This window comes from Eleutherodactylus coqui, chromosome 10, assembly GCF_035609145.1.
Source record: "Eleutherodactylus coqui strain aEleCoq1 chromosome 10, aEleCoq1.hap1, whole genome shotgun sequence".
Taxonomy (NCBI): domain Eukaryota; kingdom Metazoa; phylum Chordata; class Amphibia; order Anura; family Eleutherodactylidae; genus Eleutherodactylus; species Eleutherodactylus coqui.
Window position 1 is genome coordinate 77,409,012 of NC_089846.1, and position 120,276 is coordinate 77,529,287.

General features: G+C 48.7%; 1 protein-coding gene and 1 pseudogene across 5 annotated transcripts; both read left to right on the plus strand.

The window, feature by feature from the left end:
* The first annotated feature begins 1,046 nt into the window (after positions 1 to 1,046).
* Positions 1,047 to 16,094, plus strand: LOC136580642 (class I histocompatibility antigen, F10 alpha chain-like; annotated as a pseudogene).
* Positions 16,095 to 19,004: 2,910 nt separating this feature from the next.
* On the plus strand, positions 19,005 to 83,088 carry LOC136580641 (class I histocompatibility antigen, F10 alpha chain-like). 5 transcript variants are annotated; one of them, XM_066581364.1, is made up of 7 exons: positions 19,005 to 19,064; positions 31,708 to 31,971; positions 33,608 to 33,886; positions 59,886 to 60,158; positions 67,721 to 67,819; positions 69,416 to 69,445; positions 82,538 to 83,088. In XM_066581364.1, exons 1-7 carry the CDS (start codon positions 19,007 to 19,009, stop codon positions 82,684 to 82,686), a joined length of 1,152 nt encoding a protein of 383 aa, XP_066437461.1. In that variant the 5' UTR covers positions 19,005 to 19,006; the 3' UTR covers positions 82,687 to 83,088. The 5 variants fall into 5 exon arrangements, with proteins under 5 accessions (XP_066437461.1, XP_066437464.1, XP_066437466.1 ...); XM_066581367.1 differs by having other exon boundaries at positions 19,011 to 19,094; XM_066581369.1 differs by lacking the exon at positions 19,005 to 19,064 and adding an exon at positions 19,603 to 20,216.
* The last annotated feature ends 37,188 nt before the right edge of the window (positions 83,089 to 120,276 follow it).

The following is a 120,276-nucleotide window of genomic DNA, read 5'->3' on the forward strand; positions in this document are numbered from 1 at the left end:
GCAAGGCCTTTGGAATATCTGGTATAAGGTGAAGTATTAAGTTTTTCATAGAGTTAGTACATATGAGAATAAAGTTAGTATACATATAAAAAGAAAGGCACATAACTATATCTATATAAATGTATATATTCCAGTGTTTTCTTTTCTACCTACAAGGATATATATATTTCCTTCTCAGGGTCACTGTAAGAAAAGAGTCCCAGCAGCACGTTCAGTACACCACTCCTGGGGTCGGATCAACTTTAATGGATGCAACCGCCTCCCAGAGCCAGACCACCTCCGTAATATATCTTCAATCCATAATAAATGTGGCAGCATCCATGGGTGTATTAAATCACAACGAGTTTATTCTCCCATAGTAAAATGAAGCGACGTTTCGGTCAGCAATTTGACCTTTGCTGGCCGAAACATCGCTTCATTTTCCTATGGGAGAATAAACTCATTGTGATTTAATACACCCATGGATGCTCCCACATTTGTGATGGGGACACTGTGGCTGTTGCAGGGCACTGTGACTGTGATGGGGACACTGTGACTGTGATGAGGAGACTGTGACTGTGATGAGGACACTGTGACTGTGATGGGGATACTGTGATTGTGATGGGGCACTGTGACTCTTGTGGGGCACTGTAACTGTGATGGGGCCACTGTGGCTTTCAGTGTTTTCGTGGCATTGTGGCTTGCAAGTTATAGGGGACACTGTAGTCTTTACTGTGTGGACACCAGGTGGTCCTGCTGTAGGGGTCTCTACTAAATGTGATCAGGGTAAAACGCAAATATCCAGCACTTGTAAACGCAGTCCGGACGGGTCTCAGCACGGACCTCAGTAGTTTGTGCCTCTAGGCTGATGCATGCTATTGTGTAATGAGCTGCCACTTATGGGTTAAAATGAAAAGTTGTATGTTTGCCGCCCACCGTGTCACCATGTATTTCCTGCTTATGCCATGCCATGGCATGGCACCAGCTTTGTTATGAATTCTCTTGTGATCTTCCTCCACCTGCGGATCACCTGTAAGCGAGTTTCTCTATTGGAAGGACAGTCTAGCGGTCCATATACATGACAGGGGGCTCACAGATCTGCTGGCTTTGGAGGGTGAAGCTTTTGTTGCTGATTTCACACTGAGGATGAAGATGTCGCTCCTAATCCTGATGGGCTTGTGGGCGTCTGCAGTGTATTCTGGTGAGTACATGGGCAGGTGGGCAGCTATGAGAATATATTCCCACCCCCTGCTGCCACCTGTGACCTATAGACTCTGCAACATGAGAGCTCACACCAGCCAGAGTAAGTCTACCACGTTTTCTAAACTTTTCCAAACTTTTCCAAAATTTATCACTAGTGGATTAACTACAGTGAAAGGGCATATACTGTCCTATGCAAGGGCTGCATATCAGCATGAGAGGTTCAACTAAATACAATAGCCAACAGCGCAGAAAATATTGTGTTGTCTGTATTATAGCCCAGAAGAAAGAATCTGGGAGAGTCTTTGATTGTCAGCCATATACAAGTCCTCATATACAAGTAGATATCGTGTTTCCCTGAAAATAAGCCCAACCCGATAATGAAAATCAGGGTAGGGCTTATTAAGGACGGGGCTTGAAATATAAGCCCTTTCCCAAAAATAAGCCCTAGGTACACTACATGAAAAAAAATCCAAACCAATACTCACCTAGCAGGCGGTGTTCGGTCCCTCACATTGGACTGCGGCGCTACGGCAGTCTTCCGTGTAGTCCTCAGCGCTAAGAGAGCATTCTCTTCCTGGTAACGGGGCTTGAATACACCGCCTCCAGCAAGAGATTGCTGTGATTGAATCACGGGCACAGTGGCTCAGCCAATCAGAGCCAGCACTTGATGAACCAATCACAGCCCTTCAGTGAATGTCATCATTGAATGGCTGTGATTGGTTCATCGAGCGCCGGCTCTGATTAGCTGAGGCAGTGTTGCTTCACTAATCATAGCAATCTCTTGCTTGAGGCGGGGTATTCAAGCCCCGCTACCAGGAAGAGATGCTTTCTCAGCGCTGAGGACTACACGGAAGACTGCCGGAACACCGGAGGCAAGCGTCAGGGACCCGAACGCTACCTGCTGGGTGAGTATCAAGACACCCCCGAAAATAAGACACGGTGCCCTTTTTGGGGGCAAAAAAATAATATAAGACAGTGTCTTATTTTCAGGGAAACACGGTACATTACCAGCTTGAATAATTAGTGAAGCAGGTGATCAAAGGCGGGACTTAAAACTCTTGGGTGCAAAGCAGGAGATGTAACACCAACCAGGTGCCATTTACTAGTACAATACTCGTGTCTGATGTGTCTTCAGACTCCCTCAAGCACTCGGGTCCGCGAGGGACTGCTAACTGCACCTCCTGTAGCTATTCTCTTCAGGGCTGCTTTTACTAAACCTCGGCAGTGGCACCATGTTCAACTGTGTTTGCATCCTTCATAAAGATGATTGATCTTTTGAAAGTTCAGTTTGGCCACTTTACAGAATTATGAAAAAAAGTTTGGTACCCCTAAAATAATGATCTCACCAAATGATGGTGGTGCCGCTTCTCGCAGTGCTGGGGGACTCTGGGCCAAGCCTGACAACATCCTCATGGAGTCTGTATGTTTCAGAATAATCACCATTATCTATTTAGCACATACATATTACACAATACATTACATTACTTGACATTTTCTGACCCCATTGGGGCTCACAATCTATATTTACCTATTAAGATGTTTTTAGTGTGGGCCGACACAGGGATAACATGCATACTCAAAAAACAGAAAAGGGTCAGCTCACCCAATCTTGCTCCCAATGTTGCCATGACTAAGAGTGGTAAAGCTTGAAACGCGTAGCTGCTGTTGTGCGCAGTCACTACCTTTGTCATTTTTTATGGATTAATAATATAGTTAATCTTTTTAAAGGAAGTGCTGGGATTTTTTTTCTATTTCTAGATCACATAACATACAAACTCCATGCAGATGTTGCCTTTGGTCAGATTTGAACGTAGGACCCCAGCACTACAAGGGAGCAGAGCTAACCACTGAGCCACCATGCTGCTGCTTTTTCCTTGTCAATAAATGAATGCACCATATGAAAAAGTAACCCACACAAACACAAGGAGAACATAAAACTCCATGCAGATGTTGTTCTCGGTCAGATTTGAACCTAGAACGAAAGCAATGTAAGGCAACAGTGTTGACTACTGACCCGCCAGGTATTAGTGTATCTTGACGCCACCGGAATCTAGGGGTTTGACAGGAGGAACACCCCTCTCACACCTCCAGCTCCTGATAGGGTCAAGGCTGCCAGGTCCTATGAGCAAAGTGTGGAGATATGGCTGCGTTCTGTGTACATTAATTATTATGCTGACATGATTAGCTGTAAATGCTGCGGTATTACAGGTGTAACATGGCAGCATAAACATGTAATAATGTAGGCCTAATAAGAAATTTTACTCTCACCCTAAGATCCCCCGCTCAGAGCTGCCGGCCTCACACCTTTTGCGCCGCTCCGTGCATTCTCAGATCTGTGCCGGACACTCCCCCGTTCCTGGTATGGGGTCCACCGGCAGTACTGTAAAGTATGTGGCTGCCGCTCCCTCACTGACAGATGGGGCCCAGGACTGTGAGATCCGTCCCCTCGCTCCCGCAGTAACAGCTGCCACTCTGTGCACTTCAGCTCCGTCACCGGGAAAGCCGCATCTGGTGTGGGAAGTCCGGCGGCGTGTGCTCCTGCACCAATGTGTCTCCCCCCGCAGGCATGTCGCCTCCATGCAGCCGCCAGGATGTTCGCATTACATCGCTTGGGGGTGGTGATGCCTGTTACGGAGCGTCGCTACTAAATCCACTTCACAGCGCTTTTGCCTCACTGGTTAAACACTGAGGCGGGTTCCGTGTTGCCCTTCGGTGCCTAGGAACAGCGCGGGAGCTGTGCCTGTGTGTTGGAACCAGGCTAGCGATGCATCTTTTTTTCCCCCTTAACTTCTAGTGCCATACCAGGACCTATGTGCCAGGCTGCTGTGCAGCCAATCAGCATCAGGGGGCGTCACCCCCCTGTCAATCTTGACTCCACCAGGACTTCCTGGTGGCCTCAAGATACACTAATACCGACCCACCATGCTTCTTCTTACTCCTCCTTCCTCTCTCCTCAATAAATGTATGCCCGATAGGTAGAGGAAACCCACACAAACACAGGGAGAACATACAGACTCCATGCAGATGTTGTTCTTGGTCAGATGAAACCATTATGTTTGTTTTGCTTTCAGACATACTAACATTTCTTTGTGTTGTTGTGGCAGCCATTATTACAAAAGTGATTGAATGATGGTCCATCCGACACTTATAATGATCCACTCATGGGTGGTGGGAGACATTTTCAAACCCCTTCCTCAGCATTCATAAGCTTCTCCTGCCTGAGAACGGAAGCAGAAGAGCGTGCCGATGGTAGCATGCGGTGAAGCTCCAGTATGATCTTGCACAATCTGTAAATTTTCGTTGGCTTCTTGCCAGCTGTTGGAATTCCTCTGCCTGGTTAGCCGCAATGTACTGAGATGCAGAAAGGAGTTAACCCATTCACTATATTACATTGTGATGCTGCATCCAGTTGTGGCTAAAAAAGAAGCAAAAATGTCACACATTTTGCAGTTTAAGGCTGGGCTCTCACACGCCGGCTGCAGGCAAAAACCTCGCTCTTCCACTGCGGCCAGCGCTCCCATAGAGGAGAGCGCGGCCGCAGCGGAAGATGAAAAAAAATTTTGCCGCAGCAGATTCGCGGTCCCGTGTGGACGAGATTTCTGAGAAATCTCATCCACATGGATTGCTAATCCCGGGATTAGCGGCCGCAAGAGGATTTGCCGCGGCGAAATACCGGACGGAATTTCCACGGCAAATCCGCCCAGTGTGAACCCAGCCTAAGAGATGCAGCAATTTCAATTTAAATTGAAGTTTATGATCTGTGTAAGGGCTCCCACACACCTGCATTTTTTTAACACTGCGTTTTTTTTAACGCGATTCTCAATGGGACTTTCTAATGTTAAAAATGCAATGCAACTGCGTTTTTGGTGCGTTGCATTTTTAACATTAGAAAGTCCCATTGACAATCACGTTAAAAAAACGCAGTGTTAAAAAAACGCAAGTGTGTGGGAGCCCTAATTCAGGGAGATATATAAAAAAACTAAAACACTAGGAAAAAAATTACAAAAATTACACATTACAAAAACCCCTGAGTGTAGTCAGATTTTGCAGACAAGTATTGCTCCTTTGCCTTTGCTAATCTCCTCATGAGCACCCATAGGCTTGTTTCATCCTCATACACACATAGCAGGTTATATTTCCTTAAGGACACTTCTGACCAATAATTTCTCCCTAAAATCACAGCTTGCACAGGCATTTCAGTGTCAGACAGGGAGCATTTATGGGAACGTTAAGAGAAAGACAGAGGAGAGTGAGCAGCTTCATAGGGGACCCACTGAGCTCTGAACCTGCAGTCTCACAAGCAGAGAACAGCTACAAAGAGTGTGTCCCTCTGTCTGGAAGACCCAATACATCCATGCATTACATAGACACCTACTGATTTCATTGGGCCCAATGTAATGCTTTAATTCACCTGGGGTGCCGCTTCAGGAGACCTGAACAATCACGGTCCGATTCCACTGTAGACTACAGCTGATCACTAGTTTCCCAGTTGAACGAAGAAAGGAATGGTTGCCAGCAGCACTCAATTGACACCCAGCACGGGTGGTACCAGAGAATACAACAGCCACAAGAAGGCGAACCTGACCCATCATTCCAGCAGCAGGACCATTCACAAAAATAAGCTTGTGACAGCATGTAGTGGTGCAAAAATATCCAACGATGTATTCCTCTATGTCAGATATCTTTGGATATTTTTGCACCCTGACATGCTGTCACAAGCTTCTTTTTGTGTAGTTTCTAGAGATGAGCGAGCATACTCGCTAAGGGCAATTGCTCGATCATGCATTGTCCTTAGCGAGTATCTCCCCGCTCGGAAGAAAAGGTTCGGGTTCGGCTGCCGGTGCGGGTGACAAGTGAGCTGCGGCAGTCAGCAGGGGGGAGCGGGGGAAGAGAGGGATCTCCACTCCGTTCCTCCCCGCTCTCCCCAGCCGCTCCCCGCCGGCAGCCGAATCTTTTCTTCCAAGCGGGCAGATACTCGCTAAGGGCAATGCTCGATCGAGTATTTGCCCTTAGCGAGTATGCTCGCTCATCTCTAGGAGTTCCCTAGTTGTGAGACATCTTATTTATCTCAGCTTATTGTTAAATTACTATTCTAACAAAAAAGGGGTTGCAAAAGGTGGAGAAGTCTTTTGAAACAATTTTCACATTTAAAGCCTTAGGAATTTCTGATTGTCCTCTTGGACGTCTCCTCTAAATGTTTCAGCTCTTATTTGTAAGTTTAAAAATTATTTTTAGGAAGTCAATATGTGGGTATTGCCAGCATACCGATCTACCGCATCACTTGATGCGATCACTGCATTTGTTTTATGTAACAGTCTCTGTGTCTCTCTTAGACAGTCACTCTCTGCGCTATTATTACATCGGGGTCTCGGTTCCGGGGTCCGGGCTGCCTGAATTCTCCGTAGTTGGATATGTGGATGATCAGCAGATTGATTTATACACAAGTGATACCGGCAGAGCTGTCCCGGTGGCTCCGTGGATGATGGAGGGTCCTGAGCACTGGAGGACTGAGACACAGATTGATAGAGCAGACGAGGCTGTATTTAGAAATTAAGTGCAGTTATTGAAAAAGAGACTCAACCACACTGAAGGTGAGACACGCAATGTCCTGTATATTTATTGATCTGCATATTTTTGATTAATAGTAGCATTTTGTCATAGCTAGGCTTTCCTTCACCTGGGGGCAAAGATTCACTTCCCAAGTTGGTAATTATATATATTTCTAGTCAAGGTAAGTCTCCTCTAGCAGCTAGCACCCTGCCCATGGCCTACCAGCCTCCACCTCCTAGTTACGCCCCTAATTAGAGATATAAAATGTTGCAAGTACAATCAAAAAAGTAAAGTCAGCATAGATAAAAAAAAACAAATGAGAAGGTTTATAAAAACTAGTGTAAAGGAAATGTGGAATAGTTGCCTATAGCAGGCAAATAGGTTCCCACTTTCCTTTTCTAAAGGACAGCATGTGTCTTTTATGGCCTATTGGCTTGATCTACCGTAGTTATCTGAGCCTCTTTGTTTATGGCTCCTTGCCCTCCTTGTAAGACAGTTTCTATGTTCCATACCCCTCACCACCTATGCATGTAAAGTAAGGTGCTGCCATGCTATGCTATGCTATTCCTCATGAGTCTGAGGGAAGGAGTTACTCCAGAGTAATGCCTCCTTCAAACAGGCATTTGAAAAAGCACAGCGTTTTCAGCATTGCGTTTACTGCGGTTTCAGGAGCATTGTTATGCATTTTTGATAATGTTTTGTCTGCATTTTTAGAAAAAAAAATCAATACTCACCTAGCTGGTGCTATCTGGGTCCCTGCCACTGCTCCCCGGAGCTCCCGGCACTTGTCATCGCCGACAGAGGATCCTTTGCTCTTGACGGGGTTTTAAGACCCCGCCTCCAGCAAGAGATTGCTGTGATTGGCTGAGCCTGCTGAGTGTCAGCAGGCTCAGCCAATCACATCCAGCGCTGGATGCACCAATCACAGCCATTCATTGAATGGCTGTGATTGGTGCATCGAGTGCTAGCTCTGATTGGAGGAGCCAGCGCTCCAAAACCAATCAGAGAAATCTCTCACTAGGAGGCGAAGATTTCAATCCCCGTCACTAGCAATAGATGCTTTGTCAGCTTGAAAAGTGCCCAGCAGCCTGCCCGGCGCTCCGGAGAACAGAGGCGGGTACCCAGACGGTGCCAGCTAGGTTATTCCTTTTTTTTCCTCAGGTAGTGCAGCTAGCACATGCGTTTCTGCTGCCAAAAACACGGTACCAAGTTGTGCCATGTTTTCAGCAGTGCTGAATCCGTTGCCCATTCATTCCAATAGGCGACACAGAGCTGAAAATGGCCAAAGATAGAACATGCATTGCTGTCAAAACACAGCGTTGAAGTTAAACGCTGTACAAAAACGTCTGTGTGAGGGAAGCTTAAAGGAGATGTCCCGCGCCGAAACGGGTTTTTTTTTTTTTTAAACCCCCCCCCCGTTCGGCGCGAGACAACCCCGATGCAGGGGTTAAAAAAACCACCCGCACAGCGCTTACCTGAATCCCGGCGGTCCGGTGACTTCAATACTTACCGCTGAAGATGGCCGCCGGGATCCTCTATCTTCGTGGACCGCAGCTCTTCTGTGCGGTCCACTGCCGATTCCAGCCTCCTGATTGGCTGGAATCGGCACGTGACGGGGCGGAGCTACACGGAGCTACACGGAGCCCCATAGAGAACAGCAGAAGACCCGGACTGCGCAAGCGCGGCTAATTTGGCCATCGGAGGCCAAAAATTAGTCGGCACCATGGAGACGAGGACGCTAGCAACGGAGCAGGTAAGTAAAAAACTTTTTATAACTTCTGTATGGCTCATAATTAATGCACAATGTATATTACAAAGTGCATTATTATGGCCATACAGAAGTGTATAACCCCACTTGCTGCCTCGGGACATCTCCTTTAAGGCTGGGTTTCCACGGGGCGGATTCCCGACGGAAATCCCGCGGTTCGGCCGCAGCGAAAAACCGTGATATTCCCGCTGGGAGAACTGCTGCTTCAAACCCCGCAGCGGCTTTGAAGCGGCCCAGCTGCTTGCTCTTCCGCTGCGGCTGGTGCTCCCATAAAGGAGAGTGTGGCCGCAGCGGAAAAAAAGAAAAGAATGGACATGCTGTGGTCGGCAAACCTGCGCCGCAGCTGGCAGCTTCTGCCGGCTTAGCCGCAGCGGATTTGCCGTCCCGTGTGGACGAGATTTCTCAGAAATCTCGTCCACATGGCTGGCTAATCCTGGGATTAGTGGCCGCATGCGGATTTGCCGCGACGAAATTCCGCATGGAATTTCCGCGGCAAATCCGCCCCGTGTAAACCCAGCCTAAGAGTAAAATACCATGCAGGCAGGCCCAATGCTGCTGCCAATGTTAGCCTGTGCCTGCAAGGCAGAACTAGCTTCTCCATTAACTCCGGTTACCTTCTCATGCTTGCCAAGTCATATGAGTTTCCTTGATAAATTTGGGTCTGGGGGTGCTATTTCTCATTATAAAGAGCATCAGCTGGCGCAGGCAGTCTTGTAGGTTAGGCAATGCTACCTGGGATAAAGTGGATGCAAATTAGGTTCCAGGAGTTAGCTTCCTAGTACCACCTATTAGATAGCAGCCCTACAAGTCAATGACCAACTCCATAATCGACCTTGCAACATAATTAAAGATATAAACTACACCAGAAATGTCTATATAAGGAAGAGACACCAATCTGCAGATGGGCTGTTTTGGGGTTATTGCCCCTCATCATTGCAGAGTAGAGCACTTATTGGCTAGGTGATGTAGATCTGGGAGTAAATCCTCCTGGATGAAAGCTAATTTGCAAACCATTGCCCGGACTATTAGACTCCCTACGCCAACTGGTGCTCTCCATGAGTAGAAATAGTACCGCCCAGACCAAAGAGAATATTGGAAACTTATAGATTAGATTTGTAAAGGTGAAAGCCCTCACTGACCGATTCACCACTAATTCTGTAACTTCCCGGTGTTGTACAAACATGAAATTCGGCATGACCATTCTTTAGGTCCTAAATAGAAAAGTAAAGTGGTCACACCTTGATTAGTCAATGCTAATTGCAAAAGTATTGGCACCCTTGTGTAATGTAACTTCCCAGTGTCGAACAAGGGTGAAATTTGGCACGAGCATTCTTTAGGTCCTAAATGAGTAGAGTGGGAGGGGTGGCACATTCTGCAGAGGGACATCAGTACATGCAGCTTGAGGAGAATCTAACGCTCCTCTCTGTATATACAGATTTTATTCCTCGGGTCCTCTAAAGTAACTTTGACTTCATAAAATTTTCTGTGCGAACAACACATAAACACCTGTATCAAATTACTTGGGCGAACCCGGGTATATCAGCTAGTACAATCTGAAAAGCATGAGGTGGGCAATAGTAGATAATGGGAAGAAACATTTCCCCTTTACTATGTAGTTTATATCATTAGGCATGTTGCCAATCCCTATTTAAAGCTGAGACCTTCATTTATAAGGTTCCTATCCCATCTAATGGCAGTATAGAGTTGGTTTTCCTTCTCCTGGTTGAGAGCTTCATACCCTATATAAACCTAAATATTAATAGTCTTAGTCACTATATATTACAAATGTGTATGTGTATCTATGTTCCCGTTTTGTGTGCAGGTCTCCATTTCATACAGGTTGGCTGTGAGCTGAGAGAGGACGCCAGCACTGCAAGTTATGAGCTTCACAGCTATGATGGGAGAGAGTACATGTTCTATGACACACTGACCAACCTATATATACCCATCTCGGCCGGGGCTCAAAGCATCACACAGAGGGGGAACAAACCGAATGAAGGAAGAGTGGAGAAAACCAAGATTTATCTGAAGGAGATCTGTGTAGAAAAACTGAAGAGATACATTGAGAACGGCAGAAAAGACCTGGAGCGGAGAGGTGACTTCATACTGGTTATTATACCCCCAGCGACATCAGTGCTGGCCTTCTTGGCACCCTGTGCAGAATTATTTTGGTGTCCCCTTTCCTAAATAATAAAACAACATATATTCCATGGATAGACAGTTTGCCTGAATTCTGCTTGTGCAGAAAGCAGCAAGGTAGCAGCCAATACACACCATAATAGATCAGTAAATACATACAGTGTCAGAACCAAGCTCATAGCATACATACAGCACCACACCAACCTCAGTACATAAATACAGCACTAGAACCAATCTCATGACAAATACAGCAATGAAGCAACCTCAGAACATAGATACTGCACCAGAAGCAAACTGATAGCATAAATACAGCCCCCAAAACAAGCTCATTACATAAATGCAGTAGCAGAACTAAGTGATTGCAGGGGCACCTCAGAATACCAGAGGTGAGGAGCCAGGAGGATGATTCATTTAGTTCCACATGATGCGCCTACATGTAGATATCTCGCTGGGTGGACCTAAGGGGGGGTTATTGCAAACGGTGGCTGGCGCGCTGTACATTGGTTGCAGGTGACTAAGGCCGGCCATGAACTACATAAAAAATTACTTCCTTATCTCTTTGGTCTCGCAGGCTGGAGATGTATGTCTAACCACTGTCTCTCTCACCTAGTCATTCCTGACATGTTGTTTCTCTCGCTCACTTGCTGCGTCACAACAACTCTTTCTTCCACTCCTACGCAGTCTTATATCGATCTGGGGCTTACCTTTTTGGAGGCAACACCCAACACCGTGTCCTCGTGAGATCATGCTCCCTCACCATACAGACAGTGGCCCCTAAATTAAAGTGATATCATACACAAAATACATGTAGAACAACAAGGCAACACAATATTAATTACATTTCTTCTTGGCTGGAAAACCCTTTTGCATAAGTGCTGAGTCTTGTGTACATTGTATTTTTTCATAGTTTTGTCACATTTTTTTTCTGCAGTTTTGGAAACCATGGCAAACAAATTCATACTTTCATATGTGCAAATCCGTGTACACACAAATCTGTGTGTACAGCTGTGTAATCTTCTGCATGGTCAGTTCAAATATCTGCTCTTTTCCCTCTTAGTCCAGCCAGGAGTGAAGGTGATGGGACGGGAATCGGGAGAGGTCACGAAGCTTCACTGTCTGGTGTATGGCTTTTACCCCCGAGCTGTGGATGTGAAGTGGATGAAGAACAGGACAGACGAGGTTCCTACATATCAGACCACACATGTCCTCCCCAATCCTGACGGCACCTATCAGATCAGGGTCAGTGTGGAAGTGATACCCCAAGAGGGCGACAGTTACTCCTGTTAAGTGGATCATGGAAGCCTGGAGGAGCCGCTCCTTGTGGACTGGGGTGAGAGTGATATAACTGGGGGTGTAACTGGGAAGTCTCCTTATTTAAAGTAACCCTCTTGTCTCGAAACAAAATTCTGTACCAAGACCAGAAGGGGTCTTCCCTATCGGCCCTCTGATCCTCTACGTAAGCCCTTTTTTCAGCTGTCCAAAATGGCCAATGAAATCTTCAGACTACTATAGTGTTATAGTACTAATGCACTATACCTGCTCTCTGAATGGCCAGAGCTGCTCACGATATCAGCATTGACCAATCAGAGTGCAGTATACAGTGTGCATTACATAGTTATACAATTTCTGTGGCTATCTCGGATGGCTAAAAATGGGACCTGAAACTAGCAGATTGGAGGGAGGACAGAGAAGAACAACTGCAAGAAATATCCCCCCTCTCCCTTTGGTCTAAGGACAGAATTTTGTCCTAAAACTGGCGGGTCACTTTAAGTGAGAGTGGCCAACTATATAATATTATACATGGACCGTCCATGTCCTGCAGATCGAGAACCTCTGTTTTATGAGCAGTTCTTCGTTCTGGCTCATGAAAGGAGATTCCAAGCAGAGGATCCCCTGTGTGACACCCATACGCACTAATAGGGCACACGGGAAGGTAATTCCGGACCTTCGGCCTCGTAGGCTGCTGATATCACCCCGAGGAGCTCTCACAGATCTTCTCTGCATCCAGAGATCTCTCTCTCCTCCCCGCTCACCCCCGCCAGCCTGCTCGGACCAATAAGCAGTTACTGAAGAAGAGCGATGCTCGCTCAAGTAACTGCTTTATTCGAGCGTGCTCGCTCATCTCTATTTATTATGTGTCACCTCTTATGTTATTTTCATGTGTCTCCTGAATATATGAATCTCTCATTGTAATCATCGGCTCATATTCTCCACATTTTACCTTTTAAGACCCAGAACAGGAGGTCCAGCTGTCCGTGATCATCTGTGTGGGGGTCATCAGCGTTCTTGTTCTCACCACCATGGTTGTTGGAGTCGTTGTATACAGAAGTAAGTGGCAGGTATACAGCTAGGGCAAATAGACTTGATTTCTTTTGCTTTGATTTATCACAGTTTGGGAGGGGAAATCAGAAAACACTTCATTTTACAGTTTTGGGTCAAGTATTCTGAGTGGATTCATTTTTTAATATACAGTTTATTCACTGAATGACCACCTTATTAGACCCCCATCCAGTAGTGTTGGGCTCCTTTGGCCAACTGCAGCAATTTTCCGTGTTATAGATCCCACTCGGTGATTAAATTGTTCTGCAGGAATATCGGCCCCTGCGGACAGGAAGCTTCTTGTAGTTGCTGGAGATTAGATGGAGGTGCTGACAGGTTCTGACCGGCTGACAGGAAGGGGTCATCAATTCATGCTGCTTGTTCCAAATTCTCACCTCCCATCAGCAACAGAAATCTGGATCCATTTGACCAGGGGATGTTTTTTTCCGCTGCTCAGTGATACAAGTTTTGTGCTCTTTTGCCCGCTGGAGTCTCAGCTTTCTGTCTCTGTCGGACACAATGGTGCTGGAGCTTGTCATCTGCTGTTATAGCACATCCATGGTATAAAACAGTTGGAGTCCCAGCGTTGTATTTGGCTGACTGTGCAGCCTGTTGGTGAGAACGATTCCTGACATCCTCCTCTGACTCCTTTCGTTGACAAGTTGCTTCCATTCACAGGATCCTCTTTCGTTGGATGTTTTCCTTCATCACGCCATTCTCTGTATACTCTCTACAATAACACCCCCCCCCCCCCCACAGTTGGCAGTGAGACCCCGGGTAGTCCAACATCGATGACTGGCCTCATTGGAAGTCGCTCAGATCGCTGGATTTTACCATCTTATGTGGATTCACACTGAAATTGATCCACGGAAAACTTGTCACGTGATTTTATGCTCCGGGGTCACGGGGAGAATTACCATACAGGGAAGCGCCAATCGTGAGAGGGTAGGGTGGCTCTAGTAAAGGGCTGCGGTGTAATAAAGTGGCCATTTAGTTTATGTGTATCTTTGAAGGAGTCAGAGCTTCATTTTTTTCTGATACAGAATTACAAAAAAAAAAACAAAAAAAAAAAACACAACAAAAAAAAAACAAAAAACAACAACACCAAATCTAATGCGATGGAGGAAAAAAAGAGAAGCTCACTGATAACATCAGCCAACAGAAAAATCCAATTGAAATCAATTGGGTCATTGACAGAAACATAACCTTTTTCTGTAAAAGTAATGGAACAGACAAGAAATACAGACATGAAAGCTAATTAGCATCCTACAGTACACAGGTTACACTTTTCAGAATGCAAATAACCAAGCAGGCAGTAAACCAGCTGGGGATGCAGGGAGATTTCAGCTCTGAAGTCTACAGAATTGTGACTGCAGCTCTGGGGTGTAAATAACACAATGAGTGTACAAAGTTTCTATACTCTGTAAGATAGCGTTCAAAGGTGGCTATAAGGCGGAGATTCATTTGTCCTGCACTGCTAACAAAGCCTTGTGGAGATTTAGCACTGAAGCAATCAGGACAGGCATATTAGCTTGCTCCATAGGTGGCTAGACACAGGAGCAGACAAAAAAATAAAAGGTAGCGAGAAGAGGGGGCACTCTGAGCCCCTCCGACAGAACCCACCTTGCAGCGGAGCACCCATCCTGAACGGAACGACCCCACTATTTCCACGAGGACAAGTCCACGATCCGAGGGGGGCCAGAATACAGAAAACCAGAGACAAAAAGAAACTGACAACAAATAAAAGACAAGAACATAGAATGCAAAATAAACAGACAAGCAAGCCAGAACACAGGAGCCAGACAGGAGCACTGAGCAAGCTTACTTGACCAGGAACAACTGAAAAGCTGGGTTATACAGGGAAAAGGGAGAAGCTGATTGGCTGACAGAACTGTCAATCACCAGCCTCAGCTAACAGCTGCAGGACTAATTAGCCTGAACTACTAAGTGCTCCTGCACACTTGCATTTTTCTTGTGCGTTTTTTTTCACGCGATATCGCTGCATTTTTTTAACGCAATTGTCAATGGGACTTTCAAATGTTAAAAACGCATCGCACAAAAATTGCAAAGCACCAATTTGCGATGCGTTTTTAATAGTGATGAGCGAGCATACTCGCTAAGGGCAATTGCTCGAGCGAGCATTGCCCTTAGCGAGTACCTGCCCGCTCGAGAGAAAAGGTTGGGGTGCCGGCGGCGGACAGGGAGCTGCGGGGGAGAATGGGGAGGAACGGAGGGGAGATCTCTCTCTCCCTCTCTTCCCTGCTTACTGCTGCTACTCACCGCTCTCCCGCGCCGGCACCCGGACTTTTTCTCTCGAGCGGGCAGGTACTCGCTAAGGACAATGCTCGCTCGAGCAATTGCTCTTAGCGAGTATGCTCGCTCATCTCTAGTTATTAATATTAGAAAGTCCCACTGACAATTGCATGAAAAAAACGCAGCGATAGCACGTGAAAAAAATGTGCAAGAAAAATGCAAGTGTGCAGGAGCCATATTAAGAGATATTAACCCTCGCTGGTCAGGATACAACCCACAGTAGCAAAAATGTGCTGGCAGATACTAGAGAGTATACCGGCTGAAACATGACAGGCGGGTTCTCCAGGGCTGAACTAATCTAGTTTATTGAAGTTATCCCAGTATCTGCCCCCTAGAATCCAGTGTCACAATTTATGGGGAAATCCCTTGGGCACAGTACACCTCAGACCTCTAATCCATCTCCTCTGGTTACTTCAGGTAAGAAGGACGACCAGCCAGCGGTGAGTATTCCAGATGTGCGCTGTAGTTCTACCCGCAGGTATGTGCTGAGTACTTTGTATATAGGATATAATTACCATATATGTATTCTCACAGCACTGACACATCACATCACAGTAATCACAACCGGATTCACCTAGTGGAGGCCTGTGAAGGACTGCTGTGAGAAGGGAGGAAGATAGAGAAGAGCCGCATCACAAAATATAGAGAATAATCATCATCCGCTGGAAGCCCTTCTGGTATCAGATGTCCTACAAACTGTATAATAACACGACCCGATGGATGATATTCTGTACACTGGAGTTATCGGGCCCCTGATCACAATCACTGGGACTATGACATCAGCTTTGGACTATCAATGCAAAGATGATAAGAGTATAGGAGGTCAACAATACTTTAACACACTGCAAAAAAAAAACATTTTTAAACTGTACTTTATTGATTGATATTAAAAAATACCCAAACACAATAAATATTACAATTGTTATTCATTCTGTGTATGTGCTATAGGAGATGCATAGAGATGATACAATAGGCATTCATTTGCTGCACAGCAATCATTTTTACTCAAAGTTGGATGAACAAGACCATGGAGACAGGGGGAATCTGGCGTCACGGACATGCAGTGTTTTCTTTAAGCCATGTATGTCTACGCTGCCCTGGCGGTGGCGGAGTGCGCAGCGCTTCACATGTAGCACACGCAGAGGAACAGAGCACGCTGCGACGTTCTCCTGCACATCGATACACTGCGCCCACTCGCTGGCGGCCATAGAAGAGTGACCGTAGACCTTCATTGCCTCCATTCACCACGTTACACACAGGAAGTCCACGGTGACTATCCACCCGTGTGAATGAGCCCTAAGCCTGGAGGCGTTCATTCTCTGAGCTCCTTCCAGCAGTCAGCATGAGGCTTGGGACCCTCCCTCCATTATTTACCCCCAGCAGCCCTGGACAATCAGCCCTCATCCTTCCTCCATTATTTACCCCAGCAGCCCCTGGACAATCATCCCTCATCCTCCCTCCATATTTACCCCCAGCAGCCCCGGACAATCATTCCTCATCCTCCCTTCATTATTTACCCCCAGCCGGACAATCATCCCTCATCCTCCCTCCATATTTACCCCCAGCAGCCCCGGACAATCATCCCTCATCCTCCCTCCATAATTTACCCCAGCAGCCCCCCGGACGCATATTAGCTTTTTACACCCCATCTCCACACCATTCGCAACATTTGAGTTGGCAGATTCACGGTGATTGGTTATTTAGGTGGGCTCGAGTAGAAGTGGTGTTGAATAGGGATACACTACCGTTCAAAAGTTTGGGGTCACATTGAAATGTCCTTATTTTTGAAGGAAAAGCACTGTACTTTTCAATGAAGATAACTTTAAACTAGTCCTAACTTTAAACAAATGCACTCTATACATTGCTAATGTGGTAAATGACTATTCTAGCTGCAAATGCCTGTTTGTTTGTGCAATATCTACAAAGGTGTATAGAGGCCCATTTCCAGCAACTATCACTCCAGTGTTCTAATGGTACAATGTGTTTGCTCATTGGCTCAGAAGGCTAATTGATGATTAGAAAACCCTTGTGCAATCATGTTCACACATCTGAAAACAGTCTAGCTCGTTACAGAAGCTACAAAACTGACCTTCCTGTGAGCAGATTGAGTTTCTGGAGCATCACATTTGTGGGGTCAATTAAACGCTCAAAATGGCCAGAAAAAGAGAACTTTCATCTGAAACTCGACAGTCTATTCTTGTTCTTAGAAATGAAGGCTATTCCATGCGAGAAATTGCTAAGAAATTGAAGATTTCCTACAACGGTGTGTACTACTCCCTTCAGAGGACAGCACAAACAGGCTCTAACCAGAGTAGAAAAAGAAGTGGGAGGCCGCGTTGCACAACTAAGCAAGAAGATTCTAGAGTCTCTAGTTTGAGAAACAGACGCCTCACAGGTACCCAACTGGCATCTTCATTAAATAGTACCCGCAAAACACCAGTGTCAACATCTACAGTGAAGAGGCGGCTGCGGGATTTTGGGCTTCAGGGCAGAGTGGCAAAGAAAAAGCCATATCTGAGACTGGCCAATAAAAGAAAAAGATTAAGATGGGCAAAAGAACACAGACATTGGACAGAGGAAGACTGGAAAAAAGTGTTGTGGACGGATGAATCCAAGTTTGAGGTGTTTGGATCACAAAGAAGAACGTTTGTGAGACGCAGAACAAATGAAAAGATGCTGGAAGAATGCCTGACGCCATCTGTTAAGCATGGTGGAGGTAATGTGATGGTATGGGGTTGCTTTGGTGCTGGTAAGGTGGGAGATTTGTACAGGGTAAAAGGGATTCTGAATAAGGAAGGCTATCACTCCATTTTGCAACGCCATGCCATACCCAGTGGACAGCGCTTGATTGGAACCAATTTCATCCTACAACAGGACAATGACCCTAAACACACCTCCAAATTGTGCAAGAACTATTTACAGCAGAAGCAGGCAGCTGGTATTCTATCGGTAATGGAGTGGCCAGCGCAGTCACCAGATCTGAACCCCATTGAGCTGTTGTGGGAGCAGCTTGACCGTATGGTACGCCAGAAGTGCCCATCCAACCAATCCAACTTGTGGGAGATGCTTCTAGAAGCGTGGGGTGCAATTTCTCAAGCTTACCTCAACAAATTAACAGCTAGAATGTCAAAGGTGTGCAATGCTGTAATTGCTGCAAAAGGAGGATTCTTTGACGAAAGCAAAGTTTGATGTAAAAACAATGTTATTTCAAATACAAATCATTATTTCTAACCTTGTCAATGTCTTGACTCTATTTTCTATTCATTTCACAACGCATGGTGGTGAATAAGTGTGACTTTTCATGGAAAACACAAAATTGTTTGGGTGACCCCAAACTTTTGAACGGTAGTGTATATGCCCCCTGGACAATCATCCCTGATCCTCCCATATGTGAAGATACCGGAATGTTCCTTCTTTCCGGACGCATATTATCAATTTCTGCAACACCTCTGCGGTATTCAGCAATTCCAGCTACCAGATTGGTTCTGATTCACAATTCCAGCAACCTGATTGGTTGTTTGGGTTGGCTAATTCAACCTGATTGGTTGTTAGGGCAGAAGTGTTGAAGTTGATAAATAGACATGCCGGCTGCCTCATGTTTCACTTTCACTTTCTCCCAGTCTGCCCGGTAACTGTTGACGCCAAGAAGAGGATTTTCCCCATTGGATTAAATCTCCCGGCCGTCCAATCAGAGCGCAGCCCTCCCCGCTGCTGATCATCACTGACAGCGGCAGCATGGAGGAGACGTGCACTGTCAGCCTGATCCTACTGAGCCTGACGGCAGTGTATTGTGGTGTGTAGGAGAGGGGTGCAATATACTCTGGTGTGTAGAGGGGGGGGGGAGCCGTATACTCTGTGGTGTGTGTGTGTGTGTGTGGGGGGGGGGCGCCGTATAGTCTGTGGTGGGGAGGGGGAGGGGGCTATATACTCTGTGGTGTGCAGGGGTAGGGGGCTATATACTCTGTGGTGTGCAGGGCGGGCGGGCTGCTGCCGTATACTCTGTGGTGTGCAGGGCGGGCGGGCTGCAGCCGTATACTCTGTGGTGTGCAGGGCGGGCGGGCTGCCGCCGTATACTCTGTGCTGTGCAGGGCGGGCGGGCTGCCGCCGTACACTCTGTGGTGTGTAGGAAGGGGCGCCTCCATATACTCTGTGGTGTGTAGGAAGGGGCGCCTCCATATACTCTGTGGTGTGTAGGAAGGGGCGCCTCCATATACTCTGTGGTGTGTGGGAAAGGGCGCCGCCGTATACTCTGTGGTGTGTAGGGAGGGGGGCGCCGTATACTCTGTGGTGTGGTGGGAGGGGGGGGGGAGTGCTGTGTACTTACTGTTTTATCATAGTCACATTTTCCTCAGTGCTGGGGGAGCACTTTTCTTCTCATGTACAGAACATGCGGTTCTAAGGACTTCTGCGGTAGGTTTTATTAGCCTGTTCTACACCTCTTTTCTTCAATAAAATCCCCCGTTCAGCTGTGCAGCTCGCACACACCCGGTATATTCCGCCTGTGGCTGTGTGTATTTATGTATGAAAATACTCTGCGTGTTTGCCCACATAATTAAATACTCTCAAAATCACATTGTTTTTTGGCATACGTGGCACGCTCGAGCTGTGGGGGTGAAATGATGGGAGTAGTATTCGCGGCTCTTATGCTGCTCATCAATACCGAAAACAAGGCTATAACCACAGAAGGATCAGGGGTGTTTGTTGATGGTGACACTCCGGGTATAAAGAACAACATTTCGTGGAGAGAAGCGATCAGGAGTAGATGGAGAGAAGAAGCGATAGGGAGGAGGCTGAGAAGAGTACTGGGAGAGAAGAAGCAATCGGCAGGAGGCTGAGTGGGGTAGTGGGAGAGAAGAAGCGATCGGGAGGAGGCTAAGAGAAGACGAGATCGGGAGGAGGCTGAGAGGAGTAGTGGGAGAGAAGAAGCAGTTGTGAGGAGGCTGAGGTAAGAAACGATCGGGAGGAGGCTGAGGGAAGAAGCGATCAGGAGGAGACAGAGGATTAGCGGTAGAGAAGAAGCAATTGGGAGAAGGCTGAGAGGATGAGTGGGAAAGAAGCCATCAGGAACAGGCTTAGAGGGATAGCAGGAGAGAAGAAGCAATCGGGGGGAGGCCGAGAGGAGCAGCGGAAGAGAAGAAGCGATCAGGAGGAGATGGAGAGAAGAAGTGATCCTGAGGAGATGGAGAGAAGAAGAAATCAGAATGAGGCTGAGAGGAGCAGCGGGAGAGAAGAAGTAATCATGAGTAGATTTAGTGAGAGAGAATAAGGGATCGGGAGGAGGTTGCGAGGAGTAGCGGGAGAAAAGAAGCGATTGGGAGGCTGCTGAGAGAAGAAGCGATCAGGAGGAGGCTGAGAGGAGTAGCAGGAGGGAAGAAGCGATCGGGAGGTGGCTGAGAGGAGCAGTGGAAGAGAAGAAGCGATCGGGAGCACACTGAGAGGAGGAGTGGGAGAGAAGCCATCAAGAAGAGGCTAAGAGGAGTAGTGGGAGAGAAGAAGCCATCGACAGGAGGCATAGAGAAGTAACTGGAGAGAAGAAGTGATCGGGAGGAGATTGAGAAAAGAAGTGAAAGAAAAAAAGCGATCGGGAGCAGATGGAGAGAAGAAGCGATCAGGAAGAGGCTGAGAGGAGCAGCGGGAGAGAAAAAGTAATCATGAGTAGATTCAGAGGAGTAGTGGGAGAGAATAAGGGATCAGCAGGAGGCTGAGAGGAGTAGCGGGGGAGAATAAGGGATCGGGAGGAGACTGAGAGGAGTAGCAGGAGAGAATAAGGTTCGGGAAGAGGCTGAGAGGAGTAGCGGGAGAGAAGAAGCAATTGGGAGCAAGCTGAGAGGAGTAGCGAGAGAGAAGAAGCGATCGGGAAGAGGCTGAAAGGAGTAGCGGGACAGAAGAAGCGATCGGGAGGAGGCTGAGAGGAGTAACGGGAGAGAAGAAGCGATCGAGAGCAGGCTGGGAGGAGGATTGGGAGAGAAGCCATCGGGAAGAGGCTGAGAGGAGTAGTGGGAGAGAATAAGTAATCGAGAGGAGGTTGAGAGTAGTAGTGGGAGAGAAGAAGTGATCGGAAGGAGACTGAGGGGAGTAGCGGAAGAGAAGAAGCAATCAGGAGGAGATTAAGAGGAGTAGTGGGAGAGAAGAAACGATTGGGAGGAGATGGAGAGAAGAAGTGATTGGGAGGAGGCTGAGAGGAGTAGCGGGATAGAAGAAGCGATCGGGAAGAGGCTGAGAGGAGTAACGGGAGAAAAGAAGCGATCGGGAGCAGTCAGAGAAGGAATGCGAATGAAACCATCAAGAAGAGGCTGAGAGGAGTACTAGGAGAGAATAAGGAATTGGGAAGAGGCTCAGAGGTGTAGTGGGAGAGAAGAAGCTATTGGAAAGAGGCTAAGAAGAGTAGCGGGAGAGAAGTAGCAATCGGGAAGAGATGGAAAGATGCAGAGGTATTTTTACTTCTTCCTTTTTTGACTGTATAAAGTGACATCTAGGCCCTTCGTTTTTAAATGCATTGTTTTACAAGCTCTTTGGACATCGTTTTTCTTGCACCCCATCATTGCAATGGGTGATGTACTGTGTGAAAAACGCACAAAGAGCCCAAAAATAGAACATATAGCGCTAATTTAAGTGCTTGTTAGAAACGCTTTACTAAAACGCTTATCTGAGAAGCCCCTTTGAAATGAATGGAGGCTTAGTGCAGAGTTAAAACCGCCTGTGTGAGAGCGGCCTTACTGGTATACAACCCATTCACCGGCTGTGGAGAGAGACGGGCGATCCGGAGAGGTAATTGTTCCTGTCGGTGTGATGCTGCTGCCAGTTATCTAGCCGGTTCTGTGTGAAAGGAAGAGTTTTGGTAGGAGCAATCAGACTGTTCGTTTGCTGTATAAGCGGCTGCCAAGACTGTTCGGCCCTAGATCCCCTGGGCTGTGTATACCCTGGGTACTGACTAGGCCTGTGGATAATATGGTGTTTCCACTCACGGGTACTGCTTACGCAGTTGCTTCTACTGATCACCCTGGACTCCGATTGGCTTGCTTCTCCTCAGGTCCTCTCTGGTACCAGCTTTTCTTAATGCCTTCTGCTATTTCACCGACTCATGTCACTGACTCCTCCTGACTCCGCGCTCTCTCTTTCTCCACTATGAATACAATGGCTCTTCTCCTCCGACTGCTCTAACACTCACCTCTCTTACTGCAACTGCTTCTCACCTCACTCTTCTTTCAACTGCCGCTCTCTAACTGTGCTCTTCCTGTCTTGCCTGGCCATGGAGGAGACGTGCACTGTCAGCCTGATCCTCCTGAGCCTGACGGCAGTGTATTGTGGTGTGTAGGAGAGGGGTACTGTACACCCTGTGGTGTGTAGGGACTCGGGGGGGGGGGGGGGGAGGGGGTGCTGTATACTCTGTGGTGTGTAGGGAGGCAGGGTGGGGGGGTTGTATAGGGAGAAGCAGGGGTGCCATGTACCCTGTGTTGTGTAGGGTGGAGTGCTGTATACCCTGTGGTGTGTAGGTGGGGCGCTGTATACTCTCTAGTGTGTAGGGGGGGCTATATACTCTGTGGTGTGTAGGGGGGGACGCCGTATACTCTGTGATGTGTGTGTGTGTGTGGGGGGGGGGGGCACCATATACTCTGTGGTGTGTAGGGGGGTTGCTGTCTGCTCTGGTTTGTAGGGGGGCAGCGCTGTCTACTCTGTGTGTAGGGGGGGTGCTTTCTACTCTGTGGCATGTAGGGAGGGGGTGTTGCCTACTCTTTGGCGTGTAGGGAGGGGGTGTTGCCTACTCTTTGGCGTGTAGGGAGGGGGTGTTGCCTACTCTGTGGTGTGTGGGGGAGGGGCCCTGTATACTCTGTAATGTGTAGGGGAGGGGCCCTGTATGCTCTGTGGTGTGTAGGAGGGGGGAGGCTGTATGCTCTGTGGTGTGTAGGAGGGGGGAGGCTGTATGCTCTGTGGTGTGTAGGAGGGGGGAGGCTGTATGCTCTGTGGTGTGTAGGAGGGGGGAGGCTGTATGCTCTGTGGTGTGTAGGAGGGGGGAGGCTGTATGCTCTGTGGTGTGTAGGAGGGGGGGGGGGACTGTATACCCTGTGGTGTGTAGGGGTGGGGGGGCCCTGTATACCCTGTGGTGTGTAGGGGTGGGGGGGCCCTGTATACCCTGTGGTGTGTAGGGGTGGGGGGGCCCTGTATACCCTGTGGTGTGTAGGGGTGGGGGGGCCCTGTATACCCTGTGGTGTGTAGGGGTGGGGGGCCCTGTATACCCTGTGGTGTGTAGGGGTGGGGGGCCCTGTATACCCTGTGGTGTGTAGGGGTGGGGGGCCCTGTATACCCTGTGGTGTGTAGGGGTGGGGGGCCCTGTATACTCTGTGGTGTGTGTGTTTGTGTGGGGGGGGGGGCTGTATACTCTGTGGTGTGTAGGGGGGGGGCCCTGTATACTCTGTGGTGTGTAGGGGGGGGCCTGTATACTCTGTGGTGTGTAGGGGGGGCTGTATACTCTGTGGTGTGTAGGGGGGGGCCCTGTATACTCTGTGGTGTGTAGGGGGGGGGGGGCCCTGTATACTCTGTGGTGTGTGTGGGGGGGGGCCTGTATACTCTGTGGTGTGTGTGTGGGGGGGCCTGTATACTCTGTGGTGTGTAGGGGGGGGGGCCTGTATACTCTGTGGTGTGTAGGGGGGGCTATATAGTCTGTAGTGTGTAGGGGGGGACGCCGTATACTCTGTGATGTGTGGGGGGGGGGGCACCATATACTCTGTGGTGTGTAGGGGGGTTGCTGTCTACTCTGGTTTGTAGGGGGGCAGCGCTGTCTACTCTGTGTAGGGGGGTGCTTTCTACTCTGTGGCATGTAGGGAGGGGGTGTTGCCTACTCTTTGGCGTGTAGGGGAGGGGCCCTGTATACTCTGTAATGTGTAGGGGAGGGGCCCTGTATGCTCTGTAGTGTGTAGGAGGGGAGGGGGCTGTATGCTCTGTGGTGTGTAGGAGGGGGGGGGGGGCTGTATGCTCTGTGGTGTGTAGGAGGGGGGGGGGCTGTATGCTCTGTGGTGTGTAGGAGGGGGGGGGTTATGCTCTGTGGTGTGTAGGAGGGGGAGGGGCTTATGCTCTGTGGTGTGTAGGAGGGGGAGGGGCTGTATGCTCTGTGGTGTGTAGGAGGGGGGGGGGCTGTATGCTCTGTGGTGTGTGGGAGGGGGGGCTGTATGCTCTGTGGTGTGTAGGAGGGGGGGGGCTGTATGCTCTGTGGTGTGTAGGAGGGGGGGGGGCTGTATGCTCTGTGGTGTGTAGGAGGGGGGCTGTATGCTCTGTGGTGTGTAGGAGGGGGGGGGGGCTGTATGCTCTGTGGTGTGTAGGGGGGGGCTGTATGCTCTGTGGTGTGTAGGAGGGGGGGGGGCTGTATGCTCTGTGGTGTGTGGGAGGGGGGGGCTGTATGCTCTGTGGTGTGTGGGAGGGGGGGGCTGTATGCTCTGTGGTGTGTAGGAGGGGGGGCTGTATGCTCTGTGGTGTGTAGGAGGGGGGGCTGTATGCTCTGTGGTGTGTAGGGGGGGGGGCCTGTATGCTCTGTGGTGTGTAGGAGGGGGGGGGGCTGTATGCTCTGTGGTGTGTAGGAGGGGGGGGGGGCTGTATGCTCTGTGGTGTGTAGGAGGGGGGGGCTGTATGCTCTGTGGTGTGTAGGAGGGGGGGCTGTATACTCTGTGTTGTGTAGGAGGGGGGGGGGCTGTATGCTCTGTGGTGTGTAGGAGGGGGGGGGGCTGTATGCTCTGTGGTGTGTAGGAGGGGGGGCTGTATGCTCTGTGGTGTGTAGGAGGGGGGGCTGTATGCTCTGTGGTGTGTAGGAAGGGGGGGCTGTATGCTCTGTGGTGTGTAGGAGGGGGGGCTGTATGCTCTGTGGTGTGTAGAGGGGGGGGGGCTGTATGCTCTGTGGTGTGTAGGGGGGGTCCTGTATACTCTGTGGTGTGTAGGGGGGGGGGGGTCCTGTATACTCTGTGGTGTGTAGGGGGGGGGTCCTGTATACTCTGTGGTGTGTAGGGGGGGGTCCTGTATACTCTGTGGTGTGTAGGGGGGGGGGTCCTGTATACTCTGTGGTGTGTAGGGGTGGGGGCCCTGTATACTCTGTGGTGTGTAGGGGTGGGTGCCCTGTATACTCTGTGGTGTGTAGGGGGGGCCTTGTATACTTTATGGTGTGCAGGGGGGGGGTGTATACTCTGTGGTGTGTAGGGGGGTGCCATATACCCTGTGTTGCGTAGGGAGAAGGAGGGGGGGGGTGCTTTATACCCTGTGTTGTGTAGGGAGAAGGGGGGGGTGCCGTATACCCTGTGGTGTACAGGGAGGGGGGGGGGGGTGTATACTTTGTGATATTTAGGGGGGGCGCTGTATACTCTTTGGCGTATAGGGGGGATGCCATATACTCTTTGGTGTGTAGGGGGGGGCGCAGTATACTCTGTGGTTTGTAGGGGGGAGGGCGCCATATACTCTGTGGTGTGTAGGGGGGAGGGCGCCGTATACTCTGTGGTGTGTAGGGGGGGGCGCCGTATACTCTGTGGTGTGTAGGAGTGGGCGCCGTATACTCTGTGGCGTGTAGGGAGGGGGGGTGCCATATACCCTGTGTTGTGTGGGGAGAAGGGGGGATGCCATATACCCTAGGGAGAAGGGGGGGGGCGTATACTCTTTGGTGTGTAGGGGGGGGGCGCGCTGGCTACTCTATGGTGTGTAGGCGGGGGGGGGGGCCTGTATACTCTGTGGTGTGTAGGGGGGGGGCCCTGTATACTCTGTGGTGTGTAGGGGGGGCCTGTATACTCTGTGGTGTGTAGCGGGGGGGGGGGGGGGGACTGTATACTCTGTGGTGTGTAGGGGGGGCCCTGTATACTCTGGTGTGTAGGGGGGGGGGAGCCCTGTATACTCTGTGGTGTGTAAGGGGGGGGGGAGCCCTGTATACTCTGTGGTGTGGGTGTGTAGGGGGGGGGGGGCTGTATACTCTGTGGTGTGTAGGGGGGGGCTGTATACTCTGTGGTGTGTAGGGGGGGGGCTGTATACTCTGTGGTGTGTAGGGGGGGGCTGTATACTCTGTGGTGTGTAGGGGGGGCTGTATACTCTGTGGTGTGTAGGGGGGGCCCTGTATACTCTGGTGTGTAGGGGGGGGGGAGCCCTGTATACTCTGTGGTGTGTAGGGGGGGGGCCCTGTATACTCTGGTGTGTAGGGGGGGGGGAGCCCTGTATACTCTGTGGTGTGTAGGGGGGGGCCTTGTATACTCTGGTGTGTAGGGGGGGGGGAGCCCTGTATACTCTGTGGTGTGTAGGGGGGGGAGCCCTGTATACTCTGTGGTGTGTAGGGGGGGGGCTGTATACTCTGTGGTCTGTAGGGGGCGCTGTATACTCTGTAGTGCTGAGGGGGACTGTATACTCTGTGGTGTGGGGAGCTGTATACTCTGTGGTGTGGTGGGGCTGTATACTCTGTGGTGTGTAGGGGGGCTGCATACTCTGTGATGTGTAGAGGGGGGGGGGCTGTAAACTCTGTGGTGTGTAGGGGGGCCCTGTATACTCTGTGGTGTGTAGGGGGGGCTTTGTATACTCTGTGGTGTGTAGGGGGGGGGGCTTTGTATACTCTGTGGTGTGTAGGGGGGGGTGTATACTCTGTGGTGTGTAGGGGGGGCCCTGTATACTCTGTGGTGTGCAGGGCGGGCGGGGTGCCGCCGTATACTCTGTGGTGTGCAGGGCGGGCGGGCTGCTGCCGTACACTCTGTGGTGTGTAGGAAAGGGCGCCGCCGTATACTCTGTGGTGTGGTGGGAGGGGGGGGGGGGGGAGTGCTGTGTACTTACTGTTTTATCATTGTCACATTTTCCTCAGTGCTGGGGGAGCACTTTCCTTCTCATGTACAGAACATGCGGTTCTAAGGACTTCTGCGGTAGGTTTTATTAGCCTGTTCTACACCTCTTTTCTTCAATAAAATCCCCCGTTCAGCTGTGCAGCTCGCACACACCCGGTATATTCCGCCTGTGGCTGTGTGTATTTATGTATGAAAATACACTGCGTGTTTGCCCACATAATTAAATACTCTCAAAATCACATTGTTTTTTGGCATACGTGGCACGCTCGAGCTGTGGGGGTGAAATGATAAAGTAGTAGTTGCAGCTCTTTTGCTGCTCACCAATACTGAAAGCATGGCTACAACCACAGAAGGATAAGGGGTGTTTGTTGATGGTGGCACCCTGGATATAAAGCACAACATTCCGCCGGTTCCCAGGCGGGTTTATGCATTACCCCATTGCTAGGCAGGTCACCTCTACTCCTGTTGGGGGACTAGAAATAACCCCACTTAAGGCCATTAGTTTACCGCATATTATCGTAATTCCCAGGCAAACAAATACATTGCCTTAGGCCTCAGGCACATGGGCAGATTTTTGCTATGGACTCCGGGGCTGCCGTCCGCCTCCGGATTCAGTGGCACTAACCCACCATAGCATGCTATGGAAAAATGATTCTTCCTGCATACGAGCAGAAACCAATTGAGGTTGCCACTCATGGATGAAAAATCGCAGCATGCTCCATTTTCCTGCAGTTCCTGCATGGATGGCTTGCATTGACCTCAATTGGAGCCGTCCGACCGGCAGCTTGTCCACAAATGAGATTGCGGACGAGCCGCGGATTCTGTACTGCGCATGTCCGATGGTGAGCCGTGCAGACCATCTTCAGTACAATGAAGCGGGAAGAAGACAACAGGTACGCAGGGTCAACCGCCACGGTCAGGCACGGATTCCGTGTGGGATTCCGCAGCCGGAATCCAGACCTGCTGTGTGCATGAGGCATTATGCTGTTTCGCTCACATTTGCATGAATGCATTGCATAATACGTGAACGCAAAACAGAACACAGCGTGTTCTATTTTGCCACATATTACGTGCAAGAGAGCATATTGTTCTCTACGGAAGCGTAATCAATGCAATTATAATATTTATTTTCAGTAACGCTGTGCCCCCAGTCTGTCTAACCTCCTCTATGTGTTTTTACTGCTGTCCCTGCTCATATACCTCCGCCATTTCTGAGCGCTGTGAAGGGCGGCCCGTCTATGATCCAGGCGGCTTCTTCCCTTCTCAGTGCCAGACCTGATGCACTAACAGGGCTCTCGGTGCATTGGGTCTACGCTACTATATGTCACAACCCAATGCACTGAGCCCCACATAATGAGATCACGAGGTGCCATTCTGTCATCATCACAGCCTTCTGAATGTATACCTATTAAGGCATGCCTGTGTAATGTGACCAGACGTCCTGATTTAGGGCTCCCACCCACTGGCAATTTTTTTCACTGCGAAATTCGCAGGTTTTTTTTTTCTGCAGGGGGTCTATGGGACTTGTAATGTAAAAATCGCGATCGCGCAAAATCGCGATTTACCGCGATATCGCGATTTTGCGTGATCGCGATTTTAGCTTTGCATGTCCCATAGCCCAAAGACCCCTGCAGGAAAAAAAAAAACGCTGCGAATTTCGCAGTAAAAAAACGCTTGTGGGTGGGCACCCTTAGGCGTGAAAGTCCTACTTTGGGACCATGGATCCCACTTTCAGCAGAGTTTCAAGCAGGACAGCCATTTGTCCCACTTTCAGCATGTCTGGTCACCATGAAGGTAATTGCCACCCAGGGTGACGTGGAGCAGCTGCGGGATGCACACATTGACGCCCGTGTTTTCACTCTATTTCAGGGGGCTCTATTACTACTGGGGCCAATGTAGGGGACATTCTTACTACTAAAGCCAGGGACATTATTACTACTGGGGACACGCTGTACGTGGCAGCATACATCAAGCTAAAAGGGTATAATTACACATGACTAAAATGCTGCAGAATGTCCGCAGCCGAAATTTCCACGGTAAATTCCGCAGCAATTCTGCATAAAAAAGCTGTGAAAGTCTCCACCATTGGTGCGGATTTTGACTAGAAATCAGCCGCGTATCCACAGCTGACATCATACCCCTATGTTCCGCTTTGACCCTGAGAAAATCTGGTCACCTTATGTCTGTGGCGATATAGTATTGCAGTATGCTGTATAGGAGATCAGACGGTCACAAGCTCAAGTCTACTATGAGAGCAAAAAAAATCTAAAATAAAGACTTTTAATTCACTGTAAAAAATGAAAAAAGTTTAAGATAAACCCTTTCCCCTGTCATTGCATCAAAAACCGAAAATAATTAAAAATTTGGTATCGCTGTTTCCAATTTATTGAAGTATCATATTATTCATCCTGAATGCTGTCAGAAAAAAAATATGCAATGCCAGAATCGCCCTTTTTTCACCTTGTCTCTAAGAAAAAAAAGTGATCAAAAAGATGTATGTACTCCAAAATGTCACCAATAAAAACTACAGATCAACTTGCTAAAAATGAGCCCTCCAAAAGCTGCATCAGCAGAAAAGCAAAAAAGTTATGAGGGGGTGGGGGATTCAAAAGATGGCAGACGAAAACAATATATTTTTTTAAAGGTAGTTTATTTTCTTTAGGTAGTACTGCATAAAAAACATATAAATTTTGTTAGATAACATACGAGTTATATTGTTTTTACTGCACCTTAATCGCCATAATTTCAACCTCTCCCCCCCCCAAAAAAAGATGTAATTGTTTTTTCTTCTATCTTGCCACACTTAAATTTTTTAACCGTTTTGCAATACGTTATATGGTATGTTAAGTAGTACCACTATGAAATACAACTCATCCCACGAAAAAACAAGCCCTCATGTAGTTGTCGCTAGAAAAATAAAGTTATGATTTTATGAAAGTGGGGAGGAGAAAATCAAAATCAAAAGAAAAAAAAAACAGCGGGAAGAGGTTAAAGATTTTCATTGTTAACTTTTTGTGTTATGCTCCAAACAGCTTTTTTCAGGGTCACTATGTAGCTACTTTATGAGAAATCCGTACACCGCTTCTAAGTAAGTGAGTTATAGTCTGCAATAAGGGAGGTGCAAGCCTGCTACATGATGGCAATGGCTAGGCCATACCACATGACCTGATGTTGGAACAAAGTCGTAAGTGGAGCTCCGACACTGCTGGACTGGGTATTGCCCCTCTCTGGACAACCCCTTCAAATCCGCTTCTTTGCTGCCACTTTATAGGACTTGTACTAACTTTCCGCTGCCAGCAGGTGATTTTGGTGTAAGTTTTTAGATTTCTTCCACAGACTGATTAATCATTATTGTAGGATGTGAGGTTTTTATCTCAACTACATTCTTTCCTGCCTCCAGTGATTGTTGGTGCAAGTCACACAGTTGTCCCAGAAAATAACACATGAAACATGTTGCATAGTAACAAGGTGTCAGGATGCGGGGTCCGGGAAACTGGAGGTCCCTGAAAATACCCGCAACCCCTGTCCCTTCCTACTTGCCCCCCTGGGCTAAGCCCCAGGGCGACAACTGGGCGACGGTCCCTACACTCACTAAGGAAGGGGAACACTGGGACTAACAGACAGACACTGGAACAAACAACAACAAGGAGAGTCAGACAATCCGGGTCAGCAACGAGAGGGTGCGCGGTACAAGAGGGTCAGGCAAAAGCAATGTCAGGTCAAAAGGCAGAGAGTCAGTAACAGGAGTCAGGAGTCAGAAATACGCAGTACGCTGGTGTAGCAGGAAATCCAAACTAACACTGGCACTGGACTGCAGACACCAGCAGGTTTAAATGCTGTCAGAGCTCCCGCCCCAGCAGCTGATTGGGGCGGGAAGCCTGACAGCAGCTGAGTGCACCCAGCAGCACTGGGAAACCTGCCCCCAGCCCTGCAGGAGGCAGGACAGGAGACACAAGTTTGGTTGCCAAGATACCTAGGACGCGACGTGGGGCAACACCCACTGCGTCCCTGGCAACCCGGGGGCGAGGCGGAGCCCGGCGGCCAGGAGAGGTGACGAGGAACGGGGACCCCCTGCGCCGCACAGCAGCCGCATGTGTGACAGGACCGGAACCGCCAGTCCTTACACAAGGAGGACATTTGACATGCAGTTAGACCCTCCAATGTCATAATAGTCTGTATAATGCGTTGACGCAATATTCATTAGTTGGTATGTTTTCAGGTGGCCAAATTCAAAGAGTTATTGCTTGAGGAAGCTTACACAATTATTAGTGTGATGGGAAGTTGTTTTATTAATAAGCAGAAATATTTCCACAGTTTTTAGACAGACATTTGAAATAAGGCTGAAAGACGCCTCACTTGTAAATATGCCTAATTAATTATAATTCATTTATTATCATTGGTTATTGAAAACTCAGCAAGTGCAGTAACGTCTCTTTAAAGGCAGGACTTCTCTCAGGCCGATTGAAGCTGTTTCTCGTGAGATCTCAGTAAATGGCCTTGCATTCCTGTGATTGTTTGCTATCATAATATCTGAATATGTGGTAAGGAAAGACAGAGAAACAAAGAAGAGCAGGTTATAAGACAAGATGGAGGATAGAGAATATTAGGACTTCTCTCACAGATATGTAACAGTCTCTATGTCTCTCTCAGACAGTCACTCTCTGTACTTGCATTATATGGGAGTCTCCGCTCCGGGGTCCGGGCTGCCCATCTTTGTCAAAGCTGCATATGTAGACGATCAGCAGATATGGGCATACAGCAGTAATACTGGGAGAGCCGTTCCTGTGGCTCCGTGGTTGAAGAAGAACACTGATCCTGAGTACTGGGAGGGTGAGACCATAATCGCTAAAGGAGCCGAGGCTTTATACAAATATGAAGTGAAGTTGGGGATGAAGCGTTTCAACCACACTAAAGGTGGGATACATAGTATCTTTTATGCATTACAACTTATCCAAAATGTAGTGTTTCTTCTATTTTCTCTAAATTGCGCTCTTCTCCATCTACTGTTTCCACCGTGCACTAGTCCTGTCTGAATGTGACTTTGGGGACATCTAGGGGAGCTTTTATGCAGTTGCTGGTGGATTGCTAAGCAATATGTTAGTTGAGGCACTAGGTAGGTGGTAATGTCTCCTATGACGTATTCCTGGTACACGTGACACTGTGTGTCGAGGAATATTAAATGCCCACAGAACTTCAGAAATGGTACGTCCCATCCATCTGGCACCCGCTATCACTCCTCGTCCTACTCTGATAATTCCCATTGCCTTGCCGTGAGCACGCCGGACGGTGTTCAGCCTCACAAGATAATGCCTCAAAACTTATACAGGTGTTAGTGTTCCTTTCAGCGGTCTCATCTCTGGCAAGCTCATCTTTCACTGACTGATAGTCCTCGACATAATTAACTTTTCTGAGTGGCTACGTTCCATGTGGTATCAATCACCCAGCAACAAAATTCTGCCGTATATTCGGCAACAAAGCGTCACCCTTGTCGTAAGTTATGTAACCTACCCTTGGCTGTGGCACAGTGATTCGGGTCATCAAAGACTTGATCTATAATGGTAGTGAAGGCATTGAGATTGTCGAGGAGGTTACTGTTTGTTTCCACATATGGCGAGGCCCATGCAAGCGCCTCATCTGTGAGAAGGTTGATGATAAATAATACCTTATTTCTGTTACTGGTGAATGGAGTAGGTTGCATGTGGAAGTGTAGATATGGCAGTGATTAAGGAACCCTCGGTATTGGCAACACTGACGATCCCCACTGAACTTTGCTGGCAGTGGCATGCGTACATCAGAATCTGGATTGCGCAACTCCAGAAGTTGTCCCTAAAAACCATCTATCTCTCTTTGCAGGTCAGCAACCTTTCCCAGGTAAGTGACACAAAATTCTTGAAGCTCAAGAATGGACTCCATTTTTGGGAGTGATTATTCTGTTAAGATCCAAATTAGGGTCGGAGTCCATTGTTGTAACTGGTGCAGATCAGTTGCGTGGTTAGGGAAAGCCAGAGATTGGTACACAAATGGATATCATTTTGCAGTACAGAGGAGCAGGCAGGTAGCTTAGTCAAGGAAGCCAGAGGTTGGTACACAGGTAGCTATCAGTTCATGGTACAGAGGAGCAGGCAGGTAGTGTAGTTAGGGAAGCCAGAGGTCGGTACACAGGTAGTAGCAATTGCAAAAGGAGAAGTGAGTTGTTGGAGGAGCTTGACTACAGGCTGAGAGCTCAATAATAACGCAATGAAGGAGAATCAGGGCCAGATTTATATAGAGTGTTTAATCAGTGCAGGGTGGAGCTAATCAGTAGCAAGAAACTGGGCAAGGTTAGGCAGGGGAGCTGTCCAGCAGGCTGAATAGCTCACTAGGGAGAGACATCACTTGGAGCACAGGGGTTCCCACGTTCAAACCCTGACAATTCCTGAGTTGTCACCTGAGGTAATGCCAATTTATCATCATATACATACTGTTAACCCAGAACTTTTGCATGTCAGTGTATGTAATGGCTTACTCATATCCATGCACTCTGTGTAACTTGTTCCTTTTCTGTGTGCAGGTTTGCATTTTGTGCAGGTGTTTAATGGCTGTGAGCTGAGAGATGACGGCAGCACTGCCGGATATGAGCTGTACAGATATGACGGGGGAGAGTACATGTACTTGGACATAAAGACAGCAACATTTATTCCTACTAGTGCCCCGGCTCAGATCATAACACAGAGATGGAACAGTCCGGATGTAAAAATGGGGGAAAGGACAAAGTATTATCTGGAGGATGTCTGTATTAGGAGTCTGAAGATATTCCTTGAGTACGGAAGAGAAGATCTGGAGCGGAGAGGTGACATCACCACCCATTACATCTACCTAGTCTTCCTTTTTATAGTATCTACACAGGGATCCTAACCATTTAAGGACAGTCTTTATGTGTTGAGAAATACTATCATGTAAAAAAGACTGAAGTATTCTAGAGGTAGAACGTTTGCTGGTTAACCAGAATAATTAGATTTGTTTGCTTCTGGAGCGCAGAGGCCTCTTTATCAGATATCTCTACAGATTAATAACTGGGAGAGTAAAGCACAACATTTAACAAATGTTATACTAAGGCAATAACCCATTAATGACAAACAACGTACATTTTTGTTCTATGCGTTCTGATCCCACTCCATACAATGCGGGTGCCGGCTGTTTCTTACAGTAGACACCTACTAGCAACAGCCGATATCAGCGTGGACGCTGATCACAGCTGTTAGCCATTTAAATGCTGCTGTCAGTTCTGACAGTGGCAGTTAAATTCCCTGATCAAAGTTCTTGGGTCCCGATCTGCCCCCTTCCCCACAATGTGATCATGAGGTGCCATAGTAGAAGGCCCCATTGCTGCCATGGCTGATCACCGTGGTAGAATGCCTATCAGATTATGGTATAATGTGATACTATGGTATTACACTATACTGCATGATTGCAATTTCAAGTGCCCTGTGGGGGCTAAAAAATGAAAAAAATTGTAAAATTAAATTTATTAATTGACTGTGTTACAAAGAAAATGCTTTGCAGTTTTTCTTGGCAACATTTTTGTGTTTCTTGCAGAGTTTTGGGTGCTGATTCCAAATTTGTGTGAAATTTTGACTGTCAGGAACAGATTAACAGATAATAACGTTAACAGTAGCATAAAGAAGTGTAGATATAATTGCAATTTTCTCATGTCCGCTTCATGTGTGCAGTAACTGCAAACCAAAATATAAACTCTCTGGCAATGTTCACACCACACTACCATGAAGCCCCTGCAGCATGAGGGAAACTTTCCGTAAGGGGAGCTAGAGGGTGACAACCACTGCCTGCTAGTGGATGGCCCGCCTTGATAAGGATGCATCCACCCTTGTGCTTGTCGCTTAGTAACCCCAATAAATGACAATGGAAAAACCACCATACATGTAAACCAAAACCTCTAAAGAATAAAGCTCAGTAATAAATCTGTAAAGTCATCTGAAGAGCCGCTGAAAGAACCGCAGAAACCAGATCCAGAGACGTCCTCCACGGCAGAAGAACGCTGCACTGAAATTGACCAGCATAGAACCCAGGCCAGGAGGGAACTAAAAACCTTCCCTAATTGCCCACAGGAGGGCACCCACAGTTAACACACCCCTCAGAGTCAAAGAAGAGTAAGGCCTCATGACCACTTGAAAAATACAATCCGTGCAGAATCTGCCGTGGATTTCCGCGACGGATTTGCTTTAAATGGTATTTTTTTGCATGCAGATATCCGCACACATTGCTATCAATGTGATAGCAATGTTGCCGATCCGCGCGGCATCCGAGGCAGAATGGAGCATGCCGCGTTTTTTCTCCCGCGCGTGAAAAACGCAATTCTTTTAAAATGCCATCCGCAGGTGCAAAAATCAATTTAATGGAAAGGGGATGACCAATGATTCCCCATGGGCAAAATCCGCGCAGAATCCGCGGCGGAAATCTGCTGCGGAATCCGCAATTCCATTTAGCTAGTGGACATGAGGTCTTAATGCTCAAACTGATGCAACAAATGTTATATGTTTTATAAATATACTTATAAACAGTAAATCCTGAATACAGTAACATACAGTTATAAGCAGGACATATGATCACAAGGTGGCAGATGTGGAGTAACAAGGAACTTCCACAAGTAGCATGAAAATATGTGAAGTTAGATGCAATGTTTGCATAAGTCGCTTATTACTTATATGTGCACCAGTGTTCTTCGTTGGAATATTCCATCAGTAATCAGCCGGCATTGCAGACAGCTGCTATTCTTCATTCTGTTCTTCAATTGCACGCATCTCCTGGTGAAATCTTTAAAGGGGTACTGACATGAATAATGTTTTTATGCTTTACCAGCCATTGTTGTTGACATCGGGGGGTCATCTCCTGGCAGGCACTGTTCTTCTGCTTCTTCCTCCACGAGCCGCTCCGCAATCGCGCGCATGCGCAATAGAGAGGTGCCCTCTGACAGGAGTCAGGACGGGCCGCGTCTCCACTGCGCACGCCCAGAATCTCGGAGTTCAGCCAGGACGGACGGGCCGCCCACAGTAAGCACTGCTTGTGACGTGCTTGCTGTGGGCGGCCCGTCCGTTCACCTCGGAAGTGGCTGACGGACGGAGCAGAGCAGGAAGCGGTCATTTTGACCGCTTCTGCTCTGCTTCTACAAGCTACAGAAGACGACACCGGCTGGAAGGGACATGCCTGGTGATCGGACCTAGCCAGGCAAGGTGAGTACCTTTTTTTTTTTTTAGTGTCAGAACCCCTTTAACGATGTTCATCTAAGTCACTGCATGTCTTCGGGAAGTAGTCAAGGTGCGAGTGCATGAAATGTACTTGAAGGAACATGTTGCATACCAAATCTTTGTATGATTTCAACACGTTGGTCACAATCTATTCTAAGTTTTTTGATCTTGTTTTCTCCAGAAATTTACCACATTCTTGAATGCTATCTGGGCAGATTTTTCTTTGCTTGTTAATCATTCATTGAATCTAGTGTTACATTTCAGTTCTCTGATCTGCGAACTCACAAAAATACCCTCATTTATATTTGCTTCTGAAAAATGGGTAAATTTGCCATGGGATAGGCAAATCCTCTGCCGTTTTATCTATTGCCCTGAAGAACTGTTTCATAAGGCCTAATTTAATCTATAATGGGGGAGGCAGAGGACACAAGACTTTACCGTTCAACAGTTTTGTCCACAACTCTCAAATTTCTGGCTGGCTGGTCCTTCCATATGTAGTGAGATTGCCTATCACAGCTATCTCACTCACGCAGAAAACAGGAATACTTTGTGAACCCTGCCTGCATTCCCAACAAGACAGCAATGAACTTCAAGTCTCCACAGATCTCCACTTATGTTCAGAGTATTTCATAGAGTAAAGCATATCTGCAGCATTTCAAGACTGGTATAACCGACTGAAACAAAACGCAGCACATTTGAGGTGTCTATGAAAAGCTTTCACTCTTGGACATCATAAGAGTGATGCAGAGCTGACATCAAACCACTTACAAAAAGTTAGGGTCCCATCATAACGGAAGAAATGCACAAGATTTTGTTCTGTGTCTGTATTCTCTTATACTTGTTTCGGGTTGGAAAGGATTCCATTTTTAGAACCAGGATCCCAGAAGTTCCACCTTCCTTTTGTTGTTTATTCGTTCAGGCACTCTGACTCTTTGTGACCTCGTGGACCAGCCCACGCCAGAGCTTCCTGTCGGCTGTCACCCTCCAACTCCACCAAGGTCCGGTCCAGGTCGACCCCTCTTCTTTTTGCCTTCCACTTTCCCCAACATCAGCATCTTCTCGAAGGTATCCTGCCTTCTCATGATGTGGCCAAAATACTTCAGTTTTGCCTTTACTATCCTTCCCGCCAGTGAGCAGTCTGGCTTTATTTCCCGGAGTATGGAATGGTTTGATCTTCTTGCGGTCCAAGGTACTCTCAGAATTTTCCTCCAATACCACAGTTCAAAAGTGTCTATTTTCCTTTGCTCAGCCTTCCTTATGGTCCAGCTCTCACATCCATAGGTTACTATGGGGAACACCATTGCTTTAACTATGCGGACCTTCGTTGTCAGTGTGATGTCTCTGCTCTTAACTATTTTATTGAGATTGGTCATTGCTCTCCTCCCAAGTAAACGTCTTCCGATTTCCTGACTGCAGTCTGTTTGCAGTAATCTTTCCGCCTAGAAATATGAAGTCTGTCACTGCCTCAACGTTTTCTCCCTCTACTTGCCAGTTGTCAATCAATCTGGTTGTCATAATTTTTTTTTTTTTTATGTTTAACTGCAACCCAGCTTTTGCACTTTCTTCTTTCACCTTGGTAATAAGGCTCCTCAGCTCCTCCTCGCTTTCAGCCATCAAAGTTGTATCATCTGCATATCTATGATTATTAATGATTCTTCCAGTGATGTGCTCTGCATACAAGTTGAATAGGTAGGGTGAGAGTATACACCCCTGCTGTACTCCTTTCCCAATCTTACACCAATCTGTTGTTCCATGGTCTGTTCTTACCGTTGCTACTTGGTTGTTATACAGATTCCTCAGGAGGCATACAAGGTGACTTACTATCTCCATACCACCAAGAACTTGCCACAATTTATGATGATCCACACAGTCAGTGGCTTTAGAATAATCAATGAAACAGAAATAGATGATTTTCTGAAATTCCCTGCCTGCCTCAATTATCCAGTGGATATTGGCAATTTGGTCTCTAGTTTCTTTGCCTGTTCTAAACCCGGCTTGTACATCTGGCAACTCTCGCTCCATAAATTGCTGGAGTCTACCTTGCAGGATCTTGAACATTATCTTACTGACATGTGAGATAAGGGCCACTGTGTGATAGTTGGAGCATTCTTTAGTGTTTCCCTTTTTTGGTATAGGGGTTTTAAGTTAATTTTTTCCAACCTGATGGCCATTCTTGTGTTTTCCATATTTTCTGGCATATGGCATGCATTATCTTTACTGCATCATCTTTTAAGATTTTATACTGTTCAGCTGGGATACCGTCGTCTCCTGCTGCCTTATTAGCAATGCTTCTTAAGGCCCATTCAACCGCACTCCTCAGGATGTCTGGTTCTAATTCACTCACCACACCGTCATAGCTATCCTCGATATTATCATCCTTCCTATACAGATCTTCCGTATATTCTCGCCACCTTCTCTTCATCTCTTCCGCTTCTGTTAGATCCTTGCCATCTTTGTTTTTGATCATGCCCATTTTTGCCTAAAAATGTACCTCGTTTGTTTCTAATTTTCTGAAAGAGATCTTTCGTCCTTCCTATTCTATGTTCTTTTCCACTTCCATGCATTGCTTGTTTAGAAATAGTTCCTTATCTCTTCTGGCTAACCTCTGGAATTGTGCATTTAATTGGGCATATCTCTGCCTATCACTGTTTCCTTTTGCTTTCCTTCTTTCTTGGGCTACTTCCAGTGTCTCAGCAGACAGCCATCTTGCCTTCTTGGTTTTCTTTTTCTTTGGGACGTTCTTTGTTGCCGCCTCCTTTTACTTTTACCTTCCTTTTACTTAGGCCTAATGTTACCATGCAGGGCGGCGCTGGGTCCCGCGGCCGGCGCGCGCCGCTTCGAGCTCGGCTTCGGCGTCCCGGAGCTGTGCTGTCAGGGATCTCCCGGCGGCGTGGAGCAGCCAGCGTGCAGCAGCGTGGAGCAGCCAGCGTGCTGCGGCGTGGGCGTGTCCGCCCGTAGGGTGCCGCCCGCTCTCATCCACCTCCCTTATGCAACAGTGGGAGAGTCGGTTCCTCCCACTCTCCGCCCCTGGGCGGAGGCTTTTAGTTAAAAGGCTGGCAGTGACCTGAACTCACTGCCAGTTATTGGTTCTGCTAGCCTCTAGTCAGGTCTATTCTAGTCTGTCCTAGTTGCTTGTCAGTCTCCTTTCGTTTGCCTGTGAGCTACACCTCCAGCCTTGATTCACCTAGCAGTTTTGTTGGTCTGTTACACCTGCCTCTCCTGTCGGCACTCTGTCCCCTGTTAGTAGTTCCATCCAGGTAGTCGCCAGGTCCCTAGCCAGCGCAGGGACTGCCGCCCAGTTGTCCGCCTGGGGTTAGCCAGGGCCGAGGCAAGTAGGCAGGGACAGTGGGGTGCAGGAGATCAGGGCACCCCAACTGGCGCTCGGGGGGCAGAGTGCCGTAACATAATAACTGGCCCTTTAAAACCGTTTTTGTCATGGAGGCGATCAGTTCCCTCACGAACCAGCTGCAGGCCCTGGTGCCTGTGATCCAGGATTTATCCGCCCGCATGGTGGCCCAGGAGCAGCGGGGGGTGTCGCAGGGGTCGGACGCCTCAACCAGCCCCGAACCCAAGTGCCCTCTTCCCGAGGTGTTTTCTGGGGAGAGGAACAAGTTTTTTGTTTTCCGACAGGCGTGTCGCCTGTTTTTTCGCATGCGTCCCCGTTCTTCCGGGTCGGAGGCTCAGAGGGTCGGGCTGATAATGTCCCTGCTGCGGGGCTCGGCACAGACATGGGCTTTCTCCATCCCCAAGGGTTCCTCCTGCCTGCAGTCCGTGGACTCCTTTTTTCAGGAACTCGGGGGTATCTTCGACGAACCGGACCGAGCGGGGTTGGCGGTTTCACGGTTGTTGGCGCTGCGGCAGGGGTTGTCGTGTGTGGAGGATTATTGCTCCAACTTCAGACGCTATGCGGGGGACACGACATGGAACGATAGCGCGCTGAAGGACGTTTTTCTGCAGGGCCTCTCGGACGCAGTTAAAGACCTGTTAATTTCCCATCCCGTCCCCGGGTCCTTAAGGGAGGCTATGGAGCTAGCGGTGAGAGCAGATAGGAGGCTCAGGTCTAGGAAGCAGGACAGGCAGACCCGTAGAGTCAGGGAGGTCAGTGGCCCTGGTCCCTCCTTCTCCTTTCCAGTCTCTGCGCCCGAGCCAATGGAGGTGGACCCGCTGGACCCCAAAGAGCGACGCCGGACCCGTTTGTTGCATCGTCTCTGCCTCTACTGCGGGAAAGCTGGACATCGGGTGATAACCTGCCCACTGAGGTCTCAACGCCCGCAGCCGGAACCGGCGGAAAACTCCGAGTCCTAGGCGATTGCAGGGAGGATCGCCTAGGACTTCAGGTACTTCCTAAACTTTTGGTACCGTGTCATGTTAGATTCGGGGATTTTTCCCGATCAGGGCGGGCGTTTATTGATTCCGGAGCAGCCGCTAACTTGATAAGTCTGGGTTTTGTCCGTTCTCTGATGGCGGAATTTGTGGCGTTGAAGACGCCAATTCATTTTACCAGCATTGATGCTACCCCTCTCTTGGTACGATGGAGGACCCCAAGATTACAGTTCACGGTGGGGGTCCTCCACTCGGAAGAACTGTCTTTCTTGGTGATGGAAAAAATGTCGGTTGATGTGGTGCTTGGTATGCCCTGGTTGGCACTGCACAACCCCCAATTTGATTGGTCCACCCGGGAATTGACTCATTGGGGGTCATCGTGTCACAATCACCTGTCTACCATAGCTGTGTGCTCCGCAGATACGGTGCTCATTCCGGAGTATTTGTTAGACTTTCAGGATGTATTCTCCAAACGACTGTCTAAGGCTCTGCCCCCTCATAGGGAGTGGGACTGTGGTATCGACCTGATTCCCGACGGTCCCATCCCTAAGGGAGCCATTTTCAATCTGTCAGGTCGTGAGCATGAAGCCCTCAAGTCCTATGTCTCGGAAGCTCTGGCCAACCGACATATCCGGCCGTCCAGGTCCCCTGCCGGGGCAGGTCTCTTCTTTGTAGAGAAGAAGGACGGGACACTAAGGCCTTGTGTGGATTATCGGGCCTTGAATAAAATCACCGTGAAGAACCAGTGCTCCTTGCCCCTAATTCCTGACTTGTTGAATCAGGTGGTAGGGGCTCACTGGTTCTCCAAACTGGACTTAAGGGGGGCTTACAATTTAATTCGCATCAAAGAGGGAGATGAATGGAAGACAGCGTTCAACACCCCGTTAGGACATTTTGAATGTCTGGTCATGCCTTTTGGACTCTGTAATGCCCCCGCTGTGTTTCAGGGTTTTATGAACGCAGTCTTCCACGACTTCCTGGGGGTATTTCTGGTCATTTATCTGGACGACATCCTGGTGTACTCACCGGACTGGGATTCACATGTGTGGCACCTGAGGTTGGTCCTGACCCGTTTGCGCGAGTATCAACTTTTTGTCAAATTAGAGAAATGTACATTTGGCTCTAAACAAGTATCCTTCCTTGGTTATGTAATTTCCCCCACAGAGATTCAGATGGAGTCTGATAAAGTAGCAGCAATCTCCCAATGGGTCAGACCCGACAACCTCAAGGCTCTCCAGCGGTTCTTAGGTTTTGCAAATTTCTACCGCAAATTTATTAGAAATTACTCAGTTATTGCTCAACCTCTGACCGACCTGACTAAGAAGGGGGCTGACTTGGGTAAGTGGTCGCCTGCAGCCCTGGAGGCCTTTAGCCGTCTAAAAAAGGCATTCACGACTGCCCCGGTGCTAATACAGCCGGACGCACGACTACCCTTTTTTATTGAGGTAGACGCGTCGGAAGTGGGGACAGGAGCAGTATTGTCGCAGGAAGTCAGTGGGAGGTCTGGCTATAGCCCATGTGCGTTCTTTTCGCGAAAGTTCAATTCAGCAGAGCGCAACTACGACGTGGGTAACCGTGAATTGTTGGCTATCAAATGGGCTCTGGAAGAGTGGCGACACCATCTTGAGGGTGCTAGACACCCAATTACCGTATATACTGATCACAAGAATCTGGTATATCTCGCCAATGCGAAAAGACTCACTGCTCGTCAAGCCAGGTGGGCGTTGTTCTTCGCCAGGTTTAACTTCGTCGTGACATATATCCCCGGAGAGAAGAACGTGAAGGCGGACGCCCTGTCACGGAGTTTCGGGGTACCAGACAGTGGGACCATGACTCCCGAGAATATCTTAGCCCCCGGCGTGGTGGTGGCAGTGTTAGAGTCTAACTTCGTCCCTCAACTACAGGATGCTCAGCAGGACGCTCCGTCAGGGGTGCCGGAGGGCAGATGGTTTGTGCCAGAGACCCTACGCCCTAGAGTCATGGATGAGTCCCACTCGTCGGCTCTCGCCGGGCATCCTGGGTTCCAGGGGACCCTGGAGCTTTGCTCCCGATACTTCTGGTGGCCAGGCATGTCTCAGGAGATCCGCAACTTTGTGAGGGGTTGCTCGGTCTGTGCTCGCAATAAGAGTCGGCGGCGTCCTCCGGAGGGTCCTCTGAGACCACTACCGGTTCCTGCCAGTCCCTGGTCTCACTTATCAGTAGATTTCATCACTGACCTACCAGAATCCCAGAAGTGCACCACTATCTTAGTGGTGGTCGACCGGTTCTCAAAGATGGCACATTTTGTGGCGTTAAAAAAGCTACCCTCGGCAAAAGAATTTGCCACGATTTTTGTAAAGGAAATAATTCGCCTACATGGGGTTCCCCAAAATATTGTATCTGATCGCGGGGTTCAGTTTGTGTCGCAGTTTTGGCGTGCCTTCTGCAGAAACCTGGGAACGTCGCTTTCCTTCTCGTCAGCGTTCCACCCGCAGACTAATGGTCAGACTGAGCGGAAGAACCAAGACTTAGTGCAATATTTACGGTTGTTTGCCAGCGAAAAGGCTTACCAGTGGGCAGAGTTCCTGCCGTTGGCAGAGTTTGCACTAAACAACCGCCTTTGTTCTTCTACTGGGGTGTCTCCATTTTTTAGTGTATACGGTCAGCATCCTCGCTTCCTTACAGCAATCCCTACTCCGTCGCTCTGTCCGGCAGCGGATGACGCCACAGATACGCTTCGGGGAGTATGGAAAGAGGTGCAGAGAAACTTGGAGGCAGCGGGGGCCCGTATGCAGTTGCGCAGTGGGAAGAGTCTGTCTGTGTCTGAACCTTACAGGGTGGGACAGAAGGTATACCTGTCCTCTAAAAATCTCAAATTGCGGGTCCCGTCCTTGAAGCTGGCGCCACGTTACGTGGGGCCGTTTGCCATCACACGTGTGGTGAACCCACTCGCCTACGAGCTGGGGTTGCCAGCCACATGGAGGGTTCACAGGGTATTCCATAAGTCGCTGCTGAAACCTTTTGTCCCTTCGGTGATACCCACCTCCGGTCCCCCTCCGCCCACCCTGGTCCGGGATGAAGTCGAATACGAGGTCCAGGAGATACTGGACTCTCGTCGGTGTCGAGGAATCCTACAATACTTGGTGGCCTGGAAGGGTTTTCCACCAGAAGATCATTCCTGGGTGGCCGCATGTGATGTTCATGCTCCCGTGTTGGTACGGCGGTTCCACCGTCGTTTTCCAGATAAGCCTGGTCGAGTTTCCGGGGGCCCGGAGGTCCCCCGTCAGAGGGGGGGTAATGTTACCATGCAGGGCGGCGCTGGGTCCCGCGGCCGGCGCGCGCCGCTTCGAGCTCGGCTTCGGCGTCCCGGAGCTGTGCTGTCAGGGATCTCCCGGCGGCGTGGAGCAGCCAGCGTGCAGCAGCGTGGAGCAGCCAGCGTGCTGCGGCGTGGGCGTGTCCGCCCGTAGGGTGCCGCCCGCTCTCATCCACCTCCCTTATGCAACAGTGGGAGAGTCGGTTCCTCCCACTCTCCGCCCCTGGGCGGAGGCTTTTAGTTAAAAGGCTGGCAGTGACCTGAACTCACTGCCAGTTATTGGTTCTGCTAGCCTCTAGTCAGGTCTATTCTAGTCTGTCCTAGTTGCTTGTCAGTCTCCTTTCGTTTGCCTGTGAGCTACACCTCCAGCCTTGATTCACCTAGCAGTTTTGTTGGTCTGTTACACCTGCCTCTCCTGTCGGCACTCTGTCCCCTGTTAGTAGTTCCATCCAGGTAGTCGCCAGGTCCCTAGCCAGCGCAGGGACTGCCGCCCAGTTGTCCGCCTGGGGTTAGCCAGGGCCGAGGCAAGTAGGCAGGGACAGTGGGGTGCAGGAGATCAGGGCACCCCAACTGGCGCTCGGGGGGCAGAGTGCCGTAACATAATAACTGGCCCTTTAAAACCGTTTTTGTCATGGAGGCGATCAGTTCCCTCACGAACCAGCTGCAGGCCCTGGTGCCTGTGATCCAGGATTTATCCGCCCGCATGGTGGCCCAGGAGCAGCGGGGGGTGTCGCAGGGGTCGGACGCCTCAACCAGCCCCGAACCCAAGTGCCCTCTTCCCGAGGTGTTTTCTGGGGAGAGGAACAAGTTTTTTGTTTTCCGACAGGCGTGTCGCCTGTTTTTTCGCATGTGTCCCCGTTCTTCCGGGTCGGAGGCTCAGAGGGTCGGGCTGATAATGTCCCTGCTGCGGGGCTCGGCACAGACATGGGCTTTCTCCATCCCCGAGGGTTCCTCCTGCCTGCAGTCCGTGGACTCCTTTTTTCAGGAACTCGGGGGTATCTTCGACGAACCGGACCGAGCGGGGTTGGCGGTTTCACGGTTGTTGGCGCTGCAGCAGGGGTTGTCGTGTGTGGAGGATTATTGCTCCAACTTCAGACGCTATGCGGGGGACACGACATGGAACGATAGCGCGCTGAAGGACGTTTTTCTGCAGGGCCTCTCGGACGCAGTTAAAGACCTGTTAATTTCCCATCCCGTCCCCGGGTCCTTAAGGGAGGCTATGGAGCTAGCGGTGAGAGCAGATAGGAGGCTCAGGTCTAGGAAGCAGGACAGGCAGACCCGTAGAGTCAGGGAGGTCAGTGGCCCTGGTCCCTCCTTCTCCTTTCCAGTCTCTGCGCCCGAGCCAATGGAGGTGGACCCGCTGGACCCCAAAGAGCGACGCCGGACCCGTTTGTTGCATCGTCTCTGCCTCTACTGCGGGAAAGCTGGACATCGGGTGATAACCTGCCCACTGAGGTCTCAACGCCCGCAGCCGGAACCGGCGGAAAACTCCGAGTCCTAGGCGATTGCAGGGAGGATCGCCTAGGACTTCAGGTACTTCCTAAACTTTTGGTACCGTGTCATGTTAGATTCGGGGATTTTTCCCGATCAGGGCGGGCGTTTATTGATTCCGGAGCAGCCGCTAACTTGATAAGTCTGGGTTTTGTCCGTTCTCTGATGGCGGAATTTGTGGCGTTGAAGACGCCAATTCATTTTACCAGCATTGATGCTACCCCTCTCTCTACAGGCTTGGTACGATGGAGGACCCCAAGATTACAGTTCACGGTGGGGGTCCTCCACTCGGAAGAACTGTCTTTCTTGGTGATGGAAAAAATGTCGGTTGATGTGGTGCTTGGTATGCCCTGGTTGGCACTGCACAACCCCCAATTTGATTGGTCCACCCGGGAATTGACTCATTGGGGGTCATCGTGTCACAATCACCTGTCTACCATAGCTGTGTGCTCCACAGATACGGTGCTCATTCCGGAGTATTTGTCAGACTTTCAGGATGTATTCTCCAAACGACTGTCTAAGGCTCTGCCCCCTCATAGGGAGTGGGACTGTGGTATCGACCTGATTCCCGACGGTCCCATCCCTAAGGGAGCCATTTTCAATCTGTCAGGTCGTGAGCATGAAGCCCTCAAGTCCTATGTCTCGGAAGCTCTGGCCAACCGACATATCCGGCCGTCCAGGTCCCCTGCCGGGGCAGGTCTCTTCTTTGTAGAGAAGAAGGACGGGACACTAAGGCCTTGTGTGGATTATCGGGCCTTGAATAAAATCACCGTGAAGAACCAGTGCTCCTTGCCCCTAATTCCTGACTTGTTGAATCAGGTGGTAGGGGCTCACTGGTTCTCCAAACTGGACTTAAGGGGGGCTTACAATTTAATTCGCATCAAAGAGGGAGATGAATGGAAGACAGCGTTCAACACCCCGTTAGGACATTTTGAATGTCTGGTCATGCCTTTTGGACTCTGTAATGCCCCCGCTGTGTTTCAGGGTTTTATGAACGCAGTCTTCCACGACTTCCTGGGGGTATTTCTGGTCATTTATCTGGACGACATCCTGGTGTACTCACCGGACTGGGATTCACATGTGTGGCACCTGAGGTTGGTCCTGACCCGTTTGCGCGAGTATCAACTTTTTGTCAAATTAGAGAAATGTACATTTGGCTCTAAACAAGTATCCTTCCTTGGTTATGTAATTTCCCCCACAGAGATTCAGATGGAGTCTGATAAAGTAGCAGCAATCTCCCAATGGGTCAGACCCGACAACCTCAAGGCTCTCCAGCGGTTCTTAGGTTTTGCAAATTTCTACCGCAAATTTATTAGAAATTACTCAGTTATTGCTCAACCTCTGACCGACCTGACTAAGAAGGGGGCTGACTTGGGTAAGTGGTCGCCTGCAGCCCTGGAGGCCTTTAGCCGTCTAAAAAAGGCATTCACGACTGCCCCGGTGCTAATACAGCCGGACGCACGACTACCCTTTTTTATTGAGGTAGACGCGTCGGAAGTGGGGACAGGAGCAGTATTGTCGCAGGAAGTCAGTGGGAGGTCTGGCTATAGCCCATGTGCGTTCTTTTCGCGAAAGTTCAATTCAGTAGAGCGCAACTACGACGTGGGTAACCGTGAATTGTTGGCTATCAAATGGGCTCTGGAAGAGTGGCGACACCATCTTGAGGGTGCTAGACACCCAATTACCGTATATACTGATCACAAGAATCTGGTATATCTCGCCAATGCGAAAAGACTCACTGCTCGTCAAGCCAGGTGGGCGTTGTTCTTCGCCAGGTTTAACTTCGTCGTGACATATATCCCCGGAGAGAAGAACGTGAAGGCGGACGCCCTGTCACGGAGTTTCGGGGTACCAGACAGTGGGACCATGACTCCCGAGAATATCTTAGCCCCCGGCGTGGTGGTGGCAGTGTTAGAGTCTAACTTCGTCCCTCAACTACAGGATGCTCAGCAGGACGCTCCGTCAGGGGTGCCGGAGGGCAGATGGTTTGTGCCAGAGACCCTACGCCCTAGAGTCATGGATGAGTCCCACTCGTCGGCTCTCGCCGGGCATCCTGGGTTCCAGGGGACCCTGGAGCTTTGCTCCCGATACTTCTGGTGGCCAGGCATGTCTCAGGAGATCCGCAACTTTGTGAGGGGTTGCTCGGTCTGTGCTCGCAATAAGAGTCGGCGGCGTCCTCCGGAGGGTCCTCTGAGACCACTACCGGTTCCTGCCAGTCCCTGGTCTCACTTATCAGTAGATTTCATCACTGACCTACCAGAATCCCAGAAGTGCACCACTATCTTAGTGGTGGTCGACCGGTTCTCAAAGATGGCACATTTTGTGGCGTTAAAAAAGCTACCCTCGGCAAAAGAATTTGCCACGATTTTTGTAAAGGAAATAATTCGCCTACATGGGGTTCCCCAAAATATTGTATCTGATCGCGGGGTTCAGTTTGTGTCGCAGTTTTGGCGTGCCTTCTGCAGAAACCTGGGAACGTCGCTTTCCTTCTCGTCAGCGTTCCACCCGCAGACTAATGGTCAGACTGAGCGGAAGAACCAAGACTTAGTGCAATATTTACGGTTGTTTGCCAGCGAAAAGGCTTACCAGTGGGCAGAGTTCCTGCCGTTGGCAGAGTTTGCACTAAACAACCGCCTTTGTTCTTCTACTGGGGTGTCTCCATTTTTTAGTGTATACGGTCAGCATCCTCGCTTCCTTACAGCAATCCCTACTCCGTCGCTCTGTCCGGCAGCGGATGACGCCACAGATACGCTTCGGGGAGTATGGAAAGAGGTGCAGAGAAACTTGGAGGCAGCGGGGGCCCGTATGCAGTTGCGCAGTGGGAAGAGTCTGTCTGTGTCTGAACCTTACAGGGTGGGACAGAAGGTATACCTGTCCTCTAAAAATCTCAAATTGCGGGTCCCGTCCTTGAAGCTGGCGCCACGTTACGTGGGGCCGTTTGCCATCACACGTGTGGTGAACCCACTCGCCTACGAGCTGGGGTTGCCAGCCACATGGAGGGTTCACAGGGTATTCCATAAGTCGCTGCTGAAACCTTTTGTCCCTTCGGTGATACCCACCTCCGGTCCCCCTCCGCCCACCCTGGTCCGGGATGAAGTCGAATACGAGGTCCAGGAGATACTGGACTCTCGTCGGTGTCGAGGAATCCTACAATACTTGGTGGCCTGGAAGGGTTTTCCACCAGAAGATCATTCCTGGGTGGCCGCATGTGATGTTCATGCTCCCGTGTTGGTACGGCGGTTCCACCGTCGTTTTCCAGATAAGCCTGGTCGAGTTTCCGGGGGCCCGGAGGTCCCCCGTCAGAGGGGGGGTAATGTTACCATGCAGGGCGGCGCTGGGTCCCGCGGCCGGCGCGCGCCGCTTCGAGATCGGCTTCGGCGTCCCGGAGCTGTGCTGTCAGGGATCTCCCGGCGGCGTGGAGCAGCCAGCGTGCAGCAGCGTGGAGCAGCCAGCGTGCTGCGGCGTGGGCGTGTCCGCCCGTAGGGTGCCGCCCGCTCTCATCCACCTCCCTTATGCAACAGTGGGAGAGTCGGTTCCTCCCACTCTCCGCCCCTGGGCGGAGGCTTTTAGTTAAAAGGCTGGCAGTGACCTGAACTCACTGCCAGTTATTGGTTCTGCTAGCCTCTAGTCAGGTCTATTCTAGTCTGTCCTAGTTGCTTGTCAGTCTCCTTTCGTTTGCCTGTGAGCTACACCTCCAGCCTTGATTCACCTAGCAGTTTTGTTGGTCTGTTACACCTGCCTCTCCTGTCGGCACTCTGTCCCCTGTTAGTAGTTCCATCCAGGTAGTCGCCAGGTCCCTAGCCAGCGCAGGGACTGCCGCCCAGTTGTCCGCCTGGGGTTAGCCAGGGCCGAGGCAAGTAGGCAGGGACAGTGGGGTGCAGGAGATCAGGGCACCCCAACTGGCGCTCGGGGGGCAGAGTGCCGTAACATAATAACTGGCCCTTTAAAACCGTTTTTGTCATGGAGGCGATCAGTTCCCTCACGAACCAGCTGCAGGCCCTGGTGCCTGTGATCCAGGATTTATCCGCCCGCATGGTGGCCCAGGAGCAGCGGGGGGTGTCGCAGGGGTCGGACGCCTCAACCAGCCCCGAACCCAAGTGCCCTCTTCCCGAGGTGTTTTCTGGGGAGAGGAACAAGTTTTTTGTTTTCCGACAGGCGTGTCGCCTGTTTTTTCGCATGTGTCCCCGTTCTTCCGGGTCGGAGGCTCAGAGGGTCGGGCTGATAATGTCCCTGCTGCGGGGCTCGGCACAGACATGGGCTTTCTCCATCCCCGAGGGTTCCTCCTGCCTGCAGTCCGTGGACTCCTTTTTTCAGGAACTCGGGGGTATCTTCGACGAACCGGACCGAGCGGGGTTGGCGGTTTCACGGTTGTTGGCGCTGCAGCAGGGGTTGTCGTGTGTGGAGGATTATTGCTCCAACTTCAGACGCTATGCGGGGGACACGACATGGAACGATAGCGCGCTGAAGGACGTTTTTCTGCAGGGCCTCTCGGACGCAGTTAAAGACCTGTTAATTTCCCATCCCGTCCCCGGGTCCTTAAGGGAGGCTATGGAGCTAGCGGTGAGAGCAGATAGGAGGCTCAGGTCTAGGAAGCAGGACAGGCAGACCCGTAGAGTCAGGGAGGTCAGTGGCCCTGGTCCCTCCTTCTCCTTTCCAGTCTCTGCGCCCGAGCCAATGGAGGTGGACCCGCTGGACCCCAAAGAGCGACGCCGGACCCGTTTGTTGCATCGTCTCTGCCTCTACTGCGGGAAAGCTGGACATCGGGTGATAACCTGCCCACTGAGGTCTCAACGCCCGCAGCCGGAACCGGCGGAAAACTCCGAGTCCTAGGCGATTGCAGGGAGGATCGCCTAGGACTTCAGGTACTTCCTAAACTTTTGGTACCGTGTCATGTTAGATTCGGGGATTTTTCCCGATCAGGGCGGGCGTTTATTGATTCCGGAGCAGCCGCTAACTTGATAAGTCTGGGTTTTGTCCGTTCTCTGATGGCGGAATTTGTGGCGTTGAAGACGCCAATTCATTTTACCAGCATTGATGCTACCCCTCTCTCTACAGGCTTGGTACGATGGAGGACCCCAAGATTACAGTTCACGGTGGGGGTCCTCCACTCGGAAGAACTGTCTTTCTTGGTGATGGAAAAAATGTCGGTTGATGTGGTGCTTGGTATGCCCTGGTTGGCACTGCACAACCCCCAATTTGATTGGTCCACCCGGGAATTGACTCATTGGGGGTCATCGTGTCACAATCACCTGTCTACCATAGCTGTGTGCTCCACAGATACGGTGCTCATTCCGGAGTATTTGTCAGACTTTCAGGATGTATTCTCCAAACGACTGTCTAAGGCTCTGCCCCCTCATAGGGAGTGGGACTGTGGTATCGACCTGATTCCCGACGGTCCCATCCCTAAGGGAGCCATTTTCAATCTGTCAGGTCGTGAGCATGAAGCCCTCAAGTCCTATGTCTCGGAAGCTCTGGCCAACCGACATATCCGGCCGTCCAGGTCCCCTGCCGGGGCAGGTCTCTTCTTTGTAGAGAAGAAGGACGGGACACTAAGGCCTTGTGTGGATTATCGGGCCTTGAATAAAATCCCCGTGAAGAACCAGTGCTCCTTGCCCCTAATTCCTGACTTGTTGAATCAGGTGGTAGGGGCTCACTGGTTCTCCAAACTGGACTTAAGGGGGGCTTACAATTTAATTCGCATCAAAGAGGGAGATGAATGGAAGACAGCGTTCAACACCCCGTTAGGACATTTTGAATGTCTGGTCATGCCTTTTGGACTCTGTAATGCCCCCGCTGTGTTTCAGGGTTTTATGAACGCAGTCTTCCACGACTTCCTGGGGGTATTTCTGGTCCTTTATCTGGACGACATCCTGGTGTACTCACCGGACTGGGATTCACATGTGTGGCACCTGAGGTTGGTCCTGACCCGTTTGCGCGAGTATCAACTTTTTGTCAAATTAGAGAAATGTACATTTGGCTCTAAACAAGTATCCTTCCTTGGTTATGTAATTTCCCCCACAGAGGTTCAGATGGAGTCTGATAAAGTAGCAGCAATCTCCCAATGGGTCAGACCCGACAACCTCAAGGCTCTCCAGCGGTTCTTAGGTTTTGCAAATTTCTACCGCAAATTTATTAGAAATTACTCAGTTATTGCTCAACCTCTGACCGACCTGACTAAGAAGGGGGCTGACTTGGGTAAGTGGTCGCCTGCAGCCCTGGAGGCCTTTAGCCGTCTAAAAAAGGCATTCACGACTGCCCCGGTGCTAATACAGCCGGACGCACGACTACCCTTTTTTATTGAGGTAGACGCGTCGGAAGTGGGGACAGGAGCAGTATTGTCGCAGGAAGTCAGTGGGAGGTCTGGCTATAGCCCATGTGCGTTCTTTTCGCGAAAGTTCAATTCAGCAGAGCGCAACTACGACGTGGGTAACCGTGAATTGTTGGCTATCAAATGGGCTCTGGAAGAGTGGCGACACCATCTTGAGGGTGCTAGACACCCAATTACCGTATATACTGATCACAAGAATCTGGTATATCTCGCCAATGCGAAAAGACTCACTGCTCGTCAAGCCAGGTGGGCGTTGTTCTTCGCCAGGTTTAACTTCGTCGTGACATATATCCCCGGAGAGAAGAACGTGAAGGCGGACGCCCTGTCACGGAGTTTCGGGGTACCAGACAGTGGGACCATGACTCCCGAGAATATCTTAGCCCCCGGCGTGGTGGTGGCAGTGTTAGAGTCTAACTTCGTCCCTCAACTACAGGATGCTCAGCAGGACGCTCCGTCAGGGGTGCCGGAGGGCAGATGGTTTGTGCCAGAGACCCTACGCCCTAGAGTCATGGATGAGTCCCACTCGTCGGCTCTCGCCGGGCATCCTGGGTTCCAGGGGACCCTGGAGCTTTGCTCCCGATACTTCTGGTGGCCAGGCATGTCTCAGGAGATCCGCAACTTTGTGAGGGGTTGCTCGGTCTGTGCTCGCAATAAGAGTCGGCGGCGTCCTCCGGAGGGTCCTCTGAGACCACTACCGGTTCCTGCCAGTCCCTGGTCTCACTTATCAGTAGATTTCATCACTGACCTACCAGAATCCCAGAAGTGCACCACTATCTTAGTGGTGGTCGACCGGTTCTCAAAGATGGCACATTTTGTGGCGTTAAAAAAGCTACCCTCGGCAAAAGAATTTGCCACGATTTTTGTAAAGGAAATAATTCGCCTACATGGGGTTCCCCAAAATATTGTATCTGATCGCGGGGTTCAGTTTGTGTCGCAGTTTTGGCGTGCCTTCTGCAGAAACCTGGGAACGTCGCTTTCCTTCTCGTCAGCGTTCCACCCGCAGACTAATGGTCAGACTGAGCGGAAGAACCAAGACTTAGTGCAATATTTATGGTTGTTTGCCAGCGAAAAGGCTTACCAGTGGGCAGAGTTCCTGCCGTTGGCAGAGTTTGCACTAAACAACCGCCTTTGTTCTTCTACTGGGGTGTCTCCATTTTTTAGTGTATACGGTCAGCATCCTCGCTTCCTTACAGCAATCCCTACTCCGTCGCTCTGTCCGGCAGCGGATGACGCCACAGATACGCTTCGGGGAGTATGGAAAGAGGTGCAGAGAAACTTGGAGGCAGCGGGGGCCCGTATGCAGTTGCGCAGTGGGAAGAGTCTGTCTGTGTCTGAACCTTACAGGGTGGGACAGAAGGTATACCTGTCCTCTAAAAATCTCAAATTGCGGGTCCCGTCCTTGAAGCTGGCGCCACGTTACGTGGGGCCGTTTGCCATCACACGTGTGGTGAACCCACTCGCCTACGAGCTGGGGTTGCCAGCCACATGGAGGGTTCACAGGGTATTCCATAAGTCGCTGCTGAAACCTTTTGTCCCTTCGGTGATACCCACCTCCGGTCCCCCTCCACCCACCCTGGTCCGGGATGAAGTCGAATACGAGGTCCAGGAGATACTGGACTCTCGTCGGTGTCGAGGAATCCTACAATACTTGGTGGCCTGGAAGGGTTTTCCACCAGAAGATCATTCCTGGGTGGCCGCATGTGATGTTCATGCTCCCGTGTTGGTACGGCGGTTCCACCGTCGTTTTCCAGATAAGCCTGGTCGAGTTTCCGGGGGCCCGGAGGTCCCCCGTCAGAGGGGGGGTAATGTTACCATGCAGGGCGGCGCTGGGTCCCGCGGCCGGCGCGCGCCGCTTCGAGCTCGGCTTCGGCGTCCCGGAGCTGTGCTGTCAGGGATCTCCCGGCGGCGTGGAGCAGCCAGCGTGCAGCAGCGTGGAGCAGCCAGCGTGCTGCGGCGTGGGCGTGTCCGCCCGTAGGGTGCCGCCCGCTCTCATCCACCTCCCTTATGCAACAGTGGGAGAGTCGGTTCCTCCCACTCTCCGCCCCTGGGCGGAGGCTTTTAGTTAAAAGGCTGGCAGTGACCTGAACTCACTGCCAGTTATTGGTTCTGCTAGCCTCTAGTCAGGTCTATTCTAGTCTGTCCTAGTTGCTTGTCAGTCTCCTTTCGTTTGCCTGTGAGCTACACCTCCAGCCTTGATTCACCTAGCAGTTTTGTTGGTCTGTTACACCTGCCTCTCCTGTCGGCACTCTGTCCCCTGTTAGTAGTTCCATCCAGGTAGTCGCCAGGTCCCTAGCCAGCGCAGGGACTGCCGCCCAGTTGTCCGCCTGGGGTTAGCCAGGGCCGAGGCAAGTAGGCAGGGACAGTGGGGTGCAGGAGATCAGGGCACCCCAACTGGCGCTCGGGGGGCAGAGTGCCGTAACACCTAAATCATGGACTGAAAGCCCATTTACACGGGACGATTAGCGTTCAGAATTGTTCAAATTCCCCGCATTCCTGTTGGTATTTCAACAACAGTCGCCCCGTGTAAATGCATAGAGAGACCAAATGAAAATTGTTTAGTTGTCCGTTGTCTGCATGCAGAAAACTGAATGATGTGATGTTCAGTGTAAACCGCAGTGGATGATGGCGGCGGGGGAAGAACGCTCCTCGGCCACTCTGCCTCCATGCCGGCAGCACAGCGAGCAATGCCAACGACACTCCTGTTGTAACTACACAGGATGAAGCTTCTCTGGGACGAGCCACCAGGCATCGTTTATCCATAAGCTCATCCCTTGTAAACGGGGCATTAATCATTTAAACTGTCTGTGTTAAGTGCGGAGTTGAAGGTCCTGAAGATTTAAATGTAGGATAATTTCTATCAATACTTGATGAAAATTTTTTCTCGTCCCACATTGTCTCATCATCATCCTGGATTTCTTCACATGAAGGTTGTAAGGGGTCAGCAATAGTCTCCGAGTGCGGCACGGGTCTCAATGCAGACGGCAAGTTGCATACACAATGTGACTTTTAGATTTTCTGCTTGTGAAGTCCTTGACGTTTGTTAGACAGAAGTAACAGTCTGTCAGGTGGTCCTTTGGTTCCCTCCATATCGTAGGTCCCCCAGATGACATTGATGTACCCCAACCTTTCCACCAGTTCATTAGTTTCACACAGCAAGTGGCACAACAGAAATGCAGAGTTCAAGTCTTTCCTGATTTCCGATTTCACATCTCAAGTAATGCTTGTAGACCTTCCGTATTACAGACATCTTCTTCTTATATCTCTCAAATGTTAACTCGCCACGTATGTAGCAAAAGTTGTCTGCTTTGTTTTGGCATGTGCGAGGTGCCATATTCCACTCCGAAAATATGGGGCCTCATTTACCCGAATTCTCTAAAGGTAAGGCCGGGCTCATGCAATCATATTGAAATTGCGTATTATGCGGCTCTGTATGCCCGTGTGATACGTGGTAGCTCACAGGCAATCAATTACATTGCCCTACACTGTTTCACTCACATTAGCGTGTAGGAATTGAATAATCCGCAAGCACAAAATAGAACGCAGCATGCTCTCTTTTGCCGTGTATATACGCAAGCTAGAGCCCATTGTTCTCTATGGTCAGGTATATACCCACAGCCTAGATGCAATTACAATATGGTCGAAATACGGTAACAAAACAGTACAATGTTGAATATCCTACTTACTTATGATGCCTATAACTTCATTATATAGACTGACTGACAATTTTAGTTGCTGGATTTGGATTCAGTACCCTGAATATAGGTAAAACCACTGATTTTTACACTGGAAAGTATACCCTTGTTAGGCCTCATGCACACGGGCGGAAATTCTGCCACGGTATTTCCCACAGAATGCATTAAAAACGCAATCCTAGGCAGACGGCCGCAATTTGTCCGCATAAAATCACACGCGGAAAACAAATTGCGGCAGGCTCTATTTCTGTGCAGGCCCGCACAGAAATGTCACTCCCCGGCTGCCGGCTCCGCTCTGCGCATGCGCCGGATGGCCGGCAGCCGGCACATCAGAGAGCCAGAGCCGCGGGAGAGGTGTGCACCGACTCTAGTCCCTGCAGGGGCGCGGGTCGAGTCCCGCTGCGAGAATTCTCACAGCGGGTTAAGACCTGGCCGTCTGCAAGCAGCCTAACACAGTGAAAAAAATAAAGTAAAAAAAACCCAACCTTTTCCTTTACTGTATTTATAATAGGTTTTTGTTTTTTTTGTTTTGACTTATTTGGTATCCTAGCCTCTGTAACGCATTAAAGTAACACATTAATTGTCTCACACGGTGAACGTCCTCAGAAAAAAATACACAACACCAGAATGGCGTTTTTTTTGGTCACTCCATTTAAAAGGAAAAAATTAATGAAAAGGGATCAAAAAGTCATTTGTATTCCAAAATGGTGCCAATAGAAACTACAGTAAGCTCTGCAAAATACGAGCCCTCGGACAGCTATGTCAACAGAAAAATTAAAAAGTATTTTAAATAATTGTATTTGTTACAAAGATGTTTTGTTTTTTTAAAAGTAGTACAGCAAAAAATCTATATAAATTTGGTATCGTCGTATTCGCACCGACCCGCAGAATCACGTTATCATGTCATTTTTTTGACACACTATAGAAGCAAGACCCAAAAATGGCAGAATTACACTTATTTTCCAATTTCATTCCACTTAGAAATGCTTTTAAGTTTTTCAGGAAAAAAATGAAAGTGATTAAAGAAAAAAAAAAAAAAAAAGGTCCGTGTCATTAAGGGGTTAAAGGGAGTCTGTTAGCGGTTTTGACACTGCAAAATGGCCGACAGCTTTATGTAGGGATATAGCCAGTATCTCCCGTTTGTAGAACCTATGTGCCACTTCTTCCTGTAGCGCCCTCTACTGAGCTGCTGCTGCTGCCGATCTTCTCTGTCGATGTAATTAAAACATCAACAGCCTTGGAGTAGAGATTGATTTGGGAATCTTGGAAACCCTCTAGCTTTAACATAAATGTTGTTAAATGGGCACAAATTCTCTACTCTGCTCCCTAAGCTAGGAGTAACATTAATAGTATGTTACTCTAATAGGACTACAGATGGTCCTTTGTTCCCAGTTCCATTTTCACTTATTTTGGAACCCTTGGCGATTATTCTTAGAGAGTCGAAAGCAGCAGAAGTATGTCAAGTAGGTTATACAATATCACTTTATGCAGACGACATCTTGGAACTTATAACTCAAACCTGGAATTCCTTCACTGCTGTTTTAAATAATATTTGGGAATTCTGGGACATTTTGGGCTTGAGAACCAAGTGGTCTAAATCATTATTAATTTAATTCATGGGTAATAAATAATTGTTTCTGAATAATCTTGCAATTGTAGGCCTGTATGTAATTTTTTTTACATATCTAAAGATAATTTCCAGAGACGAACAGAATTCAAAGTGGCCCTGGAAAAAAATTGCAAATCGGCCTTATATCTACATCAGGCAAACACTAGTAGACAGAGGTTCAACAAATCAGCAGCCACAGCCATATAGGTGGTAAGATGGGAAAGGCCTAAGTGCCATGCATAGCTCGCTTTTCTACAAACCCCAGAACATGTTACGACTGGAGGCACAAAAATACTATGACACCTATTTAACCACTTGAGCCACCATACTGTTACTAAACAAAGACTAGTACAAAGATCGGTATAACCAATAATAACACTGTATTAGTACCACTTAATACCCCCAGATCATGACCACATAATACCACCATACTATTATTGAGCACTACAAAAATCAGTAATAACATATAAGGACCGACGAATCAAACCAGACCATGACCACATAATGCTACCATAGTGCTACTAAATAAAGAGGACTATAAAGATCAATATTGCCAATAATAACACTATATAAGGGCCAAATGATACCCTCAGACTGTGACCGCATAATACTGACCTAGTATTGCAGAAAAACCCCACACAAAGACTATTATTACTCCCATGTAGTGACCATATAGCAGTAGATACCAGGTGTACACAGACACTTTGCAGACCACATAAGTGATTACAGTTCCGTTATATCCAGTAATCACAGATAATGTCCTCTCTGACTGGACTGGAGTCCTTTGCTTTCCCTTTTCATCTGCATCCAGCCCAGACTGCCTTGACGATTTCTCCCAGACACAACTTGTCTGCAGAATTTTGGTTTCTTGCTTTTCCAGCTTCCTCTCTGTTATCCACATCATTACACAATATGCTCAGTTTTATGCCCCCTGTAGGGCTCACACAGAAAGTCCTGCTTATAGTGACTCTCGTACAGTAAATATGCCCCTACTTAGCAATAGTGTCTTATCTATGCCCCCACTCAGTAACAATACCCTTTTTGCCTTCACTTGGTTATCATTCCCCTTTTGTCCTATTCCTAATAATAACTTCTTTTGATTGCAGTCTGTAATAATGCCCCTTATGCCCTTAGTTGGTAATAATAATTCTGTTTCCTCTTTCAGTAATAATACCCACTTTTTGCTGCATTAAGTAATATTGCCCCCTTTTGCCTCATTAACAATGCAGGAATGTTTGCCCCTGTAACTGGGGCTTTTTTGGATGCCTCAGTTACAGTGGAAAAATTAAAAAAACAAAACAACACAATAGGAATGACCACCAGTTATAAAAATAAGTCAAAAACATTACAGAGTAAAATAAAAAATATGAACATATATATGAAGATGACCCACTGCTGATGCAAACCTAAACTGTCACCATATGCGCTCTAATCCGAGACTATACAAATTATATATCAAGACGGCCAAAACAAAATGAGGAACCCATTCCGGTACTTTATTTTAGCGTAAATATAATAATTCAATGAATTAGAAATTAAAAAAAAAATAGTTTTTGTATCCTAATAAAACTAAAATATAGAAAAAAAATTCTGTGAAAAAAAGATATACAAAAGAAGCCCCATATGTCATGAAAAAAAATGCCGCAAAAATAATTTTGATAGCTGAAAAAAAAAGAAACTGGGCATTAAAACCCCTAAAAGTGTCTTGTGCTTTAGAAACGAAGAATATATTACCAAGTCAGTGAAGGTGGTATGTAAGCTTCAAACATGGCTTAAAAACTATTTTTAAATATATCATGGAATAGATAGACTGCCCAATGAATAGCGCGCCTCTGCTCAACTCCTCACAAAGAGATGAGTTTAACATTTCTCACCACTTGGAGTCAGGCTCTTTAAAGGGCACCTGTTAGGGCAGGTGTCAGGGAGCCGGTGATGTATTTTTCATACTTGCCCTCCTCCTGGATCCTGCGATGCCTTTTAAAGTCCTTGAAATATTTTAAAAACTTTTATTAAGCTTATTTTGAAGTTCTTTTTTTTTCAGTCCCTCTAAAGGACTCACTTGCATAATGCACAGCAGTGCTTCTGTATGCACCCAAAAGTAATACCAATGAAAATTGCAACTTGATCTGCAAAAGTAATCATACCCTCATTCAGCAACATTGATGGTCAAAATCAAATAATTCAGAATATGGAGACACAGAAACAAATGGTTTTTTTTTTAAATGTGTTTTTGTTGCTCAAATAGTGAATACCGTATTTTTCGCTTTATAAGACGCACCGGTGTATAGGACGCACCCCCGTTTTAGAGCGGGAAAATAGGGGGAAAAAAATTTGAACTCACCCAGGAACAGCGCAGGGTTAGTGCCGGGTGACAGAGCAGAGGGAGCAGCAGAGGTCCGAAAAACCGGCGCTCCATACCACAGCGGCGCTTGTGTGCAGCAGGAGGAAGGAAGCCGTTTGGTGGAGGCGGGGAGCAGCAGTAGTTCCCGCCGGTGCTCATGACAAATCACAGGTATGTTCGTGCGATCGCGAGTTTAACACGCAATTGCGCTTACTAAATCGCATTTGCGTGTTAAATTCGCAATCGCGCTAAAAATGGTGATCGGAACACATTTTTTTGCACATTCCCTTTATAAGACGCAGCAACTCCCCTCCCCCCCCCACACACACACTTTGGAGGGGGAAAAAGTGCGTCTTATAAAGCGAAAAATACGGTACATCGCTGTGTCCTCCAGGCCCGAAATAGCTGCTTGATATAATTTGTTTGAAATTGTGTCATTAAATTTAGGAACATTGAGAAACACAGCTGTATACATGTTATTTTAAAATATGTTATATTTTCTCTTTTTAGTCCAGCCAAGAGTGAAGGTGATGGGACGAGAATCGGGAGAGGTCACGAAGCTTCACTGTTTGGCATATGGCTTTTACCCCCGAGCTGTGGATGTGAAGTGGATGAAGAACAGGGCAGACGAGGTTCCTACATATCAGACCACACATGTCATCCCCAATCCTGACGGCACCTATCAGATCAGGGTCAGTGTGGAAGTGATACCCCAAGAGGGTGACAGCTACTCCTGTTATGTGGATCACAGCAGCCTGGAGGAGCCGCTCCTTGTGGACTGGGGTGAGTGTGATCTAAACTGGGGGTGTAACTGGTGGAAGATGGGGAAAAGTTCTTTATATCTTCATTGGAGTTATTGATAACACTCCTCCATTCCTCTGGTAACGGCTCCTGTAACCATCCATAGACTCAATATAATTGTCACTTATCTTGAGCATAGCTGTATGAAGAAGGATAAGTGACAGTACTAGAGGCAGCTGCTATGGGGCTCCTCGGGGGACAGATTTTTCCTGATAGAAGAGTTTACCAGGGACGTCCCTCCTCACAGGCTCTGTAACATCAGCCAATGAGGGAAGAGGAAGCCAGAGCAGAGGAGGCTTCACCAACCATCTTTCCTACAGAGGAAGGGTAGTTGGGTGGAAGAACAAGCACTAGGTGCTCTAGACACCATATGAGAGGCGTGTAATAATATGAGATAAGAAAGTACAGATGCCTAATTATCCTGTAGGGCCCCATGTTGCTATGTGCCAACCTTGGAAGAGGTGCGTATCTGGAAGATCTCTCCGTCATCAATTATAGAAGAATAAGACAGGAAATATTCAACCTGGTCTCTGTTTTCCCTTGAGCAGATTCTGGGAAGGGTCAGACAGTCTCTGTAATCTGCCGAATAAGTTCCAGTGCCAGATTATTGGTCACATATTTTTTTATTTTTAACCACCTTCACGATTTACTTCTTTCCTCTTTGTCAGTGGAATAATTTACTAGTTCTAAGTTCCTTATCCTGAGATTAGGAGAAAACGTTCCCCGTTAAGGAGACCCTCGGCCTTGTAGACGGCTGATATCACCCTGAGGAGCTCTCACAGATCTTCTCTGCATCCAGTCTTTTACTATACAGGAATGATGGGTTATTATTAGAGATGAGCGAACGTGTTCGTCCGAGCTTGATATTCGTGCGAATATTAGGGTGTTCGGGATGTTCGTTATTCGTAACGAACACCATGCGGTATTGGGGTTACTTTCACTTCCTTCCCTGAGACGTTAGCGCGCTTTTCTGGCCAATTGAAAGACAGGGAAGGCATTACAACTTCCCCCTGTGACGTTCAAGCCCTATACCACCCCCCTGCTGTGAGTGGCTGGGAAGATCAGATGTCACCCGAATATAAAAGTCGGCCCCTCCCGCGGCTCGCCTCAGATGCCTTGTGAGTTAGATGAGGGACAGTGCTGCTGGTACCGGAGCTGCTGTAGGGAGAGAAATAGCAGTTAGTGTAGGCTTCAAGAACCCCAAAGGTCCTTATTAGGGCCAGTAATACCTGTGTGTTGGCTGCTGTTAGCAGTGCCTTTTTTTTTTTTTCTCAAAATCGCCTCTGCAGAGCATTGCACCCTCCATTGATACTACAGGGAAAGAATTGTGTAGGCAGGGCCACAACACAGTTATTATTCATTGAATATATGCAGTGGGTCCTTTTGGTGTAAAAAAAGGGAAACTAAATCTATTTGTCCTGCCTCTGTCCGTCCTAAGGGCTGTGGACACGTGTGAGCTGCATGTACAACGTTAAAAAATCAGACGCACCCAGCTACGGTTTACTGCTGGCTTCGCCATTTGCTTTCCTTAATTGGGAAAAAAATACCTGCTCTGCCAGAGTTAATAACTCTGCTACCCTCAAGTTCTGTGACACATTAGCAGGGACACAGCACAGTTATTAAACTTAGATTATTCATTCAATAGAGGCAGTGGGGCCTTTCGTTTTCAAAAAAGGGAAAAAATTATATTTGGCCTGCAGTCTTGCACCAATTTATTTCCTGCCTGTGAAATCAAATCACTGGTAATACAGCATGCTGAGGGGTAGGGGTAGGCCTAGAGGACGTGGACGCGGCCGAGGACGCGGAGGGCCAAGTCAGGGTGTGGGCACAGGCCGAGCTCCTGATCCAGGTGTGTCGCAGCCGACTGCTGCGCGATTAGGAGAGAGGCACGTTTCTGGCGTCCCCACATTCATCGCCCAATTAATGGGTCCACGCGGGAGACGGTTATTAGAAAATGAGCAGTGTGAGCAGGTCCTGTCCTGGATGGCAGAAAGTGCTTCGAGCAACCTATCGTCCACCCGCAGTTCTGCGCCGTCCACTGCTGCAAATCCGAATCCTCTGTCTGCTGCTCCTCCTTCCTCCCAGCCTCCTCACTCCACTACAATGACACCTGCTCAGGAGCGGGAACACTCCCAGGAACTGTTCTCGGGCCCCTGCTTAGATTGGGCAGGAGTGGTTCCTCTCCCACCAGAGGAGTTTATCGTCACTGATGCCCAACCATTCGAAAGTTCCCGGGGTCCGGGGGAAGAGGCTGGGGACTTCCGCCAACTGTCTCAAGAACTTTCTGTGTGTGAGGAGGACGATGACGATGAGACACAGTTGTCTTGCAGTGAGGTAGTAGTAAGGGCAGTAAGTCCGAGGGAGCAGCGCACAGAGGATTCGGAGGAAGAGCAGCAGGACGATGAGGTGACTGACCCCACCTGGTGTGCAACGCCTACACAGGACAGGTCTTCAGAGGGGGAGGCACGGGCAGCAGCAGGGCAGGTTGCAAGAGGCAGTGCGGTGGCCAGGGGTAGAGGCAGGGCCAGACCGAATAATCCACCAACTGTTTCCCAAAGCGCCCCCTCGCGCCATGCCACCCTGCAGAGGCCGAGGTGCTCTAAGGTCTGGCAGTTTTTCACAGAGACGCCTGACGACCGACGAACAGTGGTGTGCAACCTTTGTCGTGCAAAGCTCAGCCGGGGAGCCAACACCAACAGCCTCACCACCACCACCATGCGCAGACATATGATGGCCAAGCACCCCACAAGGTGGGACGAAGGCCGTTCACCGCCTCCGGTTTGCACCCCTGCCTCTCCCCCTGTGCCCCAACCTGCCACTGAGATGCAACCCCCCTCTCAGGACACAGGCACTACCGTCTCCTGGCCTGCACCCACACCCTCACCTCCGCTGTCCTCGGCCCCATCCACCAGTGTAGTTCAGCGCACCGTCCAGCCGTCGCTTGCGCAACTGTTGGAGCGCAAGCGCAAGTACGCCGCCACACACCCGCACGCTCAAACGTTAACCGTCCGCATAGCAAAATTCATCAGCCTTGAGATGCTGCCGTATAGGGTTGTGGAAACGGAGTCCTTCAAAAGTATCATGGAGGCGGCGGCCCTGCGCTACTCAGTTCCCAGTCGCCACTACTTTTCCCGATGTGCCGTCCCAGCCCTGCACGACCACGTCTCCCGCAACATTGTACGCGCCCTCACCAACGCGGTTACTGCCACGGTCCACTTAACAACGGACACGTGGACAAGCACAGGCGGGCAGGGCCACTACATCTCCCTGACGGCACATTGGGTGAATTTAGTGGAGGCTGGGACAGAGTCAGAGCCCGGGACCGCTCACGTCCTACCCACCCCCAGAATTGCGGGCCCCAGCTCGGTGGTGGTATCTGCGGAGGTGTATGCTTCCTCCACTAAAGCACCCTCCTCCTCCTCCGCAACCTCTGTCTCGCAATCAAGATGTGTTAGCAGCAGCATGTCGCCAGCAGTCGGTGTCGCGCGGTGTGGCAGCACAGCGGTGGGCAAGCGTCAGCAGGCCGTGCTGAAACTACTCAGCTTAGGAGATAAGAGGCACACGGCCCACGAACTGCTGCAGGGTCTGACACAGCAGACCGACCGCTGGCTTGCGCCGCTGAGCCTCCAACCGGGCATGGTCGTGTGTGACAACGGCCGTAACCTGGTGGCGGCTCTGCAGCTCGGCAGCCTCACGCACGTGCCATGCCTGGCCCACGTCTTTAATTTGGTGGTTCAGCGCTTTCTGAAAAGCTACCCACGCTTGTCAGACCTGCTCGTAAAGGCGCGCCGGCTCTGCGCACATTTCCGCAAGTCCCACACGGACGCTGCCACCCTGCGCACCCTGCAACATCGCTTTAAGCTGCCAGTGTACCGACTGCTGTGCGACGTGCCCACACGGTGGAACTCTACGCTCCACATGTTGGCCAGGCTCTATGAACAGCGTAGAGCTATAGTCGAATTCCAACTCCAACATGGGCGGCGCAGTGGGAGTCAGCCTCCTCAATTCTTTTCAGAAGAGTGGGCCTGGTTGGCAGACATCTGCCATGTCCTTGGTAATTTTGAGGAGTCTACCCAGGTGGTGAGCGGCGATGCTGCAATCATTAGCGTCACCATTCCTCTGCTATGCATCTTGAGAAATTCCCTGCAAAGCATAAAGGCAGCTGCTTTGCGCTCGGAAACGGGGGCGGTGGAAGACAGTATGTCGCTGGATAGTCAGAGCACCCTCCTGTCTATTTCTCAGCGCGTACAGGAGGAGGAGGAGGAGCATGAGGAGGATGAGGAGGAGGGGGAAGAGACAGCTTGGCCCGCTGCTGACGGTACACCGGCTGATTGCCTGTCATCCTTTCAGCGTGTATGGCCTGAGGAGGAGGAGGAGGAGGATCCTGAAAGTGATCTTCCTAGTGAAGACAGCCATGTGTTGCGTACAGGTACCCTGGCACACATGGCTGACTTCATGTTAGGATGCCTTTCTCGTGACCCTCGCGTTGCACGCATTCTGGCCACTACGGATTACTGGGTGTACACACTGCTCGATCCACGGTATAAGGAGAACCTGCCCACTCTCATTCCCGAAGAGGAAAGGGGTTCGAGAGTATTGCTATACCACAGGACCCTTGCGGACAAGCTGATGGTAAAATTCCCAGCCGACAGCGCTAGTGGCAGAAGGCGCAGTACCGAGGGCAAGGTAGCAGGGGAGGTGCGGAGATCGAGCAGCATGTACATCCCAGGCAGTGCAACAGCCTTTAAGGGCCTGGACAGCTTTATGGCTCCCCATCAAGACTGTGTCACCACTCCCCAGTCAAGGCTGAGTCGGCGGGAGCACTGTAAAAGGATGGTGAGGGAGTACGTAGCCGATTGCACGACCGTCCTCCGTGACGCCTCTGCCACCTACAACTACTGGGTGTCGAAGCTGGACACGTGGCCTGAACTAGCGCTGTATGCCCTGGAGGTGCTTGCTTGTCCTGCGGCTAGCGTCTTGTCGGAGAGGGTGTTTAGTGCGGCTGGGGGAATCATCACAGATAAGCGTACCCGCCTGTCAACCGACAGTGCCGACAGGCTAACACTCATCAAGATGAACAAAGCCTGGATTTCCCCAGACTTCTCTTCTCCACCAGCGGACAGCAGCGATACGTAAGCAATACGTAGGCTGCACCCGCGGATGGAAGCTACGTTCTCTCTCACCATCCAAAACGGGGACATTTCTGCTTCATCAATCTGTGTCTAATATTCCTCCTCCTCCTCCTGAAACCTCACGTAATCACGCTGAACGGGCAATTTTTCTTAGGGCCACAAGGCTCACTCATCTAATTTTTCTAAACAATTTTTATATGTTTCAATGCTCTTAAAAGCGTTGAAACTTTAACTTGAACCAATTTTTCGTTAAACTGGGCTGCCTCCAGGCCTAGTTACCACTTAAGCCACATTAACCAAAGCGATTAATGGGTTTCACCTGCCATCTTGGTTGGGCATGGCCAATGTTTACTGAGGTACATTAGTACTGTTGGTACACCAATTTTTTGGGGCCCTCACCTACAGTGTAATCATAGCAATTTGTATGTTCTTCGCCTGCACTCATGGTACAGAAGTGTGTGTGGGGTTGGCCTACACTTTAGCTACATAAATGTAACTTGGGCCTTGGCTATACTAAGGCTACTGAAATGGAACTAAGACTGCGCTCCCACTATACTGCTGCTTCAGAATTGTTACTGGGGCCTGTCTTGAGTGCTACTATTGGTGACATGGAACGAAGACTGCGCTCCCGCTATACTGCTGCTTCGGAATTGTTACTGGGGCCTGTCTTGAGTGCTACTATTGCTGACATGGAACGAAGACTGCGCTCCCGCTATACTGCTGCTTCGGAATTGTTACTGGGGCCTGTCTTGAGTGCTACTATTGCTGACATGGAACGAAGACTGCGCTCCTCCTATAATGCTGCTAGTGATATGTTAGTGGGGCCTGTCCTAATGCTACGGCTGAAATGTTACGAATTATGGGCTCTGCCTATACCGCTGCTAATGGTATGTCTCTGGGGTGTGGAAACAGAGGCTTCCCAAAGACATGATGGCGGCGAGGCCATTTCCCACCAACGCGGTTACTGTTAAGGTGCATATAACCACGGACACGTGGAGAGGACACGTAGTGCCTCAAAAACATCCTTCTCCTCCTCCAACAGGGAAAACAAACATTCTTGGCAAATGCCTTTGCATTGGTTCGTCTGGTGGCAGTCCAAGAATTTCACCTTTACCGACACTACAAGAGAGCCCCCCCACCATCCCCCCGCCACGGCCCACTTAATCCTGGCCACATTCCGAAAACCAACAAAATAAAACCGCGCTACTAGGTCCGCAGTCACCACCACATTACCACCAACGCGGTTACTGTTAAGGTGCATATAACCACGGACACGTGGAGAGGACACGTAGTGCCTCAAAAACATCCCCCTCCTCCTCCAACAGGGAAAACAAACATTCTTGGCAAATGCCTTTGCATTGGTTCGTCTGGTGGCAGTCCAAGAATTTCACCTTTACCGACACTACAAGAGAGCCCCCCCACCATCCCCCCGCCACGGCCCACTTAATCCTGGCCACATTCCGAAAACCAACAAAATAAAACCGTGCTACTAGGTCCGCAGTCACCACCACATTACCACCAACGCGGTTACTGTTAAGGTACATATTACCAGTCTGACTGGGGCATGCAGACACCTTGACAGAATGAATAGTGTGTGGCACATAGGTTCCCCATTGCTATGCCCACGTGTGCAGCTCCTGATGGCGGTGGCACAGGATTATATTTTTCATTGCTTCTGTACAGCATTGTGGGCTATCGCCCCGCCCCTTTTAAAGAGGGTCGCTGCCTAGCCGTGCCAACCCTCTGCAGTGTGTGCCTGCGGTTCCTCCTCATGGCAGACGCACTTCTAAATAGACATGAGGGTGGTGTGGCATGAGGGCAGCTGAAGGCTGCACAGGGACACTTTGGTGTGCGCTGTGGGGGGGAGGGGGGGCGGTTGGTCAGCATGTAACCCAGGAGAAGTGGCAGCGGAGTGTCATCCAGGCAGTGATTGTGCTTTGTTGTAGCTAGTGTGGTGCTTAGCAAAGGTATGCCATGCTAATGAGGGCTTTTCAGAAGTAAAAGTTTTTGGGAGGGGGGGGGGGCACTCTTGCCGCTATTGTGGCTTAATAGTGGGACCTGTGAACTTGAGATGCAGCCCAACACGTAGCCCCTCGCCTGCCCTATCCGTTGCTGTGTCGTTCCCATCACTTTGTTGAATTGCCCAGATTTTCACACATGAAAACCTTAGCGAGCATCGGCGAAATACAAAAATGCTCTGGTCGCCCATTGACTTCAATGGGGTTCGTTATTCGAAACGAACCCTCGAACATCGCGGGAAGTTCGTTTTGAATAACGAACACCCGAGCATTTTGGTGTTCGCTCATCTCTAGTTATTATGTGTCACCTCTTATGTTGTTCTCATGTGTATCCTGAATATATGAATCTCTCAGTGTAATCATCAACTCATTATCTCCTCATTTTACCTTTAAGACCCAGAACAGGAGGTCCCGCTGTCCGTAATCATCAGTGTGGGGGTCATCAGCGTTCTTGTTCTCATCGCTGTGGTTGTTGGAGTCGTTATATACAGAAGTAAGTGTCAGGAACAAAGAGCTCGGTGCCGCCTGTATAGCGACAAACTGATGAAAATCCTCTGCTGAGGTAAAGGGGTATTCTGGGACTAACTGTTAATGATGTATCCTCAGGACAGATCAGCAGTAGGTGATTGGCATCACTTGCGACCCTCGCTGATCATTTGGCCGCTGTCGGTATAGTGGGCTGGAAATCTTTATAGGTGGTCATGTCAGAAGTGTAATTGCTGATGTCATTTCCATTTAAGTTAATAGGAGGCAGTGCTCCCATTACACTTCCGGCTTCTCATTGATCACGGTTGGATGATTTCAATGGGAGTAAAGCCGGCTATTATTACACTTTTGGCGCTGAGCACCTGTGACGACATCTGGCCTGCTGCACTGACAGGGAACCAAACAATCCGCTGATCGGCGGGGATCCTGACTGGCTACCCCCTCTAATTTAATTATTGGTCACCTATTGTGGAGGATACATAATCAATAATTAAAGTCCTGGAATGCCCTATTTAAATTGTAAAATTCTGGCCTCCTGCAGCTACTATCAGGGGGAGCTAATGCACACAATTTAAAAGGCTTGTGCCAACATACACAACCCCTTACATTACCATTACATTGCCAGGCAAAGCTGCGGCCATCTATAGTATTACAGAAAAGCCATTCACATAGGAGGGTGGCACAAGGTCCACCAGAAAGGGAACTGTTCTCGCAGAGTGGCTCCCCATTCTGGCTCATAGAGAGGTGACTCAGCGCTGGGTCACAGTCTCTGCTCACCAGTAAATTCACGGCATCTGGTTTGAGTTACCACACATTACAGTCTGTAAACCGGAAATGATTCAGAACCACTTGCAATTTGAAAGATGGTCTGTACTCCTGGATTCATCAGCAGTCCAGTGTGATGTCTATGGCTAAGGTAACAGTCCCAAACCACCTGTCATATCTCAGGGTTTCTGCTACGATTTAGTAGATGCACCTCCATCTATGGATCCTCCTTGCTGGTAGGTCATGGGAGGAGCGCCTTACACTTTATAACTGACCTCCAGACATTTTGAGCTCCTCCTGCTTAAAACCTGTCCCTTGCTAGGACTCAACCCATGCAGAGTCACATCACAGCATCTGCATGTGTTGCACACTTACCCACTAAGTTATCGCCTTAAAGACACAGTACACGAATTCAGCAGTACACATGTATATTGCTGTGCTTGCAATAATGCACATGTCAGCCATCACATACAGTCCGGTATACATTGCAGCATCACATGACATAACAAAGTGCAACATAACTCAGCATTAATCACCAGTTAACTTCACTGGTGCAAGGATACGTTATGTAAGAAGAGAGAGGTTGTTAAGTGCTCTGACGGCCCTCATTATGGAACCACTTATGTATTTATTGAAAAGAAAATGGTATTAATTTTAGCCGCTCCCGATACTCAATCCGCAGCCGGGACAGACGTTCTGTTCACAACATCTACTACAAAGGAAATGGAGTATTTTACTGTAGTATTAGTAGGGAATCGTATTACATGGTGGCCATTCAGATGATATTCTCCTCCTAGAAGAATTCTGGATCTAATTTCATTTCCTCTGATTATTTCAGGAAAGAAGGACGATCACACGGCGGATGGTGGTGAGTATTCTGTATGCGATCCGTAACTCTGCCCCCAGCTCTCATTATGTGTGATAATTCAATAAACAGCCTGAAATATATGCTGCACATCTATGTAAAGAGAGGGGTCGGTATTGTACTGTACTAGTATATACAACTGCCAACCAGCACAAGAACCATCCCTCTAGTCATTAACCCTTTCCAATCCACTGTCTGACGTCTTCCTACATTCTATTTAAAGCTCCAATGTCAGAAAACGTCAGACAGGGTATTCTTACTGTCTATTGCCAGCCACTCCGCTGTCAGAGCCTCTCTGGTGCACACACACTGGCTTTGGCCAGCAGATAACACCATTGTATAACAGCAAAAAGAGAAGGCCTTTTAGGAACCCTGAATCCAAAATTGGATTTGAATGGGTTAAACGGGTTGTACCAAGTTTTAAACTTATCCCCTATCCACAGGGCAGGAGATAAATGTCTGATCGCTGGGGGTCCGACCCCTGGACATCCACCAATCATGAGCATATGTGCATACTACTGCGCCATTCCTCTCTGGGGAACGACTGGAGATAGCCAAGTGCTTGTGCTGAGCTGTCTCCGGCAGTCCCGTAGAGATGAATGGATTGCCAGCGTGTGTACTTGACTCCAGTCATACGAAGGGACACAAAACTCTTCTTGTGATTCATGGGGGTCCTAGTGATCAGATACTTATCATTTATCCTGCGATGAGATGACATTAAGAAGTAATAAACAGTTTTGGTACCATTATAGCAGCTTGTGGAATATAGACATGAATAAGAGAGCGGGATCAGCTGGCACACCAAATTCACGTGGACATAGCACATTAATGGGGTTCCCAGTGAGTATGAAACATAGCTCTCCGGGCTCCACATTCCCTCAATGTTGACCCACATAACTTAGTTTATGGAACTCTAAAGTGATGGCAGGTTCCCCTTAAGGAACATATAACCTTCTTTCCTCTAGATGTAGAAGGCGCCCCCTTGTTACAGTCATAGTCCTGGGTATAAATACATGTTGGGAGAGATCTCTGTACTGACCCCTTATATATTATACATAGTTTTTAGAGCGCCCCTTGTTACAGTCCTGAGTATAAATAGATGATAGGAGAGATCTCTGTATTGACCCCTGATATATCTATACATAGTTAGTAGAGTGCCCCCTTGTTACAGTACTGGGTATAATAGATGATGGAAGAGATCTCTGTATTGTCTATACATAGTTATTAGAGTGCCCCCTTGTTACAGCCCTGGGTATAATAGATGATGGAAGAGATCTCTGTATTGTCCTCTGATATAGCTATACATAGTTATTAGAGTGCCTCCTTGTTACAGTCCAGGGTATAAATGCATGAGCGCACCTTGTTACAGTCCTGGATATAATAGATGATGGGAGAGATCTCTGTACTGACCCCTGATATATCTGTACATAGTTATTAGAGCGCCCCCTTGTTATAGTCCTGGGTATAGATAGATGATTGACCTCTAATATATTTATACATATTGACGCCTCTCAGTCATCTTTTTTCTAGACTCAATAACCCCAGTTTTGATAACCTCTCTGGGTATTTTAGTCCTCCCATTCCATTTATTACTTTAGTAGCCCCCTTTGTACCCACTCAAGCTCTGATATGTCCTTCTTGAGTATCAGAGCCCAAAACTGTCCACAATATTCCATGTGTGGTCTGACCAGTGACTTGTAAAGAGGAAGAACAATGTTCTCATCATGCGCCCCTAGACCTCTAATACACCCCATGATCCTATTTGCCTTGGCAGCAGCTGCCTGACACTGGTTGCTCCAGTTAAGCTAAGGCCTCCCTCACACAGGGCATTTTCAGAAATGCAGCGTTTTTCAACGCTGTGTTTACTGCAGATTCCACCCGGTTTCAGCAGTGCTGGCATACTTTAGGCCAGCGTTTTGGCTGCGTTTTCAGATCGGCTGAAAATGCAGCCAAGGATGCGGAAAAGAAAAAAAGAAAGCAATACTCACCTAGCCGATGCAGTCCGGGTTACGGCTGCTGGTCTCCGCCGCTGATCCGGGCTTCCACTGCACTCCCAAGTCTATTGCCGTAGGCCAGGTTTGAGAACCTTGCCTCCAGAAATAGAGTGCTGTGATTGGGCATCGAGCGTGCCGACAACCAATCACAGCACTCTATTGCTGGAGGCGGGGTTCTCAAACCTGGCCTATGGTAATAGACTTGGGAGTGTAGGAGAAGCCCGGATCAGCAGCAGAGACCAGCGGCCGCGACCCGGACTGCAGTGGCTAGGTGAGTATTACTTTCTTTTTTTCCCTATCTAACTGGGACTGATTTGCGGGGTAGGGCTTCTATTGCAAGCCCTCCCCCCGAAAATCAGTGAGCAGTTAACGCTGCCAAAAATGCGGCACTAAGTGTTCCCTCGTTTTCAGCAGTGCTGAAACTGCTGCCCATTCATTTCAATGGGCGACGCAGGGCTGAAAACGCCCAAAAAAAGCGCAGCGTTTTTAGCCCTGTGTGAACAGCCCCATTAAAATGAATGGGAGCCTTGTACAGCGTTTAGCGCTGGGCTGAAAAGGCAGCGCTAAATGCTGTACAAAAAGCCCTGTGTGAGGGAGGCCTTACAGTTAACTAAAACCCCCCAAGTCCTTCCCATGTTAGTGTTCCCAGTTGTTTCCCATTTCATGTGTAATGGTGACAAGTATTTCCTGCCCGTGTGCAGAACCTTACATGACGCGGGTATGCTAGACTCGCTCCCATATTGCTACCCATTCCCCTCCCTTACTTATCTAAAATAATAAACCGCTGAGACTAAACTCTTTGGAAATCTTTGGCCACAGCAGCCAACTTTATTTAACAAAACAACATACAATTTTATTCTTTTAACCTTTTTATAACCGAGAGGAGGCCCTTGGAGACAAACCAAAAATACCAAGGGGTCTGGTGTTTTTCCAATTAAAACCGTAGCTTGCCTCCAACCGTACCCCGGCTCGGAGACACCACTAGCCCCCCCCCCCCTTCACTGGGAGGCTAGAAAACAAAATAGATTAAGGCCAGCCGGGATCCCTTCCCTGGCCTTCTCCCACACACCAGCCCCAACCACTATAACACCAGCGTGATCATACCGGTGAGGCCGTCCCCACCAAGACTTCCTTTCACCCAAAATATCAACTCTGCCTCCAAGGACCCCCCCCCCCCCCCATCCGCCACAGCCAGCAGAACTTACTACCTAATTCTGCGCAGCCCCCATAATCGAAGAGCCCTTTCGATCCCCTCTTGGATCGCCAATGTCCACATATCCGTACCAACCTCATTAAGATGTACCCCATCACTCCTCCAATAGCCCTCATAACCCCCAATCATTGTGACGAATCTTCACTCCCCCATTTCGTGCCACAAAACTGGAAATGTGTCTATTAATCTTTATACGGGCTTTATTAATTTTTTCCACTGATCTTGCCATCCGCCACTTCTTTCTAGGCAGTATTTCTGACCATACGATTATCGTGTCAGGAAATAACCTTCTCAAATGTAGGAAATCATGCTGTATATTCCTGCGCACCTCCCTCGCAGGTCTTCCTCCTAAATCATTACCGCCGTCATGCAACACTAATATATCAGGGGCCCTATCTAATTCCGCAAACGCTTTAACCTCCGGAAGTACCCTGCCCCACATCATGCCCCTGATGCCTATCTAGCGGATAATCACCTCATTCCTGGAAAAACCTAACTGACGGCCTTCTGCTCTCATCTTTGCCCATTCTGCCGCCCAGAAAACAAAGGAATGCCCGACGATCCAAATCAGCGCTGGATCCTGACCTGTTAAAACAAAAACCAGGCAACAATACTTCCAACAATATAATAACCATTCAATATACCCCTCCTCCAGTTCACGAACTTATCCCCTATCATTAAACCATCCCTCGGGTCTAATATAAATGTGATATCTTTTCGATTCCCATCTCCTAATTTTTTGCACCACCATCGGGCTCAAACCCCATTCCGCAGCCTCTGTTGCCGCTCCGATTCTGAAAGAGTGGGAAGAATATCCCACTCTGTCGAGACCCAACTCCTTCAACGCCTTCTGCAACACAGCTCCAAATTGAAACTTGGATAAGAACGATCCATTCATATGCTTCAACAATGGACCATCCTCCCTTGTCAAACCCTCCCGCAATTTCTTCACACACCCTACAGGACACATCCTTGCCCCAGGTACTGCACCTAAAACGATCCTTTTCCTCTTTCCTAATTGGTCGGTCTTAGACCTTTTCAACCAGAGTTTCACCTGGTCCCTTGTTACCGTCACGTCTGTGATCATCAAACCACCCCCAGTTTTTGTACTGGGTGATACCAACTCGCTAATGCGAAAAGCCCCGAAAAAAGCCAATGAGAACGCCGCACTGAACAACCTCACCTCAAAAGAATCGTGACAGACCACCTCCAAAGCCTTCCCTAATTCCTCCAAAATTGCAAAAGAGATTGTCCTTCTGCCGTCTTTTTCCTTTTCTAAAACCTTTTAAGGCTTGTCGTACCACAAACTCCTTAGTCACATCCTTCAACCCTTGCAATTTGAGGTTAAAAGCTAAACCTGCCATTATCCGATCCACCTTTTCCACTGACCACCCCCCACTGGACGCTTCACTTATTTGCCGGCCCTATACAAAAAAAGTCATCTAAGTAATGGATGACTGACCAAATACCTGCCACATCACAAATAACCCACTCTAAAAAGGAACTGAACGCTTCAAAGTAAGCGCATGAAATTGAACATCCCATTGGTAAATATCTATCGACAAAAAACATCCCATCCCAATAACAACCAAGCAACCGACAACTGTCAGGGTGTACTGGCAACAAACAAAACACTTATTCGATATCAGTTTTCGCTAGAATCACCCCTACCCCAAACTTGCGTACCCACTTTACAGCTGCATCAAATGACGTGTATACCACAGACAGAGTTCTGGGTCGATCCCGTCATTAACTGATGTCCCTTTTGGGTATGACAAGTGATGAATGAGACAAAATTTGTTCGGCTCTTTCTTGGGTACCACTCCTAACGGGGACACCACTAAATCCTCCCAAGGCGGCGCCTCGAAGGGGCCCGCCATTCTCCCTAATCTGACCTCCTTAAACAACTTCTCCCTCACGACTTCCTTATATTCCAATGCTGACTTTAAATTTTTTTAAGGAAAACGGAACTTGATGCCTAGGTTGAGGTATCCTAAAACCTTCTTTAACCCCTTAATGACATGGCCTATTTTGAGCTTAAGGACCAAGCCTTATTTTTCAAATCTGACATCTGTCACTTTCTGTGCTAATAACTTTTGAATGCTTTTACTTATCAAGGTGATTCTGAGATTGTTTTTTCGTGACATATTGTACTTTATGTTAGTGTAAAAATTTCATCAATAAATTTTGTCCTTATTAGGAAAAAAAATCCAAATTTACTGAAAATTTGGAAAAATTCACAATTTTCAAACTTTGAATTGTTTTCTTTGTAAGATAGAAAGTCAAACACCACAACATAGTTATTAATTAACATTTCCCATAGGCCTACTTTACACAGCAATCATTTTTTAAGTGTTATTTTACTTTTTGCAGACTCCACAAAGTATATAAATTTAGCAGTAATTTTTCACATTTACTAGCAAATTTCAAAATCTAAATTTTTTAAGGACCAATGCAGTTCAGACATAGTTTTGCCGAGCCTGTATATCAGAATCCCCCATGAATTGCCCCATTTTAAAATCAGCACCCTTCAAAGTATTCAAAATGGCATTTAGAAAGTTTATTAACCCTTTAGATGTTTTACAGGAATTAAAGGAAAGTGCATCAAAAATTAGAACAGTTCCTTTTTTCTACTGATTTTCAATATAAAACCTTTTTTTTATATAAAACAGTAGGAGTTAGCAAAGAAACAAAACTTGGAATGTATTACCCAGATTCCGCAGTTTTTAGAAATGCCCCATATGTGGACGTAGCCTGTTGTATGGGCACATGGTAGGTCTCAGAAGGAAAGGAGCGCTTCTTGTCTTTTTGAATGCAGATTTGGCAGGAATAATTTTCAGACCCCATGTAGTGTTTGCAGTGCCGCTGAGGGGTGTAGTGAGCGGTTTGAACCCACAGGTATTTGAGGAATTTTTTTAACAATTTGAGTTCAATACAAAAAAAAAATCACATTTTTCACATAATGTTCAGCTTTAGGCCCAGATTTATATTTTTTATACCAGTGACAGAAGGAAAAAACATACCCCATGATGCGTTACCCAGCTGCTCTCGAACACGGAAATGCCCCATATGTGGACGTAGCCTGTTGTATGGGCACATGGCAGGACTCAGAAGGATAGGAGCGCTTCTTGGCTTTTTGAATGCAGATTTTGCTGGAATAATTTTCAGACCCCATGTAGTGTTTACAGTGCCCCTGAGGTACCAGTGCATTTGAAACCCCCAACAACTGACCCCATTTTGGAAACTACACCCCTCAGGGAATTTTTTAAGGGGTGTAGTGAGCGGTTTGAACCCACAGGTATTTGAGGAATTTTTTTTAACAATTTGAGTTGAGAACGAAAAATTCACATTTTTCCAATAATGTTCAGCTTTAGGCCCAGATTTTCATTTTTCACCAGGGGCAGAAGGAGAAAACATAGTCCATAATGCATTACCCAATTACTCTCGAGCACGGAAATGCCCCATATGTGGATGTAAACTGTTGTTTGGGCACATGGCAGGGCTCAGAAAGAAAGGAGCGCTTTTTTTGAATGCAGATTTTGCTGGAATAATTTTCAGACACCGTGTAGTGTTTGCAGTGCCCCTGAGGTTTCAGTGCATTTGAGACCCCCAACAACTGACCCCATTTTGGAAACTACACCCCTCAGGGAATTTTTTAAGGGGTGTAGTGAGCGGTTTGAACCCACAGGTATTTGAGGAATTTTTTTTAACAATTTGAGTTGAGAACGAAAAATTCACATTTTTCCAATAATGCTCAGTTTAGGCCCAGATTTATATTTTTTACCAGGGGCAGAAGGAGAAAACGTAACCCATGATGTTACCCAACAGGGAAATGCCCCATATGTGAATCTAAACTGTTTTTAGGGCGCAGGGCTCAGAAGGGAAGGACTTAGCATGTGGCTTTATGTACAAGCTGTGCGAAGTACATCAGGGTAAAACGTCAGGGCAATAAAAAAATTAACATTTCAGGGACGTGTGGTAGATCTTAAAACACTCATTTATACAGAGGCCGGGTTGTGTGGGGCACGTTTCACACTGGTATATGGTGTCTTTTCTTATCCCCTGTTTGTAGCACACTCTGCACCTCTTTTGGGTCCTTCCCTTCGTCGCAATGGAGGGAATTTCACTGAGAAAATGCTGCCCTGGTACAATTCTTGTGGCCTCGCTTCCAGAAGTACTGGGCCTCTCCCCCACCTCCTGGTCCCCAAATATTAGGTCCTTGATAACTTCCTCTTGAAATTCAAGGAATGTCCCCCTGTGGCCTGCACCTCGGAACAGCACGTAGGCATTATACAGTGCCATCTGTACGAGGTGCACGGCCAGTTTTTTGTACCACACCCGTGTTTTCCGCATGGCTCTATAGGGCTCCAGTACCTGGTCTGATAGATCGACCCCTCCCATGTACTTATTATAGTCGAGGACGCAGTCTGGTTTGGGGGTCTCTGTACTGGTACCTCGTACTGGGCAGGGGGTACTGCTGTGGCTGTGTATTGTCGTCAACATAAGGACATCCCTCTTGTCCTTATATTTAACGCACAATACATTGTCGATGCATTGGGCCCGGCTCTCACCCCTTCTGAGCAGTTGCCCAAGCAGCGTCTTAGGGAGGCTTTTTTGATTTTTCCGAACAGTGCCACATGCCACTGTTCCTCTGGAAGCGAGGCACTGAAACAGGGGGACACTGGTATAAAAGTTATCCAGGTACAGATGGTAACCCTGGTCTAATAGTGGGTGCACCAGTTCCCACACTATTTTCCCTGTTACTCCCAGCACGGGGGGGCATTCTGGGGGCTCAATTTTAGTGTCCTTCCCCTCGTAAATACGGAACTTGTGGGTGTACCCTGATGTACTTTCGCACAGCTTGTACAACTTCACACCATACCGTGCCCGCTTACTGGGCAGGTACTGGCGGAATTTTAGCCTCCCCTTGAAGTGTACCAGGGACTCGTCTACTGCAATGTTTATCTGTGGGGCATACGCCTGGGCAAACTTGGCGTTAAAATGGTCTATTACGGGCCTGATCTTATACAACCGATCGTAATTGGGGTGATCGCTGGGGGGGCACAGCTGGTTGTCATTGTAGTGCAGAAATTTTAAAATACACTCAAAGCGCGTCCTCGACATCGCCATGCGGAACATTGGGGTGTGGTACAAAATATCGGTAGACCAGTACGCCCTGATTGTTGGCTTCTTTATTAGCCCCATGGTTAGTATAAGCCCCCAAAATTTTTTTATCTCTGGTGCATCCACAGGGGTCCACTTATCGGGTCTGGCATAGCTGGAGGTGGGATTTTCTTCTATAAAATTCTGGGCGTACAAATTCGTCTGGGTAACAATATGGGCAATGAACTCTTCAGAAAAAAAAAACTTGAAGAAGTCCTTCCCTCTGAGCCCTTCCGTGTCAAATTGAATCCCTGGGTTCCCAATAAAATCAGGGATCTGGGGTCTGTAATCTTCCGGGGTACTCCAGTGAGCATCTGATGCATTGGGGTCAGTGGCGGTCCTTGGACGCCTTCTCGGGGGTGCAGGGAGCTCAGACTCGCTGGATGAGGATGAGGATGAGGAGTCGGAGAATGCCAAAAAAGTGGGGTCGTCATCACCACTACCTGAGTCCGAGTCTGATGCAATGATTGCATACAGTTCCTCTGAAGTGTACCTCCTGCGGGCCATATTTATATAAAATGGGGCACACGGGGAAAAAGTTTTATTAGATGGGACACTGCGGGATGGGGTGACCACGGGACGGGGGTCGGAAAGAACGCGGAAACTTATGTGGTGTATTCACGTAAGTGTTTTTTTTTTTTCTTTTTTTTTGTTTTTTTTTACACAGACGAATACACTGACACAACACGGACTAACGACACACTACACACTAGACGGACTAACGACACGCTACACTAACTAATAACGGGTGACGGGACAGGTAACGAAATGGGAACAACAGGAACTTTTTTTTTTTTTTTTTACACAGACGAATACACTGACAGTACACGGACTAACGACACGCTACACACTAGACGGACTAACTAAACGCTACACTAACTAATAACGGGTGACGGGACAGGTAACGAAATGGGAACAACAGGAACTTTTTTTTTTTTTTTTTTTTTTTACACCAAGGGATACACTGACTACACACTGCGCTACACTACACTGCTGATCGCACGCTACAGCTCACTCACTACACTTCTGATCACACACTACAGATCCCTCACTCACTACACTACACTGCACTTCTGATCACTCACTCCACTCTGCTACACTACACTGCCTGATCAATCACTCACTACACTACACTGCCTGATCAATCACTCACTACACTCACTACACTACACTGCCTGATCAATCACTCACTACACTCACTACACTACACCACACTGATCACTAACACTCACTCCACTACACCACACTGATGACTAACTCCTCTCCACTACACTGATCACTAACTCCACTCCACTACACTACACTCCACTCCACTCCACTCCCCTCCACTACACTACACTACACTGATCACGCACTCCCTGCCTAATCTACACAGTAATCGCTCTTTTTTATCACAAATACCACAGTAGGTGCTCTATCTACAAGCACCGGAAACACACTTCGGTGCTTGCACATGGAGCCCCTACTGTAAACAGCGCGAAGTCCGCTGCTGCGCTGTGATTGGTCAGGGAGTTTTTCCCTGACCAATCACAGCGATCGTGGGGGAGGGACCGCTCTGATTGGTCCCCAGCCCGGACGCAGCACTTGTCTGCTGACTATGTCAGCAGACATCACTGCTGTGTCACCGCGGCGACACTTTAATGACATGACGTACCAGGTACGTCATGTTGCGGGAAGTATCCCGCTACCATGACGTACCAGGTACGTCCAGGAGCGGGAAGGGGTTAAAACCTTCCCACAAAAGTAAACCCTTCTCCTTATCCGGGTATCTATTTAGATAGGGGACCATCCTTTGAAGTCTCACCGGTGTCATCCCTTTTCCAATTGCTTCCCCCCCTTTACCTTTTTCTTTTCTGAAGCACCGAGAGGTGCCGTCACAAACTGAGCAGACATGCTTAAACCTGCACGTTGCTCCAAACTTACATTTCCCGTCATTAAATTGCCAGCATACTCCTGGCTTCTTCCCTCCTGCTTGTCCGCCCTGCTGTCGGCTCCTCCCTGAAAGGGATGCCCGTGTCTAGCCGGGGCCATCACTCTGAGCCATAAACCGATGTCTTTATGGTCCCATCGTATGCTGGGCCTAACCGCCTTCCGCTGACGAAATTGTTCGTCATAACGGAGCCAAGTTTGCCCCCCCCGTATGTACGGTAAGCCTCACCTATCGCGTCCAGATAGCAAAATAAACCTGAACAATTCTCAGGATTCTTTTCCCCAATGACGCTCGCCAATATTGCGAATGCCTGCATCCAATTCTGAAAGTTTGCTGAATCAATCGCCACCGCCTCTTTTTTTTTCTTCCTCTTTTTTATATTCTGTCCTTTTTCCCTTTTCAAGATTAAATTTTTCTAACGGTAGTAGAGAAAAAATCTCCACGTACTCATCCCGCCAAATCTTTTCTTTTATCTCTTTTTTCAGGTGTGCCCCTAAAGGACCCTCAAAGCACACATATACCTCTCCCTTAGCCTTATCGTCCAGCCGAACTGCGTTCCCGTACTTTTATGTCTGAAGGCGACTGTTACACCAGACGTCGCCTACGCTGTACTGACCTGCTGACTCTCCATTACTGTTCCTCCACCATTACCTGAACTGCCCCCCCTGCTAGCCAAGCCGCAACTGGTGACGGACCAATCCGGCCTCTTGACACTAAACCCCTCTCACACCTAACCAAAATCTCCCGCACATTACTCAATAACAGACTTAAATCAGCCTCACTGTTCTCCCCCCTTCCTCTATCACATACCTCCAACCCTCCCACATTACTACCCCCATGCATCACATTTCTATCATCCTCGGTAAATGACAAATAAGATTAAACATTTTGCTCACCCGGCCGCGTGGGCGCTGTGTCACCACCAGCCGTACTGCGCGGATCCTGTTGATTCTCCATCCTCCTGTCCACCATGGAGTCCTCGAGCTGGTAACGGAACGAGCTGCTCGCCGAAGTTCCCTGTCCTGTCGCGATGTACCCCAAGCCAAACTGATGCTCATCCTGTTGCGGCACCAGCACCGCCGACCTAACATAGCTCCTCATTGGACCTCCTTCTGCAATGTCACCCGACCTGCTCCTATCCCGGGTGCGCTCGGCTGAGCACACCATGGCCCTAGGCGGATTTTCCTGCCAATGACCTGCGTCCATACCTGGCCCTGCTCCCCTTGAGCCGACCGTGTTGCTCCTGCTCTTTTCCTTAGATGGCCCCGCACGTGCCTCTCGCTGCCTGGCTGGCTCCTGGACCGGTACATCATCCAGTAAACCAGCGGTTTCTTCTCCACTGTCTCTGTATACTGGCTCCGCTAGCCCCGCCCCCCGGGGAGAGCGGGACCTGTGAGAAGCCGTTAGCCCAGGCCGGCGTGCCGGATTCCTCCTGGCCGGTTTATCTCTGCTCCCCCTGGCTCTGGGAACAGGACGACCGCCCAAAGGGTCCCCGGAGGGGCTCCTAAGCCTGCGCCTGGACTGTGGCTCCGCCTTCTCAGCTATGAGCCTTGCTGGAGGACGGGCCCTGCGCACGCGCCGCGCTCTGTCACCTGCCTCAGGTGTCACCGCTGCTCCCAACACTGCCGTTGGTCCTGACCCCGCCGCTGGAGCCCCGATCAGCATGCCGGCTACCTCCTGCTGTAGCCACCCCGGCGGGTGACGCTCCGCCGCTGTCCGCAGCTGCTCCAGCACTTCCTCCATTGATGCCATCGGTAAGTCTGCTGTCCCTCACCTCACACCCGCACCACTGCTTGTCACACCGCGCTGCTCAGCGTCCGCTACACTGCCTGCTGCTGCTATACTCCTAGTTTTTCACTGAACTGTTCTCAGGTCTGCACTCAGCTTTCCACAGTTCTAAAATGGTGCTCCCGCCCAAACTCCCCTTTTTATGAACTAAATAACCCCTCCCCTTACTTAAACCCCGACCAATCAGCTCAAATGTAAATAACCCACTCACCCTTCACCCCCACTTCTTTCTTGTTTACATTCCCAGCCTGTTAACTCTATCCTGCCTATTCCACTCCCTAACAACCCTGTCATGCAGGGCCTTCTCTCATGGGCCCTTACAGGGCCCGATCCGGCCCCGTGCTTTTATCAGTGTTACACCTCATTTGCCACTTTTCTGCCCCAACTTATACAGATCCATCTGTAACCGCGTTCTGTTCTCTAGCATTACTTTACATAGTTTTGTATAATTGCATTCTAGCATTATGTGCAATCCCTCAATACACTTTCAGTGTCTGGCTTGTGGAAACCATAATTACTGTATGATGAAAAGTCATGTGACTTGGTTGTAATCCCTCACTGCCTTCAAGATCTCTGCTGATGATCAGTGAATGGATCAGTCTGCAGGTTCATTCTATCACATCGATGGTATAAAAGAAGGCAGCATACAGTATAATAAGCTAAGCAAATTTATCAGTCAGCCATAAGCAGGATGAGAATTATTCATGTAAATAATCACTGTTGCTATTCAAGAATGGCAAGCAGAGATAGTAAGTTTTGTGCAGAGTTCAAAACTAATGACCGTCAATAGAAGCTTCTTACATGTTTCTGCATGTATAAAAAAACATGGCTGCTTTCTTCCAGAAACAGGGCCACTCTTGTCCATATATATGTGTGGTGTATTGCAGCTCAGCCCCATTTACTCAAGTACTGAAACAGCGGACACGGACGGGGCGGCTCTGTTACTGGAAGCAGGCAGCCATGTTTTTCTGGAACAATCTCAGTAAATACATCGTTTGTCATTCTAGATCATGCGATGCGAGAAGTTGCTGAATTTCCCAGTAACAGAAGCCACGTTCAGTCTATTCTTTTGCCTGCTGCCGTGACGGAATCCCGGAACGCAGATGTGAACACTGACTTATCTTTGGGAATTTTATCAGTCAGAGAAACTAAATAATCTAGTAGATCTGATACCGTTAAGGCTATTTGTAAACGGACCAATAAAAGTTGCACCCGATATTCTCAGGCACAATGTGCAGCGGCGGTCAGCACACAGACGTTTTATCCGTGTGCAGGAGACCGCACATTGATGTTCAGATGAGAATAGTACATGTCAGACATATATATCATCCATGTGCAAGTAGCTGGAATGGATGACAAAAGGAGATGATATTAGAGCAAGCTTTCAAAACTACCTTAGTTTCTTCATAAGGCTGATAATGGGAAATATCTGAAGAAGTGTGTATATGTGTATATCCCATTATCAGCCTTAGGGCGCCCACCCACTGGCGATTTTTTTCCCTGCGAAATTCGCAGCATTTTTTTCTCTGCAGTGGTCTATGGGACTTGTAATGTTAAAATCGCGATCGCGCAAAATCGCAATTTACCGCGAAATCGCGATTTTGCGCGATCGCGATTTTAACATTACAAGTCCCATAGACCCCAGTGGGTGGGCGCCCTTATAAGGGTGCATTCACACGAACGTATATCGGCTCGGTTTTCACGCCGAGCCGATATACGTCCTCCTCGTGTGCAGGGGGGGGCTGGAAGAGCCCAGGACCAGGAACTGAGCTCCCGCCCCCTCTCTGCCTCCTCTCCGCCCCTCTGCACTATTTGCAATGAGAGGAGGCGGAACGGGGCGGGGCTAAAGTCCGGGAATTAGCCCCGCCCCCGCCCCGCCTCTCCCCATTGCAAATAGTGCAGAGGGGCGGAGAGGAGGCAGAGAGGGGGCGGGAGCCTCAGTTCCTGGCTCTGGCTCTTCTATCCTCCCCCCCCTGCACCCGAGGACAACGTATATCGGCTCGGCCTGAAAACCGAGCCGATATACGTTCGTGTGAACGCACCCTCATATGTATACTCAAATGAGCACAGACAATAATAGGATTTAAGTCAAATTAATCCCACCTGTCTGAGCCCTTTTATGTGTATTTATCAGTGTGTGTTTTCTTGTGGTTTTTTTGTGCATGCGGTTTGCTATAGATGCTGGAGGAGCCCAGGATCGCACGCCAGTGTGGCACACTGTTAATACAGGACGATCCATAACTTTGTCAGTGTGGGTTTGCACTCCTGTATGGTGTGGCACACTTATCCCTGGTATCAGTTCGTATTGTGCAGATTAGGTTTGTCAGCAGTCACCCCTCCCCCACCTTGGGTTGAGTTGAGTGGCTGCTCATCGGTCTTGCCGCATGCTACATGGTGACCGAGGCTTCCGTGCAGTATATATCTTGTATCTGGCTTCTTTTTCGGTGAGTTATCTTTGTACATTTTTTTTTCTCACCCCTGATTTTTATATTATAGTGTGTATATATAATAAGATATATACCATGTTTCCCTGAAAATAAGATCCTGCCTTATATTAATTTTTTGCCCCAAAAGAGGTGCTAGGTCTTGCAGAGATCTTATTGTCTTTATCTAGCAGGCTCATCCAGGTCCCTCCCACTGCTCTCCAGAGCTCCATCGCGGTTCCAGCAGTCCTCGGCCGCCCACAGAAGATCACTTCCTTGTTACTGGATTCATAAATCCCACCTCCACAAAGCAATGTCTCTGAATGGTTCTTCGAATGCTGCTCAGCAATTCAATGCAGCGCTTGATGAACCAATGCGATGGCTATGATGGGTTTCTCAAGTGCTGCATTGATTGGCTGAGCAGCGCTCGAAGAACCAATCACAGCCATCGCGTTGTGCAGGTGGGATTTATGAATCCCATAACCAGGGATGTGATACCTTTTAAGTACATTTTTCTTCTTAATTTGATTGTGTTTGCAATGTGCACATCAGGTCTGTCTAGTACATACTTGTACATACTCATTTTAGCATCATATTTTAATAGCCCCTTAGTGACCACCCCATAGTGTTTTTACACTCTGGCTTTAAACCCCAGAGCTGTAAAAACATGCTTCCTCTGGAGATTAAAGCCCTGCAGGCTGTGGCTGTGGATGCAGGCTGTGGATGCTGACTGTTACCAAAGGTAGCGGACAACCTGGAGCTGTTATGGGGTGCTGTGCGAAGCCTGGAGCAGTGACCGAGGGCCGTGGTGAGCAATCTCAGGTCACTGTTATCCAGTGGATAATGGCAATCACGTAAAATGTAAAAGACAGTTGAAGTTTGATGCTCCTTTCAGTTTGGGCCCCATTGTGCATACAGACGTAGGATTAGGGCCACAATGGGAATGTTTCTGAAAACAGGCCATCTGTTTCGGGGTAAAAGTCTTCATTCCTATGTGTGCTGTACAAAAAAAAGTTTTTAAAATGACACAATTGCCAAAAAATAAAAATTGTAATTGTTTCCTTCTGCTTTGCTTAGATACATTCAAAAACTGTGGAGTCAGAATACACAGGACACCCCTAGATTTATTCATTAGGGAGTCTAGTTTTCAAAATTCGGTCTTTTTTGGGGGGGGGTCTTCATCGTTTTGCACACTTGTAGAGCTCAAGGGCTTTACAAGTGTGCAATGGGGCCTAAAATGCCTTCAATCAAAATGTTTATTCTGAAAGCTAGCGGCTGCTCCTTTCAGTTTCAGCCCCATTGTGCATACAGACATAGGATTAGGGCCACAAATGAGTGCAAATCCTCATTTTCATGTGCACTATAGAAAAAATGCAATTTGGAGGAGAAAAAAATAAAATTCCATATTTTTTTCAAATATGTCATTTTAAAGGTACTTTAACAACTGAAAAGAAAATACTTCTGACCCCCTTCATTGAATACATTAAGATGTGTATTGTTTAACATGGGGTCATTTAGGGGGGTATCTATCATTCTGACACCTATGAGCCTTTGCAATCTTGGCTTGGTGCAAGAAAACAAAAGTGTTCGTCAAAATGTTGATAATGTTAAGTTTGTACGTCTCCTAAATTGTTTAAAAAATAGTTTTTCAAATGTGCCTCCAGAATATAAACAGATGGAAATGTATATCTCATCAAAAATGTATACAGTATGTTTTCACATATTTGAGATATTGCAGTTGAAAATGTGAAAAAATAAAGAAAATTCAAAATGTTCCCAATTGTGGCACTTTTAATAAATAAACACAAATTCTATCGGTCTCATTGTACCACTGAAATGAAGTACAATATGTGGCGAAAAAAACATTTGTCAAAATCACTTGGATAAAACCTTTACAGAGTTATTCTATGTTAAAGTGACATATGTCAGATTTCCAAAATTTGGCCTGGTCATTAAGGCACAAACTGGCTTGGTCACTAAGGGGATAGTATTCAAATAAGTAGTACCCAATAGTTTGAATATGCCACTTGTACTTGTGTTGTGCATATCACATACTTTTTTCTTTGCTAGACTAGTCTGTTTTGAGGAGAGGCGAAAGCATTACATACTCTTCTTCCCTCTCTTTCCTTACATCATCTAACTCCACCCTTTGGAAACTGGCTAGCTGCTTGGGTGTCTCTCTTACAGTCAAATAGTACAAAACAGTACTGCTACGTGTTCTGCTGGAATCTGTAGTGCTAAGGTTCCTAGCAGCACAGCTCCACAGGTGGTTGAGGGTTAATTGAGCTGGCTGGGTGTGGTATTCTCCAGCAGCCAATCCCCTTTAGCCTTCAGCACATATAAACCCAGCTCCTGTCAGTCTGAGACTGCTCTTGTACTATTTGGATGTGTCTGCTTTGTTCCCACTCAGATCTGTGTTTGTAAGTAGATCTGTGTCTCTCTGCTTCCCAAAGACAGTGTGGACACCTGTAGTCCGGGTGGAGTCTGTCGTTTGCACTACATGTTATAGTGTGGCAGTAGAGTCCGTGTCGGTATGGTCCATGCCCTGGTTGTCTGTCCTGTTGCAGCTTGCTGTGTGATCTGTGTCTTGCTGGTTCATGTCCGTTTGTACGTTTATTTTCTGTCAGTTTTGTGTCAGCTTGCTGTGTGATTTGTGATCTGTGCCCTTTCCAGTGCAGCTTACTGTGTGAACTGTGTCTGGTGCTGGTGGACTCCTGGTTAGTGTAGGGACTAGTGGTTAGCCAGGGGCCGTGAAGTGGCCCACTAGCTTCCATGTTTTGTACAGAATGTCAACTAATACCTAGTGTTTATATATAGCTCATCATTTGCTACTAGTGGTTGTATTTTGGCTGCTGTATGCTGTGTGTTCTGGCTTTGTGTGTCCTGTTATTCTGTCCCTGTCATGTGGCATGTGTATGTATCCTGTTCTGGTGCGTGGTTCCTAGAAGCAGCTAGGGCCAAGTTCCAAAGACCGCTGGGCCGCCCTTATTGGGGCAATGTTACCCGCTCAGGTGGGGCCATCTCATCCACTCTTGTAGCACAGGGTCAGTTGGCCTGAAAACCGCAGAAACCCGTGTGTATCCATCCCTCACTCTTTGGTCACGATCTTGAGGGCCATGTCATCCGTGCTTTGTTGCCCACACGATCGTAACATAATGCACCCCCTTTTGTGAGTGGGGGGGGGGGGCATTATGTCATGATTGTGTGGGCCCCAGTCACCCGTGCTTTGTTGCCCACACGATCGTAACAAGTACACATGACATAACACAAAAAATGACTTAAACATGGGCCCTTCACACTCACATACACAAAAATTCATAAACCTAACGGATTCACATTATTTATGCTAAGAATCAACAAATATTACATTCTAATTCTCTTGTGCAGCAAAAATCACAACTTTTTTACTCGCTGAAGCTGACTGTCCCTCCCTTATCTCTGAGGTGAAGTAGGAAATAGAAAATTAGAAATTACTAACTACTTCATGTCAAGACTCTATGAAAGCTTCCCCCCTTTACAAACTGCAAATTCACACTATACAAACCGCAACAACAATTATTAATTCATATTTAGATACTAGAATTGGCCACATGGCAGATAATAAACAAGACAAAGGTAAGAAAAGTCTTACCGTGGTTTGATGTTTTTGCCCACTATCAGTCATCTGATGCTGGCGACAACATAACACATGCCCAATTTCCACTTGCACAATTGTCCCCCCTTAGTCAGTGCGTTATATACTATTCTCTAGGCAGCATATCTAAGAAATAATCAAATGAGTACTTCTATTGTCTTGATCAATACCAAATTCGATAGTCAAAAAGAAAAGAACACACCCAGAAGGGCAAAAGCAAACCCTTTCTCAGACTTCATTCAAATTCACCTGTGCATCCCACATTACAATCTATGCGTCACATTATAATACACTCTGGCTGTCCGAGCAAGAAGAGGGTCTGGACAACACCCAACCAACCAGGTGCATATAATCCTCTTATTTGCCTGAAAGTCCAAGGTCTGGAAATAATAGCCTGTGGCAAGGATACAACAAGCAAATTAAGTGTATAACACTGCTGTCCTTTCTTATGGTACTTCCAGTCTCTCCTATATTTACTTGGTCTCTGTTAATCCTTAATAAGTAAGATGTACAGTTTCTGTATTCTAAATCTATGCTACACATACTCTATATTGGCCTGCTGTCAAATAAGAATTTACTGAGGTGTGTGGCCTGGGTGCAAGTGATGCTGGACGCTAGTCTGTAAGCTCACCTACATCAAGCGACAACCACAGCAACAGCCGAGGACCGCTGACACTCTGATTAAGGCGGAAAGTGTCAGTGTAAATAGCAATGACCAGGAAGAGGCCAATGAGAGCAGGTCCGAAGTGCCTGACAGATTTCTTTCCAGCGCGTGACTGCAGAGAGGAGCTGGAAATGGAGGCTGCAGCTCTCACTGCTGAATGTTGTCCGGAGCTGGAGGTAGCGGGCCAGGGTGATTCCTTGCCGAGTAGAAACGGTAAGCGGGCTTTCCCTTGCCCTCGCTCCCCAGGCAAAAAACACCACTGGACACACAGAGGGGAGAGGAGAATCAGCGGGACAATACGAGGGAGAGAGAGAGAGCCAGAAGAATGTTGCTCACAATTCACCCCCAAGAGATATAGGGGTTAATCCTTCATTCTCAACTCCCTCTAAGGGGAAGTCCTGAGAAAATGAGACCAAGGAGAGAAGAGGAAGCAGCACAAAGTCCAGCACAACAGGAGCAACTGGGGGAAGAAGAGCTGAGAGATCCCATCCTAAACATATCATGTTCTAGTCAGCCAGCATCCAAATTTTTCATCAGAGATATGGTGCTGGCCTTGAGATGATCACTGAAAAATTATTTTACTATACTAAATAACACAGTTAGCTCTGCTTTATCAGAACTAGGAGAGAGGGTAGACCAACTAGAGTCCAAAACCAGTGAAATAACAAGTTCTCATAATGAGCAGATAGACGTGCATTGTAAATTTGGTGGAGGAATTTGAATTTCTCAAAAGCAAAATGGCATACCTAGAGGAGCGCAACAGATGAAGTAACGTTAAATTCAGAGGTATAACGGAAACCGTGTGGCTGGAAGATCTACATATTTATGTGCAATGCCTCATAATAAGCTTTCTGCCAGAATTTAGCCCTGAACAAGATATTCTGGATAGAGTACACAGGTTACCAAGACCCAAGAATATCCCAGAAAATGCACCAGAGATGTGATTGCAAGGGTGCACTTCTACCACATCAAAGATGCCATGATGTACTCCAAGAAGCTTCAAGAATTACCCTCTAAACTTTTCTCTTGCTCCTCACAAATTACAATGTCTGCCCGCAAAAAAAACTCTCCCCAATAACAGCAATATTAAGAGAAAATAAAATTATATACAAGTGGGGCTTCCCCACAAAGTTAAATATAAATAAAGAAGGCACCACAAATGTCATTACAAATTTTGACGAGGCCCTCTCTCTCCTGAAAAAATGGGGTCTCCCCATACCCAAAGAGGGTGCTCCAAATCATATAGCCAAACATTGGGCCCAGAAACATACATCCAAGGTTCAAGTGAAAACACCAATTCACTGCTAACCCAGGTTCTATCCCAAGATGGTTGAACTGTGTCTACCCCAGACCAAGACCTTTACAAATTGGGTTCTCAATCATCCAAATGGTTGAAAAGGTCCATTTTCTTTTTTCTCAATCCAGTTCAAGTTTGTTCGTTAAAGGGATTTACATGCCAAAAAGATTACCCTCATTATCCCAAGAGATGATCCACATTAAGAAAATAGGTCTCCAATACGAGACGGCTAATCAGGAGATACATTAACAAACGTCAGATGGAGCTGAAGAAATAATTCTGCAAGCGTAACAACAAGTATCAATATGGATTTAAACCTTGTCTCTATAAGCACAAGAGGACTTAATGCGCCATTTAAATGGTCAGCACTTTGGAAAGTGGTCCGTATATCAAATTGAACATTCTGTGTGTGCAAGAAACCCACTTTGAAAATAACAAATGCCCGAATATATCACACTTCAACTACCCCCAAAATAATTATGGCCAATGCACCAAAGAAGAAAGCAGGAGTTTTGGTGGCAGTAAGGGATTCTGTGGACTTCCAGCTTCTGAGAGAGGAGGTTGATGAGGGGAGCAGATACGTAGTCTTAATTTGCAAGATTGATGGTTTCCTCATGACCCTAGTCAACATTTATACACCCAATTCATTGCAGCTTCACTTTTTGAACCTAGTAATGGGGAAAATATAAAAGATACAGCAAGGAAAACTAATTTTATGTGGGGATTTTAACATGATTGTGGATGGAGAGCTAGATTCTAGCAACTTTAGAAGGAGGAGGAGCAGCCCCACCTTGTCTGCTTGCTTGCTCTAAAAAAGAGATATTTGCTGTGTTTAGAATGCAGGCTCTAAGGAATATTCCTTGTATTCACTTTGGCGTAGGTCCTTCTCGAGGATCGACATGTCCCTGGTGGATTTCTGTCATATAGAAATATTGAGAAGGTGTCCCCCTAGCTGTCCAGCTGCTGTTCAGGACTAGAAAAGTTGAGCTGATATCCTTCCTGCCATGATAGATAGATAAATATGAGATAGATACAGATATGAGATTGATAGATATTGTGATGTAAAGACTGCTAGGCCGTCAGACGTTTTGGTGCATGTCAGGCATTGGGCCTATCTCCGCTTCCATTGTATGCAGCAGCTAGCATTGGTAATTTGTCAGGCCCTAGGAAAGCTGAATGAATGCAATGTTTTAATCCCCCCTTCCTCCCTTGTATATGACAAGATTTTTGATATATAAGAGGACAGGAAACCCTTTCTCCAGGTGGACATAAAAGTAGCTAATGATAAGGAGATGCTAAATAGGCCCCCTACTGGCATGTATTGACACCTTAGATGGTTCACACAGACATCCTGGTGCCCAATTTCACATCAGAAAGAAATCCTTTAATAAAGGATATGGGCGTATGAAGGTCCTAGCCAATATGAATTATATTTTAAGAATTGGGCTGGTCAGCTGAACAAAAGGCATCTGCAGACGTGAATGCCCAAGGTCCAGAACTGCATGTTTGGGAAAATATTGATTTGAACCCAGCTGTGTGTGGGCTCAAATAGTATGTAAAATCATGACTAAAAATATGCCGAGCCTATATTCAAGATCAGAGGCCCTACCGCCTAGATATGACTGAAAATGGTGAATTATGATTTTTTTTTGTATTTCCTACAAATCTAACCCTCCCTTGTCTGTGTGACCTCGGAGGAGGCGGGGAGAAGGTGTGTTCTGAGGGACCTTTTATAATGTGGGACCCCACAGTTCCAAATTAGCAATCCATAGGGGTATGCTGCGGTACATGGACTGTCCCTTTGTTTCTGCAACCCCGTCAATCAGATCACTGGTCCGATATCTAAGTCTGGTAATTTTCTTTTAATTTCTCCTGTTTTGTTTCAAGTATGAGTGTGTTTTACCTGTATTTCCTTATGCTCCTGTGTAACAACATTTTTTGTATATCTTTGTACATATCTATATTTTTGCACTGCTAGACCTTTTCTATTAAATCTGCAATTTAAAAGTCAGCCTTGTTCATTTTAAAACAAACCAAACTCTGAAGACTGTTTTCATACTTCATAAGTCTGGGTCCCAGCTTACCCTTAATAGTTGGTAGTGGCAGCGTGTATTTGTATGGGATTTGTAAAACTCTGGAGTGCGCTAGAATGATCAGGTTGTGAGAGGAGCTTTTGCTTCACATACGTGCAGAAGCCTGAGAAAACTGTGTACAAATCAGCCTGCATTCTAATGACTTCAAGCTTGCAATTTCAGCGATATTAAGCATAGGGCTAGGCAGATTGCTGTAGAGTTGTGGCCGAAGGGGATGGTCGCTTGTCCGGTTGACGCACAGAGTCTCGGAAAGTTAGGTACCAGTCAGTCCATAATCTAACCCTCCCCTCGCCTGTACATGACAATTTGCACATACTCACCAGAGTGCGGGGAGCAACTATCGGAGTGGCATCCTAGACAGACCACGCCTCTGTGGTGCTTAAAATACAGTTGAATCCCCAATCTCCTACTTTCAAGAATTGGAGGAACAACACATTTCTAATGAAGACACCAAAGTATCAAGAGAAAGTACGCAAGGCAATAGAAGAGTACTTTCATTTCAACGATTTCCCAGGGACATGACGATTCTTATTGTGGAACGCTCATAAACCCATTGTTAGGGGAGTTATGATTCAACAGGGTTTCATATATAAAAAGAAAAAAACAAACTACTAAAAAAACTGTGTCTGAGCTAGCAAAGATAGAAAAAGAAATGCAAAAATGCCCAAAGCCCTCTTTACATAACATACTCCTAGACACAAGATTAAACGTGAGAAACATACTTATAGATAACCGTGAAAAAAAACTAACATTTTTCAAAACCACAGATTGCATAGCCAACAACAAATATACTTGCCTGATGGTTAATAGAGTTAAACAAAAAAGAGCCAAAGCAAAAATCCCCCATCTAATTGACCCGGAGTCTGGAAATAAAGTAACGAACCCCTCAGAAATTGCTGAAACCTTCAGGAAATTTTATGGCAAATAATACAATCTCAAAGAGGACTCGACTCTTCCCCAGACCACTAAAGAAGAGATTGATAATTTCCTCTCCTCAATACAGCTCCTGTCACTAGATCAGAAACAAGTAGAAAGACTAAATTCCCCTATATCGGCCCAAGAATTCCTGAAAGTCATAAACAAATCCAAAATCGATAAGGCCCGAGCCCCCATTTTCCAGTTCTAGGTCTTGTTGTCTCTGCTACTTTACACTTGGCTTATTTTATCAAGTGAAGTCAGTGAAATAATGTACACATTTGTTTCTAAATAAAGTCACAATATATACACAACCAGCACAATGAAAAAGATAATATAATGAGTAGTCAATAGTCATCAGTGTAGCAACACACCATACAACATTTTCACACAGACACAAAAATTTGACCGCAAGATATACTTTCTGTTGAGTTCTTTGGGACGAAACCTTAGCACAACAGCCAATGACCTTCCACGGTCAGCGGGGAGGCAACAGCCACAGGTTAAGAACGGATATATTTTATAAGAAAAGATTCTTACTGTAAGTATTTTTTCTATCCACTCTGTCCCACATACTTAAAAGCAACAGTATTTAGTGTACCACAGTTGCATTCCTAAGAGTACAGCAATGACTTTTAGATCGCCACAGATTTTCCATTAGTGTTCAGCATATTAGATTGAGCTGAGCAGGTCTGTCATGTGAGGAGGGCTCCTTCATGTGAACTGCATGACCAACAGGAATAGAAGGAAGACGGTTGCCATTGTGAAGTAATACAGCTTTCAAACTAAGCTGAGAGGAGTCTACGAATAGCCTCCATTCAGTTGGATCATGGTTCAAATTCAAACATTTCATCAAGCCATTAATGTCGCAGCAAACAATCAGATTATTTTTTTTCTTAAAAAAAGGAAGCCGATCCCTCTGATGTTCTCTGTACTGTGAGACCCTGACATCACTTTGGAGAAGATTCCATTGCTGTAGTCTTGACTCTAGAAGTTCCGCCTTCTCCTTTGACAAGTCAAGGTCTCAAATGCGATCACTCAATTCTGCTTGACTCAGTCTGTGCGGTGTATCATCTTTTACCTCAAAGTCAGGGTCATGGGATGTGAAAGGCTTGTTGGGTTCTTCTTTTTCCACGCTTTCTTCATTTTCTACTTCAAGCTCATAATGTTGGGGTGGAATAGGAACTGTCAAACTATCTGAATGTGGAATAGGTCGAATAGCAGATGGAAGATTTGGGTATTGAACTGTTCCTGTTTTCTTCATTGACAATCCCGCCTTTATAGGCAGAGTCAAGCAGAAATAGCAGTCATCTGTATGCTTTTTAGGCTCCAACCAAACTATAGGCACAGCAAAAGCCATAGATCGTTTTTTATTTTTCAGCCATTCTCGTAGTTTAACGGAACAAGAGTTGCAACATATACGTGGAGCCCCTGACTTATCCTGGTCCCCTACCTTCATACCAAAGTAATGATGATAGGCAGTCTTCACAAGAGGCGTCAGATTGCATTTCTGTGACGAAAATGTTATTTCACCAATTGTAACAAAAATTATTCACTAAACGTACACATTTTTGTGGCATTTTGATATATAATTTTACACTTCAAAAGCAGAAATTCTGAAAAAAGAAAAACAAACAATCTGAAACTCAGTCATAGCAACATTTATTATGTTTATAACCTACAAACATAGGGAGAACTTTGTGTTATGTCAGTTGCGAGGAGTGACAACTTCCCCCCGCAAAAAAATCCCACAAAATAAAAATGTAAACTCTAAAAAATGACATGTTACTGTATCTCCAAAGCAAGAGCTAATTGGTCATTTTTATGGTGATTTTTGAATTCAGCAGCTAGTAATACATAAGACTACGCTAATTTTGAGTCTGAAACAAAATCATCGCTGGGCAATAATCCCTCAGCTCCTCAACAGTTTAGGTAATCTGCAATTGGTATAGGTCACTATAGAATTGCTTAAATCTGTCAAGCACATCAAGGAAGCTAGAAAGTACAGTGTTATTCGGGTACCGTATCTTTAAAATGTGGGGAGAGGTGGAATGTTGGCGGATCATATGTGCCAGCAATTTACTGGCATAAAATTATTTTTAAAAACCGACTATTTCCGAAAAAAGATAGAACATTGTGCCTTTTTCTCCATGATTTGTAGGTATTCTCTATGGGCTGTCAACCAGGGATTTTTAATAATATCCATTGGGGTCATCTTGTTCCAGATCAGTACATTGTGTCCCCAATTCCTCCTCCACCTAGTTGGGTACTTTTGATAAAGGAAATAATAGTATTTCAAACATAATCATAGATAAGATTTAAAAGTGTCTTGCACCAAGAGATTGTCAAGGTAAGGGGCCACCAGGAACACTTGTAACTTATCTAGAATAGGATCAGATGCACCCAGAAGGGGTGAATCTTCCATCTCCAAGAAGGATGCGGAGTAGATCAAAAGTGTTCCATCCAGATCAGGGAGCGGTCAAACACTTTCCTCAGCAGGTGCATGATAGCTGAAACATTAAGGAATAAGGATACCCAAAGACATAGTCAATATGGCTTAAGGCTAGAGATGAGCGAACACGTTCGGCCCCGCCCCTTTTTCGCCCGAACACCGAACTTTGCGAACACTTCAGTGTTCGGGCGAAAAAGTTCGGGGGCCGCCGTGGCAGCGCGGGGGGGTGCGGCGGGGAGTGGGGGGGAGAGGGAGAGAGAGAGGGCTCCCCCCTGTTCCCCGCTACTGCCGCCCGCGCCGCCGCGCATCTCCCCGCCCCCCGGCGGCACCCGGACACTTACGCGCGAACACTGCAGTGTTCGGCAAAGCCGGTGTCCGGGTGCGGATGTGTCCGTAACGGACACGTTCGCTCATCTCTACTTAAGGCATGTCTGGGCAATAGTCAAAGAGAGTTAAGAAGTTCCTGGGATCTCATTATGAGCCTCAAGGGGACATAGGAGGTGCCCCACCTGGGATAGAAGCTATAATTCCTGAAATAGCTATCCCAGCAACAGTTTACTGATTGGCGCTTTAGTTGCTTACCAACACCAGAGCCTGCATGGAAAAGGTAATTTTAAGTGTGCGTACGCTGTCAGTTGGCAGTTGGAGATTGGGAGCAGAAGAGGGCAGATGCAAAGGCGGGCAGGAGAGGGATATAGTGTGGTGAGACAGCGAGTGTTTCATCGGAAGAGATAGAGGGAGGAAGAACAGAGAGTAATGGAGTTTCAGCTCCATCCAGAGTAAGGAAATCAGAGCCAGTCACCTTGTGCAGTTAAAGGGGTTGTCCCGCGCCGAAACGGGTTTTTTTTTTTTTTTTTCAATTGCCCCCCCGTTTGGCGCGAGACAAACCCGATGCAGGGGTAAAAAAAAAAAACGTCCAGTACTTACCCGAATCCCCGCGCTCCCGCGACTTCTTACTTACCTTAGTAAGATGGCCGCCGGGATCTTCACCCACGATGCACCGCGGGTCTTCTCCCATGGTGCACCGTGGGCTCTGTGCGCTCCATTGCCGATTCAAGCCTCCTGATTGGCTGGAATCGGCACACGTGACGGGGCGGAGCTACAAGGAGCAGCTCTCCGGCACGAGCGGCCCCATTCGGAAGGGAGAAGACCGGACTGCGCAAGCGCGTCTAATCGGACGATTAGACGCTGAAATTAGACGGCTCCATGGAGACGGGGACACCAGCAACGGAACAGGTAAGTGAATAACTTCTGTATGGCTCATAATTAATGCACGATGTACATTACAAAGTGCATTAATATGGCCATACAGAAGTGCATAACCCCACTTGCTTTCGCGGGACAACCCCTTTAACTAAGAGCTCATGTCCACGGGCGGGTTTGAATTCCTGAATCCGCATGGGGCACCCACGCAGGAGATCTGGAGTTTAAGCCACCCATAGACAATTATGGGCGGCCGTAGCTTAATTAAAGCATGTGGGTTTGTTCTCCGGACCTTCCGGTCTGGAAAACAAGTTGCAGCGTGCTCCATTTTGTCGCAGTTCCCACAGGGATGGCTTCCATTGACGTCACTCTGGGTGTGCTGCGGGTCCCGTGGGAAAACAGAAGATTTAAAAAAATAAATAAATCTCACACTGCTGTCAGAGGATCAGGACTGGTGAGTAATGTCCTCATGTCGCAGGCAGGGTGCGATCCCACAGTGGGACTCCCGCCCATGGACATGAGGCCTAACAGTGGAATATAATGTACCCTGCATGGGCCCTTCCAGCCTGCCACTGACAGCTCTGGACAAAGTATAGGGAACATTTTTATTGTATCCTTCATCATGAGAGAAGTAAGAGATCTGACACTGTCAATGTGGATACAAATGTAACTGTTGTTGTTGTTATCATTGCTCCCAAATCCACAAAATTGAACTGTCTCTATAACCTGCCATTACATAGTAAACTGGAGGCCTTCAGTTTACTAGCATCCAATTGGACTGGTCTCGTTATTTCATTACCATAAATAAGGTTTCCCTCATATAAAGGCGTTGGCGTCACATACAGATATGAGCAGTCAGTACCTAAACTAGGCAGAGACTCTTACCAACCGCCTGTAGCTGCCACTGGGACAAAGTGTAAACTGACACCACCCACTTCAACTACCTTTGGCTCGCTGCACCCTCACCTGGCAACCACTTCTAAATGCTGTGGTTACTGGTCAGACCACCAGTGGCAGGCCGAAATCGGCTGCAGATTTTGCAGCAGAATTTTCCACTACAGAAAATCCACAGCGGTTCCGCTACAGGTGAACATATCCTTAAATACTAGAAGAGAGCAGTACAGCTCTTCTACACAATGCAATGTAGGAACTAGGAGTGTGTCTGTTTCAGTGGTGTCCGTTCTGCGATGGTAGAACTGTCCATATAGTTCTATACAGGAAGGTCAGTCTTGAAGAACTACTTGTAAGGTAATATAGAAGCAATATTAGTTTATTGGAGGTAGGCGAATTTTGCATTAGTGTATTGGAGCTTAATTATTGTCAAACCATACTAAAATAATACCACTATATAGAGGTGAGATAACATTACCATAAAATCTGCAATTGGTTATAAATAATACACCCATAGTGTTCAAATAGCAGTGTAATGTATCTTATAAATAAGATAACCAGACGTCCTGCTTTCCCCAGGGTCCCAAGAAAGACAGCCATTCATCCCACTGTCGGAACATCTGTCCCGCTTTTAGGATGCAGAGTCATCATAAAGGTGATGACCAGCCGGAATGCTGCGGCCCCACAGCTGGTAATTACTCAGTCGCGCCACTCCCGGATGCATACACTAATGGAATTCTGTGCATATGAGATCTTCCTCCCCTGACCTCTCTTCCTTGGTTCCGCAAGAGGAGAGAAGGAAGGAAGGAGTCGGGAGGAGCCGAGCAAAGGAGCAGCGGTGCTCTGAAGACCAAGAGAAGGGTGAGTATATCAGTCTCAGGGGGGCTCTATTACTACTGGAACTACTGTGGGGGTTACTGTTGACCCTGGGGCTAATATAAGAGTCACTATCACTACCTGGGCCACTGTGGGGTCACTATTACTACTGGGACAAATATAACGGACACTATTACTACTTAGGCTAACGTAGTAGTCACTATTTCTACTGGGGCTAATATAGGAGACACTATTACTACTGGGGCTACTGTGGGGGACACTATTACTACTGGGTCAAATATAAAGGACACTATTACTACTTAGGCTAACATAGTAGTTACTATTACTACTGGGGCTAATATAGGGGACACTATTACTACTTGGTCTACTGTGGGGTATACTATTACTAATAGAGCCACTGTGGGGGGTCACTGTTACTATTGAGGCCACTGTGGAGGACATTATTACTAATGGGGCTATTGGGGTCACTGTTAGTGCTGGGGCCAATATAGGTGACATTATTATTACTTAAGCCACTGTGGGGTCACTATTAGTATCGGGGCCCAGAGGCGTAACTTGAAGCTCCCGGGCCCTGATGCAAAACCTGTGATGGGGCCCCCAACTATAATGCTTTACTTATAGTATTGGGTTCCCTATATGGAGAAGAGAGGCCTTATGGGCCCCCTAAGGCTCCTGGGCCCGGGTGCAACCGCATCCCCTGCATCCTCTATAGTTACACCCCTGCTGGGGCCAATATAGGGAGTACTATTACTACTGAGGCTATTCTGCACGTGGCAGCATACCTCTAGCTGACTTAGCGTATGTTTACATGTGGTGGAAATGCTGCAGAATGTCTGCATCCAAAAAACGGTCAAAATCTGCATCATTGGTGCAGATTTTGACTGGAAATCAGCTGCGTATCCACAGCTGATTTCATACTAGAACCAGAAGCCAGGGAGTGCTGAGAGCGGGAAGCCTTCGGAGGAGGTGAGTCGGAGCACTGCATAGTATGAAATCAGCTGCACATACATGGCAGATTTCCAGTAAAAATCTGCAGCAATTGTACGGATTTTGACTGTTTTTTTAAAGCAGAAATGCTGCGGAATTTTCTTGCTGCCCCCTGACCACACCCCTTTGGACCGCTTTAACCCTGAGAAAATCTGCTCACCTTAAAATTATGTAGATCTCTATAAACTCGCAGGGCAATCTACTTTAACTGAACTTGGTAGGGGCATCTTGTTTTGGCATTCATCATTCTCTGGTTCCAACAGCAGTATTTTTCAGGGCTTTGTGGAGCCCACAGTGCAGTTTGTCAGTCTAGGTAGTAGGCTGGCACTGCCCAATTCTCCAGAGATATACCTGATAAAGGAAACTCATCCCAAATAAGGCCTCAGTTGACACAAGCAAAGATGATAGGACTATGGGTTAGCACCCAACAGGATCTCAACTCGCAGACCATGCTGGTCAGTCTTGTGTAGCCTATACACCTGAGACTTCCTGTTCCCTCCACTGCTAAGTACAGAGGTGTGCAAAGCAGCCAAGATACCCCCTGACCCTACAATAGAGCCTTTACAGTGTAACCACTGGACCGTCGCAGGAATAATAATAATGAAGCACCTATTAACAAATCAGAAAACCATAATACCAAACTAGGAATTCATCATGAGATGACAAGGGCAGAAGATGACGGTAACCAAATGATGAAGATGATGATGAAGCTGACAGTGGAGATTAAGGCAGCTTTCACATGGGCAAGAAAATTGCTCGATTTTTCTCGATATGCAACAGTGCTACAAATCCCATGTATGTGAAGCCCATGCTTTCCAATGGGCTTTTCACATTAGCTGTGTTTTGTAGACTGCTACATTGCGAAAATTCAAAATCGCGGCTTGGGGAATATTGCCAATTTGCAATGTTTCGTAGCCCATGTTTCCCTATGTACCCTTCCTTTACAGTAGGAAGTCCTACTGTTTGTACCTTAAATAATCCCTAGCTGCATAACCCCCCCCCCCCTCCCATCCCCCAAAAACCTATACATTACCTAACAGGCACTGTCTGCTCTGCTGCAGTTTGGTATACTTTATTTGTAGTCTTCAGCCAGCACTTCCTAGTCAGGAAGTTCAAAAGTTCCGCCTCAAGGAAGCGCTCAGCCAATCACTGCAGCACTCGATGAACCAAACACAGCCATTCAATGCGATGGCTGAAGACTACAAACAAGTGCCGACGCTTCAGAAGGAGAAGTGCGGCGAAACAGACAGCGCCTGTTAGGTAGTGTACTAGTAACACAGGTCTGCAAAAAAAGTTTTTAAGAGCTGTTTTCGTTATTCCACGTAATCTTTATATTTTTCGGTACACTGAATCCGAAAATGACATCACGTTTCCTAACAATTTAGTTATCTATGTTAAATAAGGTGATACCTCAAAATAAATGAAAATAGACTTATAAAATTCATTTTTAATTACAAATTTTACATGAAAATAATTTTTTTAACTGAAATGAGCCCACTTAAACACACTAAAATAGTTTCTTCTTCCCTGTGAGGCTCCTCTTGGTACATTTACGCTTGCGAGTAGCATCTGGAATGTCTCTCTGAAGCATCCAACAGTAGTCTACCATCATTGTAATGCTCCATTTTCCCTGGTATCTTCTTTCCATCTCTTTAATGTCCTGGTGGAATCGTTTACCTTGTTCTTCACTTACAGCTCCCAAAGTAGTCGAGGTGGGATTGGAGGAAATGCACTTTCAAACTCATCAGGCAACCTAAACCTTGAGATGCTTTTAGCATTTGTCCGACGATCTTTTTATAGTCGGGATTAGAGATGAGCGAGCACCAAAATGCTCGGGTGCTCGTTACTCGGGACGAAATTATCGCGATGCTCGAGGGTTCGTTTCGAGTAACAAACCCCATTGAAGTCAATGGGCGACCCGAGCATTTTTGTATATCGCCGATGCTCGCTAAGGTTTTCATTTGTGAAAATCTGGGCAATTCAAGAAAGTGATGGGAACGGCACAGCAACGGATAGGGCAGGCGAGGGGCTACATGTTGGGCTGCATCTCAAGTTCCCAGGTCCCACTATTAAGCCACAATAGCGGCAAGAGTGAGCCCCCCCCCCCCCCCCCAACAACTTTTACTTCTGAAAAGCCCTCATTAGCAATGCATACCTTAGCTAAGCACCACACTACCTCCAACAAAGCACAATCACTGCCTGCATGACACTCCGCTGCCACTTCTCCTGGGTTACATGCTGCCCAACCCCCCCCCCCCCTGCAGTGTCCACAGTGCACACCAAAGTGTCCTTGCATAGCCTTCAGCTGCACTCATGCCACACCACCCTCATGTCTATTTATAAGTGCGTCTGCCATGAGGAGGAACCGCAGGCACACACTGCAGAGGGTTGGCACGGCTAGGCAGCGACCCTCTTTAAAAGGGGCGGGGCGATAGCCCACAATGCTGTACAGAAGCAATGAGAAATATAATCCTGTGCCACCGCCATCAGGAGCTGCACACGTGGGCATAGCAATGGGGAACCTATGTGCCACACACTATTCATTCTGTCAAGGTGTCTGCATGCCCCAGTCAGACCGCGTTTTTTTATAAATAGTCACAGGCAGGTACAACTCCGCAATGGGAATTCCGTGTGCACCCACAGCATGGGTGGCTCCCTGGAACCCACCGGCTGTACATAAATGTATCCCATTGCAGTGCCCATCACAGCTGCGGTAACGTCCGATTAAATGCAGGTGGGCTTCGGCCCACACTGCATGCCCCAGTCAGACTGGGGTTCTTTAGAAGTAGACACATGCAGTTACAACTCTCTGTGGACCCACCGGCGGTACATAAATATATCCCATTGCAGTGCCCAACACAGCTGATGTAACGTCAGCTTTAATGCAGGTGGGCAAAAAATTAATTGGATTACACTGTAGGCGAGGGCCCCAAAAAATTGGTGTACCAACAGTACTAATGTACGTCAGAAAAATTGCCCATGCCCAACCAAGAGGGCAGGTGAAACCCATTAATCGCTTTGGTTAATGTGGCTTAATTGGTAACTAGGCCTGGAGGCAGCCCAGTTAAAATAAAAATTGGTTCAAGTGAAAGTTTCAACGCTTTAATGAGCATTGAAACGTATAAAAATTGTTTACAAAAATTATATGACTGAGCCTTGTGGGCCTAAGAAAAATTGCCCGTTCGGCTTGATTACGTCAGGTTTCAGGAGGAGGAGAAGGAGGAGGAGGATGAATATTATACACAGATTGATGAAGCTAAAAGGTCCACGTTTTTGATGGTGATAGAGAACAATGCTTTCATCCGCGGGTGCAGCCTACGTATTGTTTAGGTATCGCTGCTTTCCGCTGGTGGAGAAGAGAAGTCTGGGGAAATCCAGGCTTTGTTCATCTTGATGAGTGTAAGCCTGTCGGCACTGTCGGTTGACAGGCGGGTACGCTTATCCGTGATGATTCCCCCAGCCGCACTAAACACACTCTCTGACAAGACGCTAGCCGCAGGACAAGCAAGCACCTCCAGGGCATACAGCGCGAGTTCAGGCCACGTGTCCAGCTTCGACACCCAGTAGTTGTAGGGGGCAGAGGCGTCACGGAGGACGGTCGTGCGATCGGCTACGTACTCCCTCACCATCCTTTTACAGTGCTCCCACCGTCTCAGCCTTGACTGGGGAGCGGTGACACAGTCTTGCTGGGGAGCCAGAAAGCTGTCAAAGGCCTTAGAGAGTGTTCCCCTGCCTGTGCTGTACATGCTGCCTGATCTCTGCGCCTCCCCTGCTACCTGGCCCTCGGAACTGCGCCTTCGGCCACTAGCGCTGTCGGATGGGAATTTTACCATCAGTTTGTCCGCCAGGGTCCTGTGGTATAGCATCACTCTCGAACCCCTTTCCACTTCTGGTATGAGAGTGGAAAGGTTCTCCTTATACCGTGGGTCGAGCAGTGTGTACACCCAGTAATCCGTAGTGGCCAGAATGCGTGTAACGCGAGGGTCACGAAAAAGGCATCTTAACATGAAGTCAGTCATGTGTGCCAGGGTACCTGTACGCAACACATGGCTGTCCTCACTAGGAAGATCACTTTCAGGATCCTCCTCCTCCTCCTCAGGCCATACACGCTGAAAGGATGACAGGCAAGCAGCATGGGTACCCTCAGCAGTGGGCCAAGCTGTCTCTTCCCCATCCTCCTCATGCTCCTCCTCCTCCTCAACGCGCTGAGATATAGACAGGAGGGTGCTCTGACTATCCAGCGACATACTGTCTTCCCCCACCTCTGTTTCCGAGCGCAAAGCGTCTGCCTTTATGCTTTGCAGGGAACTTCTCAAGAGGCATAGCAGAGGAATGGTGACGCTAATGATTGCAGCATCGCCGCTCACCATCTGGGTAGACTCCTCAAAGTTTCCAAGGACCTGGCAGATGTCTGCCAACCAGGCCCACTCTTCTGTAAAGAATTGAGGAGGCTGACTCCCACTGCGCCGCCCATGTTGGAGTTGGTATTCCACTATAGCTCTACGCTGCTCATAGAGCCTGGCCAACATGTGGAGCGTAGAGTTCCACCGTGTGAGCACGTCGCACAGCAGTCGGTGCACTGGCAGATGAAACCGATGTTGCAGGGTGCGCAGGGTGGCAGCGTCCCTGTGGGACTTGCGGAAATGTGCGCAGAGCCGGCGCACCTTTCCGAGCAGGTCTGACAAGCGTGGGTAGCTTTTCAGAAAGCGCTGAACCACCAAATTAAAGACATGGGCCAGGCATGGCACGTGTGTGAGGCTGCCGAGCTGCAGAGCCGCCACCAGGTTACGGACGTTGTCACACACGACCATGCCCGGTTGGAGGCTCAGCGGCGCAAGCTAGCGGTCGGTCTGCTCTGTCAGACCCTGCAGCAGTTCGTGGGCCGTGTGCCTCTTCTCTCCTAAGCTGAGTAGTTTCAGCATGGCCTGCTGGCGCTTGCCCACCGCTGTGCTGCCACGCCGCGCGACACCGACTGCTGGCGACGTGCTGCTGCTGACACATCTTGATTGGGAGACAGAGGTTGCATAGGAGGAGGAGGAGGAGGGTGGTTGAGTGGAGGAAGCATACACCGCCGCAGATACAACCACCGAGCTGGGGCCCGCAATTCTGGGGGTGGGTAGGACGTGACTGGTCCCAGGCTCTGACTCTGTCCCAGCCTCCACTAAATTCACCCAATGTGCCGTCAGGGAGATAGAGTGGCCCTGCCCGCCTGTGCTTGTCCACGTGTCCGTTGTTAAGTGGACCTTGGCAGTAACCGCGTTGGTGAGGGCGCGTACAATGTTGCGGGAGACGTGGTCGTGCAGGGCTGGGACCGCACATCGGGAAAAGTAGTGGCGACTGGGAACTGAGTAGCGTGGGGTCGCCGCCATCATACCTTTGAAAGCCTCCGTTTCCACAAGCCTATACGGCAGCATCTCCAGGCTGATAAATTTGGCTATGTGCACGTTTAACGCTTGAGCGTGCGGGTGCGTGGCGGCGTACTTGCGCTTGCGCTCCAACACTTGCACTAGCGACAGCTGGACGGTGCGCTGACAGACATTGGTGGATGGGGCCGAGGACATCGGTGGTGAGGGTGTGGGTGCAGGCCAGGAGACGGTAGTGCCTGTGTCCTGAGAGGGGGGGGTTGGATCTCAGTGGCAGGTTGGGGCACAGGGGGAGAGGCAGCGGTGCAAACCGGAGGCGGTGAACGGCCTTCGTCCCACCTTGTGGGGTGCTTGGCCATCATATGTCTGCGCATGCTGGTGGTGGTGAGGCTGGTGGTGGTGGCTCCCCGGCTGATCTTGGCGCGACAAAGGTTGCACACCACTGTTCGTCGGTCGTCTGCACTCTCAGTGAAAAACTGCCAGACCTTTGAGCACCTCGGCCTCTGCAGGGTGGCATAGCGTGAGGGGAAACAGTTGGTGGATTATTCGGTCTGGCCCTGCCTCTACCCCTGGCCACCGCACTGCCTCTTCCAACCTGCCCTGCTGCTGCCCTTGCCTCCCCCTCTGAAGACCTTTCCTCAGTAGGCGTAGCAAACCAGGTGGGGTCAGTCACCTCATCGTCCTGCTACTCTTCCTCCGAATCCTCTGTGCGCTCCTCCCTCGGACTTACTCCAATTACTACTACCTGAGTGATAGACAACTGTGTCTCATCGTCATCGTCCTCCTCACCCACTGAAAGCTCTTGAGACAGTTGCCGGAAGTCCCCAGCCTCATCCCCCGGACCCCGGGAACTTTCCAAAGGTTGGGCATCGGTCACGACAAACTCCTCCGGTGGGAGAGGAACCATTGCTGGCCATTCTGGGCAGGGGCCTGGGAACAGTTCCTGGGAGTCTGCCTGCTCCTCAGAATGTGTCATTGTAGTGGAGTGAGGAGGCTGGGAGGAAGGAGGAGCAGCAGCCAGAGGATTCAGAGTTGCAGCAGTGGACGGCGCAGAACTCTGGGTGGTCGATAGATTGCTGGATGCACTTTCTGCCATCCACGACAGGACCTGCTCACACTGCTCATTTTCTAATAAAGATCTACCGCGTGGACCCATTAATTGTGAATGAATGTGGGGACGCCAGAAACGTGCCTCTCTCCTAATCCCACAGCAGTCAGCTGCGATACACCTGGATCAGGAGCTCGGCCTGTGCCCACACCCTGACTTGGGCCTCCGTGTCCTCGGCCGCGTCCACGTCCTCTAGGCCTACCCCTACCCCTCAGCATGCTGTATTACGAGTAGAGCAGAAACAGAATGCTGTAATTAAATGTGCCGCTTATTGGCCTGTGGTTGGAGGCTGACTTCGCTTACGGAATGCACAGCAGAGGCAGGAAAGAATTTTGCGCAAGACTGCTGTAACACTTAGCTGGCTGCGTATGAATTAGGACAACTACCCCCAGCAGAGACCCAGTACACTTGTGGACAGGAATACAGCGGTGATGTAAGAGGCAACACAGAGGCAGGAAAGAATTTTGCGCAAGCCTGCTGTAACACTTAGCTGGCTGCGTATGAATTAGGACAACTACCCCCAGCAGAGACCCAGTACACTTGTGGACAGGAATACAGCGGTGATGTAAGAGGCAACACAGAGGCAGGAAAGAATTTTGCGCAAGCCTGCTGTAACACTTAGCTGGCTGCGTATGAATTAGGACAACTACCCCCAGCAGAGACCCAGTACACTTGTGGACAGGAATACAGCAGTGATGTAAGAGGCAACACAGAGGCAGGAAAGAATTTTGTACAAGCCTGTTGTAACACTTAGCTGGCTGCATATGAATTAGGACAACTACCCCCAGCAGAGACCCAGTACACTGAGGACGGTCACAGGCAGCCCAAATAGATTTTTTTTCCCAAATGTTTTTGGAAAGGCCCACTGCCCATATACACTAAATATGTCTTCTGTCCCTGCCTCACCACTACTGGCCCTGGACAATGTAAAATTACTGCAGGACGCAATGCTCTGCACGGCCGATATACAAAAAAAATAAAAAGTGCAACACTGCAAAAAGCAGCCTCCACACTACTGCACACGGTTAGATGTGGCCCTAAGAAGGACCGTTGGGGTTCTTGAAGCCTAAAATAACTCCTAACGCTCTCCCTATAGCAGCTCTGGCACCAGCAGCACTGTCCCTGATCTCTGTCAGAATGCATCTGTGGTGAGCCGCGGGAGGGGCCGATTTATATACTCAGGTGACACCTGATCTCGCCAGCCACTCACTGCAGGGGGGTGGTATAGGGCTTGAACGTCGCAGGGGGTAGTTATAATGCCTTCCCTGTCTTTCTATTGGCCAGAAAAGCGCGCTAACATCTCAGAGATGAAAGTGAAAGTAACTCGAACATCGCGTGGTACTCGTCTCGAGTAACGAGCATCTCGAACACGCTAATACTCGAACGAGTATCAAGCTCGGACGAGTATGTTTGCTCATCTCTAGTCAGGATCTTTCTTATTGCCTAAAAATTTCTCTATGATCTCTTTAAATGCAATCCACCCTTCCTTTTGAGAAATCGTCATGGTATTGACAAACTGTTGATCAGCTATAAGCCTTCTAATGTCTGGTCCAACGAACACACCTTCCTTCAATTTTGCCTCTGAGAGGCCTGGAAACTTGGTGACCAAATATTTGAAGCATTCTCCATCTCTTGGAAGCGATTTCATGAATTGCTTCATCAATCTCAATTTCATATGAAGAGGTGGTAGAAGAACTTTATGTGGAGGTACCAAAGTTTCTTGGAGGACTTTTTTGACCCACTGTGAGCACCCTCGGCTGCCAACTCTTCTTGGTCCAGTGGTTTTGTCGGTCTTGACTTTCCCATAGACACAGAAAACAATGGCATTTGGTATATCCAGTTTGTTGCCCGAGCAGCATGCACAAGACCTTTAAATCCACACACACTTGCCAACCGTGGTCTTCATATTTGTTTACAAAGAACCAATTCCAAGTTCTCATAGGTTTCCTTCAGGAATGACCTTCAGGGATGGAGGCGTAAAAACCGTCGTTGTGGACCAAAAACCGCTTTGAGACTTCTTTTTGAAGAATCTATAAAAGACGTCATTGTGTTGAATCATATTGGATTTTGAATTGACCCATCAAACATTCAACATCGATGCAATAAACCAACTTGTCTTCCTGGGCAAAGTAAGGAACGAACTCCTCACAATGTCTGAACCATGAGAAAGACACTCCTCGCAATAATAAATTCCTGTTTTTGAGCCTTGAACCAAGTAACTCAGCGGCATCTTTGGGAAGATTCAAGTCTCTTACCAAATCATTCATCTCCTCCTGGGAAAAAAATTTTTGGTCTTGTGTAGAGATGAGCGAACACCAAAATGTTCGGGTGTTCGTTATTCGGAACGAACTTCCCGCGATGCTCGAGGGTTCGTTTCGAACAAGGAACCCCATTGAAGTCAATGGGCGACCAGAGCATTTTTGTATTTCGCCGATGCTCGCTAAGGTTTTCATGTGTGAAAATCTGGGCAATTCAACAAAGTGATGGGAATGACACAGAAACGGATAGGGCAGGCGAGGGGCTACATGTTGGGCTGCATCTCAAGTTCCCAGGTCCCACTATTAAGCCACAATACCGGCAAGAGTGCCCCCCCCCCCCCTCCCAACAACTTTTACTTCTGAAAAGCCCTCATTAGCATGGCATACCTTTGCTAAGCACCACACTACCTCCAACAAAGCACAATCACTGCCTGCATGACACTCCACTGACACTTCTCCTGGGTTACATGCTGCCCAACCGCCCCCCCTCCCCCCCACAGCGCACACCAAAGTGTCCCAGCGCAGCCTTCAGCTGCCCTCATGCCACACCACGCTCATGTCTATTTAGAATTGCGTCTGCCATGACGAGGGACCGCAGGCACACACTGCAGAGGTTGGCACGGCTAGGCAGCGACCCTCTTTAAAAGTGGCGGAGCGATAGCCCACAATGCTGTACAGAAGCAATGAGAAATAGAATCCTGTGCCACCGCCATCAGGAGCTGCACACGTGGGCATAGCAATGGGGAACCTATGTGCCACACACTATTCATTCTGTCAAGGTGTCTGCATGCCCCAGTCAGACCGGGCTTTTTAATTCATAGACACAGGCAGGTACAACTCCTTATTGTGAAGTCCCTGTCGACCCACAGCATGGGTGGCTCCCTGGAACCCACCGGCGGTACACAGAAATATCCCATTGCATTGCCCAACACAGCTGAGGTAGTAATGTCGTGCTTAATGCAGGTGGGCTTAATGCAGGTGGGCATGGGTGGGTGCCAGGAAGCCACCGGCGGTACATAGAAATATCCCATTGCATTGCCCAACACAGCTGAGGTAGTAATGTTGTGCTTAACCCTTTCCAATCCAATTTGTATACGGTTTTCCTAGGGGGCTTACTCTTTTTCTGCCGTTATACAACGGCGCTATATGCTGGCTAAAGCCAGTACTGCATGAGCTGACACGTAGGATAGGCTCCGACAGCAGAGAGGCTGGCAATATACAGTAAGAGAACCCCGACGGACGTCTACCAACAACGGAGCTGTACAGCCTTAAACCCTAATGTCTTCACAGGTCACACAGTGGACTGGAAAGGGTTAATGCAGGTGGGTTTCGGCCCACACTGCATGCCCCAGTCAGACTGGGTTTCTTTATAAGTGGAAACAGATGCATTTATAATTCCCTGTGGACCCACTGCCTGGGTGGGTGCCAGGAAGCCACCGGCGGTACATAGAAATATCCCATTGCATTGCCCAACACAGCTGAGGTAGTAATGTCGTGCGTAATACAGGTGGGCTTCGGCCCACACTGCATGCCCCAGTCAGACGGGTTCTTTAGAAGTGTACAGATGTATTAAAAACTCAGTGTGCACCTACAGCATGGGTGGCTCCCTGGAACCCACCGGCGGTACATAAAAATATCCCATTGCATTGCCCAACACAGCTGAGGTAACGTCAGCTGTAATGCAGGTGGGCTAAAAATTAATTTGATTACACTGTAGGCGAGGGCCCACAAAAATTGCTGTATCAACAGTACTAATGTACATCCCAAAAATTGGCCATGGCCAGCCAAGAGGGCAGGTGAAACCCATTAATCGCTTTGGTTAATGTGGCTTAAGTGGTAACTAGGCCTGGAGGCAGCCCAGTGTAACGAAAAATTGGTTCAAGTTAAAGTTCCAATGCTTTTAAGCGCATTGAAACTTATAAAAATTGTTCTGAAAAATTATTTGAGTGAGCCTTGTGGCCCTAAGAAAAATTGCCCGTTCAGCGTGATTACGTGAGGTTTCAGGAGGAGGAGCAGGAGGAGGAGGAGGAATATTAGACACAGATTGATGAAGCAGAAATGTCCCCGTTTTGGATGGTGAGAGAGAACGTAGCTTCCATCCGCGGGTGCAGCCTACGTATTGCTTACGTATCGCTGCTGTCCGCTGGTGGAGAACAGAAGTCTGGGGAAATCCAGCCTTTGTTCATCTTGATGAGTGTTAGCCTGTCGGCACTGTCGGTTGACAAGCGGCTACGCTTATCTGTGATGATTCCCCCAGCCGCACTAAACACCCTCTCCGACAAGACGCTAGCCGCAGGACAAGCAAGCACCTCCAGGGCATACAGCGCGAGTTCAGGCCACGTGTCCAGCTTCGACACCCAGTAGTTGTAGGGGGCAGAGGCGTCACCAAGGATGGTCGTGCGATCCGCTACGTACTCCCTCACCATCCTTTTACAGTGCTCCCGCCGACTCAGCCGTGACTGGGGAGCGGTGACACAGTCTTGGTGGGGAGCCATAAAGCTGGCCAGGCCCTTAAAGACTGTTGCACTGCCTGGGATGTACATGCTGCTCGATCTACGCACATCCCCTGCTACCTTGCCCTCGGTACTGCGCCTTCTGCCACTAGCGCTGTCGGCTGGGAATTTTACCATCAGCTTGTCCGCAAGGGTCCTGTGGTATAGCAACACTCTCGAACCCCTTTCCTCTTCGGGAATCAGAGTGGGCAGGTTCTCCTTATACCGTGGATCGAGCAGTGTGTACACCCAGTAATCCGTCGTGGCCAGAATGCGTGCAACGCGAGGGTCACGAGAAAGGCATCCTAACATGAAGTCAGCCATGTGTGCCAGGGTACCTGTACGCAACACATGGCTGTCTTCACTAGGAAGATCACTTTCAGGATCCTCCTCCTCCTCCTCCTCCTCAGGCCATACACGCTGAAAGGATGACAGGCAATCAGCCGGTGTACCGTCAGCAGCGGGCCAAGCTGTCTCTTCCCCCTCCTCCTCATCCTCCTCATGCTCCTCCTCCTCCTCCTGTACGCGCTGAGAAATAGACAGGAGGGTGCCCTGACTATCCAGCGGCATACTGTCTTCCACCGCCCCCGTTTCCGAGCGCAAAGCAGCTGCCTTTATGGTTTGCAGGGAATTTCTCAAGATGCATAGCAGAGGAATGGTGACGCTAATGATTGTAGCATCGCCGCTCACCACCTGGGTAGACTCCTCAAAATTACCAAGGACATGGCAGATGTCTGCCAACCAGGCCCACTCTTCTGAAAGGAATTGAGGAGGCTGACTCCCACTGCGCCGCCCATGTTGGAGTTGGTATTCGACTATAGCTCTACGTTGTTCATAGAGCCTGGCCAACATGTGGAGCGTAGAGTTCCACCGTGTGGGCACGTCGCACAGCAGTCGGTGCACTGGCAGCTTAAAGTGATGTTGCAGGGTGCGCAGGGTGGCAGCGTCCGTGTGGGACTTGCGGAAATGTGCGCAGAGCCGGCGCGCCTTTACGAGCAGGTCTGACAAGCGTGGGTAGCTTTTCAGAAACCGCTGAACCACCAAATTAAAGACGTGGGCCAGGCATGGCACGTGCGTGAGGCTGCCGAGCTGCAGAGCCGCCACCAGGTTACGGCCGTTGTCACACACGACCATGCCCGGTTGGAGGCTCAGCGGCGCAAGCCAGCGGTCGGTCTGCTGTGTCAGACCCTGCAGCAGTTCGTGGGCCGTGTGCCTCTTATCGCCTAAGCTGAGTAGTTTCAGCACGGCCTGCTGACGCTTGCCCACCGCTGTCCTGCCACACCGCGCGACACCGACTGCTGGCGACATGCTGCTGCTAACACATCTTGATTGCGAGACAGAGGAGGAGGAGGAGGAGGAGGGTGCTTTAGTGGAGGAAGCATACACCTCCGCAGATACCACCACCGAGCTGGGGCCCGCAATTCTGGGGGTGGGTAGGACGTGAGCGGTCCCAGGCTCTGACTCTGTCCCAGCCTCCACTAAATTCACCCAATGTGCCGTCAGGGAGATGTAGTGGCCCTGCCCGCTTGTGCTTGTCCACGTGTCCGTAGTTAAGTGGACCGTGGCAGTAACCGCGTTGGTGAGGGCGCGTACAATGTTGCGGGAGACGTGGTCGTGCAGGGCTGGGACGGCACATCGGGAAAAGTAGTGGCGACTGGGAACTGAGTAGCGCGGGGCCGCCGCCTCCATGATACTTTTGAAGGACTCCGTTTCCACAACCCTATACGGCAGCATCTCAAGGCTGATGAATTTTGCTATGCGGACGGTTAACGTTTGAGCGTGCGGGTGCGTGGCGGCGTACTTGCACTTGCGCTCCAACAGTTGCGCAAGCGACGGCTGGACGGTGCGCTGAACTACACTGCTGGATGGGGCCGAGGACAGCGGAGGTGAGGGTGTGGGTGCAGGCCAGGAGACGGTAGTGCCTGTGTCCTGAGAGGGGGGTTGCATCTCAGTGGCAGGTTGGGGCACAGGGGGAGAGGCAGGGGTGCAAACCGGAGGCGCTGAACGGCCTTCGTCCCACCTTGCGGGGTGCTTGGCCATCATATGTCTGCGCATGGTGGTGGTGGTGAGGCTGTTGGTGTTGGCTCCCCGGCTGAGCTTTGCGCGACAAAGGTTGCACACCACTGTTCGTCGGTCGTCAGGCGTCTCTGTGAAAAACTGCCAGACCTTAGAGCACCTTGGCCTCTGCAGGGTGGCATGTCGCGAGGGGGCGCTTTGGGAAACACTTGGTGGATTATTCGGTCTGGCCCTGCCTCTACCCCTGGCCACCGCACTGCCTCTTGCAACCTGCCCTGCTGATGCCCTTGACTCCCCCTCTGAAGACCTGTCCTCCTGAGTAAGCGTTGCACACCAGGTGGGGTCAGTCACCTCATCGTCCTGCTGCTCTTCCTCCGAATCCTCTGTGCGCTGCTCCCTCGGACTTACTGCCCTTACTACTACCTCACTGCAAGACAACTGTGTCTGATCGTCATCGTCCTCCTCACCCACAGAAAGTTGTTGAGACAGTTGGCGGAAGTCCCCAGCCTCTTCCCCCGGACCCCGGGAACTTTCGAATGGTTGGGCATCAGTGACGATAAACTCCTCTGGTGGGAGAGGAACCGCTGCTGCCCAATCTAAGCAGGGGCCCGAGAACAGTTCCTGGGAGTGTTCCCGCTCCTGAGCAGGTGTTATTGTAGTGGAGTGAGGAGGCTGGGAGGAAGGAGGAGCAGCAGACAGAGGATTCGGATTGGCAGCAGTGGACGGCGCAGAACTGCGGGTAGACGATAGGTTGCTCGAAGCACTTTCTGCCATCCAGGACAGGACCTGCTCACACTGCTCATTTTCTAATAACCGTCTCCCGCGTGGACCCATTAATTGGGCGATGAATGTGGGGACGCCAGAAACGTGCCTCTCTCCTAATCGCACAGCAGTCGGCTGCGACACACCGGGATCAGGAGCTCGGGCTGTGCCCACACCCTGACTTGGCCCTCCGCGTCCTCGGCCGCGTCCACGTCCTCTAGGCCTACCCCTACCCCTCAGCATGCTGTATTACCAGTGATTTGATTTCACAGGCAGGAAATAAATTGGCGCAAGACTGCAGGCCAAATATAATTTTTGCCCTTTTTGGAAAACGAAAGGCCCCACTGCCTCTAGTGAATGAATTATCTAAGTTTAATAACTGTGCTGTGTCCCTGCTAATGTGTCACAGAACGTGAGGGTAGCAGAGTTATTATAACTCTGGCAGAGCAGGTATTTTTTTCCCAATTAAGGAAAGCAAATGGCGAAGCAAGCAGTAAAGCGTAGCTGGGTGCGTCTGATTTAGCAATGTTGTTCACGCAGCTCACACGTGTCCACAGCCCTTAGGACGGACAGAGGCTGGACAAATAGATTTGTTTTCAGTTTTTTTCCACCAAAAGGCAGCACTGCGTATATTCAATGAACATGAGAAGTTTAATAACTGTGCTGTGTCCCTGCTTATGTGTCACAGAACGTGAGGGTAGCAGAGTTATTATAACTCTGGCAGAGCAGGTATTTTTTTCCCAATTAAGGAAAGCAAATGGCGAAGCCAGCAGTAAAGCGTAGCTGGGTGCGTCTGATTTTTACAGGTTGCAGACGCAGCTCACACGTGTCCACCGGCGTTAGGCCGGACAGAGGCAGGACAAATTTAATTATTTTCCGTTTTTTGGCACCAAAAGGCAGCACTGCGTATATTCAATGAATAACAACTGTGTTGTCGCCCTGCCTATACAATTCTTTCCCTGCAGTATCAATGGAGGGTGCAATGGTCTGCAGAGGCGATTTTGAGAAGCAAAAAAAAATGCAGCACAGCTAACAGCAGCCTGGACAGTACTGCACACGGATAAATATGGCCCTAGAAAGGACCGTTGAGGTTCTTGAAGGCTACACTCACTCCTAACACTCTCCCTGCCTATGCAGCACTTCTGTCCCTAATGCCAGGTGCAACGGTCTGCAGAGGCGATTTTGAGAAAAAAAAAATTGCCACTGCTAACAGCAGCCAACACACAGCTATCAGTGGCCCTAATAAGGACCTTTGGGGGGTCTTGAAGCCTACACTAACTACCAATTCTTTCCCTACAGCAGCTCCGGTACAAACAGCACTGTCCCTCATCTAACTCACACCGCATCTGAGGCGAACCGCGGGAGGGGCCGACTTTTATGTTCGGGTGACACCTGATCTTCCCAGCCACTCACAGCAGGGGGGTGGTATAGGGCTTGAACGTCACAGGGGGAAGTTGTAATGCCTTCCCTGTCTTTCAATTGGCCAGAAAAGCGCGCTAACGTCTCAGGGAAGGAAGTGAAAATAACCAGAACACCGCATGGTGTTCGTTACGAATAACGAACATCCCGAACACCCTAATATTCGCACGATTATCAAGCTCGGAAGAACACGTTCGCTCATCTCTAGTCTTGTGTCATCTTCAAAGTCAGAACTTGATTCGTCATCTGGTTCAGGTATGACTCCACCTTCATCAGAGCTAGGTATCTCTTCCAAGGTACCATGGGGCTTGGGTACTGGTATATCTGTGCTATGGGGAATCGGGTGAATTGTTGAGGGAAGATTGGGGTATGAAATGGAATGCTTCCATTTGGAATTATACCCTTTCCCATCGCATGAAAAAAAGTAACAGTCCTCACTATGGTTCTTTTGCTCTTGCCATACCATGGGAATCCTATAACGGAAAGCTGTTTTCTAACCCTTTAATTTCGGAGGTCCTCAACACACTGTTTGCACACTTTATGAGGCACCCAAACTTTATCTTGATCTCCAAGTTTTAGTCCAAAGTATGCAAAGTATACTTTTTTCACAAAGTCTGTAATATTCAACTGTTGCTTCCACAAATGAAACAGAAACTGTCAGGCGAATTAATACACTTCTGCAGAACCATAACGCTAACTTGGGGAAACACGATTTAAGAATGACGAGCTAACACAAAGAGATTGTGGGAGTTACTCCCTTTCCTTCTATTTGTCAGCGGCCACAGCAGCAGGTAGCCAGCATCACTGGCAGTGGCGGCAGACAGTGAACGGAGGAGCGAGCTGTCAGCGGCCACAGCAGCAGAGAGGCGGCGTCACTGGCAGTGGTGGCAGACACTGAGCGGGGGAGCGAGCTGTCAGCGGCCACAGCAGCAGAGAGCAGACGTCTGGGACAGAGCTGAGAGCAGCCTAGCGGCACAGACACATCTGTGGAGGGAGATGTGAGGGAGCAGATGGCCAGGGTTGATGCTCTGCGGCTTCGTAAGTCACAGGCCAAGGGCTTCACCAGGGGACATGGGAGGGCACAGCCACACAGCAGGGGGATTCCTAGAGCGGATGCAGTATCACACTGTCAGTGCAGGTGTCGCCTAGCAGTTTGCCATGGGAAGAAGGAAGAGGGACGGCTGCTGTGGGGAGAGTGATTGCTGCGGCGTGCTAGGACTTTACTCATGGCAGCCAATCAGCTCCTGGGGGCGTCACCGCCCTGTCAAGCACCCTGTATCTTGTCTCCACCCATACTTCCGGTGGCGTCAAGATACAATAGTACCACAGGTGAGAACCAAGAAAAAAAATTGAATCAAGCCCATGCATTTCAGAGCCTACGCGATCAACTTGTAACAGGTTGATGGTGGTTTCCATTAGCTCACTCTGGAAGTTCTTTTTTTTTTAAGTTATGTTTTTTTGGCATTGTATATCTTAAATGCACTGATGTGAATTAATTAATAGTAATGTTTACTTTAAATTTAGTTAAATCACTGTGGAGAACTTACCAAAAATAATAAAAAATAACTTTTATTTGAAGAATTAAAATGATGTATGGAACCCACCACCTAACCACAATTATGTGATAACAGAGAGAGCCTGCTAATATTGAAACAGGTTTATGTGTAGACTAAAGGTATATGGCTTCCACCCTTTGGTGTTTATATTTTTAATACCTTGTAATATAAGACCCCCGATGCCGGCGTGTCAGGCCACCACTGGGTTCCCAGTCAATATACCTTACTGATATAGATGTATAGTCTATCATTCTAGCCTAGTTTTTATTATGAATGTCCTTTCGGGAATTAGCAGATATTTGCTATAACCAGTATCTCATGTAATTTAGTAGTTTGCCCCCAGTACTTTATTATAATGAGGACTGAGGGTGATTATAGGTCTGAACGCGGTGAGGTCCCAATGCTAGAGAGGTTTTTATCGCATTCAAAGCACACTCCTCCCTGGCATCTGTAGTTGTATTTACTTATATAATGTCTGTAGTCTCACTTGTTGCTGGAAGACTATGCCTAATTTCACAGAGACTATCTGACTGCTGGACAGACTGTCAGTGTAACTCTCATTGGTAGCCTATTGATTGGCTCTGAGAGTCTCTGACTAGCTGTGGTTTAGTTCTGTTATTAGCAGTTGTCATTGCTGGTGGCTTGACTTATACATAATAATTTTCTATCTTATTGCCGGTCGACTGGTTTCCTCAGCATTATCTAAAGCCCCATTTACACTGAATGAGTTCAATAGCGAACGGCCGCTGTGTATCTCAATGGAGAGGGGCAGGGAAGCGAGAGGAGAGAAATCTCCTGCACTGCCCCACCCCCCTGCTGGCCACTCTGTGTGCGAGCCAGCTGTGTAGCTCCCATGCAGGAGCAAGGGAGCGCGGAGACACAGCGATGAGTGTCGGGCATTGTTTGCCTGACACTCGTCCAGTGTAAATGGGCCTTAACTATTGCTGATTCATCAGGACAGTCTTTGGCTAAACAGCAACCTTACATTTAGTTACACAGCAGAATAGCCATGATGCCGGACCAAACCTGCTTCACATAGCCCCCTAAAACATACATCCACTCTGTGGGGACTCTCATTAGAAACAGACTGTCAGTTTCAGTTGTGAACATGTTAACCGGCAATAAGATAGAAAATCATTATTTATAATTCAAGCCACCAGCAATGACAACTGCTAATCGTATGCCGTGAACTGAGTTAAGAAAACGGCATGTGACTGGGGACAGGCATAGGAAGGGTTAAGAAAAGCGAGCTTAGAGGGGGTGGAGCTAGGACAGGAAGCGAAGAGGGAGGGGAGCGGAAGTAGACCAGAGAGGAGACACACGAGGAGAAGAAGGAAGATAGGAGATGAGAAGACAGCAGCAGAAGAGCAGCAGAGAAAAGTCAGCGTTAGAGGACATTAAGGTGGAGAAGAACAGCAAAGAACAGGACAGCAAGGAAAGCGAATTGTCGCCGCAAGTTGAGACAGCAAGCGGGAAGAAGGAGAGAGCGTCGGAAGGCCTGCGGAAGCCAGAAGCCCCAAGACGGAGGATGGAAGACCTACGGTCGCAGATCCAGGCAGCGATCCAGCGGGATGGCGCCGAGTGGCTTGAGGAATGTATCGCCAGCTGCAGGTCGGGATCGGAGTCAGGGAGGCCACTCGGGCTGGCAGCAGGGGAACCGGAAGCCAGAGAAGGAGCGGCGCAACTGGGGGATGCCGGGCGAGGCCGCCCGAAGCGAAGAAAGAACCCCCCAGCGCGACTCAGCCCGAGTCCCACCGCAAAGAGAGGCGGCCGCAGGAGCAGTCGCGGCAGCGAGAGGCCACAAGGAGCGGGACGCGCCACGCGGCTTTTGGCGCCAAATTCAAACCACGCAGTGGGGAGAGCGCCCGCGGAGGACCAGCGGTTACAGCCAGCCGGCAGTCCGCCAAACGCACGGGGACAAGCTGCAGTATCGCGGGGATGCTCCGGCCCACGGGACCAGCGCGCGGCAGCCGACCCTAACATAGCCAAGGAACAGCCAGGAAGGCGTGAGGCGCGCGGAGGCGTGCGGCAGCAACACAGGCACCCACAAGATGGTGGCAGGCACCCACAAGATGGTAGCACACAGGAGCAGCAGCGGCAGGTAGCGGGTATAGGGGCGGGGGCAGAGCGCCGGCTAGACACTGGACAGGGGGCATAATTCCCGCTTCGGCCAGCGCAAGCGCAGCGCGCGCGCGGGGGGGGGGGGGGGATACAGCCCGGCCACTAGCACTGCGAGTAGTGCAAGCTCTAGGACAGGGAGCATGCAGGGCAGCAGAGATTGTAGGGAGATATCAGAGGAGAGTAGGAGCCCGTTGTCGGCCCACGCAACGGAGAGACCCTGGACCACGTATTATGCCGGTCACCCCCCACCCACTCAGGGTCACAGCCGGCAACCCACCCAACATCCACCCGCTGGCCCCGTTTGCTCATACAGCCCCCATAGTCGCGAGCACAGTAGACAGGGTGCTCGCAGCTAACACCCCTTGCAGCAGCAAGAGGTCGCGGGCCCAATCACCCATAGGCGCTGCTACGTTAACCCACGGTTCGTGGGGGCCCTCTCGTCTGGGGGGGGGGCGAGTCGTCTCACGGTTACGCCAGTCGCGCCAGCAGTAACAGACAAGGCCAGGGCGCAAAACGGAGACAGAGGGAGCGAGCTAGGAGAGAGAGATACCAGCGCAAACGCGATAGCGAGCATGCTAGGCTAGTGGCGGAGGCAAGTAGAGGAAGAAGGAGCACAAGCAGAGAGAACGAGAACGACGGGTTTAGTGGTCTGGGGCGACAGTACTACGCGGAAACCTACCAGCAGGCAGCGGCTCCGCCATCAACCCCTGCAATCAGGGACAGTATACGACACAGGAGGCGGGATACTTCACAAGAACGGCCGAAGCTGGGCCACCTTGGAGCTGAGCATGGAAGGAGGGCGCGAGAGGCTCCGCAGGAGAGTGCACGGCAGCCATCGCTCGGCGGGGGCAGGAGTCCGGGAAGAAGACTGGCAGGGACCACGCCCTTGGCAACGCCGGAGGCGGTCATGCCGGTGAGTTTAATTATCTAAGTGCTTGAAAAAAATGTGATGGATCCCACTAAGGCGGCAGAGAGAAATGATTTGGTGTCGGTGTTAAAATCGCTGTTGAGCAAGATGGATCAAAAGGATGTGTTGTCAGTCTCCTGTGGATCCCCAGGGGGCTCGGGCCCGCCTGCGGGGCAGGAGGGTGAATGCTCAACAGCCGGTGGAAATAATGTGGTGTTGGTGTTAAAATCGCTGTTGAGCAAGATGGATTAAAAGGATGTGTTGTCAGTGTCATGTGGATCCCCAGGGGGCTCGGGCCCGCCTGCGGGGCAGGAGGGTGAATGCTCAACAGCCGGTGGAAATGATTTGGTGTTGGTGTTAAAATCGCTGTTGAGCAAGATGGATTAAAAGGATGTGTTGTTAGTGTCCTGTGGATCCCCAGGGGGCTCGGGCCCGCCTGCGGGGCAGGAGGGTGGATGCTCAACAGCCGGTGGTGATGTGGACCCTCTAGAAGGGTTACGATATGCTGACTCATGGTTTTGTGGTGTTGCCCCGTTAGGGGTCGGTGTGTCAGAGGAGTTACTGGATAAGATTCGCAAAGGTGTTCATGTCGATATTTGGTCCTTGCTATCAGCGGACCACGTGATGGTGGATAAGGAGCGAATATTGGAGCGCGGCGCGGACAAGAAGTCGAAAGTCGCCAAGACGTTTGGCAATTGGTTGCAGGCGTTTTGGTGCTGGCATATATTACATGTCAGCATCAGCCGGAAAAAGGGTCAGAGCTGTTAGTGTATCTTAATACGATATTCAGCGCGTATAAATTGCACGGAGATGCCGCATGGTGGCCGCTATGACAAAGACTTTCATCGTCGAGTTTCGGGTATCGGTCATATAACTTGGGCGTCAAAGCTACTGACGTTTGGTTACAACTTATTTTAGCGCAGCGTCCGTAAAAAACGACTTTTCAAGGGGGTTGACAGCCCCCTGCGAAAGTTTCAGACATGAGTGTTTTGTCTGTGGGGGCCAGCATGCCGCGGTACGGTTTTTTTAGGAAGCAGAGACAAGCAGTCGCCGGGGGCGGTGTCAATGGAACACCGAACCCCGGTGAGAAGCAAACACCTCTTCCAGTGGCTCGACAAGTATCACAGGAAGGAGGAGGCAAAAAATCATTAGACAAGGTTTTTCTGACGGTTTCGTTATCCCATTTACGTTTCAGCCCGCCTCCACGATGTGCCCAAATTTAAAATCAGCGACGGAAGGAGCAAGCGTCAGTAGTTTGTGCGTCTTTTGACCAGGCAGTGTTACTAGTCAGAACGGCTGGTAAGCGGGCTCAGTTAGCAAAAGCGGATATCGAGTCTGTTTTTTTCTG

What these genes read in the sequence shown, in the direction of transcription:
- LOC136580641 (XM_066581364.1), top strand. Translation starts at nt 19,007, where the DNA reads ATGGAGGAGACGTGCACTGTCAGCCTGATCCTACTGAGCCTGACGGCA. An exon ending in CCTGACGGCAGTGTATTGTG is followed by an intron (nt 19,065 to 31,707) that starts GTGTGTAGGAGA and finishes TGTCTCTCTCAG; the next exon opens with ACAGTCACTCTCTGTACTTG. An exon ending in CGATCACACGGCGGATGGTG is followed by an intron (nt 69,446 to 82,537) that starts GTGAGTATTCTG and finishes TTGTCATTCTAG; the next exon opens with ATCATGCGATGCGAGAAGTT.